The sequence below is a fragment of the Drosophila bipectinata genome, chromosome XR (assembly GCF_030179905.1).
Source record: "Drosophila bipectinata strain 14024-0381.07 chromosome XR, DbipHiC1v2, whole genome shotgun sequence".
Lineage (NCBI taxonomy): Eukaryota > Metazoa > Arthropoda > Insecta > Diptera > Drosophilidae > Drosophila > Drosophila bipectinata.
The window spans coordinates 16,262,823-16,407,001 of record NC_091735.1 but is presented as its reverse complement, the minus strand read 5'-3'; the positions used below and the strand labels follow the sequence as shown (position 1 = coordinate 16,407,001).

Genomic DNA, 144,179 nt, shown 5'->3' with positions numbered 1-144,179 from the left:
CTCAATTTCTCTACAAGCGATGCAAGACCATGTCAGGCCAATTTTCTTGTTGATAAGGTACTTATCCGTCCATTGTGTCCTCCTCCAGCACATTTAATATGTGAGCAGTTATTGCAGAGCCAACAAGACAGGTATGAGTCACCCGTGATGGTTCCACCAAATTCACATTTTTTTGCTGTGCAAGTAAGACTCATTTTTGGCTTCTTTTTGACGGAATGCAGACCACTGTAATAGCGTGTAAAGAATTTAGGCTCTCTGAAGCACTCTGTAGCCGAGAGTGGACGATCAGATCGGATGTAAGAGATGACGTTACAAAAGAGATGTGCAACGAAGGTTCGGCGTCGTGAAGAACAACAAACTCCACAGTAACTATGAATGTAACGGGTTACGTCCGGAGAGTACAGCTCGGAGAGACTTATGTTGGAGAATATAGTTAAAGCGCAACAGAGATAACTTTAACCGATTAAATGTAAAAATTGGAAATAAATAGTTCAATGAACTTAATAAGTCGAATTTATTTTTAGGGATTAATTGTTATATTTCAACTTGTCGCAGAAGGAGAAAGCTTGAGTTCAAGATCGAAAATAATTGCAAACTAGCAAGAGCGATCGAAGAAACACGTCCGGGTACGGCAAGTGAATATACAGAACTACATATAAATCCAGGAATGAGCGTGATCGCCGACTATACCCTATAGCTGCCATATAACGGAAAGATCGGAAATGACTTCCGTGTTTTGAAAGATAGAAAATAAGAACTTTATACAGATCCTTTTTTTGCCAATCTCCCAAATTTCATCAGAAATGGAACCTTTTTCCGACCATTTTCGGTCGGAAATGGAATTTTGTATTTGGTAAAATTACAAACATTAATATTTTTGGAGATAGAAGCTTCGGACTTTTTTTTAAATGTTTTATTATAGTAAATTGATTTTATTATCATATTCTAATAAATATCGGCCAACTATATGGGTTATTTTGGATTTATATCCGATTTTTACTGCAAGGGTACATGCAGTTCCGCCCAAAGTTAGCTTTCCTTTCTTGATTTCCAGTAATATCCTAATTTTGAAAACGCGTCGATTGACGCCTCAGTCATTCCAATCGTTTTGTTTAGAAGTTTTTCAAGAAACCCCATTTTTCTTCTATACGCTTTTCTTCTACTTAAAAAAGAATCCTAATGTGTCCTTCTGTTTGTTTGCACCATATTGTTTCTTTAGTCACTTTAATATAACCAACATTGGTTCTACACTTCTGAAATTCCTGTAGATTTCGAAAAAAAAATAAAAAGAACTTTTTTAATTAAAACATGCATAACTTATTAAAGATATCTTGTTTTATTTCACTAAATTGGATCTAGTGGGGGCCTCCAGACAAGTCTCCTCAACCATCCCAATCTCCGATCTGGAAAATTGGACTGCCAATGATGATGGTCGGATTTGCCTGAATTTTGATTTGTAGGTGTATATTAGCCATTGAAATGGTTTGACATTAAAAAATCCTAAAATGTTCCAAAAATATGAACGCACTGGCGCTACAATGAGAGTGGGCGTGGCAATAATAATAATTAATATTAATAATCAGACGACGTCGAAAACAGAAACCATAGGTGAGTCGGTAGAAAACAAACAATCATTTGCAAAATAAATTATCAAATCTTTCAGCTCTTCCAGATTTTTGTCCACAAAACCGAAAACCAAAGGACGAAGTCGTCCGCGAAATTCAACTTCCGGGCTCAGACCCGTTTAAAGTGGTTTGTGTATCAGGTTCGGCGATTGGATCTGGATGGTTGAATGTTTTTCAAAAACATTATAATTTACAAAAATTGAATCGCACGTATGAGGATTATGAACGTGGATCGGCCATGTCGGAACTGATTTTTTCAATGAGTTCTTTGTTGGACTCAATCGATAGCAAGATCTGACTAGTGGAAAGCCCCATGAAGTGATTTTAACCATCGGTGCGGGGAGAAGGATATGCAACAACTTTGCTGTGAGCGATCAAAGCGAAGGGTACAAGGTGAAAAGTCTTGGAAATTGTAGTGGAGACGACTGGATGAGCCCTAAGCGGGACTCCAAATTTTCCACCTTCGATCGAGATGAAGATGGAGCTTCTGGTCGTAATTTGGCAAAAGGAGGGGGCTTTGGCTTGTGGTTCGATCCTGGCATGAAATGTGTATTCCAATTAGGGTTTTTCTTGCGTTTCATCTCCAACTGAAAATTTCAATTATATTTTTTCATTGCTGGATCTATTAGACTCGAAATGACTCGAAATGTGTTTCATCTACATTGACGACATTATTATCTTCAGTAAAAGCGAAGAAAACCATCTAAATGACATAGAAATTATATTCAAAATTCTTAAGGACATGAGAATTCAGTTAGATAAATGCGATTTTTTTGCGCAAAAAATGCCTCAACAAAACACTAATCGAACTTGACGAAGACGCAAGGAAAGCATTTAGAAAATTGAAACAAACTCTCGCCTTCGAAGAGGTAATGTTATCATATCCAGACTACAATAAAGAATTTCAATTAACCACCGATGCTTCAGACTATGCTATTGGTGCCGTATTGGCCCAAGAAGACAAACCTATAATGTTTATTTCTAGAACTCTAAGTAAAGCAGAAGAAAGCTATGCTCCTAACAAAAAGGAGATGCTAGCTATAATCTGGTCAATTCAGAGTCTTAGAAATTTTCTGTACGGTCCGACTAAAGTGAAAATATTCACAGACCATGAATCTCTCACACACCCAACTAACCTGAAAAGCCGTAACGACCAGATGAAGAGATGGAAAGCTATTCTAGAGGAGTACAACCATGAACTAATCCACAAACCCGGCAAGGCAAACGTTGTTGCCGATGCTCTGAGTAGACCTCCCATTCAAACGCGAAAGGAAGTAAACACATTAACAGGCACTATTCACAGCAGCTCTAGTTCTCCTGAAAGACTAATACAAATGGCAGAAGAACCAGTAAATGTTTTTAAAAATCAGATTCTATTATATTTAGAAAAGACACCCGCCTATAAATTCAAACTTGTTTTTCCCACATACCATAGACACATTATTACAGAACCAACCTTTAATGCAGAAATCCTATTAAAAATTTTAAAGGATAGACTCAACCCGTCTGTCATTAATGGTATTCATACAGACGAAAAAACTTTAGGTCAACTTCAAGAAATCTAACCACTTTTCAAAAATTATAAAACCAGATTCTCAAGCAGACTAGTTAGGGATTTAAAAGACGAAACTGATCAGGAAAATGCAATTATAACAGAGCATAGAAGAGCACATAGAAATAGCAATGAAAACAAACAACAATTACTAAACAAGGTTTACTTTCCTCAGATGAGGGCTAAAATAATAAAAATTCTAAAAGAATGCCAAATTTTTAAAGAACAGAAATACGAAAGACACCCCAACAAACCAGAGTTACAAAAAACACCAATACCACAATACCCAGGTCAAATTATTCACGTCGATTTTTACCTTACTTGCAAACAAGTTGTTTTGACTGCAATAGATAAATTTTCAAAATTTGCACAATCTAGGATAGTCAAATCTCGAGGAACTCAGGACATAAAAAAACCTTTAAAAGAATTATTAATCAATTTTGGTATCCCAGAAATGGTAGTCATAGATAATGAGAAAGCACTTGGTTCGGTTCGGCGGATGCTACAAGATCAATTTAATATTGAAGTTTACAAAGCACCTCCATATAACAGCTCCATTCCCATTAATCGAACGCATTAATTGCCAAAAAGCAGACAAAGTACAGGCATCGTTAAGAGATCTTATAGACAGATCAGTTGTCAAATATAATTATTCAATACACTCAACCACTAACAAAAAACCAGTTGACTTATTTTTTGGTAGAAAAGTAGCACTCAACCCTAGACTACAACAGACAGAGAGACAACCAATCATAGAGAAAATTACGAACACCCAGAAAAAAGACCTAACATACCATAACAAAAAAAGAGATCAAATACAAAAATATTCCCCAGGAGATGAGATATTTGTTCAAAATAATAAAAGATTGGTTTTACTCCCAGAAGAAGACATATCGATTTGTTAGGCAGCGCCTGGAAATGGTTAGCTGGATCCCCCGACAGTAGAGATTTCGAAATAGTTCAAGAAAAGATAAATTCTGCTTTAACCGACAACAACAATCAAGTTATTCTAAACAGACTCATCGTAGAAAAAATAAACAATATCACCCAAGCCAATACAAATTTAATAAATAGCTTAAATTACGGAGGAAACCCTCAAAGAGACACTAGCACAACATTAATGTTGCAAATTACAGGGTGACAATAAATAACCCGGACAAACATTTTTGATCATGACTTTTTAAGGAACTGAGAAAAAATGCAGATACAAAACTATTTCTGGAAACGTTTTTGGAAATTTAGTGCAATGGGCCGCAGGAGGTTCTTCCGATAATCGATCCCATTCTCGGAGCAATGATTGCTTCAGCGCCTCCAAACTTATGTGGCGTTAAGCACATGCCCTGGACTCCAAAATAGACCACACACTATAGTCCATCGGATTAAGATCTGGCGAGTAAGGTCACCATTCATTGCATGTGATAAAGTCCGGGAAATTGGCTTTGCACCAGTCCTGAGTCAATTTGGCTCTATGGGCTGAAGCTGAATCCTGTTGAAACGTCCACTCCGTATCACCGAAGTGCTGCTGGGCCCAAGGAGGCACAACAGTTTCCAAAATGTCCCGGCGGTACACTTCCTGATTGATTTTGACCCCTTGATCGATGAAAACAAGGGGTCCTCCCCAAACCATAAAAGACTGCTCACATTGACGGCGCTCGATTATTGCAGAGGTACCTGTAGCTTCAACCGACCAGCTTCTGTCATTTTGGTGATTGTGCGCCTGTTGGATGGTGAATATCTTCTCGTCCGTGAAGAGAATACGCTCCCATTTTTGACCTGCGGCGCGACGCTTTAGCTGACTGGATCTTTGGAGTCTCACGCGCTTATTGTCATCCGTAAGAAGATGCACTTTTTGGAGCTTGTAGGGCCTGAGATTAAGTTCATTTTTTGCAATCAACCGAACGCTTTTTCACGATCCGCGACGGGGACGGTCATAAAGGTGGCCAAGTTCATTAAATCGCCGGATAGCGTCAGAGACCGTTTGTTTTGGTATGCCCAGCAAACGAACAATGTAGCATTGGCTATTTCCTTGTTGAAACAGTTTTAAAATTTCACAACGATTGTTAGACATCCCGAAAGAAATATCAAATTGATGGGAATCACAAAAATGTGAATATATTGGTTTCAGAAAAGTACAAGCTATCGATAAATGCATTTACTTAAGGGCTGCATCATAATACATTTATAATAGATTGCTTCAAAGTTTGTCCGGGTTATTTATTGTCACCCTGTAAAATGCTTAAAGAAGAAATCGTTAACCTTAACCATGCAACAGAATGGGCGAAAGCAGATAATAGTAACACACTTAGTTATTAGGAGATGAAGAGGTAAATGAAGTTATAAAAACTTTAGATCAAGACCAGTTACCATACACTAATTTTGAAGAAGCCATGAAAATAGCAGAAGTAAGCGTAGCAAGCAATGGGCCAACACTTATTTACATTATTAAAATTCCCATAACCGACACCAACCTTTATGAAGAAATTTTAATCAAACCAATAAAAATTGGTGAATATGTTAACAAAATCCAAAACGAAAATGTAATCAGATGTAAAGGAAAACTTTTTGCAAAAATTTCAAAATGTAATAATTATAATGAACTAACAATTTGTAAACATAGAAATATGATAGACATAAGTAATTCTTCTTGCCTACAAAATTTATTAAAAAGTGCCCCTGCCACCGGCACTCAAATCAACAACCAACAAATTCCAATTATTGATGAACTCGCACCTGGTACAATTCTACTCAACAAATTCTCTGGCAACGTAGAAATAAATGGGACATCCACAAGTCTCAACGGAACCTTCGTTATCAACTTCAGCAATTCTACAAGCAATAACAACTCGCTTCTTGATTAAAAGGGTAAAAGTACTGCACATCAACAAAGTAGCTTCCGATAACGAGATCAATGACGGCAACGAGCGTGGACACTGGATTTAAAAGGTGGAGGAGTTAACACAAAACGAATTCGGAACCGAAGTTGGCCACGCGCATCCGGCATTGCAGCAGCAAGCAAAAGTGCAAGGGCAATTTCCCGGCTTCGGTCAGTAGCTCCCAAAAGGTGCTGACTGCAGTGTCTGATCCACTTCCCGCTGCAGCGAAGACAACGGCAAAGCTCCGACGTAAGCAGAGGCAGCGACAAAGCTATTGGGTATAAATATGCAAATTTTTTTAAACATAATATAGTTCCAATTTCTGTACTAATAAATACGGACCAAGTGTCCAACAAAATTATATTCTTTTAAAAATAATAAGCCCAAGTGTTTAACTTATGTATGCTATTTTTGTTTTATCTCCATACATTTTTAAAATAACATATCAAATAATACAATAGTAGTATTTTCATTTAATGGGAAATCATATATGGTTCCATATTCATAGATGATCCAAAGAAAGGAATAAGAAGAAAATGCTGGATATACTTGTATTTAAATTTTGGTGGTAGAGTCGTGGTTAACGTTTCATAATTTCTATTGAAAAATCGATGTAAGGTACTAATTACAATAAAATGTTTGTGGATCGATCAACCTTGTTTCTACCTTGTTGGGCCTAAGACCTGCTGTTTTTGCAGAGGGTATTATAATTTCAAATCCAAATGGAAACGAGCTTGCAGCGTACTGCCGGCCTTGCAGTTCCTTCTAGGAGAATTGCCACTTTTTGATGTTAAAAGATTGAAACTAAAAAGTGGCGTTTTCAGCGATATTAGTTGTACATATATCTGATGTATTTTTATTTCGAAAGCTTTTACAAAATGGTTTCTGGTAAACTGGTCCTAACGTGACTCAATTTCTTCAAGTATGTGGTTAGCCTTGTCCTTGGACCAGATGGTACTCCTGCCGTTGCGCGAATTTCGCTTCAGCCGCTTCAAAACCCTTTCCTTCTGTTTTTCCACTATCGCAATGGCACTCCTTGAGATTAAGTCCTCCTTTGAACCAAAAAGTCGCTGCATGTCGTCGATATCGAAGACCCTGAAGAGAGCAACCAACTCCAAGGCCACTAGGATAAGGGACGCTGCATTATCCTTAACTCGCTTGAACATCCAGCCTCGTCCCCAGGGCCAATAAAGGCATCCCATTTTAACGAGGTAGTGAACAGTTACGCTGAGGGGAAACCACGCTACGACCAAAAGGACTTGGACCACTATGCAGAGGATCAGGACTTGCGCAATCTTCTCCCAAACATTGTAATCCACATCTTGGCTAAGGATTTTATTCAAAGCCAGCACGGTGAGGAATATGAACACAAGCGACTCCATGGTGCCCTCGATGGGATTGTAGCAGAGATTATTCATATGGCAAAAAATGGAAATCATCATTGCGATGATATAGACTTCATCCATGTTGTCCAACTACAAAGAACTACATGTATTATAATTATTTTTCTTTTTATATTAGGTTACTTACTTCTCGGTAGAACCTTAAATTATGTGTATTAAATATGTTTCAGAGCTAACTGAAATTTATAGCACAACTGAGCAGTAGGAGCTCTTTTTAAAAATTGAGTAGGGTTTGGGGCGAATTGTTTTAAATTGTTTTCATCGCCTACTATTGTTAGGAATTTAAGGTCGATAATGATCAGGGTAATTTTTATAAAAAAAAGTTACATTTTTTAATTAAAACGGTGCTTCAAATCTTTCTATTTTACTTTCTTACTAAATTTGTTAAGCGAGTTAAGGAGCACTTCGGAATTTTAATAATTTGTGATTTAGAGATTATCGCAATCCGGAGGATTTTCACGCGATTTTCGTGAAAATCTGGGAATGGAACCCTTGATCAGACGCCCCTTTACCGAGAACTACAGCGAAAGGAATGGTGGTTGCATTTCCACAAACACCACCACCACCACCACCTCTACCACTTGTAGCATTAATTACTAGTACTAGTGACTCTGGGCCGTAAAAATGTATTCAAATTCAGAAAAAATTTAGAAATACAAAAGCTCCAGAAATATACATTTTAAAATCCTTAGAATTTATGTTGTATACAACTTAAGTAAGTGTCATGCGAGACTGCGCCTTTTTGTGTAGAACTATACATCCCTGGAACTTACGGTTTGAGGCGCTGACATTTTCGATTCAGGATTAACTTCAACTTAACTTCCACACAACCATTAAAATAGCTTCAAAAGTACCAGGTATTATTGCACTTGACCTTGTCTAAAACTATTAATTAGTCTCTTAAAAAAATCTTGAAAAATCATTATCTTCCATAATGAATGGAATCGGAACGCAAATGTAAGATGCGATCACCAATAACGGTAAAAATTTGTATTTACATTATCGCTTATTTTATTGTCCCGTGCGCGACCGAAAAACATTTTTTATCCGTAGATCCAAAGCACTTGCTCGAATTGCATACAATTTTTTTTTGCAAACAGAGTTTGTGTGTGCATTATATATTAAAAACAAGAAAGGAAAGCTAACTTCGGGCGGAGCCGAAGTTTATATACCCTTGCAGCTAAAACCGGATATATATCGCAAACATCGGATATAGTTGGCCGATCCTTATGAAATTTGGTAGGATGGATCAAAATTTAATCTGTACCAAGTTCCAGCTTTCTATCTTCAAAAACACGAAAGTTGGGTCATTTCCGATCGTTCAGTTATATGGCAGCTATAGGATATAGTCGGCCGATCCTTATGAAATTTGGTACGTTGGATCAACTGACCAAAAATAGAATCTGTATTAAATTTCAGCTTTCTATCTTCAAAAAAACGAAAGTTGGGTCATTTCCGATCGTTCAGTTATATGGCAGCTATAAGATATAGTCGGCCGATCCTTATGAAATTTGGCATGTCGTAATGTTTTGCCAAAAATAGCACTCATGTCAAATTTGAACTCTCTAACTCTAAAAACACCAAAGTTATACCATTTCCGATCAATCAGTTATATGGCAGCTATAGGATATAGTCGGCCGATCCCGGTCGTTCCGACTTATATACTGCGTGCAAAGGAAAGAAGGGTGTGTGCAAAGTTTCAAGACGATAGCTTTAAAACTGAGAGACTAGTTCGCGTAGAAACAGACAGACAGACAGACGGACAGACGGACATGCTCATATCAACTCAGGAGGTGATCCTGATCAAGAATATATATACTTTATAGGGTCGGAGATGTCTCCTTCACTGCGTTGCACACTTTTGGACAAAATTATAATACCCTCTGCAAGGGTATAAAAACAAGAAAGCAAAGCTAACTTCGGGCGGAGCCGAAGTTGATATACCCTTGCAGTTAAACCGGATATATATCGCAAACATCGGATATAGTTGGCCGATCCTTATGATTACATCATAATAAAACCAATTAATTACAATAAAAAATCTAAAAAAAAGTCCCAAGCTTCTATCTTCAAAAATATGAAAGTTCATATTTCTACCAAAAACCATTTCCGATCGTACAGTTATATGTCAGCTATAAGATATAGTCAACCGATCGTTATGAAATTTGGTAGATCGGATTACCTGACCAAAAATATAATCTGTACCAAGTTCCAGCTTTCTATCTTTAAAAACACGAAAGTTGGGTCATTTCCGATCGTTCAGTTATATGGCAGCTATAGGATATAGTCAGCCGATCCTTATGAAATTTGGCATGTCGTAATATTTTGCCAAAAATAGCTCTCATGTCAAATTTGAACTCTCTAACTCTAAAAACACCAAAGTTATACCATTTCCGATCAATCAGTTATATGGCAGCTATAGGATATAGTCGGCCGATCCCGGCCGTTCCGACTTATATACTGCGTGCAAAGGAAAGAAGGGTGTGTGCAAAGTTTCAAGACGATAGCTTTAAAACTGAGAGACTAGTTTGCGTAGAAACAGACAGACAGACGGAGAGACAGACGGACAGACAGACGGACAAACGGACATGCTTATATCAACTTAAGAGGTGATCCTGATCAAGAATATATATACTTTATAGGGTCGGAGATGTCTCCTTCCATGAGTTTGACACTTTTGATCAAAATTACAAAACCCTATGCAAGGGTATAATAAAGAAAATAGTGGCGGTAAAAAATGTCCCATTCGCGATGTCCCGGGCGAATTTACTTCAAATTGAATTAAAAAAAAAATAAAAGTCATCTTTGAAAAAAATTGTATCCTTTTTAAAGAGGCATCAATGGACAAAAGTTTAAAATTAGTTGCATTAAAATATTGCCTTTAGATTCGCTGAAATGGGCGTTTGAATTGGTTGACCTCTTAAGCCACTTCCGTTCTGTGTCCCGTGCGAATCACTCGACTTCTGCAATTATCTTCTAAATGGAAAAATATCCAACATCAATCTTTGTCCCAATGAAAAAGCTAATAAAATGCTATGCATTAAACATAAAATTTAAAAAAAAAATTGTATCCTTTTTACCGTTTTCTTACTTTGAGCGCGTACGAATGTCCTGTGCGCGATTTTGGAAATGCCCATATCTTTTTTTATTCTATTGGTTAAACCACCTTCCTGTAAAACATGAATATTTAATTATGTTAATTTATTTTATAAGAGATTTACCTGAATTATAACGTTAACTAAAATGAATCTGTACTAGATCTTTTGTTTGGGCACCGGAAGAATCGTGGCGAGATGTAGTTGTAGTTTAACAACATTTAGCCACCTCAAACATTGATCTTAGCCAAGGAATTTCTTTTTTTGTATCCCCCTCACCATGCTATTTGGGAATCCTTCTCCCAGTCCCTTTTCTACGATTCGATCTACGACGATTCGCGTGACGACCATGTCCCTACTGAAGGTACAAGAACCACTCCCACTTTCCCTGAGCACGGCTGGAGCCTGTTAGTAGATCGATATTCCTTCAGGACATGTGACAAACCGTTACAACCTACTGTGCAATTAGAAAACCTTGTTTTCTTCCTTAACTCTACTTTAGACCAAGGTAATATTCCAGATAATTGGCGTAGAATAAATTAGTGGTTAAGTTAAGTTACAGCTTACAATAAGTTAGTTACAGCAGCAGTTCATGATTTAAACAAAGCGTTTGACGCGGTCAAATTTCCTATCCTAGGTAGAAAATTCGTTAATTTAGGGTTAAAACCTAAAACCTAAAAAACTCCCATGTTAAATTTATTATCAATTTCCTTAATAAAAGAATTTTAAGTTTGGGCAAGGTAGAGGTCGCGTACAGACTTCCAACTTCTTCACTCATACCTCTTTCATACTCCTACACTAAAACCAGCTATAGTAGAATCTATACAAAATATAAAAACATTTTTAATCATATTTCTCCCATCAACCCTTTTTTTTACTTTCCCCCGCAAATTATCCATAGTCACACATTTTTTTTAAAAGTACCTGAGTTAACAAAAAGCAAGCTAATGAAGTCATTAATTTTACATTACTAAACGAAAAATTGAATTCTTTTAATAACATCCACATGGACATTTTTTAAACGGACGGTTCAGTTTCGGAGAATTTTACAGGTTATGTATTTGTTCATTTAAATTCAAATACTGTTGATAGTTTCTGTAGTAACAAAAAGCTGTCGTCTATGACCGCTGAACTTTTAGCCTTGGAAAAAGCACTTGGTTTTGCAATTTCCAACTGCTTTCCGAAGATAGCCATACTGACTTATAGCCTTGGCGCTTTTCAAACTCTACAAAATAACTGATCCAGCAGTTATATTTCCCAGGAAATATTCTCCAAAATAGAAAAGTTTCCTATGCTTTCAAATGTTGTAGTTCACCACATACCCAGCCATGCAAATATTTGGGAAGCGAAATTGCTGATAGAGCAGCAAAGAACGCGACCAACAATATATATGAAAATATATATATTTATATTTATATTATAAATATATATTATATCTTTCCTCCAATTTCTCTTTTTTTTATTAGCCTTTATTGCCTTGGCATCTGCAGGATTCTGATAGTATTTTTGGCATGCCTATGCTTCTGCTTGAATGCTTTCCATGATTATAAATATTATTAAATATTAACTTTTAAATTCTTTTCCTATTTATTTTTTGCAGTTGGAAATAAAGTTTTTAAGCGTCGAAGCATCCTTGGTCTTATTTCCTTCTCGGTCTTATTACTTCTACAGTTTTATTAACAGAATCTTTTAAGCTGATTGGCCATTTGTATGTATTACATTTTTAACTTAAAGCATTATTTTTTTAATTATATATGTTTTGTGCCCTAGCTCTTAATACTGTGCTGCTTCACTTTGTTTTTGTTCCTTGGGCTCTGTTGCTGCTGCTGGTGATTTTATGGTCAGTCCGCTTAGCTTCAAATTTAATGTCTTTCCGTAAGTGAAATTTTTATAGACCTAAGAATCATTAATGTAAAGTCTATTTCACAGATCAACCATGGGATCTTGGTGCTTCTTCCTCCATTGGTTTCATCACTGTTCTTATTTTTTTATAAATACATAAATTGTTCAAGCTTTTTCACTTTTTTGATTAAAAAGTAACATAATATTAAACTAAAATAACCCTAATTTTATTGGTTGGGCCTTTTTTCAGCAAAGAATGCTATTGTGGGAAAAATGGGAATGTCTTCCAAGCAACGTGGAATAATAGTGCCTTAGACATAAAAGAAAATAAAATATTTTTTTTCGTTGAGCAGGGTGATCTTTGCTGTCGATTATGTAAGCTACAATGCCATGAAATATTTTAATCTGTAGAAAATACACCTATATACATTATTTTTTAGAAAAATCCCACTTCCTTAAATAAGCTTTCCAAAATCATTCCAAAGTCATAATTTGAGGCTTGAGTGGCAATGTTAATTAAGTTTTCGCAATTACTATTTAATACATACAGAGGTTGTGAAATGTATTTACACAACGAAAAATGTTTATATACAACTTTTTTTTTTTTATTGATTTTAATTTAATTTTCCAAAAATTTTGACTCATATAGAATTCAAGAAAAAAAGGAAATTTTAAGTGTTAGGGTATATAACAAAAATTAATTTTAGGGTACATAAATAGGGTACTTTTAATGGGCTTTCATTTCATACACATTCTTTATTGTCTAGGGGCTTTGTGGAGGCCAGGAATGTATAGCCTGAATTCTTAGTTGGTGCTCGCCCCATTTGCTAAGGAGCATTGTCCTGCTGTAGGATCCAGTCATCAGTGACCGGTCCGATCCGGTCATCAGTGACCGGAAAGAGACATCTCCGACTCTATAAAGTATATATATTCTTAATCAGGATCACCTTCTGAGTTGATATGTCTCAACGTAGTCTCAGTTTTAAAGCTATGGACTTGAAACTTTGCACCAATCCTTCCTTCCTTTGCACGCAGTATATAAATCCGGAAAAGACCGTGATCGCCGACTATACCCTATAGCTGCCATATAACGGAAAGATCGGAAATGACTTCCGTGTTTTGAAGAACTTTATACAGATCATTTTTTGCCAATCTCCCGAATTTCATCAGAAATGGAACCTTTTTCCGACCATTTTCGGTCGGAAATGGAATTTTGTATTTGGTAAAATTACAAACATTAATATTTTGGAGATAGAAGCTTCGGACTGCAATCCGTTCGCCACCGCTCCAAGTCCGCCTACGCCAGCAAGGGCTCGAACCGCACAGACTGTCAGAAGCACAAATGGCTCAGAGGATCAGTCGGATGTGCAGTGCTGTTTTGCTTCCGGGCCAGGAGCCGTCCTACTGGGCACGGCCCTTATCAACGTGTGCCATTTGGAGTGCAGCTTCCAGGCACGAGCACCGATAGACTCAGGGTCCGAAGCGACTTTCATAACGGAACGACTGTTCAACCTTCCCTTCAAGACGATTCAAGCACAAGTTTCCGACATTAATCAAATTGTGTCTCCATTCGGTCGCCGTCTAGACCCGGGCTACAATTAGAGACGTTACGTTCTTCCGCAGTTGGCAGGAAATCTGCAATCATATCCGATTCCGCAAGATCGTCTCAAGGGGCTGCCCGACATTGGCCTGGCGTACCCCAACTTCTTTGAGAGCTCCCAAGTCGATGTGTTAATAGGAGCTGACATTCTAACATCCATTCTCATCGGTAATTCCAAGGCTAACATCTGCGGGTCGCTTCGTAAAAGATGTATCGAAAAGATGTATCGGCAAATTTGGGTAGACCCCAGGCAAATTCTGCTCCAACGTATTTTGTGTCGCAATCCCGATGGGGACATCCGCGACTACGAATTAAAAACGGTCACCTAAGGTGTAAATTGTGCCCCGTTTCTAGCGATCCGTGTCCTGCAACAGATCGCTGACGACGAAAAGTCGAAGTATCCGCAGGCAAGCCAAATTATCCGGCATTTTATGTACGTTGATGACGTTCTCGCGGGGGCAGACTCCAAAGCCGAAGCCCAAGCTGCGATTCGGGAGGGGGGTCTAGAGTCGGCAGGGTTCCTCACTTGGGAAATGGACGTTGAATAGCAAAGCGATCCTGGCCGAAATTCCAAACGACCACCTCCTTCGTGCTGATTTCCTGGACATCGATGAAGAGAGCACCGCCAAGACACTCGGCGTGCGGTGGAAAGCGACGACTGATGAGTTCTTTTTTGTTCCGCCAGAATTAACTTCAAGCTCGTCTTTCACGAAGCGCCAAATCCTCTCCCAAATTGCCAAATTGTTCGATCCAGCAGGTTGGCTCGCTCCTTTCATTGTTCGGGCGAAAATGTTCATGCAGGACACTTGGCTTCTGGATCTAGGGTGGGACGACGCCCTCCCCCTCTTGACAGAAATCTTTCTGTCAGCGATGGGTTGACTTCCTGAAGAATTACTCGGTGCTCGATCAGATTCGTACTGCGCAGCAATTTACGTCTGTGTCGTGGTTGGGTCTACGGTAATAGTGAACCTGCTGACTGCAAAGACTCGAGTGGCCCCAGCTAAAACGGTGTCGCTCCCTCGGCTATAGCTGTGCGGTGCCTCAAAGTTTCAAGACGATAGCTTTAAAACTGGGAAACTAGTTCGCGTAGTAACAGACGGACAGACGGACATGCTCATATCAACTCGAAGGTGATCCTGAACAAGAATATATATACTTTATAGGGTCGAAGATGTCTCCTTCACTGCGTTGCACACTTTTGGACAAAATTATAATACCCTCTGCAAGGGTATAACAAGGTTCGAGTGTTTCATAACAAGTACCTCTGCTTCGCTTCAGATGCGGAATGGTATATCCGCAACACTTATATACACAAAGAGCTTGGCGTACCTTTTATAGGTGACACTATTAAGAAATCGCAGCTTCTCATGAAAAAACAATAAAGGACGGCTTAGTCGAGTTTCCCGACTATATTGTACCCGGTAGTCATCTCCTACCTTACAATTTAACTAACCTTTAAAGTATAAACCTTAAAGGTATGGATTTTAGAAAATAAAAGTTTGATGCATACTTGGGCAAAAACTACTTCTACTTCAATCTACTTTGTACTACATACTTCTTACGTCTACCGATATTACCGATTTAGCAGGGAAACAGACCAAAAAGTTGGTAACTCCTCTAAAGATGGTCGGATTTGCCTGAATTTTGATTTGTAGGTGTATATTAGCCATTAAAAAAGTTTGGCATTAAAAATTCTAAAATTTTCCAAAAATATGAACGCACTGGCGCTTCTGTTTTTGAGGACGAGAGTGGACGTTGCAATAATAATAATTAACATTAATAATCAGACGACGTCGAAAACAGAAACCATAGGTGAGTCGGTAGAAAACAATTATTTGCAAAATAAATTATCAAATCTTTCAGCTCTTCCAGATTTTTGTCCACAAAACAAAATTATGAACGTGGATTCGGTCATGTTGGAACTGATTTTTTCGATGAGTTCTTTGTTGGACTCAATCGATAGCAAGATCTGACCAGAGGAAAGCCCCATGAAGAGGGCATTCTAAGCATCCGTGCGGGGAGAAATTATACTGGAGACGACTGGATGAGCCTTAAGCGGGACTCCAAATTTTTCACCTTCGATCCAGATGCGGATGGAGCTTCTGGTCGTAATTTGGCGAAGGAAGGGGGCTTTGGCTGGTGGTTCGATCCTGGTTGACTAACTACTGAAAATTTTTTAAAAAATAACAATCATGAAATAATGTTTATACCCTTGCAGAGGGTATTATAATTTTGTCCAAAAGTGTGCAACGCAGTTAAGGAGACATCTCCGACCCTATAAAGTATATATATTCTTGATCAGGATCACCTCCTGAGTTGATATGAGCATGTCCATCTGTCCTTCTGTCCGTCTGTCCATCTGTCTGTCTGTCTGTTTCTACGCGAACTAGTCTCTCAGTTTTAAAGCTATCGACTTGAAACTTTGCACACACCCTTTTTTCCTTTGCACGCAGTATATAAGTCGGAACGACCGGGATCGGTCGACTATATCCTATAGCTGCCATATAACTGATTGATCGGAAATGGTATAACTTTGGTGCTTTTAGAGTTAGAGAGTTCAAATTTGACATGAAAGCTACTTTTGGCAAAATAATACGACGTGCCGAATTTCATAAGGATCGGCCGACTATATCCTATAGCTGCCATATAACTGAACGATCGGAAATGACCCAACTTTCGTGTTTTTGAAGATAGAAAGCTGGAATTTAATACAGATTCTATTTTTGGTCAGTTAATCCAACCTACCAAATTTCATTAGGATCGGCCGACTATATCCCATAGCTGCCATATAACTGAACGATCGGAAATGGTATTTGGTAGAAATTTCAACTTTCATATTTTTGAAGATAGAAGTTTGGGACTTTTTTTAGATTTTGTATTGTAATAAATTGGATTATATATTCCTATTCCAATAAGGATCGGCCAACTATATCCGATGTTTGCGATATATATCCGGTTTTAACTGCAAGGGTATATAAACTTCGGCTCCGCCCGAAGTTAGCTTTCCTTTCTTGTTTTATTTTTGTGTTGGAAATATCCAAAAGTCAAAAAGACTGATTCTAGTTCCTATGAGATTTAAGTTTCTTTGGACAATTAGTGTCATTTTTATTAAGTCATTTCTTTTGAAGATTTGAAGTGGCATTGGTCATGTTTTTTTAACCCTTCATAGCACTGGTCACAGAAAATGCTTATCATTTCGGAATTAGTGCTGGAAATGGCCTAAATCCAATAGACTTGAATCCCATTTTCTTTACAGAATAAGTGTTTTGAGAAATTTATTTTTATTTATATTTAGAAATTTCTAGCTAATACTACTAATAGTTAATATTTTAATTTATGCAACATATGAATAATAGTGTTTCCATTTAAACTTGAGTTTTGAAAGTTGATTAAAATCCATTTGATGTTAGCGGTTTTCGATAACTGGCCTTCCATGCTTGACTCAGCACTTTTTCAAAATCTGTATAAAAGGAGAGCTCCGGACCCAGAACAATCAGTTTCGTTTTTGCTTCCATTGTGACTAGTTCTATTTAAAAAAAATAATAATAATTAAATAAAATATAATAAAATGAAAATAATAGTGAAAAATAAGTTTTAAAATCAAAGAAAAAGTAAAATAAAATAAATAAATTATAAATAAATAAATGCAAATAAAAAAAATTATAAAAAAGTAAAAAAAAAAAAGAAAGGGTAAAAAATAAATTGTAAAATAAAAATTGGTTCCTGATTTTCTGTGTAAGTACTTACCATCTATTTTCCACAAGTCCTTTTTTTAAATGTAAATTTGTTTTTTTACAAGTATATTATATATATTATTAACTATCCTCTGCAGTTTTTTTTATTTCTGTGAATTCTATTAAAAGTCACCTAAATACCTGCATCAGGACGTTGTTGCACGCCTCACACACCTGCCGTATGAGGCTCATATCGCGCACGGCATATTCGTCGGCCTTGGTGGCGAGAACCTTGATCTTGCCCAGCTCGAGTAGCTCGCGCAGCAGCTGGTTGAAGTTCAGCTGGGGGGTCAAACGGTGCTCCATGTCCAGCAGGCTCTCGGCGCAGTCGCGGCACAGCAGGCACTTGCAATTGTGGCACCAAATAGTACACGGCATGCCGTGCCGCCGGCAGCTCTCATCGTTGATGGCCAAGAAGTTATCTATGTCGACCCCTTTAAGCCAGTTGGCCTCCCCAGTTTGCTCCCCTAAAGCACATTTGAGTAAGTAGTAGACCTTCCTTGAAGTATTACATATATAAATATTTATCTTTTCTTAGTTCTGATGGTTCTGATTTATTTTATTCCTTTATTAAAATGCGGACGTTTATTTTTTTACCCTATGTAAGATCCTCTATGACCCTCACGTAAGACTCTTCCTCCAAACATAAGTATTTGAAATTTACCTAAAAATTATATAATATTTATGTATTTGTTTATTAGGGTTTCTGATTTGTGTCAGAGCCTTGGGCTCTATGATTGCTGAGGCTGAAGCTTCTCGGGTCTTCTTTGCTGCTTTGGTTCCATTATTTAAATGCGGAATTTTATTTATTTTTCGTGAACTGAATGACTTTTGTTGCTGCACGTATATGGTTGTGGATTGTCGCAACCTTTCGGGAGCTGATACATCGCCGCCTGCACGACTTTCCTCCCAGCGAATCAGCGTATTGAGGAGCTTCATTAAGACACAAATGTTTCATAATGACAGCAGCAAATTCGCGATGACCGACGGCATCCTTACAAGTTGTCGCAGCGTCCCTTTTATGCCCTGCTTAAGAGTCTTCATATCGTTGTAGAAGACGCGAGAGATGGACACAGTCACGCCAAGAAAGAACTTGTCCTTGTTGCGAAGGCAGAACACACGCATCGCCTTCGCCGGAGGTGAAGAAAACTGTGACTTCAAGGACTGGTAACGGGTATACCTGTCAGCCCCGCCCATGATGGTTCGTATGAAAGTATAAAATTCGAAAAACCGGTTAGTTGATCTAACAAGTTTGAAAAATTGCTTTAAAAGTTTAAAAAATTCCGTAACCCTGATTCTGCTAAGGGACTCGATAAGAATTCATATAGAATGCTCATAGCCTTACCTACTGTGCAATTAGAAAACCTTGTTTCCTTCCTTAACTCTACTTAAGACCAAGGTAATATTTCAGATAATTGGCGTAGAATAAATTAGTGGTTAAGTTAAGTTACAGCTTACAATAAGTTAGTTACAGCAGCAGTTCATGATTTTAACAAAGCGTTTGATGCGATCAAATTTCTTATCCTAGGTAGAAAATTCGTTAATTTAGGGTTAAAACCTAAAACCTAAAAAACTCCCATGTTAAATTTATTATCAATTTCCTTAATAAATGAATTTTAAGTTAGGGCAAGGCAGAGGTCGACAAAGGGGTTAGTCAGGGAAGCTGTATTAGCCCAATTCTATTTAACCTTTACATTCTTGAGCTTCATAATCTAAGCAACAATCATGACAGTACTCTTTTCCTGTACACGGACGATTTCAAAATCAAATCAAACAAATATGTTTCTACAAATGCTTAGTGGTTGTCACTTCGGAGTTCATCCAAGTAAAACCCTTATATTTTATAAAGCTTTTATTAGATCTAGGTATTAGTATACCTGTTCCTCATTCGCTAACTTGTCTAAAGCAGCCCTAAATATTATCGATTCCCACGCAAATGTTCACACGAGAAAAGCATTAGGCCTTATTAAATCAACTCCTGTTAAAATTATTTATCATCTCGCTGCTGATCTCCCACCCATTTACAGAATTGAATTCGCCACAGCTAAAGAGTTAGCCGAATCCTTCGTGTACAGACTTCAAACTTCTTCACTCTTTCATACTCATACTCACTCTTTCATACTCATACACTAAAACCAGCTATAGTATAATCTATACTAAATATAAAAACATTTTTAATCATATTGCTCCCATCAACCCTTTTTTTACTTCCCCCCGCAAATTATCCATAGTCACACATTTTTTTGACAAAAAGCAAGCTAATTATTTTATTTTATTTTTTTTTTAATTATTTATCATTATTTTTACATTACTAAACGAAAAATTGAATTCTTTTAATAACATCCACATAGAAATTTTTTAAACGGACGGTTCAGTTTCGGAGAATTTTACAGGTTATGTATTTGTTTATTCAAATTCAAATACTGTTGATAGTTTCTGTAGTAATAAAAATCTGTCGTCTATGACCGCTGAACTTTTAGCCTTGGAAAAAGCACTTGGTTTTGCAATTTCCAACTGCTTTCCGAAGATAGCCATACTGACGTATAGCCTTGGCGCTTTTCAAACTCTACAAAAAAACTGCTCCAGCAATTATATTGCCCAGGAAATATTCTCCAAAATAGAAAATTGTCCTATGCTTTCAAAGGTTGTAGTTCACCACATACCCAGCCATGAAAATATTTTGGGAAAACGAAATTGCTGATAGAGCACGCTTCTATACATGGCTCCTTCAAATATGTTAGATGGAAATTGAATGATGTGATCAACTATATATTTCATAATATTCAAGATGATTGGGAAAGAGACTATAACGTATTCTCTATAGACCGTAATAAAGGTAATTCAAACTTTAGGCCTTTCATCACAAAGAAACCTTGGTTTTATAAAACGGATATTTTCGCCATTTCCAACAATTTTTAAAAATAATGATTAAAAAAATATTTATCGCTTCTTTGCAAATGAACCAATCGACAACTACAAATCGATACCGTTCTTCTTAAAGCAAGCCATAATTAATGTACACAAATAATTGTCTTTAAAACAAGCCCAATTTTTAGATCGCCTGAAATAATATTTCATACATTGGCTGTGGCCGTAACCCGTTCAAACAGGGAGGCCAAATAATTCTTCCAGGAAGTAACATTATATATAAACAAGAAAGGAAAGCTTACTTCGGGCGGAGCCGAAGTTTATATACCCTTGCAGTTAAAACCGTATATATATCGCAAGCATCGGATATAGTTGGCCGATCCTTATGGGAATATATAATCCAATTTATTACAATACAAAATCTAAAAAAGTCCCAAACTTCTATTTTCAAAAATACGAAAGTTGATATTTCTACCAAATACCATTTCCGATCGTTCAGTTTTATGGCAGCTATAGGATATAGTCGGCCGATCCGGGCCGTTCCGACTTATATACTGCGTGCAAAGAAAAGAAGGGTGTGTGCAAAGTTTCAAGACGAAACTGAAACTGAGTGACTAGTTTGCGTAGAAACAGACAGAAGACGGACAGACGGACATGCTCATATCAACTCAGGAGGTGATCCTGATCAAGAATATGTATACTTTATAGGGTCGGAGATGTCTCCTTCACTACGTTGCACACTTTTGACCAAAATTATAATACCCTCTGCAAGGATATAAAAACATAAATTTGTTACGGTTTTTGAAATCGTATGTTGGAATCAGCGTTGCACCTTCCTCTGTTACCACCTATTCCGGTTCCTCACCTCTGATTATTCCTCTCTATGGATTTCTCTTTATATTCATCTCTAAAATATCCTCTGATATTTTGTCCGAAATAGTTCTTATGCTTCAATGGGTTTTAACATCAAGTTGTTTTTTTAGGTAAGTACCGGACATTCCTTGAAGTATAACATAAAAAAATATTGATCTTTTTTTAGTTCTGATGGTTCTGATTTATTTTTTTTCCTTTATTTAAATGCGGACGTTAATTATTTGGATGCTTTGGATCTATTATTTGAATGTGGAATTTAATTTATTTTATGCTGTGGCCCCTCATACTCCTCCTTTATCGGTAAGTATTTAAAATTAACCCAAAATATAATATTTATGTATTTGTTTATTAGGATTTCCAACTTCTGATTTATTTTATGGCATAGGAACCGAATAAACCTCTGCTCCTGCTTGGTTTCTTTCCGAATATCCTTTTTGGATGTCTTAGAAGTCGGAGCATCCTTTTATCTCATTTTTATTTATCTATTCAACAAGAATTTATATTACTTATTTTAGAACATAGTAAGTATTTCAATCTAACTTGAAGGATTATTATAATATATATTCTCTGACAGCTGTGGAATTCTTCGGATCTCGGGTCTTCTTGTTGCATAATTTAAATGCGAAATTTAAATTTGGGATTCTTTCATTTTTTCCTCCAACTTCTTTGCCGTAAGTACTGGTCATTTGCTTTTGAATGGATTTTTTCCGTAATTATAAATATTAATAACAAATATTATATTCTATTTTTCTATATATTCTGCAGGTTCTTTTTTTTTCTTTGGTTGGTTTGTCAGAATACTTATATTTCTTCAAACAATTATGTGGATGACTTGGCATTTGTGAGTATTTAATTTTTAACAATTTTTTTTTATTATAATTTATATTTCAATTATATATGTATATTTCCTTAGCTCTGAATACCTCTGCTTCATTTTGTTTTGGTGACTTGTGTTCTGTTGCTGCTGATGTTATTGTAAATCTTTTTAGCTTTATTTTAAAATGCTTTCCGTAAGTAAAATATCTGTAAGCTTTAGCATCTGTAATATGGGATATATTTCACAGATAAACCATGGGATCTTGGTGCTCTCCTGTTGTGATCTTTGGTCTTATTTTTTTTGGTGCAGATCAACCATGGGATATAGTTATACATTTTTATATTTGTTTATGAGGCTCTGAATCTTGCGATTTATTTTATTTTAATATTTGGGCTCTGGAACTGCTGATAGTGTTGTTCGCATACCCCTGATGCTGTTTGGATTTTTTCCGTAAGTATGACCAAAATTTAACATTTTATATATACACGTAAAAGAAAAATTTGTTAGATATCGAGCATCCTTGGCTCCGTTCTTTTTCGCTTCCATTATTAAATTTTTTTTTGAGCAATTATATTATTGTATTGCAATTATATTATATTATTGTTATATTGTACATTAATGTCTACAGCCCTCAATGACTCTTATTTTTTTCCGTTTGCGAAAATCAATTTTTCCCTTCATTAAATTTATGTTATAATTTGGGCTACATTTTTCCTCCAATTGTTCCTTTTTTTATTAGTCTTTGTAGCTTCTGTTTAATTTTATTGCCTTGGCCTCTGCCGGATTCTGATATTTCCCATGCCTATACTCCTGCTTAGATGCTTTCCGTAATTATAAATATTATTTAAAATTATCTCTTACATATTTTTCCTATTTATATTTTGCAGTTGGAATGCAAGAATTTAAGCGTCGAAGCATCCTGGGTCTTATTTCCTTCTTTAGTTTTATAAACAGTCTCTTTCAAGCTGTTTGGCCATTTGTATGTATTGCATTTTGAACTTGAAGCATTATTTTTTTAAATTATATTTGTGTCCCACCTTATAATAATTAGCTGCTTCACTTTGTTTTTGTTCCTTGGGCTTTGTTGCTGCTGCTGATGATTTATGGTCAATTTGTCAATATTTTTTTAGCTTCATATTTAATAGCGTGCCGTAAGTGAAATGCTTATAGACTTTAGAATCATTAATGTAAAGTCAATTTCACAGATCATCCATGGTATCGTGGTGCTTCTTCCTCTGGATTCATCATTAAACTTATTGCCCATTTTTTATTAAAATAACTCTAATTTTATTGGTTGGACATTTTTGTATTTCAGCAAAAAATTAAATAACGTGAAACATTTATAATTCCTCAAACATGTATAATCGTTAATATAATCGGCAGTGTAAGCGTTACTGGCAGTAGACAGTAGGCAGAAACCTAAAGATGGAATGGGACAGTCACTTTAATCTTCGGACATTATGTATGCGAGGCAGTCAGGTTCCTATCTTGCATCTAACAATTAGCCTTCCGTAGTTTAGGCGGAAAAACAGATCTTACCTGTTCTTTCTCTAGCGAATATGCAATGTTTTACATATTACGTATACGCCCTGATTTAGCTCTTCGCATGCTATCATTATTGTTAAGAGGCTTAATTGAAAATCTGATCCGATTGGCTTTTGTTGAAACTTTTCATTTAAATTTAGCGCCCTTAATTCAAAAAGGGAGCTGTTTTGTGTGCCATATTCTAGATGGGGTTTGTTTTGCAGATTAAATTATTAAAATATTGATAGACTACTCTCTTATTTTCTGGATATCTTGACTACATTTTGTTATTTAAAAAATGTAGTTCTATCATTTGAAAGTGGCGAAGGGTGGGATATTTGAAACTATTTTTTCGCGCCAAAGACCGGAAGAAAACTTTCAAATAACTTGGCAGCACTGTCTGCCAGAGCTTTCTCTCTGCTTCCTTGGTGCTCTCATGGCGGCATGCGCTCTCTCTGAGTCGCTGCAACCCGCTAGCTTTTTAATCATGTGCCATGCTTTGGTTCTCTTCCTCTTCCTGCTTTTTGGCACCTCTGTCGCCGCAGCCTCCGTTGTTGTTTCTCCTGCTGCTTCTTCTTCTTCATCATCTCGGCACGCATCGCATCGGATTGGCACGCAGTGATGGCAGCTCAGAGGCTTATGTTCCAATCTGGCTGACTTGTACCATTATTAGTTTCTATATTTAAATATAAATGGTTTAAAAATAACTTATCTAGGCATTCTGAAAATATATACAAATTAATTATTCCTTGTAAATAACTTGTTTTCCTCGCACAAGATCTTTCCTATAAGTATGCAATGAATTATTTTGACCTTTTAACTTATTTTTGTGATCCAAAAATATCAAGAGTGAATTATCCTGATTATTAAATTTTACGGTAACTAGGGTTTATAATAGTTAGTTATAAAATTTCAAAAGTTTGTAGCGTTTTGTAGAATTATTGGTACATGAAATCCTTTATTTCGTAAAAAGTTTACATCACAAGCCTAATAATTATTATAATCGGTATAATTATTTATATACATGCATATGTAGTTTATGAGGAAAGTACCGGATATCATACAGTAAGAAAGTCTTACTGATAATTCCTTAGCTTTAGACTGGAACCTAGTGGGGCATCACTGTTGATTCGGGGACTCGCGAAAGGCGCCGACGACAGCGAGGACACGACGCAGCAGAGGCGGCAGCAGCGTCAGCGGTAGGCACCGCAGTGGCAGTGGCAGTCGGAAAATCGCAAGCAGCAGCCACAGTCGCAGCCGCAGTCGCAAGCAGAGCAGCAAGCAGTTGCAAGGGCGCCGCCTCCGTCGAGTTGAGTTCTACTTCGATTTGATTTGCTTTCTCCGCATTTCTCCGCCTTTCTCCGTTTCCGCTTTTTACGCACTAGAAACGTGTCCTGATTTCGCACCACAATAATAAATAATAATAATAATAATATAATAAAAAGAAAAACAGAAGCATCAGCAGCAGCAGCATCAGCAGCTGAAGAAGAAGAATAAGAGCAAGAATTACTAACAGCAGCAGTAGGTGGTACTACAACGGTAAATTGCAGTGTGCGACGCGTGTGCCAAATTCCACTTTCTATATTTGCGAATTACTCTCCTTTTCTCTATTTTGTTGATTTAACATTTAAAATGCCAAAGAGCTGCTGCTGTTGCTTTCTTTTTCATTTTTAATTTGACATTTTTTTGCCAGTGTGTGTGTGAGTGTGAGTGGTGTGGTGTGTCAGTATTTTTTTTGTTGTTTTTTTTTCGGTAAAGTGCGCCAAAAACAAAAAAAAAACGGGAAAGAAGCAAATAACAGACGAAAAAAATTAACAATTGCCTTAATTAACGGTTGTTTTCCCACTTGGGTCGCAACAGGCCCCCATGGTGCTATCTCTCTCTCTGTTTCTCTATGCCTATCTCTATCCCTACCCCCCGCTGCAACTCCCTTTTCAACACCCATCTCTTTCTTCAACTACGTCACACGTATTCGCAAATGGGTGTGTAAGGTTGCCTTAGGCAGTGTTCACTGTTGTTGTTGTTGTTTTTGTTTTTGTTCCTGTTACATGCTTGCATCTGTGTGCGTGCGAGTGTGTGTTTATGTGTGCAATAAAATTTCATAATGGTTGTTGTAGCACCCACCCGCCCCCCTCCCCTCGACCTAACCCACCGCAACATTTTTTTCGAAAACATAAAAAAGTACTTTTAATTAAACAAAAACAACGATGTTTAGCCCAAGACACATGTTAAAAAATATATATTATAATATACATATGTGTGTATAAAAATAGTTTGAAAGCTATTTTTTGGTCGGAAAGCCAGAAGAAGTTGAAAAGCCCCAAGAAAAATGGAGAAACTTCCGCTGATAAAGTGACCCAAATAAGAGAAACCACCAATTTTCAAGAAACTTTATCCAACACAACTAAAAAAATGTTCAAAAGTTCAGTAATTAATTTTAAAAGTATATTCATTAAAAGGCAATATTTATAAATGTATCAAGGCACTTTTAGAATTGAATTTTAAAGGAATCAAAGGACTAAGAAATTGGTTTTAAACTAAATAGCATTATTATTTAATAAAAAATATAAATAAATAAATAAAATGAGTGTTAAAATAAAATGTCAATTTAAAAGGTTTTCCAATAAAGGATATTAAATTTAAAGGTCTTAAAAAAATAAATAATTTAAAACATATTTTGTTCGCCTATTAAATATTAACAATTTATAACCTCTTCGGTAAAAAATAAAAAATACATACAATAGAATGTGTCATTTTGCGACGACCCATTATATATTGTTATTTTTATTTTTCGGAATAGTGGTTAAGTGGCAAAGAGAGTCACCGCCCACTTGGCCTGCACCGCCCCCGCTTCGGGTTCCCCTCCCACTTTTCTTATCGCCAAAGAGTCACGTTTTTGACCCATTTTCGCATTCTGTGTCGGGGGCCTAAAGCCAGTGTTCAAAATGTTTAGATGGCAGGGAAGCTGCTGCTGGATAGCTCCTCCTTCGTATATGTGCCTCTTATGGTGGGTCGTGTTCCTCTTGTTGCCCATTAACCCATGGTAGCCACTTAACCCTCGAGTGGCTCTCGCTGATGTAATGCCATTCGATTTGATTTGCCATGGTTAACCAGATTTGCTTGCCACAGCCATTCGGCATTTTGCGGCTCCTAGATTCTAGTCCTTACACTTAGAGAAAGATTTTCCTTTTCCTTGGTAAGACTAACTAGAGGTATATTTTTGTAAGTTATGCTTGGAAGAAATTAAATATTAAAGTTGTACTCTACATAACAAAATAAGAGAACAAAATATAACAATTACATTATTATTTTCTTTAAATCAATACTTACAAAAATTTTTTTGTGAGTTAAAAGCAATGGTTCAATGGTTAAGATTTTAAAATTACAAAATATTTTCGTATAAACGAAAAACACATTAAACAAATTTATAAATAAAATTAAAATATTCCTTTTAAAACACACTTTAATGTTGAAACAAAGATTCAAATATAGTGAAATTGGTTTAAATAATATATACATACATACATACCGAATAAGTTGGAAACCTAAAATGAAAGTATTATTCATATTTCCCCTCCCCTAACATCTCTGGCAGCTTTTGATTAATTCCACCAGTTCTCTCAGTGCAAATATGTAAATGTCGAATATGTGAGTCTGCAAGTGAGTGAGTGTGTGTGTCTGTGTGACACTGGTTGATTACTTGCCACATGAGCGAAGATAAGTCAGTAAGTTAATGGCCTCAATTTGCGTACGAGTCTAATTTGTTTGTTTTTTGCGGCTTCCATTAGTTAACCCATTGGTGCCCCACTGGGTGACCAGCATGACCGTGTTGCTCGGCAAATCCCTAGTCGCTGGAATGGACAACTGAATTCCCCGGTGTTTTCCCACTCGGACCTAACCTCACTTATCTTTATATAAACTCGTATACCGCACGTGCTTGGGCATGGACTAAAAACAAAAAGGATACTAGGAAACACGCAACAACACTAGGACCTACAAATAAAAAGAACAAAAAAAAAACACACCCAAACGCAAGAACAACGACTTGAATAACGGTGAGTACTTTTTAAAAAATGTTTTTAATAAAAATCAGGGAGTGATTCAGCGGTTATTTATGAAAAATATATATGTACATACTATATGTTTGTATGTATGTATGTATTTTACATTTTCAAATACTTATTTGAAAAATTTTAAAAAGTTACGTTTTTGAATTTTATTTAAAGTAAATATATATTTTTGTGAGATTAAAATTTATGTTAACCTTAAAAATATTTTATGTTTTATTTACAAAAAAAAAAACATGTTTATATGTAAAGCAGTGGTCGGAAAAACCTATCCCGTGGGCATAGGAAATTTCTCCGCCCGAGCTCTGCCACACACACAGTATAAGTGTGTGAAACGTCATGCTTACAGCCTACTTTCTGTAATTCGTTACTAATATAGATGCGTTGAAATCATATCAATGTATTGCGTGCCGACCACTGATGTAAAGTAATTATGTATGAGAGTCACTGGAGATATTTTAAGCTAAAAATAATAGTTTAGCGTCTCCATTTCGCTTGAAATCAAAGAAGAAACATTAATTTTTGACTATGTATATAACTGTAACTATGTACATACATACATATCAATCAATAAAATATCACTTTAGTTATTAAAATTTTTTTTTTAAAGCCAATGAAAATGTTGTTCAAACTCAGAAAGATTTTGAAACTTTTTGTGAAAAAATTAAGGACAGGGCCAATAAACAAACATTCTTATATTTTTAAAAAAGTATACACATTTTAGTGCAATTTGCTGAATAACAATAAACCCTTGTACTCTACGAGTATAGGCATTTTAGTCTCAATTTTACATTTTAGATCTGTTTCCACTCGCTTACACCCGTGTTTAAGTCAGCATTTAATTGATTTAAATTGTATTTCATGCAGGTAGCCCATTGGTTGGGACTTGATCCAAACTGGCCCATCAATTTTGGTTTTCCTACCCGCCACCGGGCGCTGGCGGCGGTTCCTCAAGTAAGTCTTACGGTTTTCCGCATGCTGTGAATATTATTACAAATATTTAACCCGGGAATCGTAATACCCCTTCCAAATATATCGATCCCATTTGTGTTGTTTGTCCCTTCGGTGTCTATATAATCTGATTGATCGAATATAATCGAAACCGATCGAATATAATCATAGTCCATAGGAAGTGCGAGTATTTTTTGTTCTATTCGTATATAAATATATATATATATATTTTCCTGGTATGACTAGGCCATCCTGTGAGTCCTCTCTCTGTATATCTATTTGTAATTTATAATCGTATATATGTATCCTATATATATATGTCTGTATGTGGAACGTTTGTTAACAAGAGATTCCTCTCCTTATATAAAAACCTAGATCTGTAAGCATTTACGTACGTATCTACATATGTCCTTAAAGTATCTTATATTGTGTAACCGATGATTTGCGTTTCCTTTTGTTGTTGATATTACTGAGGTAAATCGTTTTGGTCTCATAGTCCTAGTAAATATATACCATTTAGTAATTTATAATGTAGATCGGACCAAAAACGAAAAATCTAGACCCAGAAGCAAAGAGAGATTAGAGCCTACAAGTTTTTTTTTGGATTTCTAGGAAAAGATATTAGAATCATCAGTATAGCTAGAGATAGGAAACCAAAAACTTTAAATGGCTTTACTATTTTTATAAAATTTCTATAATGAATTAATAGTATTTCAATTTTGTTGGCTAGCCTTTTAAATAAAATATGATCCGCAGATTTTATTTCCATTAAAGTACTAATAATTCTAGATTGGTTTTTTGTCATTCCTTTCTTTGCTCTTCTTTGATTGTATTCTCTTCTATTTTGTACACTGCAACAAAACATCTGTTGTAGCCAGTTTCAAGCGCATAAGGAATAAAGCATAACAAATACAAAAAACAAACAAAAATAATATCTGAAGACATTAATTGAAAACATTTAATAAACATCCTGAGATTGAGATCGTTTCCTCTCTCTCTCTCTGTCTCTCTTTCTCTGTCTATCTCTCTCTATCTTGGTCTCTCGCTGTCTCCTTCGCTGTCTCTATCTCTTTCCCCAAAAAGACACACACAAACACTCCGCACTCACCCAACGGTACTTCCAACGGACTCCAATTCCAATCGTTTCGGTACGTGCCGTGATCGCGTGTTCAAAACTATCGAAATTATTCAAATAAAATCGAATAGAAAAATATTGAAAGTAAATCGACACGAAAACTACAATAACAACAACAACAACAATAACAACATCATTAAAACAGCTACAACAACATCAGAAACACTTGGAGGTAAGGATTATAACTCTTTCTCGCTTTCACTTTTCCACACACACACATTCCACCATCTCTCTTTCTCGCTCACTCTCTCCTCCTTCTCTCTCTCTCTTTGTCTGTCTCTTTCTGGTCTCGTAGTTTTGGGTAAACTATAATATAGACCCCAGCCCGCCCCATACACCAGACCCCCCATGCTTAGTGAAGTTTTTATGAACTCCGTTCGATTAGTTCCGTTCCATTTGTTCCGTTCCAAGTAGTTTGTTTCGTTCCAATGTTCGTTGTTTCGCTCTCAGTTGTTCCCTTAGTTTTATGTTTTCTATTTTTTAGCTTCTGTTTTAACATTTTTATTTGTAGCGCTTTGAGTTTGGCAATGATGATGATGATGATGATATAGCGGTTATAATAGCGATGATGGTGATAATGACGGTGTCCCTGATGTGCACCAAACAGGTGAATGATGTATGAATGGAATGGGGTCAAAGGAAAGCAAAGTGCACTCATCGTGTGCGTAAACTTACCGCCTCCACGGTGTGCCACTGTGTGATATCCTTTGAAATTCTATAGCTAAATGGGGTGAGCGGGTGCGAGGGAAAATGGGAGCAAACATCTGAACCGTAAAGGCTCTTCAATGGAATAATTGTGGCTGGTTCAAAGGTTAAAGCAAAGGAGAATACAATGCAGAAGCATAAAATGCATTTTAAGTTCAACATTTGGGACAGCTCAAGAGTCTCTAGAAATGAAAAAACAAGCAGTACTTATTTTGAAAGTTTGTGAGAAAACGGTTAAGGAGACAACCGTTTGACATGTGTCAAATATGTAGAAGAAGCCAAGGCCAAAGCTCAAAGCTCGTTTACCAAAAATGCACAAGAAATAAAACTTAGCTCTGGAAACATTTGAAAATATAAAATTTTATAAAAAAGCCTTTATTATTATTGCACTAAATACTGTTTAAGCTAAAAATTAATTATTAATTCATTGACTTACGTTTTTACTTTGAGGATATCTTTAAATAGCTTTAATTTTTAAAGCTAAAAATTCATGTGTGGCGGTTTTTCAAAAATGTTTATCATGTTAGTATATCCTCTTAAAAAACGTTGGTCACACTTATGTTTATGTTTTCCCTTCTTTAGAGCTAAATACTAAAAAAGTAGAAAGAGAAACCTGTTTAGAGAAATGTCTTAAAAAAATATAGAAAACCAAGCCTTTTTTAGTGTGGCCGTCTCACAAAAATTTCCCTAGCTAAGGCCACACTAATATATCATTTTGTTGTTGTTTTCCTTGTCTAATTTTTGTCACACTTCTGGTTGCCACAAATAAATGAGCTTTAACACCTGATGGGAAATTCGCGACCTGCGAAATGAGAGCGGAGAAGACGCGACCGACCGACTAATTGGGCCGTGGTCAGTGTTTCGGATATAGTTTTAGTTTTGCTTCTGTTTTCAGTGTCAGTGTTGCTTGGGTCCTCGAGGTTGTTGGGTTGCTTTTCCATTTTTCCATTTTCCAAACAAACAGAAACAACAGAAACCAAACGGAAACGGAAGAAAAGCGGGAAAATGTCACCGCCACGACTAAGTCGCTATTTGATGGCCGTTCGTGGGCGTGAGGGGGAGCGTAAGTAGGCGTTCGGGCGGCTGGGGGCGTGGCCTTGAAAAGAAGTGTCCCTGTATGTGTGTGAGTGCGTGTGTGTGGGAGTGGGTGTGGGTGGTGCTGTAGTTGCATGCTGCCATGCTAGTTTTCTATTTGCCATTTAGCACTTTTCACGTTTTTCACCAGCAGGTGCATGAAATGCCAATTGACGGAGAAAGTTGCAATTGAAAAACCATAGAGAATCGATTAAAACGGCTTACCTTTCTTTGTTTTCTTCCCTTCTCTTTATCTCTCTCTTTCTCTCTCTGTCTGTCTCTCCTCCCTTTTCTCTCTTTCTTTCTCTATCTCTTTCTTGCTCCGGATAAAAACAAAAACAATTGTTTTTTTGTATTTCTTTGAATCTATTCTATATATTCCCCATATTTAGATAGTAAAAACTCTCAAACGGACGAGGAAAAGCAGCGCGATCGACAGCGAAACGAACGTGAGGCGAGAAAGGAAGAGCAGGACGCCATTAACTACAAGGTGAGTGTGTGGGTGTGTGCGTCTATCCCCGTCTCTTTCTCTCTCTCTCTCTGTCACTCTCTCTCTACTGTGTCACTCTGCCAACTAAGTCGCGCTCAATTCGGTATGTGTGTGTGTGTCTGTGTGTCTCTTCCCAAAAATCAAGCGCGTAAAAATTAATAATTAGTAATTAAATTCGTATAAAAAAAAAATTACCAAAAAGCAAATAAATCAAAAAAGCAAAAAAAAGGAATGCAACAGTGATTTTGTAAATGCAACAACAATTACGATGGCAATGCGATAACGTTATAACCAATTAACCTGATTGTAAGAATGCACTTTGCGACAATTGCATGCAAACAGCGCGACAAGGAGCAACGCGAGGCCCGCCTCCTGGACTTTGAGATCCGCCGGCAGCAGAAGCGCGACGAGCAGCAGCAGCAGCGCCAGCAGCAGCAGCAACTCCAGCAGCATCGCGAGCACCAGCACCAGCAGCATCGCGAACAGCAACTGCAACACCAGCAGCAGCAACAGCAATCCAGCGAGAAGAGCCCGCCCACCTCATCCACTTCCCAACAGCAGCAGCATCAGTTGCACCTACAGCAGCAGCGACAGCAGTTGCATCTCCAACAACAGCATCTGCAGCAACAACAGCAGCAGCAACAGTCGACGGGCAGCGGCAGCAGCAACACCCCCGTCACCCCCAAATTGCAGACCCCGCCCCCCGATCGCTCGCTGCCGCCCGCCTTCCGGAGTCGCTCCATCGAGCGGGAGATCCTCTACGAACGGAAACGATTCTCCCAGCCGGACCCCGGCGAGATCAAGGTGTCCCACCACCCCCCACCACCAACCACCTTCACATTGCACCCTCACCCTCACCTGCAACCAGTAACCTGTAACCTGCAACATGCAATCTGCAATCCAAACCCCGCTCCCCTTTCAAAATGAGGTGGAGAAAAATCGTTGACAGTTTCCATTCGATCGAACTTCCACGATTTATTAAACTTAATAGGATAACAAAAGATATTATATTTTTATTAGATTATTATTATTATTATTAGATCTAAATATAATAAAGATTATTATATTTTTTAGTTTATCAAAATAATTATAATTTAATTTTGTTTTAATATATATATATTTAACTTAATTATTCTTAAGAGTTTTGTATTTTATTTAAAATGCATGTTTTAAGAGAATTATTAAAAAATGTTCCCCAATTAATTCTAGTAAATATATTGATATTCTTTTTTTAATATTTATTTTTAATTTTTAAATTCATATGTTTACATATTTTTAATGCATATAAAAACAGGACTTGCGGTTGCACTTTATAAGCTGTGTAAAAATTTAAATTGTTTTCTGTATATATATGAATAATTCATGTATAGTATGTATTGCTTGCTTGATAAAAATTATATATTTATTTATTATTTTTGTACATGAAACTTTACACTTTTTATTTTATTGAAATGCAAATACAAAAATAAATAAACTTTTCGTCCCCCTTTTTGTATTTTCCTTAAAATTTCTGAAACAAACCTTGAAAATAAATGTAAATACCTGTAGATTGCAACTTTTACACATGTTGTTCTTTGTTAATTTATTATATTTTTCTTGTAAATGTGATTATAATTGTGCCATAAAAACCCGAAATTAATTTATGCAAACGATCACTGTGTCATTGATTTTTCTTCAACTCCAATAATAACGGTTTTTTAATAAAATATATTCATTTGATAAATGTCTAAACAGGAACTCGAAAGCACAACATCATCATCCTCCACGCAGCAGACTTTTCCCGGCAGCGCAGCTCCAGCGGGCCGAACAGCGACCGCAACCGCGACAGCAGCAGCGGCTGGAGGAGGAGTGGGCGGAGCCGCAGTAGCGGTAACTGGAGCGGGACAAACGACGACGACGACATTGGCGGGGCCGCCGGCAACGGCCGCAGCTGCCACAGCTGCTATTATCCCGATCTTGCCGCTTGGCGTTGCCACGCTGCGCGATGATTCCACCGAATCCGACCAGTCTGTGGCATGTGCCCACCAGCACCACCAGCTCGATGCCTACCATCGCATCATGTGAGTATTGCTTCATTTTTACTCTAACAACTAGTTTCATTAGTGGGTACGATTAAAATAACGGTATGGGCTTGAAGCTTAGGTTGGACGTCTTTAATCTTTAAAATTTCATAAAATTAAAATGTGAAATAACTAAAAACTTAAACACTTTAATAATATAATAGCAATCATATAACTTTCAGAAGTCTTTCAATCAGAAATTTTTAATGTTCTATATTATTGAAAAACTAAGTATGCATAAAAAAATATTCCGATTAAAATTATAACAACTAAAAAGGAAATGTAGCTATAATACAATATAAACAGCTAACAAGAACTCAGAACAAGGCCAGAAATAAAGCCATAAATTCACTTAAAAGCCATAAAAATAAAAACTCAAAAAACACCAGATTACATTTTTAAATCTGTTTTAAAAACCGATCCTATTTAGTTGAATTAGGGAAAATGACAAAATAAAGATAATTTTGGCTTGTACTTTAAAAATTGTATAGAAAAGATTTTATTTTAAGGCACTAAGTTACATACACAAAATATCTTACATTATTCCTCTGAAATAGAAGCTTCAATTTATAAGACAACTTATTTTTTTGTTTGTCGCTTGTCTTTACTTTATGGAAGCTGAGCTCGTTAGCATTAAATTAAGCAACCTTTGGCCTGAGGTCAGCGGTGACTTTACGAATTTCCCATTTTGTTGGTGCTCTCAATGTTTTGAGTTTCGTTCTCTCTCTCGCACTCTCTTTTATCGCGGAAAGCTTAAAAAATGCATTCAAGGTGTGCCCGCTTTTTTAAAAATACTTTTAAAAGAAAAACTGAAAAAAATAAAGAAATAAACGGAAAAGCTTTCGCCAAGCTAAGAAAAAACTATAAATCTGAGAAGTGCATTCGGGTTTGCCCTGAAATGTATGCTTTAAAAATTCACGTTGAATGTAGAAAGCATGTAGATAACATGCGAAAATCACGTATACGCCATGTGGCACAGATTGCAGTTGCGATTGCATGCTGAAAGATGGCGCCAGATATGCACCGTATGCGAAAGCATTTAAAGAATTTTAAATCTATTAAAAATAGTTTTATAAATACGATTAACAAATAAATATTAAATAAGGAAAGTTAACTTGCACATAAGACCGAATATATGTAAATCGCAAGTATCGGATATGGTTGGCTGATCCGTATGTGAATTGTATTATAAAACCAATTTATTAGGATACAAACTTAAAAAAGAAGCTTCCCAAGCTTCTTTCTATAAAAAACCAAATTTGGTATTTTTACCAAATTCCAATTATGGCAATTATAGGATATAGATGGCCGATCCTTATGAAATTCGGATCGGATCAATTGACTAAAAATAGAATGTGTTGGAAGTTCCAACTTTCTTTCTTTAAAAACACGAAAGTTGGGTGATTTCCGATCGTTCAGATATATGGAAGCTGCCAATCGGACCGGCAGTCTATATCCTATAGCTGTCGTGTAACTGAACGATCGAAAATGGTATTTGGCAAAAACATCAAATCTTCTTTACTTAAATAACTCAGACTCCTAACGGAATGGGACTCTGTGGGCTCTTCGTACTCGGCCTTTAAAAATTGATTCGCCTTCGAATTTAAAAGATTTGCTTGCAGTTCACTCAATCGTAGTAGTACCTATTCCCCAGAAACCCCCCTTTAGATATGCTTTCATATAGTACTTCTAAAGATTCTTTTTGAAACGAATTTTTGACATAGAAGAAACTTTATTGTATAGAACCAATAGAATAGTTTTCTCATCGAATGCAATAATAATGGGATACAACTATGAATGATAAATAATTGAAATATCATGCATATTTGGGACACGCTTGCAGCTTTTAACAGAAACCTTTTGGAAAGCAAAGTTTTGCTCCAACTCCAGACTGACCTGTAGGAGCCAAATCATAGTCATTTTGTCCACCAACCTGCGTATCTTCTTCGACCAATCGAATCAATCATTTTCGTTGGTAGAGCAAGGCCCTCAAACTTAATTGTTAAATTGGCAAATTACAGGCTGTCGCCATGGTCTCAGGCCAAGATGTTTAATTTTTTATGAGGACCAAGTCCCCATTAGAGGGCAGTGCAGTTGCGTTCGCTTCCACCTTGACCAAAGGACTCCATTGTGTTTGATTTGTGCCCAGCCTGCAGTCTGCAGTCCACAGCTCCGGCAATCGGATCGAAGGACAGTCCCCACATATATATAAATACTTATATATTTACACAGAAGCCCGTATCAATTGCCCTGAGTAAGTGACTTATAATTGAGGGTGCCCTGGGGAATTAGTGTCGTCTGAGTGGCACTAAGTGTTCTTTAATATTCCAATAAGTGCGTTTTTTTGCTGTTTGCTACTGCATGCATAAGTGTGTTAATATTGTGTACTTGAATATTACTTGTATGTGCAGTATGTGGTTGTGGTGTTTGCAATGGCCTTTGGCAAATGACATCTTTGCGTTTATCCATTATTCATTATTATTCTGAGAGGGGCAGGGGGTGGTGGCCATCGGCGCCATTTGTGCAACATTTGGACCCGTTCCAGTTCGCTTCCCAGGCCCGATGCATTAGCCTTGCTGGTCCTAGGCGCTGATTGCCGTTTTCCAAATGGGGCCGGACCATTGCCGCAAAAATAAAAGCAAAAACCAAATATCTCTCTCCTAATTTTTCATTTTTTGTCGTCCTCGTAGCTCGAAGGCTAAATCTGAAACTTAAAGTCTGGTTGACTCATTGGCTACGTTATGGCTGGAACAATATAATTTTTGTATTCATTGTTTTATCATTTAGTAAATAGTATAATCATATTTTTAAAAGCTTAGTGATCAAAAAGTGCTATTATTAAAATTTAAATATTTAAACAATATATGACAAAGAACATTTACAAAAAGAGGGAAACAAAATTAATAACAATAAGATGTGCCTATTTTTAAAGAAAAGAATCAATTTTCTATTGACAATCTCTCTTATTAATTGACTCAAGCCCATAAAAAAGTTGTACACAATACGGGACATTAAACACATATATATTAATCCATAAAAACAAGATAAAATTTGTGTCTTAAACGCGACTTAAAGGCCTTCGAGAGATACAAAGTGCTGTCGCGTGAAATTTCCGGTTCCGGCAAGCATTTTATTGCACTCGAAGTGAATTTATATTGCCTACTTAGGGGGGCGGCCATAAAACGCAACTCCTAAAGATATCGGTGTTTCGACCCCGATGCCTTTCCTGTGGCAACTTTAAAGATGCCAAAAAATACTAGCAATGATCAATCTTAGGTAAAATATATATGTATGTGTGTATGCGCCAGTGTGTGTTGGCTGCATACAAATAAGTGTGCCCTGTGTTCGTGTGAGTGAGTGTCTGCATTCATCCTGGGGCACAAAAAAAGTGAAAAAATTAAGGGAATGGGAGTGCCATGTAGGCCCCAGAGTATAAGCCGAAAAGGCAATCTCATAAAAAACACGCACTGCCATCCATCTGTAGTACCACACACACACACATTCATACAAATATAATACATACATTCACGGTTGAATTGTCATTGCACTACACAGGAAACAACTTTTGTATAAAACGGTAGGTTTAAAAAAAATACTTATATGAAAATTTCAAAGAAAATTTAAACTTAAAAAAAAAATATATTTCATTGAAATATTGAATTTTTTAAAACAGCTTTTTCAGTCTAAACCAACATTAATTATTAAAACAAGATTTTCCTATTTTGTTTAATTATAATCACCCTATCGTTAATATTTAAAGTTAAAACCAAATTTATATTTTAATATATGCCTTGTGCTTTTCTCTCAATGTACTCCCTCGCATGAGGAATAAAGAAACATGCCGGGCCAATTTGCAGCCCAAAAAGCAACCGCAAGAGGAGAATTTTAGCGGGAGGTAAAGAGCAGAGCGATAGGGACAAGCGAGTGAGAAAGACACTTGGCGTGGGAAAGATTGAAAGGGAGGGCTTGCGCTGAGTAAGAAAGGGAGGGGGGAAGAGGGTAAAGGTTCGAATAGGCACACGTGCGTTCGGTTCCGTCTCCGCTTTGGAAACTCACCACAAAAACAGAGAGCACCCCGAAGCCAAAAGCTCACACGCTCCAAAATTGCGCGCGCTGCTTTCTCTAAATTTCTCTCTAGTTTCTCTCTCACTCGCAAAAAGTTTTTCTTTGGCTTAAAAATTTATTAGATTCAAATATTGCCCATTTAATTTATTATTTTTCAAATAATAAAAATAAATACGTGAAAAAAAGTTTTAAAGAAATGTAAAATAAAATACAAAATGCTAACTTTTTAGGAAAATTTAAAATGTTACAAGTTGTATGATTTTGAGAAAAATATTGCGTGTCCTTTTTTTGAAAATATATTCTAATCTAATTCCAAAAAATAATACCAATACATAAAAAGCTTCATAAAAAACTTTTTATTTCAATATTTTTATTTTTAACAAATTTAAACAAAAGATAAGTTTGAAATCCCAAAATATATTTATTTATTTAGTCCTAAAGAATAATTAATATGTTTGTTTTTGTCAATTTATTAAAAATTTATTTAAATTTATTTACATTCATACTGTATTGTATGTATTCATACATTGTATGTAGCTTAAACTTAAAGGAACTACCCAATTCGTTAGAGTTTAAAAACTTTGAATTCGTCCCATGTTTTATCTTCGTTTTTGTTGTTTCTCTGCTGATTCCTTCGGCCTGCGAATAACACGTGCATTTTGCCGCAACTGCTCCTTGCCTCTCCGCCCCATTCCATGCTCCAACGCCACCTTATTGGCCGATTACCGTTACGACGGCCGTAGTCCCTAGTTCCAAGTGTCTTTTGTTTTCGCACGACTTTTTGCATGTCTCGTTCTCTTTCCTCTCGTTCGTCTCGTTCGGGCTCTCTTCGGGTTTCGGCTTTTGCCTTTGCTTCTGATTTTTCGGCTACTGTCAGTGATGCCAGTTCTCGATTTTCTATATCTTAAAAAAAATATAACTTTGTTTTTAATTACAAAACAACTTAGATTCCTTTCGAAATGAATATTCAGTTTTTTAAGAATGTAGAAATTTTAATATGTACGTTTTCTTGATAATATTCTTGCAAGTTAGCTTATGCTAAGATTTGATTCCTTATGAACTATATTTTAAATTTAAAGCCAATTTGAAGTAAAAACAGAACAAGTTTTTAACATAACCATAATTTAATTCTATGTTACTATAACTACGTTATTTTTAGACATTTTTTGGTCCAATTTATTTATTTCATTAAAAAAAAAGAAAAAAAAGACCTGAGAAATTAGGTCTTTTTTTTTCTTTCTCTTATAAAAGGTATACAAATAGTCTTTATTCTCTGAAAATGTATAAAATTTTAAACAGAATTAAATCCTCCATTTTGGCCTTTTAGGCTTAGCTTCTTGGCTTGGTCAGCGGCATTTAGCAATTTGGCTTTATGCTTGCAATTTTCGCTTGAGTGTTTCTGTGTCGGTTTCAGTTTCGGTCGTTCGCCGTTTGCGTTTTCCGATTTCGGCAAACGGGGCCGAAAAAAGTCGAGTGAGCCACAAGCCAGAGCCAGGCAGAGGGTGGCGGGGCCAGGGTGGAAAGTGGCAAGAGCTGACAGCGAGAGGCGGCTGGGTTTTTGGCTCTGGGCCTCATTGCGGTGTTACGTGTTTCGCGTGTCAGACGGACGCGTCGCGCGCGTTCTTCGTTGGCGGCGACTATTTGGGCGAGATTATTTAATAACAATTTATAAATAATTGTAAACATAAAAAGTAACCGAAATTCAAAAATAAAAACAAGAAATATAAAAAAAAAATATAAAACAAACAATATCGATGAAACAAAGCCAAAAGCCTTTAATTAAATAAAAAAGAAATCAGTGCGAATTTGACATTTTTGAATTTGATTTTTCGTCCACAAATTTTTTGCTGTTTTTGTTGCTAGTTTTTGTTTGGTGCCAAATAATAAGAAAAAATACTACATCTGCATATGAAATATGTACAATACGTCCATAAATATGTATTTGCATATGTACATAGCATAAAGCACATAGCATATGGCATATGCTTATATACCTAGTCGTGTGTACACAATGCGGCACATATGTAAATACAATATATGCTTATAAATCATGCCTGTCAAACAAGAAGAAGAGGAAGACGTGGCAGCCGAAGGTCGGGGGCTGTTGTAGCGTTACATGTGCTGGCTGTCGTGGGTAAACATTGCCGTTACATACGGCGACGTCAACGGCAACGGTGCGTATGCGTTATGCGTTATGTGTGCAATGGCCAATTTATAACGTATACGTAGTGTAGGCTTCCGGCTAACCAGCAACTTTGTGTGTTGTTTTCTTCTCAACAGTGCAAATTATAATTGTTTTCAATGTTTTTTAGAGAAGAGTGTATTTTTGAGGAACTATTTTATGTGTGGATATATGGGTTTCATTACGTATACGCAGTGTGGTCCTTCTCGTCCTACAACTAGAGTGTTTTCTAATCCAAACAGTATATTTAAGTCAATTAGGGAGATTTCTCTTCAATTTCATGCACCTTTGTTTTGCATTTTTGAGAAAATATTAAAAGTATGAATTCTGAGTTCCATTACGTATACGCAGTGTGGTCCTTCGCGTTCTAGAGTTTTTCCTATTCCAAAGTGCCAACTTGCATTTAGGAAGTTTACCATTTAATACCATACTTATATTGCATTTTTAAGAGAATATTTCTTTTCTGAACTTATTTCATTACTTATACGCTGTCGGGGTTGTAGATTTAAGGAAAGACTGAGTTTCTCTTGCTTAACAGTGTGCATTTTCATTCAAATCTTTCATTTGGAATTAAATATATACATATGTATATAATTTTAAGGGAATGTTTGATTTGTTTTTACTTCGTATACGCAGTGAGGGCTAATTGATAGAAACTAAAATATGTTTCTTGTGTAAAATCTTTTTAAAAAACTTGAATATTAGAAGAAATATTCTTTTAGTCCATAATAAAATATCAAAAAGTTCATGGTATATGAATATTTAAATAAAAATTTTATTTATATTAAGTGACACATAACATATTTAAATAACTTGTTCATTCAGTTTATGTTTTATTCTTTAAAAATGTTGACACATTTATTCAAGTATATAATAAAAGTAATATGGTTTTTAACTTAGAATCCATAATGGGGCCTAGAAAAAGAAGTATTCTGTTATAATTTTAAAATCTTTTTTTGTAATACTATTTTTAATTAAATGCTGGTGTATGTGAAAAAGCACTGCTTATAGGCAAAACTTTAATTTGTATGTCTCAGTCCCTTCTTTTGTGCGACTCTTTTATTTTTGATGCAATTTTTTACATAAAGATGGACAACTATTGCATCCTTACAAAGCCAACTGTGAATTTTAGGCAGATTTGGGTTAGTTCGCCTCTTCATCTCACACACACACTCACACTTACTAATACAGTGGAGGAAAGCGTTATAAACAAAAGGCAAGAGGGAAACATCTGTGCCAAAATCGTGCTCCCATGTGTCTGTTTGGTGGTGTTTGTGTGTTTGCGGCTTGTAGGTGTATGTGTGTCAACGCTCTAATTTCCGCTGCTGTCCTTTTGTCCCGAGGAATTCTTTGGGGAAAATTCAAAAATACACAAAAACAAACATGGTTACAAAACGCATACAGTGAGAGAAATAAAATGGCGTGATTGTGTACGAGAAAATATGGAAATGGGCGAGAGAGCCAACAAAAAATTGGTTCAATAACTCCGCGTGCTGAACTTTAATGTCGTGTGAATTGCATTCGATTCAGTGGCAGAAACCGAAACAGCAACAGGAAAAAATTGTGTTTAGTAAGTAATTATCCAGTCACGCCACAGTGTGATTTCTCAGTCCGTCTGTTGGTGTGTTTTTGTGGCTGTTTGTCGGCTTGAGTGTGGCAGTGTGTGTGTGCTGCGGCTAATATCGATAAACCCGCCTCAGCCACACACCGTCGGGGCTCAAAGTTCACAGGCGGGCTGACCAAATCTGAGAAAAAATAACACCAGCAACAACAATAACGACAATAACAGTCAAACTTCGGTAATTTAAAATATTTCACAATTATTTTATATCAAGGGAGGTATATATTTGAAGAGCCAGAAAGTTTCAGAAGTTGTTGAGTCTTAAATATATAAGGTAGAATAGGTAGACATTTCTAGAGGTAGAACTATAATTATTCTTATAAATGCTCTCATTTAAGAAAAATGTGATTTCTTCCTAGATGATCTATACGGAAGATCTATAAGATTTTCTTTGCCATTTAAGTAAACATTAGTTTGGGTTCAAAACATAATTCTTCTTTTCTAAGAATGGTATTCAAATAAGCCTCTAGAATCAAAATAAAAACTTTCATATTCACTTTATTGATGTTTTACTGCAAATGGGTTTTGCCTGTAATACTGCATATGAATGTGTATGTATGGGTATTCGTATGTGTGCATGTATATCCCGACCGGGCATATCCTTGCCTTGCCCCTGGGCCCGAATATAACCTTGTTGATTCGACTCGACTCGACGTAACTCCGCCCCCCTGGCCCTGATGGGAATATAATGCAACCAAGATTTGAGTGAGGGTGTGCGCGAAGGGGGAGGGTTAGTAAAAGGAAGGAGCAAAAAGGAAATGTAAGGACATGAGGCAGGAAGGCCCCACGAGGGACTTTGACTTTGGATTCGTGTGAGAAATATAATTCCAATATGACATGCCACGTGTCACTCGATCTGGCCGCTGATACGGGATATAGAAAAATGGGCAATTGCATAAGTTTTTGTATAAAGGACTCCTTCTCCCCCTACTATCCTTGCCCTTTGGCCCTGATCCTTGCCACTTTGGGTTCCCTTAAGACTTGTGAAATAAATAAACAAAGTAATGGATATTACTTAAAAGCCTATTAGGAGAATTGAATTCACTTGAAATGAATTATAGTTCTGGCTAATTGCAGTGCATTCTTAAATTGATTTCTTTTAATTAACATAAACGTTTTTTAAGAGTTTTTAATTAGATTGAGATAAGGATTATTTTGTTTCCCAATTTTTTCATTTGGGGTTTTATAAATTCAATTTATTAAGATAATAAATTCAAAAGAATTGTAATTTATAAAGAAGTTACAAAGACTGCAAAATAAGTATTTTTTAACAAGATACTTGGAAAAATGTTGCCTATACATTTCTTTATATTTGGTAAATTATTTTGAATAACAACGTACAACTTATATATTTTTGTTAGAAAAAAAATAAAGAGGGATTTCTTGTTACAAATATAGGTATTATGATATTATGATAAAGGCATTATAGGAAAATGATCTTTTTAGGATACAGTTTTATACATAAACATAGTTATTCTATACCTATTTTTATGGCTCAAAATTAAATCGTATTTTTTTTAGAACTACATTAACTGCACCCTAATATTTAAAACCTTTATATTTATGGCAGTTTGAAGACTTTTTATTTATTATTTTTAAAATATTTTTGTATAATTTGTTGTTGAAATAAAAAATGTATATGTTCTTTAAGATATACCTCGTTGAATGTTGTCTGAAATAAATTTGGTGTATGTGAAAAACTTCTCTTAAAAGATTCGTATTTATAAAATATCCTCACTGTCTCCAGACAATTTTTTTTAATTCGCAAATCATTTAAGTGTGTAGCATATATCCGGCTTCCTGTAGGCTGCTTCCGGATACCGGTTTCTGATTTTGGGGTTTCTGGTTTCCTGTTTTCCTGTGCTCCGCTTCCCTACTTCCGGCGGGCCTTAACTCGTTCGTTAATCGATTATCGAAGGACCTCAACTTCTCACGGCCGAGTGCATTTAGGCCCGAAAATTCTCAGAGCCCGATCCGGAGAGCCAGAATCCGTAAAATCTATATCCGTAAGCGTATCTCTGTATCCTCTGTGCCCGCAACCGTAGCCGTGTAGCTGTAGGCCGGTCAGCGCGTCAGTGGGTCACGGCCCCCCCTAGCCACGCCTCCTCATCCTCCTCCGCCCACTACTTGAGAGAGTAAGAGAGACGGCGAGTGTGGTGTGAGTGGTGTGTGTAGGAAAAATAGAGAGAACGACGGAGAGGAATGCGGCATATCGACCGGTGGTGTCACGCCATGCTGCGGTTGTTCCTAAAAAAAGTAAAAAGAACAATAATATACAATACAACAATAAATACAACCTAAAAAAACAGGAAACAGAAAATACAGTGCTCACAGACACACTGGCACACATTGCACATGTGTGTATAATATATTTATTTTATTATTTGCACTTTTTGGCTACGTGCTGAGCCAAAAAAGCGGCAACCAGCCTATGGCAAGTCCTTTGAGCCAGCCAGGCCGAAAAGGATAACAAAAGAGAGAGGGAAAAAACAGAAAGAGAGGCAGGACGACATAGAGAGGGCCACGGAGAGGGTGAGGGCAAACGAATTGCAGTTGCAGTTGCAACAGTCAAGGTTGCTTTAGATGATGTTGCAGCTAGAAAGTAGCAGGCAAGTGCCTTAAATTGGATTTTTCTTGAAGCCCCCTGCCCCACCTCCCGTCTCCCAGCCTGCCTTTGTGCCACATAATTAGGAAACCAGAGGCTGACACTATAAACCATTTTTCTTTCTTCTTTTTTTTTTTTGTACCATAAGCTTGTAAACAGCTTAGACGCCTTCTGGCCTTTGCCAGCAGCAATATCTGCAAAACAAAAACAACTCAAAAAATCTCGAAAAAAAAATGTAAAAGGGAAATAAGGAAAACACATTTTCCAATTCGTGCATGAGTCAAGGTCGACACAACAAATGCCAGGGAAAGAGCAGGAAAAGATAATCGCCAATGATGCGATTTTAAGTGCAGACAGCAAGTGTCAGCAGCAGTTACAGAAAAAGCAAAATAAACGACCTAAAATAAAAAAAGGGGGAAAAATAACAAAGGGCAGCAGGAAAATTCAACGAAAACAGCAACGAGGAAATTAGCCAAATGGGACAAGTGCATTGCAAGTCATGAATTGATTTGACACACGTGTGGCACAAAATGCTAGGTAAGGTAAGCCTTTCAAGCAAAATCAATGCAAAGGCAATTAGCCTAAATGACATTCAGTTGAAATGATTATTTTAAAGGCCGAACTCGCTTGCGGGTTAATTTTAAGATGAAATAAGATACGAACTTGAGCTCGCTGAAGGACAACGAATATTTCATTAACCTCTCGTTACTGTCTGCTTGTTACTATTCACTAGTTACTCGTCGCTTTTATTCGCTCATTTTATTAATTGATCTTTTAAATTTAAGGTATAGTCTGGAAAATAATAGGGTAAAGGGTTCACAAAATATAATTCGGTTTCGATTATTTTATCGCTATATTTTTTTGATTTTTTAATATTTATTTTATTTAATTATGCTGAAAAAAATCCAAAGGAAAATAAGAATAAGATAGCCTATAAGACATGAGGATAAAGGCTAAATTAATTATATTAAATAGGTAGAATACTTTTGGTCGTTAATGGTGTTTCACCATTAATTTGAACCATTAATTTATGTTTTAGTGAAAATAAAATAATCTATTTTTTATACATAATCAAAATAAATTATAGATTAAGGGGGAAAAACTTCTGTTTGTTTCTTTTTAAAGATTATTAAAGTTTCACCAACAAGAACAATTTCCTTTACCTTTAGTTGCCCAAGAATAATTAATTTGTCCTTCCCATCAATAAATTCGGCTTTTGAAAAGTTGAAAAATTTCAATGGGACCTGAGACGGACTGGCGAACAAAAGCCAAAAGTAGTTCTCCCGCAAAGTAGCTGTCAAATCAAGCACATAATCAATTGCTCGTTGATTAAGGATTTCTGTAACCTCCGATTATCCTTTTGTCAGGCATCGGAGGCGTTCGGGTTGGCTTGTTTTTGTGTGACCTGATAATCTGCCAGGCTTGTCGAACACGCCCACCCACACGTCGCCCACTTGTGGGATAATCGGGCCGACAAGGACGGCAAGGATAATCGAGGATAAGGCTAGTGGCAGGGCTGGCAAGTGAATGCCAGCCCACGACTAAAAGTTTAATTTCTAGATTAGCTGCCGTTCTGAGTCCCTCGAGCTCCCTAACACCTGCTTGTTTATAATTATTTCCCCATGTATCTCGTTAGGTATTCGCATAACGCAGTATATATTTACTTGGAGAAGCATGTGCTGTTCAGTCAACTGTCGTCCTGGCCTAGAAAGGGCCTAGGATCCATTGTTTTTGGGAAAAGTTTGCAACAACCGCCTCTCGAAACTTTTGACCGAGATGCAGTCTTTGAATAAAAATGGTCATTGATCCCAGAAGCCAATGTAGTGCAACATTAAAAAATTACTTATTTTTTTTAAACCATATGTTTGTTGTAACAATTACATACCTCCAAATTTTCTTATTTTCGGAGCTTACTTGTAGCTTTCTAAATACAAACATGATAATCTTATACTAAATTAGAATTTCTCTAAGCTATGAAAGTTCAATTTCTGCTAGTATATGTATATGTACAGAGTACTAAATGAAAGTATTTCAAGCCTTACACCATATGTTAGCTTACATGTATTAACGAAATACAAGTAAAATATATTCGAATCCATTCAGCTTCATTTAAACTCCTTATTCAAGTCTTTCAATAGCTTTAAGCAATAAAATGTTCAGTGGTGAATACAAAATTCTTATGTATTTTTTCTTCAAATTTTTTATAAATCATAATTGATTGAATTACAAACAAAGATAAAATAATTTTCAATTCCCGTAAAAATTAACTATACAAGATGTAATATAAGTTCAATATTCAAAAGTAATTTGTTTTAAATTTAAACTGAAACCTAAGCCTCTTCAAACTTTTGCTGACTAGTGTAATGCACCATCCACCCATCCCCTTTTCCAGAGTTCTAGCTACCTGTAGAGGTGTCAGTTTTATTGTGTAAACCATTGCATAAACGTCAAAAGTTTCTAAAAGGAAAATAGACGACAGAAATGCAGGGAAAGGAAAATTGTATTTCTTGCTTTTCATTTTTTTCTTTTTTTTTTTTAGGAAAATACACCGGTCATGGTGAAAAGCTATCCCTCTCTCACACTTTTTCTCTTTGGGCGCTCTCTCATATTTGGCTCTGAGTCCAATTTTCCATTTTCCCCGATGAAAATGCATCTTCCTGCCATGACTTGATTTCCAAATTGATTCGGCTAATTAAGACCAAAGAGCTGTCTGACCGATTCCGAATCACTGTCAAGGTTAATCTATAATTAACTCTCGATAATGAGAATTCAAAAAAAGAATACCGACAAGACGCCAAAAGATACAGATACAGATGCGACAGATATATAGACACAGATACATCCAATAGATACTTTTGGCCCGTGGCGGATTAAATGAACCGGCAGCAGCGATCTAAATTTAAAAGCCATCAAAAGTTTATTTATGTGTGCCCGGATATTTCGACTTTTATCTGAAGGGGCTGCTTAAAGATCTCTATTCGATATATTGGGATATAGCATCTAAATTAATTTTTGCGACAATATGGAAAATAGAATAAGCAAGCATATTATGCCAAAAACATATTCTCAAGACGTTGACGTTGATCACTCACAAAATGGTTTCTTTCAAATATAAATGGATTAGTCCAAGTTTTTTTTCCAAATATTTAAAATACACAAAACATTTTCAATTTATGCGTGTATTTTTGGCATATAAATTAATTAGTTTTTCAAGCACCATTTTTAACTTTACAAAATATTTTTTCAAAAAAGAAAGACTAAGAACTAAGTGTATGTATTCTGGTACTAAACTACTATATGTATTCTTGTACATATCAAATCCATATCTTGGATCAAATCTTGGATCAAATCCACTAATTATTAATTTTTTTAACATAATTTAGTAAGTAGTTTACACAGAATATATAGATTGAAAGTATTTTGCTTTTGAATTAAAGTTCGAATGAAATGAATATCATTTTTCATTATATTCACTGTTAAGTGTTTGCTGACTGAGTGTTACTGACTATTTTCACATTTTTTTAAGGATTTAGTTAATCATATATACCATAATGATTTAGACATTTTTAAAATTCGGTTTTCAAATATTTGTTTTAAAAACAAGACATGACTATAACTAGATTTGTTTCCATATGAGGGGTTGTTGGACTTTTTCTCTTTGATTAAAGCAATTTTTGCTTAAAAAATCGTATTTTGTTGATATAGAAATACAATACTGTCTACTACACGCTAAGACAGAATTATGTTAATGATTTTATACTAAATACCTTCCTGAATAAATAAATCAAATTCACCAAATAAATACAATAGATAATTTACGACGTTCATAAGATATTCTTTAAATTTTTGTTTTTGGTTAAACATGAAATAATAAAATTTTCGTTTGTAAAGGGTTTCTGAATGTACATATGTACATATATAAAGTTGTGTAAAGTTATCCATTAAAATTCTTTTAACAGGCATACCTTTTATGAAAAACAATGCAAAGATTAGGAAACATTTCATCAAGATAAAAAATTATAATCTACACGTATAAAATTAGATATGATAAGAATCTATAAGGATAGTTTCAAAATGTTGAAAATAGTATTTCAAAGTTATACGAAATATGATTTAAACATTTCTGAGAACAATTTCAAAAATACTTTTAAAAAACCTCACTAAAATACTCTAGGCTTCCGCAATAGAAAAAAATATAATGAAATTTTGGTTAATGAAATGTCTTATATATCGAAGCACTACTGTATCACCTCATATGCGAGAACATGGGTATTCGGATGTAGGACAAGATTAGACCATGTTAACAAGTTGCCAGGCAGTTTCATTTATCATTCGAGTGCACGTGAAGTTTACGGCCGGAATCGGAATGAATACGGACCGGAATGAGATGCGACAAATCTAGGGCTCCTTCCTCTTCTTCAAGTATGGTGAAAAGCTTTCATTCCTTCTCTTTCATACCTCTTGTTGCTCTCTCTTTCGCTCTGGGCTCCTCTGTCCCTTTCCGTTGCTCTAAAAATGTTTTCTTTTCGCTGTTTTTTTTGGGATTCTTTGGGCTGTTTCTGTTTCTTAATTATTGAGGCAAAAGTTTTGGCAAAAAGTTTCGATCAAGTTTTTTATTTTTGTATATTTTTGCCAACAGATCCAAAAAACAGATAAAAAAAACAAGTTCTCTATAGTGACAAAATAAACAAACAGCCGACTGGACTTTGCCTTAAAAGTATGCTATAAATAAATAAAAACAAAAATAAGAAATCCCTTGTGATTTGTAGTCCAGTCTTAGTAGAATAATTGTTAAAAAAAAAACCAAACAAAAAACTTTAATCAACATACAAAATAATAAAAAAGACAAATAAACAAATGCTAGTGAAATATTCAATAAAATAAATACAAACGCTTAAAGTGAAAAAAACTAAAATAAATAGAAAACATTCACACTAAAAGGAAAACATAGCAATTCTAGAATAAATAATGGCGTCCAATAGTGTTTAAAAAAAAAATAAAAAGAAAATAAACAAGAAAGCCGCAGAACCAAAACAATCGCAAATACCCTCAAAACAATAAGGAAGAACACCACCATGTCCATGGCGTTATGCAATTTAAATGGCGACGGCAGCCCGGCGTCGCAGGCGCAGTCGGCAGCACAGCCCGCCACGCAGTCGTCCGCGACAGCGGCTGCCCAGACGCTAGCCCACTCCCACTCTCACACGCTGACGCAGGAGAGCATTCTGGACGCCAGTAGCGCCACAACGCCGCTGCTTTTGGGCCACGAGCAGGGCGGTAGCAGCAGCAGTGCAGCTGGCGTAGCCGAAAGCAGCGGCGGTGGCGGCGACGTCGTTGATGGAACGGTAACTGCCATTGAAATGCCAGCCTTGACTGCTTCTGCCGGCGAGCCATTGCCTCTGCCGATGGCACTGCCGCTGCCACTGCCTTTAACGCAGACGCAGTTGCAGCCGCAGTCGCAGCCAGCGCCACCGCCGCCCCTGCTAATGGCTCTGCCGGCCAACCTCAATTTTGTAACGGGACCGACGACGCAGCCGCTGCAGCAGCAGCAGATTATGATTGCCAACGGCGCAGTCGCAACTTCGACCAATGACAACAATAACAACAACAACAACAATGTGGACAATACTAGTGATGACTCGAACCCGGTCACCATTTACAGGTAAACCAGGTGGAGAAATAAGTTGAACCCTAACTGTTACAGAGCCATACCAGGCGTATGAGTAATCCTTGGGTCTATGAAAATATACCAAAACTTAAAATATTTTTAAATATATACTCCAGACAAAAAAAAAATAAAATCCTTAATATAGCCCAATTTGCAACATAGTCGTATCTGAGGTATGGCTAATGTTTTTATTTTTAAACTCATCCAGATGGTATACTGGTTAATAGTGGTGAATGGTAAATAATGGTTAAAAGGATGCATTTCGGTGAAGAAGACATTTCCGGCCCTTTGTGTACAATACTTTAAAGTAATCTGTTTGACCTCCAGAGTCGATATATGTAGCCCTGTCCGTCGGTTCATTCATCTGTCCCTCCAGATGAGTCGAGTGTATCCTTATAACATGAAAGGAAAGCTAACTTAGGGCGGAGCCGAAGTGATATACCCTTGCGGTTAAGATTTATCGCAAATATCGCATATCGAAGGCCGATCCTTATAAGAATTTTTTTGTAAAACCAATTTCTTAGATTACAAAACTAAAAAAAAGTCCCAAGCTTCTATCTTCAAAAATACTAAAGTAGGTATTTTTACCAAATAAAGAAAAAATTTCCCGATTGTTCAGTTATAAAGCAGCTGTAGGATATAATCCCCTATATGGCCTTTCCGAATTATCATCCGATTCTTGGAGTAGCTTAAACGGTTTCTAGATCGATTCCCCATCATTCTGCATCAAAATCCTGAGGCAAAATATTTTGTACATTTCTTGATTTTGTAGATACTATAGAGTCTATAGGATCCTACCAAAGTTGGTATCTTTATAAAATACCAAATACCATTTCCGAGCTATAGCATATAGTCGACCGATCCTTATTAATTTTGGTATGTCGTATTATTTTGCCAAAAATAGATTCCATAAAAAATCCGAACTCTTTAATTCCAAAAACACCAAAGTTATTGCATTTCCGATAAATCGGTTATATGGCAGATATAGGATATAGTCGGTTGCGTGCAAAAGAAAGAAGGGTTAGCGTAGACAGACAGACGGACATGCTCATAACAACTCAGGAGGTGATCCTGATCAAGAATATATATACTTTATAGGGTCGGAGATGTCTCTTTCACTTGTTGCACACTTTTGACCAAAATTATAATATCTTCTGCAAGGGTATAAAAAATAAGAGGCCAACATTTATATATAATACCTGTTATGCATTGGGCCCAGGATTTTTGCACTTCTGTATAAAAAAAATATCTGATAAATTTTTTAAAATATTAATAATATAAATATTATTATAATATAAGTATGACAAAAAAATATGTTGGGTAATTATATAGTTTTTGGATAGGAACTTAGTTGGGAATTTTTAATATATATGGAATGCTTTAAAGTTTCCTTTTCTGGTGGACTTTTATTTGGAAGCCAGCATAACCATTCTAATATTTTACAAGCATATAAAAGCAATCCCATAAAAAACTGTAAGTACATACATATGAAAGCTGTAGGTAATTTTTATACCCTTGCAGAGGGTATTATAATTTTGTCCAAAAGTGTGCAACGCAGTGAAGGAGACATCTCCGACCCTATAAAGTATATATATTCTTGATCAGGATCACCTCCTGAGTTGATATGAGCATGTCCGTCTGTCCGTCTGTCCGTCTGTCCGTCTGTCCGTCTGTCTGTCTGTTTCTACGCGAACTAGTCTCTCAGTTTTAAAGCTATCGACTTGAAACTTTGCACACACCCTTCTTTCCTTTGCACGCAGTATATAAGTCGGAACGGCCCGGATCGGCCGACTATATCCTATAGCTGCCATATAACTGATTGATCGGAAATGGTATAACTTTGGTGTTTTTAGAGTTAGAGAGTTCAAATTTGACATGAGAGCTATTTTTGGCAAAATAATACGACATGCCAAATTTCATAAGGATCGGCCGACTATATCCTATAGCTGCCATATAACTGAACGATCGGAAATGACCCAACTTTCGTGTTTTTGAAGATAGAAAGCTGGAACTTAGTACAGATTTAATTCTTGGTCAGTTGATCCAACCTACCAAATTTCATTAGGATCGGCCGACTATATCCCATAGCTGCCATATAACTGAACGATCGGAAATGGTATTTGGTAGAAATATCAACTTTCGTATTTTTGAAGATAGAAGTTTGGGACTTTTTTTAGATTTTGTATTGTAATAAATTGGATTATATATTCCTATTCCCATAAGGATCGGCCAACTATATCCGATGTTTGCGATATATATCCGGTTTTAACTGCAAGGGTATATAAACTTCGGCTCCGCCCGAAGTTAGCTTTCCTTTCTTGTTATAAATATTAAATCCTGTCAGTGTGGCGTAAAATAAGTGATTATGACTTAATTATTTTAAACAGTTCATCTAGTCGTATACATGAATTTCTTATTCTAGCTCCCCAAAAAAAAGTGTTTTTTAAAAACCAAACCGTCTTGCTAATAATGACTAATCCCACAAATTAATATTTTATTTTTCAGGTGCCGGGCTCCCATTGCGTCACTCGACTGTATGGAGGAGTTCAGTGGTACGGGCGGTCATCTTGATTTCGGTATCAAATTTCTCACTATCATATAGGCTTATCATTTATGTTGTTTCGATATATTCGATTGCTCGATTGTTTCGATTTGTTCAATTGTTTTTAATCGATTGCTTGTCCTTGCATGCCTAAATACTCAAACACTTGAACGGTTTTTGTGCAACTATGGATAATTGTTGGCTTCTGCTGGTTTTTGGCAAACCACGAAAAAAAGAGCAACGCACGATTAATGGCCCAAAGCATCATATAATTAAAGCTGTAATTTATTTTATTCGTTTTGTACAATCATCGGAGGGGGAAAGGCCCTTAAACAAATAACACTTTCGTCAGTCTTTAGTCCTTGCCGCACAAACTTATTCCTGCCGCACAATCACGCACCCAAAAACAAAATAAATAAAAAACACGCACCGGACGCACGCACTTTAGGTAAAAAAAAAATGGTGACTGGGGGGCATAAAAAACAGGGGAAGGAAACCAACAGAAAAATGTCACTTTTGTTTATTCATGTTCATTGCACGGCGGCTCGTTTTCGTTTTTTTATATATACTCTGCCCCTGAGGCAGCCTCAATTAGCTAATTGGAAGCACGAACTTACATTTTGGTAAAAATCTTCAAAAATTCATTTAAAGGGTCGTCATGACATAAATATTTCAAACTTTAAGGACAGAAAAGTGCTCCAGAGGAAATATAATGAGAAAAGGGGCTTGAGGAACTTCTAACGCAGAATACCAGGACTTTATCCTTTTTTTCGTAAATAATTGACCTTTGCTTCTTTTTAAATGTATAACCTTTGTTTTAAATTAAAAAAATCTTCAGCACATTAAACTCTTTCCATAAATACTAAAAAATGTATTTTAAGAAAAATTTAAGGTTTTAGGACTTTGCTTTATTTTTATTAATTTTGCAACATTTGGTTTCGTTTATTCGCAATTTTTAGCCAGTATTTTGAAATATAAATTCATTAAAGCTAAAGTGCAGCTAAATATGTTTAGTACTTATACATTTGAGTATTTTTGAAAGGTTTCTATTTATTTTTCAATCATATATATAATATTTTTCAATTATTTTTCAATCAACTTTATTTTACAAAAAATGTTTCATGATACTAACTTATACGAAATTATATCAGAATATTTTTGAGGCAACTGTTAAGCTGGATTTTAAAAAATGATTATATAAAAGTGATGGCTTAATAGTCCCTAAAAAGAGTATTGACACTTCGACACATTTCTGGCTGATTTATTTTCAGCTTTTATAGCAGAGTTGCGTTTTGTGTTTGTAGCCCTTAATGCTGCCTTTGTTGTTGTTTTGTTGTGTTGGTTTTTGCACGTTTCTGAGCACTTTTCGTTTCAACAAAAAAAAAATCCACAAGAAACACCCACTAAACGAAAATGTCTTTTTATTTCCGCGCTGGCACTCGACGATGACCGTTTACCTGGGTATTCCGCTCCGTATATCCGCCACCGCTCCCGCAGGTCGCTCGATCAGCCTGGGCTCCAATCCAGCGCTGCCACTCCGGCACGGCTCCACCCCGACCCCGGGCCTTCGGTACAAGAACCTCGGGAAGAGCGGCCTCCGGATCTCGAATGTCGGCCTGGGCACTTGGCCGGTCTTCTCGCCGGGCGTGAGCGACGACCAGGCGGAGGCCATCCTCAAGCTGGCCATCGAGAGCGGCATCAACCTGTTCGACATCTCGGAGGCCCACTCCGAGACCGAGATCGGCAAGATCCTGCAGCGGGCGGGGTGGAAGCGGACCGCCTATGTCATCACCACAAAGGTCTACTGGAGCACCAAGTGAGTACCAATTGATTAAGTTTAAGAAAAGTTTTCAATTTTTTAATTGAAACTAAAAATATTAAAAATGTTCAGATATGTCAAATTACATAGTTCCATGACTTATATAATCAACTTTTTCCCCTGAAAAGGTCGGAGGAGCGAGGTCTGTCGCGAAAACACATCATCGAGTGCGTGCGAGCCAGCCTGCAGAGGTTGCAGTTGCAATACATCGACATCGTGATCATCCACAAGGCGGATCCCATGTGTCCCATGGAGGGTGAGTCCTGCAGGACATTTTAATAGAGTCAGAAGTGAACAAAAAATTCAAAATATCATTTGCAGAGGTGGTGCGAGCCATGAGCTACGTGATACAACAGGGCTGGGCCATGTACTGGGGCACTGCCAGGTGGAGTCAGGTGGAGATCATGGAGGCGTACACCAACTGCCGGCAATTCAATTGCATCACCCCGATCGTGGAACAGTCCGAGTACCATATGTTCTGTCGGGAGAAGTGCGAACTGTATCTGCCGGAGATGTACAACAAAATTGGAGTGGGCCTGATGGCCTGGGGTCCCCTGTCCATGGCCCTAAGCGACACCCAGAACGGGGACAAGCTCTTTCTGCCCAAGGGCTCGTTCAAAACGAAGAGCTTCTCCTGGACGGAGGACGAAATCAATCGAAATGTAAGTGGGGAGTCCTTGAATAAATTTAGTTTTTTATACTTGATGAGGTTCCCCTTTCTCTAGGCTGCCCTCTCTCCCCAGGGAAGTTGGGGCAAGGACAGGATCGAGGAGGGTCGTCGTCACTGCGATCGACTCCGGGACTTGGCCGCTCTGGCCGAGAAGCTGGGCTGCAGTCCCACCCAGCTCTCCATCGCCTGGTCACTCAAGCACGAGCCCGTCCAATGCCTCCTGCTTGGTGCCACCTCGGCGGAGCAACTGCACCAGAGCCTGCAGTCCCTTCAGGTTCGTATTTTTAAGTAATTTATAATTTATAATAATTTATCCATTCAAGACCATATTATTTTACATCCAGTACTCGTAGAGTACAAGGGTTACATAAGGACAAGTGTATGTAGGAATCTTCCCCGAAAAGAAGGAATCATCCCCGACCCCATAATCTTAAGCCGGGTCGATACAGCCATGTCCGTCTGTCTATATGAACGAGGGCATCTCAGAGACTATTAGAGATGGAGCCATTTTCATGAACACTCCTATAATGCCCACGTTGCCAAAGTTCCAACGGCCCTCTTGCCACCAAAAAAGTCATATTTTCCATCAATTTTGGCGAAATCTGACCAAATCTGAGAGGAGACTATAAACTATGGTCTCTATATTTTGAATCCCTACTGGATTATCCTCTTTTTTGGCCTCTTAGCCACCTAATGTTTGATTTTATTATGCGCGGTGTCAACAGGTACTTGGCTTACCTGCGGAAGTAAAAAAACTTCAATAAATTCACGCATATGCCAATCCATCGCCCCCAGAGAGTGTCGTAAATACTTAAAAACCTTTAGCGGCTTGGGTCTTCACGTTAAAAATTATTTATTTTTCACAAGAATTTCACAATATGACAGCCAAGTTCCAGGGCTACATTTAAAGGCAGCCCTTCAAAGAGTGTTACAAATCGAGTGAATCGATAAATGCAATCGAGATTAGTAGGCCCTGATGGAGGTATAAAACACGAAATTTCGTTCATTTCGAATCATTAGTTTACTGCGCTTCAACCAGTTAACTTCTCCCTTATTATTTGTGTTTTATTTTTCATTTTATTTATTATTTTTTTAAACGTTTATAAACATTTAAACACTAAACTGATTTTTAATTTTATTATTTTTTTCAATGGATGCCTATACTTCTGGCCTTTACTTTGCGGTCTTCTTTGTAATTCCTCGACAATGATCGTTGTTGAATTATTATTTTTCCCGCTTTTTTGGTCGAATTTTTATTAAATTTTTCCATTATTTATTGTTTTTCTTTCTCATTTAATTTTTCCTATTATTATTTCTGTTAAATACTATGGACTCCTCTCAACCAGCACCACGTCGTTGTCCGTCCTTCATCCGTTGGACAATGTCACAATGTTTTTTTATTAATTTATTAGTCAATAAATTATATATACATAGGAGTGCTTTAATCGGCTTGATAGTGAACTAATCTCCCTTAGTTCGATTTAAGCTAATTTCATAAAAAACATTCAATTCAATCGATGTCAAGCAAATGCAGGTAACTCATCGTAGATGAGACTTTTAGCTGCTGAACTGCAAAGGTCGCAATTCAAAGAACTTATAAATCAATTTTTTGTATTTGTTTTTTTATAAACGTATATCTTCTGAATTTTTTAATTAATTTTAAATGAACTTTAAAAACTCAATATTCCAGTTTAAAATTTTTATTGCATTTTTTATAAATAAAAAATAAAATTCCAATAGATTTCCCTCCTCTGAGTCCTCGGTTTCTCCCTCAGATATTTCATTATTTATTATTTTTCTTTCTCATTTAATTTTTCTTATTATCATCTTATCAATTTTTATTTAATTTAAGAATTTAAAAACTCAATATTCGAGTTTAAATTTTATATTACATTTTTTTATGAATAAAAAATAAAATTCCAATAGATTTCCCTTTTCTGGTTTCTCCGATTCTTCCTCAGATATTTCATTATTTTTTTCATTGAATTTGGTCGATAAGTTCCTTCTTTCATCCTTTGGACAATGCCACAATGTTTTTGTATTCATTTATTTGTCAACATTTTATTTTTAATTTTTTATTTTTTTTTTATATATATTTTATTTTTTTTACCCTTGCAGAGGGTATTATAATTTTGGTCAAAAGTGTGCAACGCAGTGAAGGAGACATCTCCGACCCTATAAAGTTTATATATTCTTAATCAGGATCACGTCCTGAGTTGATATAAGCATGTCCGTCTGTCTGTTTCTACACAAACTAATCTTACCCTTATAGTAAATTTGAATTTTTTTTTCTTAAACATCGGGTTTCATATTGTTGTTTCTTAGTTATTTTATTTGGAGCATTGGGTGTCATATAATCTTTTCTTCTTTTTAACAAAAAAAAAAGAAACCTAACTTCGGACGGAGCCGCAGTTGATATACAGATATGGTTGCCAGATCCTTATAAGAGTATAATCTATTATAAAGAAACATATTAAAAGACTGTCTTTAATTAATTTTATATAATATTTTGTTTGAACATTTATTAGAAGGATCGGTATTATATAGTCTTTTACTTTTTCTGGATTTTTTTTAATCTATTTTACAAATATTTTGCAGCTCCTTCCACGGCTGTCGTCCAGCGTGATGTTGGAACTGGAGCGGATTCTGGAGAACAAGCCGGTGCGGCCGCCGATGATATCGACGCTGGCGCTGCGGTGACAATCAGCGTGCCCGCAGGGACCGCTCAGCCTGAGCGGCGGCGGACCCTGCGGCGCCGACTCGCCGAAGCACGAGGATGAGGCGTTCATCGAGGAGGTGGACGCGGCCAAGGACGCTGCCAAGCAGGGATTCTGCCTCATCCAGTGACGAAAGGAGTCCTTAGATAACGATAATAAATTTTTGAAAGTGATTAGCAGTAAAACTAGCCTAAGTAGCAATACCATGACGACAACAATAAGCAGGCAGGATCAGCAACTCCAACAGCATCAGCCCCTTCAGGCCATCACCAGTTCCAGTGAAGTTGTGGGCGTCGCAGCAGGAGTGGCCGGTGGTGTCCTGGCCGAGTCCTGGCAGTTCGACAGCCTAAACAACAACAACGGTCAGACCACTCAGGATCAGGACGAGCCACAAAAACGTCGATCTCTGCTCAATTTTAAGTCCCTCGACTTTCATCTCAAATCCCTTTACACAGGACTCCGCGGCAGCAATAATAGTCAGCCCGCGAATAGCTCCGCTCCGGCAGTGGATCAGCCGCAGCGCCGCATGCCCTACTTGCGGGTGGAGAGTGTTGATCCGGAGGCGGAAGTTGCCGCCGAAGGACGCCCCAACGCTGGACACTCGCCCAGCTTCCTATCACCCTACACTGGAGCGGTTGCAGGCGCTGTCAGCCTCCAGTTGCCGTCAGCCGATGCGGCCACCATCCGACGGTCCTCTACCTCGGACATTGTAAACTGCCGACGGGGTGGAGGGGCAGCCGGATCCGGGGCCGGCGGTGGGGGCGGCCCGGACTCGCGGCGGCCAAGCACTTCGGATCTCCTGCGGAGGGCCAGAGAGCGGAAGGGGAGCGAGGCCAGGATGGGCAGAAGTGTGTCGCACAGTGGCTTGACCCGGGGCGGGGCCTTTGGTGGAGGCGGGGGCTTAGGAGGCCGTCGTACCAGCATGGCCTTCTAAAGCAAAAAAAAAAAATCGATAAAAGTTGGAAAAGTAAAAAATACTACATTTTTTCAGGGGGCCTTTAAAAAATAAGGAAGAAGGGGATCCGAAAGTGCTCGAAAAAACAATTCTAAAAACTAAAAAAAAACGTAATGGTGTAGTTAAAAAAAAAACTGTTGATCAAATCTGAATCAGAAAAATCGGCTGACAAAATGGCGCTTATGAATTTTTATCTAGTAAACGTAAAAAAAACGTTAAAACTTAAAACAAAATAGAAAAAGAACAAAAAAAAAAAACAGCAGCTGGTAAGAAATGACTTTTTTTGTGAATCTATCATTATGATTATTATGTATTTATGGTTACTACGATTATGCCTCGAAACTCGAAACTAAAGTTAGTAGATAAATGAATTAATGATAATTAATGAAATTAAAACAAGAGTCAAAGGAAGGAACATAAAACATTTCATCTTCTCAGCTTTCTCTTTCTATATCTCTCTCGAGTCCCAGCAAGTAAAAAAATAAATACAAAATAATAATATTTACCCCCTTGTGCATCACATCGTCCCAACTTTTATGACAATATTAGAACCTAACTATCGTGTACTATCGTTAACTATCGCCTGACAGCTAAAAAGCTCTAAGAAAAATGAAAGAATATCCTGCGTTTTGGCCCAAAAGTTGAAAAAAAAAGATCGATTCATGATCATCTTACTGTGAGAGTTCATATCAAGCTAAAATTAAACAAAAAGGGGAAAAAACTAAATCTAGTTACGTATTTTTTTTTTATTTATCTATTAGTAGACCTAAAGAATGTTAAACAATTATTAACGAAATGTTTTCGAGCGGAGATGGGGACGATTAGCAATAAGCGGTCGATGGTAGCGATTAACGATAACGATAACGCCAAGGGAAATTCATCAGATAAATAAATTTTAGCTAAAAAAAAATTCAACTAAAATGCAAAAAAAAAAAAACCAAATCGTAAACAACAATGAACAATTCAAATCAAATCTTATTATATAGACATTACTAGACATTATATGTAGTTAAAAATAATAAAAATTCAAGCGAAATTTTTTTAAAATCAACAAAAACAAAATGCCTTTCATAGCAACAACAGCAACAACAACAACAACAACAAATTTATATTTTAAATAAATGCAGTATATATTATAGATATACACAACAACAAAAACAACAACAAAAAGAAAGAATCTTATGTGAAGAAATTACGAAAAATGCGAAGAAATAAAGGAAGCCAGCAGCAACAAATTGTTATTAATTAATTGTAGTTGCCGAACAACAAACACATCTCATACCTTTTTTCAAAAAAACTCAAACCTTAAAAACACCAAATATTTGCAACATGTAGGATATATAATATACATATATATTAACAAAAAGTTAAGCCCATGTATTTTACCATCATTATCGAGTACATACATACATATATAAAGTCTTTCTCACATACGGACTGTGATTTCATAAAAAAAGTAAACGTAAACAAATTATATTAATGGACGATTCAATAAATTACGTCTAACCTAATGTATAACTAATTATATAAGTTCCCACACACACACACTGACTCACGTACACACACATATGTACACCTATAACTGTACATATTTATTTGCAAACTAACAAGAAAAGTAACAAAAAGTGAAAACAAATAGCAATTTTCAAGTCGAACGGCATTATATACTCTACTCTACAATTAATTAACCAAATGCGATTGCCTTAATAACAAATAAAATGAAAAACAATATACTTATAATTAATAGCAAAGATGTAGACACCACACAGACATTCTTTGTCTGATCGGATCAGATCGGATCGGGGCCGGTTTCCTCAGATTTTATTTCCAGATTGGAAGGATATTAGAAAAGACAGCCACAATGCCATATACCACATTCCTTGCACTTTTGCTTCAGAGATCGTCCCGCGCCGACAAATAAATATTGAATAAAATATATCAATTGGTTTAGCTCCATCGGATCGATCACTCGCAGCGCATATACACAATATATACTATAGAGTGTACTTATAAAAAAGAGTAATTGCATTTTTTAGTAAGTAGTTAATCCGTCCTCAAAAAACGGCCAATGAGAATTATAAAACGATACTAAAATGAATTGGCGCTACTTATGGGCTTTGTGATTTATGTGACATTTCAAAAATATCTTTAAAATGCAGGATTTGTTTTCCAAAGATTTTAAAATTTTTAAGAAATCTAAAATTTAAATAAGACAAAACCGATTACCTTTTTTTCTATAAACTTTATGAAAACCTCCAGATACTCCTTGAAATTTTTCTCTCATAAAAATAATGTATGTTATTATTTTTAAAATATTTTTGACATTTTTTAAGCGTTGTTGAATAAATTCAACAACTAAAGTTAATGTTTTACTCAATTGATATAAAATTAGTGTCCTTAATTTAAAACTTAGCTTGGGCTTTAAATCTGTTATTTCAAGGTTGTGATATAAATGTTGTAGAGTTTTTGTTGTTTAGAAAAATGCTGAAAAAATCAAAAACATATCTAAGAATAACTAAAGTGTGCAGGTATTAAAGCTTGTCGAAATAATTATTAGCAATAGAGCGAAGGGCCGAGAGGAAGAAATAATTTATAACAAATTTCCCTAAATTTTAGGAGTTCGATAAGTAGCGCCATTCTTGAAATTATGAAATCAATTGTGGCCATGCCTCTCCCGAAAAAATAATGCCACAACGTGTAAACTGGAAAAGCAATAAGGCAAACTAGTGCTGAAAACCAAGTTCAACAAACAAACACAAGTTTATGTACATATTAAAACCACAAAATTAAACACACACCAACACAGTCACTTTTGCACATCAGCTTGAAAAAAAACGATTCATTTTAGTCGGTTGTTAACGCAATTATTATCACGATTATTATGATTACGATTATTATTAACCTGTAGCTAGTAAATCGAATGATAAAATGCAATTTATATAAGCCTAAGCCTGAAATTCAAACACACACACACACTCGCAAATGAATAAAACAATTAATAATAAATTTAAAGAAAAGCAAATAAGAAATCAACTCAAAAGCAAAAATTGTAACAGAAAGTATTAAGTCAGAGCGAGACAGCAATATGCGTGAAGAGGATAGCAAATCAGATAAGTAGCAGAAGAAGTCGAATTATAAACACTAGTCAACCAATTTAACTTAACACCAAACAGCAAAATCAACAAAAGTAAAATATTTATAAAATTTGATAAAAGACACGAAGCAGCGATAGGGAGTGCGATGAAGAGTAGATAAAAAAAAGTAAAACTAAAAATATCTTAAAATTATTTTCTTATCGAAACTGGCAATAATAAATATTAATACTAACTTAAATTGATGAACGGCGAGCAGAAGAGAATATTATAGTCGCATGAGCCAAAAATGTGGTGAGAACTTCATTTTGGAAGCATTTTGGAAAATCAAAGAAACAGAAAAACACACTTGATTTCAAATTGAGTCCCACGCAAAGCGTAAACATCACACATTTACACACAATCGGAAACGGAAATGAAGACAGGAGCAAAAGCGTAACGGAAACGATGCAAATGTAGGAGGAACGAGTGCTTACACACCGATCACAATTTGTTACTGCACCAGTGTACCCACACACATATTGAAAACAAAAAGCAAAACAAGAACAATTATTATGATAATACATACAAATATATTTAACAAAACACACGAGATCAGCTTTACTTTAGATTTTTGCAAAAGATAAATTAATTGCAGGGTTGCTTAGGGTCGCTTGATAATTGATGAAAATCGTAATAAAGTCGAGAAATCGATACAAATCCGATTGAAAACCAATCCAATTCAGACGCTTGCTTATAGCCTCAAAAAATAACAACAAAAATATATACAAAAATCGATAAATTATACCGCAAAACAGCATTCAACTTACGATCATATTATTTCGATAAGTTACTAACACTAATATTAAATAACTCCTGGTTACCATATATAATGCAAGGAATAAAAGAGGCTGGTATATATGTATCTGGCTAATCGAGGCGAACAAAACATATAGACGCGGGAAAATTGGTTACATTTCACTTTTAAAGCCACATTTAATACTAATAATTCGAAGAAATGCTAATTAAAATAAGTTAATAACAATAAACGATCGAACAACAACAAAAACAAGGAGAACAACAACATTGCAACAGCAATAAAACAACACAGCTAAAATACTGAAAAATTATATAAAAATACAAACTCTTATCTTTCAACCAAAAATACACTTGAGACTTTGTTTTTTTCGGGTGGGCTTATCTTTCCAGACACGTAGTTGGATTTGAGAAACCCAAGATATTAAAAGAGTAGTGCCTTCCTATAGAAAGCCATAAAATAAACCTTGTTAGATTGATTTCATGGAAATATTATGGCATTTATAAAATTAAAAGAAAACTCAATGGATCTCGATAGATTTATTCGGTTAATTTTTTTTTGTTTTATTTTATTTGGAATCAAAAAATTTTCATTTAATACGTCTAATTCAAAACAAGTAAAGATGTAAACCGTTAACTTTTGATTGGCGGTAATTTTTCAAATCAAACACATTAAATGGCAACGCCAGAATGGTGCTGCCATCTTGAGAAAATTGTGGGGACTGCCACTCCGTTCTAACCGATTCGCACAATCGCTGCCCGGTTCGCGTCACAGAGGATATGGAAATTAAATGGTTATGATCCAGATAATAGTTTTTTTAGCTAATGGAACCCAATTGGATAAAATTAAAAGTAGTTAAAATTAAACAACTTTAAAGACACAAAACAGTGTTGCTATCTAGTGGAAATTCGGAGTTTATAGTTGAACCGGCCCATTAAAATAACTTGATTTCCTTATTTATTGCAAAATAAGAAAAGCTTTGGTATTTATTAGTTATTTGTTTTATATTTATTATTGAATTTAACGCATTTGCAACTATCGACCAAAAACAGCTAAATAGTGTTGTAAAAAAGCCAAAGAAGACGGCTTATAGGTTTTCGATATTCGGCCATTAAAAAGCTAAATGGTGTGAGAAAATAGCCAAGCCGGCAACACTGTTTTGTTATTAACAATTTGCGCTGGCCTCCTTGGCGTTCCGGGCGTCGTGGATGTGAATCGACTGGAATTGGCTACCAATTTGGATCGCAGGACGCTGAATGCGAAACGGGGGGAACTGCAGGTCAGGAATCGCCGGATCCGGAGCACGGCGGGCGGATGCCAAAAACTTAAAGTGCTTCAGTTGTTGCGAAAAAATTGCGTGTTCCTTGAGCGAAAAAGGACGATCCACTTTGGGGAGCTCTGAGGATATCCCGCAAAGTCATGAAGAAGTCGGGAAAGGGGAAGCGGCCAGCCAAGGCCTCTGCCTCCGGCGGCACTGCGTCCGGGGAGTCGTCACAGGATGCCAATGCGAAGCAGCCGAAGGGCGAAGTGGCTGCGAAGGAATGCGATTGTGAGTACACCTCCAGATACATGTGCTCACCCACACAGGCGCGCCGACACACACACGCACACGGACATGCACGGGCAGGCATGGTTGCGCCAAAATAGTTTCGCGGAAAACGTAGTTCCGGGAAATTTCTTATTTGATTTTTCATGATGATTCCTATTGGGAGTATTTTTTTGTTACTGTTTTCTACCGTTTTCTAACATTTATTGCCTAAATTTACATTTATTTTGGTTGAAACTTTACTTTGAAGCTTAAAAACTAGGTGATTCTATGATTACTTTGATTATTTTATTAATAATTTTTGAAAAGCTAATATGATTGGAAATATTTCAGGTAATGTTAAGAACAATAATGTTATGGAGCTTGCAACCAAGAAGGAGCTCACTACCAAGAAGGGGCCCATAACCCAGAAGGAGCCCAAAACCAAGGATGAGCTCACTACCACGAAGGAACTCACTACCAAGGAAGAGCTTACTACCAAGAAGGAGCCCATAACCAAGGATGAGCTCACTACCACGAAGGAACTCACTACCAAGGAAGAGCTCACAACCACGAAGGATCCCAAATCCAAGGAAGACCCCAAAACCCAGTCCGAACCCGACAAGAATATCGAATCTTCACCATCATCCATGACCGCTATCGAAAAGCTGCGACGCTTTTGCTTCATTGGCTCGACGGATACCCCCGTTTATGCCACGCCCACCTTGGGCGTGGACAGGGGCGTGGAGAGCTCGGTCCCGTTTCTGGTCAAGCTGTGCTCTGAGGTCGGTGAAACCGAACTGGTCGAGTGCTTGTCCAGTTTGCTGGGCAAGGGACCGAATGCCGAGCACTTGCCGCGCTTCGATGAGCCGCTCCTCGTCCTGGCCGTCTTCCTGTCCACCCAAGGCGACGAGGAGAAGCGCAAGTTGGTGCGCAACAAGTTCCCCGATCTGATAGCCGGCGACCGGGAGCTGCTCCTGTTTGTGCAGCTGGTGAAGCGAGTGCAGAAGCGACTCGAACGGAAGACGCCCTTCAGTCGCACGGTGCGCAAGGCCGTTCTCGATTGGTATGGAAAGCAGTCCTTGGACAGGTTGCTCGACCTCTGGTCCATGGGCGACGGCAGCCAGTGGTCGGCCCACAAGGACCTGCTGCACAAGTGTCACTACAGCGCCGTGGAGTTTCCTCCGGACATAACGGCAGCCTTGCGCTTGCTTTCCACCCATCCCAAGGAGCTGTCCACCTGGCCCAGCTACCTGAGTCCGCTGGTCAGTGTTCGCAGCATTATCGACGGCATTCTAAAACTGCGCCTGCTCCAGGATCCGAAGGAAGCCCTGCCCTTGGTCCAGAATCTATGCCTCAGTAGCAACAATGTTCCGGTGTTGCTGTTCCGGGACTCAAAACTGGCCAAGTTCCTGATGCCGCACATGAGCTACGATGATCTGCTAGACCGATGGCAGCGTCTCTCGCGCCACCACCACCAGGTGCGTCCCTTGATGGAGCTGCTCTTGGACGAGAAGAAGCTCAAGGCGGGCAATGTTCACCCTGTGCGGCTGCTGCTCGAGGACATGCACTTCCGGAAGCCCAAGAAAGTGGTGAGTTGACATCATAACATGACATGTCATGTAGACCACTAACTGAATTAACTTCCTTTAAAAAGGGCCTCATCTCGGTCGGGTCCAAGAAGCCTACTTTCCTGTACAGCGCCTACGAGACTTCCTTTGGCCTGAACAAGGCCGTGGGCAGGCGGCTGCACATCACCCTCAATCTGGAGGAGTGCTACATGAGCAGTAAGTGGAATATACCCCTCACCCAAGTGAGAGATACCTACTAACTCCTCTCCTCGTAGAATATCTGACTGGTCGCTGTCGCTCTTTGAAGTACTTGGACGCCGTGGTGGCGCTGGCCTTTGGCTATTTTCACAGTGATCCCAAGGTGACTGTCCAGTTCTGGTCCGACCGGAGCGGCCAACTGAAGACGCTGCCCTGGACGAAGGAGATGACACTGGCGGAGGCCACCGCCTGTTGCGAGGCTCAGAAGGTATTGGGCTTCAACATCTTGGCCAGGGAAGTCGCTTAATAACCGATTTTTACAGGTGTCCAAGATCAAGCAGTCGCTGATGGGTATTTTGGAAAAGGCCCTGGCGGATGAGAAGAATACGTACGACTTGTTTCTGGTTCTGGTGCCGAGCGCTACTCGTGGGAATCCAGAAATGAGCTCCAAGGGCCTGACCGCTCTCTTGGATGAGTATCGCGAGAAGCGCAGTTCTAATGCCAAGTAAGTTCATCAGGTTCGCTTGTTATACCCTTGCAGAGGGTATTATAATTTTGGTCGAAAGTGTGCAACGCAGTGAAGGAGACATCTCCGACCCTATAAAGTATATATATTCTTGATCAGGATCACCTCCTGAGTTGATATGAGCATGTCCGTCTGTCCGTCGGTCCGTCTGTTTCTACGTGAACTAGTCTCTCAGTTTTAAAGCTATCGTCTTGAAACTTTGCACACACCCTTCTTTCCTTTGCACGCAGTATATAAGTAATAATAATTTGTAGTAAGTTTAATAGTTAATTTTATACTTAAGTTCAAAACACAACGATGTCAATTTGATACAAAACGTAGTGTTTAAGAGGAGCCCCAATAATAGGTCGTACTCCAATGAGTTCCGTTTTGAAACTTTTTTTATTTTGTACAATTCTCTTACAAGAAAGATACATAAAAATCTTAAATCTATTTAAAACTACTTATCTACTATCTACTACATATTTGTGTTAGGCTGCAGGAGATCGGTTTTAGACCACTCTGTTCATCTCGTATTTCCATGGGTCCGATCCCTTGAAACTCTATCTTTAAAATTTGTATCTACAATCGTGTTCAATGCTTGAACACGTAGACTGTATATTATAAAAAAAAAAAGACAATTGGGTTTCAATATTATTTTCATGAAATTTATTTGCAATGTAACTATATTTAACTAGATAGCTTTTAAAAATAAAATATATAAGGCTTTCTGATTAAATCTTACTCAAAAGATTTAAATATTAAATGTTTCTTTTAAGTATCGAGGCATTCAATTTAATTATTATTCTTTATAATAGCTTCCAATCCCCTCCCAGACCCAACCAGATGTTTCATTTTAGACTAGTTATTTATTGAAATAAATTATATGGTCGACAGGCTGAATTCAAACATGTTTTAAACCCTTATTAGTTTATTTTTAACGATATTTTTATCGAGAAAAAAAAAGGATGGCTTCCTGAAGCTCCTACTCCCAAAAATAATAATATTTAAGAGCTGAAAAAATTCAAAGTCATTTTAATAAATTTCTTGATTTTTGTTATATAGATTTATTGTGGTGAGCCTGCGTCAGCACCATGCATCCATGGAATACTCCAGTGAGCGGAACGAGAACCTGCTGGAGCTGTGCAGTCTGGACGAGCACACGCCGCAGCTGATCAACGCCTTCGCTCGCAAGAAGTTCTACTAGGATCCCCGGGACTCGGCCAGAAGAGCAACCAAAGAGAGGTGGAGAAGCTCCAAGGGAACCCCCTGGAAATAACAGATAAAAAAACGCACTGCTGCCAGCATTTCCCAGGCAAGCCCCCGACTCCCCGAACCGATACCACTACCGATAATCCTTCCACTTCCAGTTCGTTGAGGGACGATGGCCAGGTTTGTTGCCATCTCTTTCGCTTTCATAGGATCCCCTCTTACTCGCGCCCTCACCACAAACAACGCCACCCCCCCCAAAAAAATAGCTTTCTTGTAAGATAGGTCCTTGGTGTATTATGGAATTAGAAGTAGAAACGAAAGCGCAAAACTTAAGCGACGAGCAGCGTATTTATGTACTAATTAATAATTAATGGATAAACTAAAAAAACTAAAAACAGAGACAGTTTAAGAAACATAAAGTTTACGAAACTTCAGACTCCAGAATTGAAATGAAGGGTTAGTTAGAGATGTTTTTTGTGAAACCAGCTCGTTTTGTGTATCACCTTTGTATTCGAATTTTGTATTTGTACTAGATTTGGTGGATTTATTTTTTGAAATCAAACTGAATCAACACTGAACTGAACTCAATCTAAATTCAATTTGGATTAAAAACAATCTCAAAGCAAAAGCAAAAGCAAACGCAGAAGCCACAAAACAAATAAAAAAATATGATAGAAAAAAGAGTAAAAGATTTAAAGAAAAAGAAAATATATAGAAAACAAAATACAAAAACCGAAAAGAAAACAAAACAAATTGCCTTACAAACAAAAATGTTAGTAAAACTTTCATTTTAGTTGAGACTTTTTCAAAAATCGAATACTGGAACTGAAACACAAATTATGGCATTTAGATAAAGTTAAAGTTAAATGTAAACTAACGTAATCATATTGAATACTGAGCAAATATATATGAAATATATATTATATATTGAATATTTAATCTAAAGTAAATTTATAAAACAAAATAGTCAAAGTCCAAGCAATAATCATCAATCACTAAATGCAAATCAAGTTATAGCCTCAGATCGATCATAGATTTATGTTGTGCTCGTATAGAAGCGATCTAATACAAAAACTTAGCTAAATAGTCAGAACGCGTACAAGGAAAACGAAATTTTAAGAAAATACACTCCCAATGTGCCATACACACACCCATCAACACAACACACAAAACACGAAACAGATACAAAACTTTATATAGATTTTGAAAAAATCCATAAATCCCATACAACAGAGAGAACAATAAACCACGAGGACAAGCGGGGAAACGCAAACAATTTGACTAGACAGGAAATTAGTTAAGTGAAATTATACTCAAATTAAAATTAATTACATTTATTGTATAGAAGGCATAGCAACCGGGGATTTGGAAGATATAAGCAAACATTGAAACTGAAACAAAGAAACCAAAATAGGGAAGGCAGCTTAAACGAAAACTAAACCAAAATTGATCTGAAATCGAAACGAACAAATACAAAAAATAGAAAATATTTCTACGGGCATTTCTAACCGAATGTTTCCACACGCGTCTGTGAAGTAAACCGTTGTGATCGCTTTAAATTTTTGATTTAAATAGGAAAAAAAGAATACAAACTACAAACAATACAAAACAAACAAAAAAAATTATGAAGGGAAATATGAGGAATTTTAGGAGAAATCCAGAACAGAACACGAGCAACAGGAAGCTATAAGTTATTCTATATTGTTTGTGAGATACACTCGAATTATTGAAAAATGAGAATCCAGTAGGAGCGTAACCGAAGAAAGTACCTATACAACAGAAGCTACAACTAAACTAAAACTAGAAAAAACATAGAAAACTGAAACTGAAACTGAATCTGATCAGATCGAAATCCAAACTAAAGGCACACTATAAATCAGAATCAAGCAGAAACTACACAAACACACTGAGAAAAATAGCATTAAAAAACAACCCGCGCTGCCTGGCACTACTAGGGACAATTGGTGAGACATCTGGTGAGAATCATATACACTTTACAGCAGATTGTTACAGCAGAAGCGCATTCGAATCTTGAATTGGTTTTTGAATTTATTGTTACTAATCTTAAGGAGTTAAGTCTAAGCAACCCATTACTTACTATATTTTATTTGAGAAACCATTTTTTTTTTCCCCCGCCAAGGTATTACTACTTTACTACTGTTTATGTTTTAAGTTTCAGAATGTATTTTCAGAATATTGACTTAGATTGTAAGCATTGTAGGGAGGGAGAGCATTCCACGTTGAGGAAGTTACCATTCAGTTTGTTGAGTGTATGCCACATGCACCGAGAGAAACTCAAACCAAACACAATAAAAGAGAGAAGCAAGAATTAATGCCAAGGAAATACACACACATTTCAGTTAGAGAAATTTTAATAAGGAAAATTATTGTTGTTGATCAAATCAATTTAAGGAAACTAAAACTAAAAACTAAAACTCGAAACTAAAACGAAACGAAACGAAACAAATCGAATTGAATTAAATCCGTAGAAGGAAAACAGCAACAAGAAGCAAAACATCATGTGATATCTATTTCAAAAATAAATCAATTGACAAACTAAAGAGAGACCCTAAACCATAACCGATACACAATATAGTAAAATTAGCCTAAAGACCTAAAAAGCCACGAAGCGTTCAGAAATCACCAGAGTTTCCAGGACGAACAGCAGAGTTTATTCTTTATTTTTGTCTATCGTTCGTTCTCCATTCAAAGCATTAATTAATTAAGTCAAATCCGTGAATCACACACAGATCACAAAAAAAACAAAAAAAGAAAAATAATATTAATGTAATTCAAGTCCAATTCAAATCCAAAATATAATGAAACAAACACACACGAAAACATTTAAAAACATGGCTCGACTTTGACCCTTTGATCTCCCCGTCTCTTTCTATCGCTCTATATCTACCGTCTTTCATCTCTTTCACACACCATCACTCTATCTCTTTCCGTCTGTAGTGTTTTAGCCAAAAAATTTTGGACTGTACGCGCGAATTCCCCCATCAAAAGTTAAAACGATGCAAAAAATTGAAAAAAATAACGAAAAGTAAAAAACATGTTCGACTCCTTGCTAAAGTATTCCAGAAGGTTTTTATAAGCATATACATATACGTATACATACTTCTTATACACTAATCTAGGCTAAAGTTGAATAAATTCTGAATGATTCGAAAAAGCACATTTCAACAATTTTTGTTCTTGGGGTGGTCAAGTTTTTGATTTTAGATTCTTCTCTGCAAGCTCTCTGGATGTCTAGTCTTGTCTTCTGCTTGAATTCCTATTCTTTTTTCTTCGTTAGTCCTTTTCTTAAATTTCTTGAAAATATTTTCGATGTAATATGATTGAATCTCCAATGATCTTAGTCTTAGTCTTAAATTCTTGAGATATATTTTATTGTTTAATTTTACATTCTTTAATCTTAAGTCATTGAAGTGCTGATGAAACAATTTATTTTACGGATTTAATTTGAAAAATTCTATCTTTGAGGTTTATTGGTACATACTATGTTTGTTTGTAATTCATTCAAAAATTTGGTAAAGTATTTCCAAAAATATTAGATCTCTGTTATTAGATAATTTATTATGCATCTTTTCCTGGTTTGTTAGATTTCTTCCTTTTGAATTGCTTCAATTGTATATGTTTTGTTAGTTTAAGGTTTTATTTTTTTGTAAACAATCAACTCAAAAGTTCTGCAGGAGTTCGATTTAGAAAGAGGCCATTTAATTTTTTTTTGTACATTGATTTCAGGACATTTTTTCGTTTTTTCATGTTTATCTCGCCAATTGTTCGTAAAATTTAATATCTTTCGTGAAAGTTCTACCTTAAATATTTTATGTTATTCTAGTTAAACAAAAATAGTCCAGGGTAATGTTTTTTATCTTAAATCTTAGCCTTTTTAAGGTCCTTTTTCCAGGTCCTTTGTCAATCCTTCAGGAATACTGCAGGCCTCTTCGGATACTTGAATTTATTTTATTAAATTGTTTCTTATCTGCAGGACCTCTGTAAAGTTTTTTCCTGTTCTTTTCATAAAAAAAGTCCTGTCTTCTGGTGTCTTCTTGTGGTTGCCTGAATCCTGAAGCTACGAGTCCTACTTGTTCTCCGTAATAATTCCCGCAGGACCACAGACATAGAGCTGCTGCGTCTCCCGATCCCTGAGGGGCTTGAAGCCCAACTCGTCGGTGGGCACTCCGTACTGCTTCAGCTTGCACTCGTAGGTCTCCAAGAGATCGTCGTGGGCCTTCCTGGCCTTGGCCACCTCGTAACGCAGATCCAGGATAATCTTATTCTTCTCGTCGATGATACTGCCGACCCGCTCGTCCAGGCTGGTCAGCTTTTCGGCGAAGTTGGGCGCGCAGGTGGCGATGGTTTCGTGCAGGACGATGCTGCGCTTCTCGTCCTCGCGCATCAGGGCGGCGATCTTCCTCTCCAACAGGACGTTCTTCAGACCGGTCTTCTGCTGCAGCTCCACGATGACGTCGTTGAAGCGCTCCTTGAGGCCCTCCCTCTCGGACACCAGGGAATCGTTGCGGAGTATCAGCGTCTCCGCCTCCCAGGTGAGTCCTTTGACCTTTTTCTCCAACCGCGTGTTGCGTCCTTTCAGGCGGTGCAGCTGCTGTTTGTCCCTCTCGTAGAACTCCAGCTTCCGACGATACTCGTTCAACTGGATATTGGCGTGCTCCAGGGGCTCCTTCAGCTTGCGGTTCTCGTACGCCGTGTCCGCTGCAATCCTGTCCGACCGCTCAGCCTGCTTCCTCAGGTGCTCCAGCTGCTCCTTCATGCTTCCGATGAGCGCCAGGTTGTTGAGGGTGATGTCGTTGTAGTAGTTCTTCATGTCGTTGAAGGCCAGATCGTGGTGGTCCTGCAGGTCCTTGATCTGCTGGTTCTTCCGCTCCTCGACCTCGAACATCTGCGTCCCGTAGAAGAGGTCCAGCTTGGCCTTCTGCTCGATCATCTTCTCCTCGTGCAGCATCTCGTTGTCCTTGCGCTCCCGTTCGAAGGTTATCCTTTGCTCCCTGGCAGGATGCAGAAAAAATGGTTATTAATTATTATTTAGAAGTTATTGTATTTTTATTTAAGGGCGGCATACTCAAGGGGTTGACTTTTAGAGCCACCCTTAATGAAAATTTCTCAATAATATTCAATTCTAAAAATTAATTTTTCTGAATTTAATTATATCTAAATTTAGAATTTTTCAAAAAGGCCAAAAAATAAAAAGAATGTAACTGAAATGAAAGCCAAAATAAACTTTGTAACCAAACTTTATGAATTCTAAAAGTAATTGGAAAATTACTTTAAATTTTAGAGAAAAATGTTTTTGTATTTATAACACAGCCACACAAAAAAAAATATTTTTTCGGGTCTGGAGGTCAGACCATGTTTACTATATGAAAACATATAATAAACATGGTCTGACCCACGGACTCGAATATAATTTTGTATGAGGTTTTTTGAGGTTATGTCAGAACCCTGACGTGCTGGGGTTTTTTGGACCTCGGATTCGGATTCAGCGACCCCGAAAACATATAGTAAACATGGTCTGACCTCCGGACCCAAAAAAATATTTTTTTTTGTGTGGCTGTGTAATTGTATGTTATAAAATTTTCTAAACTAAATATTGGTTTACAAGTTAAGCTCACTATTCTAATAAATACTAAATAAAATAAATTCATTCTTTATTTTGCAATTTTTTTTTTTTATAAACACATGTTCTTTAAATTTTTTATAAATAAAATTTTCTTTAGAAATGACTATTTTGAAAAAATTTAAATTCATTCGCGTACATTATTTATTTTAATAATATTAATTATTAATAAATTTAATAATTAAAAATGATTAAAAAATTATTAAAAATTATTAAAAAATTTAATTGGTAATATTAAATTTATCTTAAATTTCAAATTTTGAATCTAAAACTGTCTAGAGTGAACAGTGAACAAAATATATAAAGGATAATCAAACAAAAACTAACTAACTTTTATAACATTTTTGTATTATTTTGAAAGAAAAGAAATATTTGACCTAATATCTTATTTTTGCTTTAAAATATCTTTAAGAATCTACCTTAAATTTTATTTTTGCATAACATGTAACCAAGATTTCCTTAAGCCAATTATACGTAAATAAACTCTTTAAATTTTTTAGGAAAAGTTTTCCCCATTAGAGGATACCCACAGGAGCTTCTCGTTGAAGTGGGCCTCCATTTGGCGCAACTGCATCTCGCTCATCTCCATCCTCTCGCGGAGCATCCTGCGGAGCTGGCGCTTGTCCCGCTGCAGCTCGTTCTCCTGGAGGACATGGTGCTCCTGGGCTAGTTTGAGTTGGGTCATCGCCTCCGCCCGGACCTCGCCCAGTTTGTTGTGATTCTCGAACTGGAGGTGCTTCATTTGCTGCATCACATGCTTGGTGTCGATGTCCGCCAAGTCCTGGGTGGCCTCGATCTCCTTGTCCTTCTGCTGCAGCTCATAGCGGGTCTCATCTGTTAATTTATTATTATACAGGAAACTGGACATGTAAAAGCTGTTGAGAACTCACCTAGCTGCTGGCGTGTTATCTCCCAGAAGGTGCGAATCTTGTCCCGCTCCAACTGGAAGTAGTTGCGCTCCTCCCTCTCCCGATCCATTTCCGCTTTCAGCCGGAGGGCAAAGGCCTCCAGCTGGTCCCGGGTCATTGCCGAAGTGTCCACGCCATCGATGAGCACTGCCAAGTGAGATTAAATATATATAGATGTGTTTGGAAGGACAAAGAAATACATATCTTAAATATATGCCTTATTCAAAGCCTTAAAAATAATTTCTTTTAAATATAAGGTAAGAAACAAAACATCAATTTAAGTTTATATTTAAAATTTATTTTGGTTTTGCCAGTTTCAGATCAGTAGTACCAGTCTAACACGAGCTCTTCACGGGGGGATATTGAATTTAAAAAAGAATTTTCTGGGAATTGGCCAATCTGCGAAGCCTTGGCCAACAATACATTTTCACAGCATTGATCTGAGAAAAAGAACGGAGTATTGGCCAATTTAAGACCAATGAACATGACATTTGTCCAAAAACCTAATTTTTCGAAACATGTAAACTATTCATTATTCAGGCTTTAATATATACCAATATACATATTAAAAAAAAAATTGGCTGAGCAAAAACCCTTTAAAAAAAAGTTTAAATTTCCAAAAATCTAATCAAATTATTTTTAAATTGCTTCTGAAATCAATGCATGTCGTTCTAAGACGATTAAAGCCCTGGTTTATAAATGGGATATCCTTTCGAATTGGATAAAGAAACTACAGAGATACATATTTGCTATACAAAATATAATAAAAAAATCAAAAATATTATTTGATTTTTATAGTAATATTTTATAATTTTAATAAAAATTAAACATATCTTGAGCGGTTTGAAACGGATCCGAAAAAAGAGTACACTCTATAAATCAGGTTATAAATCTTCTTCGATGTCCATACATAAATACCTATAAAGTTCTTAAAACAAAAACCTTATTGCAGAAATTGTATTTATTTACAAAATTCGGGAATTGTTTAGAATCTAACCCTTATTCGTTTCATTCCGATTCCAAAAAAATTTTCATATTTCGGAAAAAAAATTAAAATTTGGACAAAAGGTCAGCTTCCCATGGGAGTTTTGGTGTATTTATTAAAAATTAAAATTTTTTGGGTTGCTTATGAACTTAGCCTGGTTAACTATGATAGGTATTGACTCACGGTATAACTATGATCACGGTATTCCCGTGAACACCGAAATGCCCTAGATATTTTATAAAAAAATCGCCAAAGGTTCAATTCTGGCTAAATGCAATACATTATCTGTTGTATTAACAAAAGTTCAAAACTAGCCCTTGTTATTTTTGTTGTTATTGAAAGCAAACTCTAACAAAGCTTTTGTTTAATGTCTAAGAACTGCAATAGTTATTTTTGTGTCATGTTTTTTTTGTAGCTTATGTCTCAGTACTCTTGGGGCTTTTGAGAGTGAGTGGAAACTTTTGGCCGCATTTTTGGGGTTCCCAGCTTTATGGCAATTTAATGAGAGCGGCACGCCTGGCTACCCCACGGACTCTGCCCTGCCCCTTTCTCCACCCTCCTTTCCCCTTTATCATCCTGTCCTGGCCATGCCACGCCCCCTAGTCCTTGGGCAAATGCCCGCATATGTGGCCCAGCAGCAGACCGTGTTGTAATTGTTTTCTGTAATTGGCATCGTTGGCCGGCTGGTGCCAGGATCCAGGACTCGAACTAGAGACAGGACGACTACTAGGACTCCAGCTCGAACTAGGAGCTACACAGAGCCTCAAGAAATATTGGAAAATAAATTAAATTTGATTTTATCTGAGGAAAACTATATTAAAATATTAAACATTAAGATTTTGGAAATACTACATATGTTACTTAATTACCCAAATGATTAGAAAATAATGTTGATAAAAAATTATAATGAAGAGAAGAGATTGAATATTTTTGTTTAAAAAGTATGTTTCACGAACTAATGGAATGCCTCTTGAAATAAATTTTCATTAAACAAAAAATTAATCTCAAAGAAAAGAACATTTTTTGAATATTATTAGAAGCATAATATAATTTTTGTTAAATAAAAAAGTTTCCTACAAAAAATGTTAAAATTTTATTCGTTTTTAAAAAGCTGGTTAAGAAGTAGTTTTCATTTATTTTCAAAATATTATTAGGCAAGCATAAGTTTCTCAAATTGTCATAAAAAGTAGAGTATAATTTCGTCCTGTGGAGTCATAGAAACAATTATGTGCGTTAGATGTTGCAGGAGCGGAGGATCAAGTGGTGGGTGGGGAAATAAGGGGTGAGGAGTGTGCTCACTCGTGGAAATTAAGTGGACAGTTTGGCCTCCACAGCTTTTTTCTAAAAATTCTTTTTTTTTTGGCTGCCAGTCTGGAGCAGAGGAATTGCATTCGGCATTTTCTTGCCCGCAGTGCTACTCCATTTTCCATTTTCCCCCAGACCTCTAACCCTAAACCCCTCACCCTGCCACTCCCAGGCCCATTCACTGTACCTTGCCACGCCCCTTGCCTCACTTTGCGCCTCTCCTCACGCAGATTATCGTTATTTACTAATTGTTTTGCTTGGCCTTTTTAAATTGCCTTGAATGACCAATGTCCACCATGCTCCCCTTGCACCCATCCCCCCGGCTGCCCAGCAGCACCCTGCCCCTGTGGCACCCTGCTGCCATTAATGTTCCCAAAATGAATTACCGGACAGTTCCCATTCCGTTCACATCCATTCCGGAGAGGCTTTAACTGATGAAGAACTTTAAGGGCAAACATTTGTTTCTCAAATAATACAACCGCATTCCCAAGTGTTTTTTAGGTTTAACTCATTTAAATAACATTTTAAATAATATTGTATTGCTAGTATTGTATGGATTACATTTTAATTAATTGTTGAGTATGACTGTTCAGTAATTCTGCGCAACTCAATAAGAACTTCCTAATATATAATAAATCTAAAAATTCAAAAAACTTTAACACTTAACTTTAACTTCAATGTTTATACCCTTGCAGAGGGTATTATAATTTTGTCGAAAAGTGTGCAACGCAGTGAAGGAGACATCTCCGACCCTATAAAGTATATATATTTTTGATCAGGATCACCTCCTGAGTTGATATGAGCATGTCCGTCTGTCTCTTAGTTTTAAAGCTATCGACTTGAAACTTTGCACACACCCTTTTTTCCTTTGCACGCAGTATATAAGTTGGAACGGCCGGGATCGGCCGACTATATCCTATAGCTGCCATATAACTGATTGATCGGAAATGGTATAACTTTGGTGTTTTTAGAGTTAGAGAGTTCAAATTTGACATGAGAGCTATTTTTGGCAAAACATTACGACATGCCAAATTTCATAAGGATCGGCCGACTATATCATATAGCTGCCATATACATAACTGAACGATCGGAAATGGCTTTTGGTAGAAATACAAACTTTGGTATTTTTGAAGATAGAAGTTTGGGACTTTTTTTTAGATTTTATATTATAATAAATTGGGTTATATTATCATATTCTCATAAGGATCGGCCAACTATATCCGATGTTTGCGATATATATCCGGTTTTAACTGCAAGGGTATATCAACTTCGGCTCCGCCCAAAGTTAGCTTTCCTTTCTTTTTTTTAACTTAAATTTGTAGTTGTTGTCAATATTTGATTTATTATAAATAAAAAAAACCATTTCAGTCATGAGTACTGCCTTCTTTGTTAGTAATAACTTCATATATCCGGTCCTTCATAGAATAATACAGGGAATCTATGTATTTCCGCGAAATCTCGCTCCAAGCACGTTTAAAAGCTGCAGTTAATGTTTCCTTATTATTGTATAGCTTTCCTCCTTCTTATACCTTCCAAACATTTTCAATCGACTCGAAATAAACGACTTTACTACTCGAGCGTTATGAATAAGAGCATTGTCTTGTTGAAAAATCTAATGAATTGGTCCAAAGAGATCATTTAATTTTGGAATACGGACAATGCTCAAAACGAAAAGCTTCTCCTGGACGGAGGACGAAATTAATCGAAATGTAATGGGGAGTCCTTGAATAAATTTAGTTTTATATACTTGATGAGGTTCCCCTTTCTCTAGGCTGCCCTCTCTCCCCAGGGAAGTTGGGCCAAGGACAGGATCGAGGGAGGGTCGTCGTCACTGCGATCGACTCCGGGACTTGGCCGCTCTGGCCGAGAAGCTGGGCTGCAGTCCCACCCAGCTCTCCATCGCCTGGTCACTCAAGCACGAGCCCGTCCAATGCCTCTTGCTTGGCGCCACCTCGGCGGAGCAACTGCACCAGAGCCTGCAGTCCCTTCAGGTTCGTATTTTTAAGTAATTTATAATTTATAATAATTTATCCATTCAAGACCATATTATTTTACATCCAGTACTCGTAGAGTACAAGGGTTACATAAGGACAAGTGTATGTAGGAATCTTCCCCGAAAAGAAGGAATCATCCCCGACCCCATAATCTTAAGCCGGGTCGATACAGCCATGTCCGTCTGTCTATATGAACGAGGGCATCTCAGAGACTATTAGAGATGGAGCTATTTGATTTTTCATGTACACTCCTATAATGCCCTATATTTTCCATCAATTTTGGAGAAATCTGACCATTTGTAGAGAAGATTACAGACTATAGTCTCCATATTTTGCATTCCTGGATTCTCCTCTTTGTTGGCCTTTCGGCCGCCTAATGTTTGATTTTATTATGCGCGGTGTTGACAGGCACTTGGCTTACCTGCGGAAGTAAAAGAACTCCAATTAATTCACGCATATGCCTATCCATCGCCCCAGAGGGTCTCGCTTTAACAATTATTTATTTTTCACAAGAATTTTCACTATGACAGCCAGGTTCCAGGGCTACAAAGAGTGTTACGAATCGAGTGAATCGATAAATGCAATCGGGATTAGTAGGCCCTGATGGAGGTATAAAAGACGAAATTTCGTTCATTTCGAATCATTAGTTTACTGCGCTACAACCAGTTAACTTCTCCCTTATTATTTGTGTTTTATTTTTCATTTTATTTATTATTTTTTTTTAAACGTTTATAAACATTTAAACACTAAACTGATTTTTAATTTTATTATTTTTTTCCAATGGACTTCGGGCCTTTACTTTGCGGTCTTTTTATTAATTCCTCATATATAGAACTAAATACATATGAGTGCTTTAATCGGCTTGATAGTTACCTAATCTCCCTTAGTTCGATTTAAGCTAATTTCATAAAAAACATTCAATTCAATCGATGTCAAGCAAATGCAGGTAACTCATCGTAGATGAGACTTTTAGCTGCTGAACTGCAAAGGTCGCAATTCAAAGAACTTATTAGTCAATTTTTTGTATTTGTTTTTTTTATAAACCTATATCTTCTGAATTTTTTAATTAATTTTAAATGAACTTTAAAAACTCAATACTCCAGTTTAAAATTTTTATTGCATTTTTTATAAATATAAAATAAAATCCAATAGATTTCCCTCCTCTGAGTCCTCGGTTTCTCCCTCACATATTTCATTATTTATTATTTTTCTTTCTCATTTAATTTTTCTTATTATCATCTTATCAATATTTATTTAATTTAAGAATTTAAAAACTCAATATTCCAGTTTAAATTTTATATTACATTTTTTTATGAATAAAAAATAAAATTCCAATAGATTTCCCTTTTCTGGTTTCTCCGATTCTTCCTCAGATATTTAATTATTTATTATTTTTCTTTCTCATTTAATTTTTTTTATTATTTTTTTTTAACAACTTTGGACTCTGTTGAATTTGGTCGATAAGTTCCTTCGTTCATCCTTTGGACAATGCCACAATGTTTTCGTATTAATTTATTTGTCAATTTTTTAATTGTTTTTTGTATGAACATTTATACTTATAAACCTACATCTACTAAATTTTTTTATTTAATTTAAACATTTAAAAACTCAATATTCCAGTTTAAATTTTATATTAAATTTTTTTTCATAAATAAAAAATTAAATTCCAATAGATTTCCCTTTTCAGGTTTCTCCGATTCTTCCTCAGATATTTAATTATTTATTATTTTTCTTTCTCATTTAATTTTTTGTATTATTTCTTTTAACGTCTTTGGACTCTGTAGAATTTTGTCGATAAGATCCTTCTTTCATCTATTGGACAATGCCAAAATGTTTTTGTATTAATTTATTTGTCAATTTTTTATTTTTATAAACCTACAATTTTAAACCTAAATCTGCCGAATTTTTTATTTCATTTTAAATGAACTTTATATTTTATTTTAAAACTCAATATTCCAGTTTAAGTTTAACATTACGTTTTTTTTTAAATAAAAAATAAAATTCCAATAGATTTCCTTCCTCTCAACCAACCTTCCTTCCTCAGATATTTCATTATTTATTATTCTTCTTTCTCATTTAATTTTTTTATTATTATTTCTTTTAACATCTTTGGACTCTGTTGCATTTGGTCTATATGTTCCTTCTTTCATCCTTTGGACAATGCCACAATGTTTTTGTATTAATTTATTAGTAAATCAAACTCTTTTCTTTTTTTTAATTTTTTTAAACCTATATATGCGTTTATAATATCCAAACTATGTAGGCCAATTCCAATTCTTTTCAATTACTTTTATTAAAAACCTTTTATTAATAACTAAATATGTTTATTTTACTTATTCCGCTGATGACGGTCTTATTATACCCTTGCAGAAGGTATTATAATTTTGGCAACGCAGTGAAGGAGACATCTCCGACCCTATAAAGTATATATAGTCTTGATCAGGATCACCTCCTGAGTTGATATGAGCATGTCCGTCTGTCTGTCCGTCTGTCTGTTTCTACGCAAACTAGTCTCTCAGTTTTTAAGCTATCGACTTGAAACTTTGCACAAACCCTTCTTTCCTTTGCACGCAGTATATAAGTCGGAACTGCCGGAATCGGCTGACTATATCCTATAGCTGCCATATAACTGAACGATCGGAAATGGTATCTGGTAGAAGTATCAATTGTGGTATTTTTGAAGATAGAAGCTTGGGACTTTTTTTTAGATATTTTATTGTAATTTATTGATTTTACTATGATATTCTCATAATGATCGGCCCATTACATCCGATTTTTGGTATATATCCGGTTTTAACTGCAAGGGTACATCAACTTTGGCTCCGCCCGAAGTTAGCTTTCCTTTCTTGTTATGTATTGAATTGAAAGTTAAAAATTGTCCTTTCTTCGCCTTTTAGGACAAACAGCTTGTCTTTTAAATTAGGAATGTAATGGAATATAATATTATTTCAAAATTTTAGTAGATGCAAAACTGTTCCAATGGCTAGTCTAAACCTACAAATCAAAGTTCAGCCGAATCGGATAATTTTTAGAGTTACCCCTCAAGACTTTTAAAGACTTTCCAGAGTCAAGACTCTAAAGATTAAGTTTTAAAGATAAGTTAAATTGTGCGTGGAAGAGATTAGTACCGGGTATAATATAGTCGGAAAACTCGACTACAGCCGTTCTTTCCTGTTTAGTTTATATTTGGTTTGTTTATTGAGTTACCAGAATCACAAAACTGGTCGTTGAAAAACAAAGTTAAATCCTTCCAAATATTTACGAATCATTGATGAACATTTCGGGAAATTCATATCCAAAAATAAGAAATCTTATTGTAATAATGACCTATTTTAATATAAACCTCTTATATATCAAAAAATTTCATTAATTTCAAATAGGTCAAAATAGATAAAAGTGTTCATAAATAAAAGATCTATTTAAGATTGAAAATAATCATAAACTGTAGAAACTTTTTAAACCAAAGCATTTTTACTTAAATTTAGAATTAAATCTTACTCTTTAATTTAATATTAGAACATTAATTTTTTCCTTAAGTCTAGTGTACACTATAAATCACTTAATTTCTTAATAAAAAATAAACTTTAAATACAACTCACCTGGCAACTTTTTGCCCTTCTTTCCTTTTTTCCCTTTTGGTGGCTGTAATATAAATTTAAAATAATTAGAATTAATTTTAAGTTGAGCAACGAACTATTACAAAAATGCTTAATTTAAGAAAGAAGTATAAACAATGGGGAGAGGACTTGCAATGAACTTGTCAAATATTTGACCGCAGATGAGCTAGAATTTCTATGGGAGTTTCTGCAGAACAAACGAACTTGGCCCAAAGAATTTCCACATTTGTCTATGCAAATGAAGTTGGAGGTAGAAACGGGGCGGGAGTTTTCCAACCCAGTTTCCCACCTAGTAGTTCTTCCTTGAGGAGAATGCTGAGAGTTTGTTTGCGAGTGGCATTTGTGAAATTGTCGCCTTTGCCAACTATTTTTCGCACTTTAAATCCTTTAACTCGATTCTCTTTCTCTGGAGGTCCTGTCTCCCAGTCGCCTCGTTCTCCGTTTTCCCCCCTTCTCTTTGTCCCGATGTCTCTAGAGAAACGGGCTGCCATCGTCGCTTTAAATAATGTGATGGCGCGGCTTTCAAAACAATTTTGCAACAGCTGTTGGCTGTTGGCTGTTGGCTTATTGCATATTTTATGACTGCAAATTATTCAAAAATTTTCGAAGCCGCCTGCGCCCCGTTCCGGCCACCACGGCCATCCGGGATATACATTACTATATAAATAAATATGTACGGGTACTTTAAAAAAAATAAATAAAATAAAACCAAAAAAAAAAAACTAACAGAAAAAACAGCAAGAATGCAAATAAATAGGAAAGGGGAGACGAAGTCAAATAAATATATGTATGGGGCAGGTCTATACATAAACAAATGATCGAAAATAGACAACAGGCCAGGGCAAGGCGAGAGCTGGCTGAGAAAGAGTGTTAACTGGGCTGAGTCTGAGGGGGTGGGCAAATGGCCATAAATATACAGTGCAGATTCCTTAAGAGCCATGATTTTATTTATCAAGCCTGTAGTTCAGACTAGAAAAATACTTGTTCAATAATTAATTTATTTGAGGTCCAGTTTTAGATAAGAAATGTTTTCAGTGAAAATTAATTTATAAAAACTTGAAATTGTATAGATGTTTTTAACTATAGGTCTTTTGTTTAAATGATAAAAAATAATTATTTTAAGAGGGCATTACAACTACAAATAAGACACTGTAGTTAATGTATTCCAACAAGAATAAAAGAGTATCACCCATATAGATTTGAAAAATATCCATTAACTATCTGTGTGAGAGTGTCTTTAGGACATTTTCACTGTACTTTCTGCACTGGGACTGGCGCCGGGAGGATGGTATGCATTTTGTATTTGCAGCAACAGCCTGGTGTGGCATGAAAAATTGAATGCGCCGCTTGCAGTGCAACCGAAAAATGCAAGAAGACGGTGTGGGAGAGGCCGCGGAAAATGGCGAGAAAATGAGGGGAAAATGGAGGAAGCAGAGGACCAAAGGAAACGGAAATCAGCGAAGAGGAAGAGCGTCCACTGGCCAAGCCGTTTGCTGATAAATAAGGCGAACCTTGCCGCTGATTTCACTAACTTATTACTCACCATTTTGCTGCGACTTGATCTAGATCTTGGCTATGGGGTCCTTGGCTCCTCGGCGGCTTGTCCTCCGCTCGTCACTGCAATGTCCTGCCAACTGAGCCGGTTCCGTTGATGTTCCCAAAACACAAGCAAGCTTATCGATAAAGCAGTTGACAACGCGGTTGCCAGCCAGGACCTCTGTCTGTGTCCGCGAGAGTGTGTTTGTGTGGGTACTGCCAGGCAACAGGAGCAAGGACGCGGGTTAAAGGTTATGCGTTCTGGTTCTCCGCTTCCTCGATTTTCCGGCGGGGAGAAAACGGAAAATTGTGGTGGAAATACAAATATCTCTCAGGGTGTCTGGGGTGATTTTTCAGAATTTTATGAAATAGTTTTTTATGGAAGTATGTGGAAATAAATGATTAATATGTCAAGCAGGTTTAAAATTCGAAATGTTGTTTTTTCTTGACATTTTTGTTGAAGTATCCAAGAAATATAATACAAGCTTCAAGGCTTCGTTATTTTTTAAAGCTCACTTTTGGGACTGAACCTGAAATGTATTCATTCATAAATTGGTTGGATTTTCATTTTGCCCGTTTCAGTTTTTTTTCCTTATCAAACTTTTTCAATTATTAAAACTTTAACTTCTGTTTATTATCTTAGAAACTATATTGTATTAAAACATTTAATTTAAACTTTCAAAAATTGTCATTGCAGCGTATTCTCTAATACGTATTCATGTTGGATTAATTTTTAAATATTTCATCTCCCAATTTAAATGTAAAAGGTTGTTTTTTTGTTCCTTCCTTTGGATCAGTAAACGTATGGAATATTAATCGAGGGAATAACGAATCTATCAAACGAATTCCATCGTCTTCGGCTCACAAACCACCTTGAAGGCCTGGCACTTGGCTATCTTGGATGATTAATGATGGACAATGATCTGGAAAAACTAGAAGGTTCGATGTTATATTTTTATACCCTTGCAGAGGGTATTATAATTTTGTCGAAAAGTGTGCAACACAGTGAAGGAGACATTTCCGACTTTATAAAGTATATATATTCTTGATCAGGATCACCTCTTCAGTTGATATGAGCATGTCCGTCTGTCCGTTTGTCTGTTTCTAAGCAAACTAGTCTCTCAGTTTTAAAGCTATCGTCTTGAAACTTGTTCAAAGTTCTTTCCTTTGCACGCAGTATATAAGTCGGAACGGCCCGGATCGGCCGACTATATCCTATAGCTGCCATGTAACTGATTGATCGGAAATGGTATAACTTCGGTGTTTTTAAAGTTAGAGCGATTTGACACAAAAGCTATTTTTGGCAATACATTACGACATGCCAAATTTCAGAAGGATCAGCCGACTATATCCTATAGATGCCATATAACTGAACGATCGAAAATGACCCAACTTTCGTGTTTTTAAAGATAAAGCTGAAACTTTGTATAGTATTATATTTTTGGTCAGTTGATCCAACCTACCAAATTTCATTAGGATCGGCCGACTCGATCCTATAGCTGCCATATAACTGAACGATCGGAAATGGTATATGGTAGAAATATCAACTTTCGTATTTTTAAAGATAGAAGCTTGGGACTTTTTTTTAGATTTTTTATTGTAATTATTTGGTTTTATTATAATGTAATCATAAGGATCGGCCATAATCATAAGGATATATCCGATGTTTGCGATATGTATCCGGTTTTAACTGCAAGGGTATATCAACTTCGGCTCCGCCCGAAGTTAGCTTTCCTTTCCTGTTCGAATTATAGGTTGTGGCAACTTACGTTTGTTTTGTGTTTTCGACTTGGTCTGATTATTAATATTCGTTTTTTTAAATCTACGATTTGTTCGTTTAGCAGATCGACTTTCCTGTTTTTTTTTTTGTATTTAATTGGGCTTTGAGATTCCAAGTTGTTTCTCGTCCTTGATTAATTGCGATATTTTATTAATTTAGTTAAGTTTTAATCAGGACTTCCGTTTATTTATTCTGCCACTCCAAGTTTTTATTCTGGCACTCAAAATTCTTGCGCATACTTGAAACAATATCCTGCAAATACTTTTTCTGCAACTCCAAGTAATCTTTCTGGTATTTTGATGTCTGGGCCTCTTTATCCTGGCACTTTTTTAAATTCCTAAGCAGGGGCTTCAAAACGGGATAACACCCAGAAGACCATTTGTCTTCCGTTTCTTTGATAGGTAGCAAGACTGAAATATTAATTCTAATTTAGAATTACTTTTTAAAATAAAAACACTAAAACGGTCGGTTTTTTTTGTTCGTATCTCGGAGAGAAAGAAATGAAATAAAACCCGAAAATGAGGACCACCGGAGGGATCATGCTTAAGTTTCGCGTTGAAGGGAAACTTTTGGTGTAAAGAACGCCTAGTCGAACTTCAACTGATTCTTCAAAACTCATGGCTCCGACCTCGAAGCTTATGACATTTTTGAAAATTAATATTACACGAAATTGGTCTGATACAAGGCATTTTTATGTAAGGATTGGAATCAAGGATACAACTTCATTAGTTTTATACATACCATTCATACATTATTTAATCTGAAGAACAACCTTGTTCCTTCCTTCCCATTTTTGTTTAATGCCGAATGCTTACATTTTCCAAAAATGCTTTTCTTGTAGGGGGTATACATTTTTTTTAAAGAAGAAAATGTATTCTTTCTTTCTAGATTTTGTTGCAGAATGTTGTCCCAAAATTATAAAAATTAAATTAAGTTAAAATGCCAAGATCCAAAAGCCATGGCATCTACCGACGTTGTTCCTTATCGCAGTCTGCTGTCTGTTTCCCCAAAAATATAAACACGGACCGCCCCACGCCCTGTTGTGCCACCCCTGTGGCATTTCTCCCAGCAGCCCCACACCCCTTGGCCAGTTGCACTTGGCCAGTTTTGTTTATTTGGCAGCTGCCTTGGCGGACCCTGGAACTTAAATGGCCAAAAACATGGCATCTCTGCTGCTGACTAGCTGACTGACTGAGTGACTGCCAGACTGCTTGACTGTTTGGCTAATTTGATGATTTCGTGAAATACGATTTTATCAGGAAAATGCAGTTTGGTTTTTCCGCTTCCCTGCCTGCCCGATGGGCTTGAAAGACCATCTCAACAGACAGCTTTAAGGAACTTCTCCCGGGGCCACTGTGTCACCTATGAGTTGAATATCTTGAAAGGCTTCCCCCAGAACTTTCTCGCCCTAATTAATGTAAACGGGTGACTGGATGGGAGGAGGACTAGGCTCAGGTCTGGTGGGTTTTCTGTAAACAAAAGGCCAACAGAAGGAAATAAAGGCACTGCTCACTTTCGACGGCTCTACGGTTAAATGCTTTAATTGAAATTAATAACCGCAGCCTGTTTGCCCGTTTACCCGTTTGCCAGTTGAACGGAGAAGCCTCCAGTTCCTGGCCGGGAGGTTGGAACACCATTTTGGGATCCCGCGCAGACACCGCGAATTTTCAATTGTTTTCATTAAAAGTCAATTTCTGATGGCCAAGATGCCAAGCCAGTGGAACAGAGAAAAAAATATATTTACTTTTGGATAAACAAGAAATGAAAATAAATATTTATGAAGCAGCTCCAGATTTAATTAATGTTATTTAAGAATAGTTTACAGAATTTAGGAATAGTTTTAAATAGAAAATACCAAATAGAAAATACCAATAATAGAAAAATACCAATAGTTTCAGAAATTAAGAATAATAAAAGTTTCTTTCATTAGATTCTAAAGGAAATTCTTCTTCAGATGAAATAAAAAAGTGCCTTATAACATAATGAAAACTATAATTGGTTTACAAGTGGTTTATGTGGTTTAAAAAAATTTTTTAAGGAATTTACAATTTTTCAAGTGTTTTTTCTTTTACGAAATTATGAATTCAAAGATATAGGCCCAAATACGAAGAGCACCGGGTTAGCCTTCATTATATGGCCATCAGCCTTCCTATTGAAGTTTTCACATTTGTAAATATTGTTTTAAATATTAAGAAAATCTCTTCTGACATTTTTCAAATTACTTTTTTCAGTGTATTCACTCAACCCTTTTTCTCTGCCCCGCCACTGGCCCTGCATAATTTTTGTTTCATTTTATTCTGGCCAACGGCTGCGGTCGGTCATGGCCCATTGGGTTTCGTAACGGCTGTCAAGGGTCGCGGATGGGGGCCGGTGTGGGGGCAAGTGGAAAAAGTGACGGCAAAGCAGGCACTGATTGAAAGTGAAAGTATTTAAAATATGATTAGAAAATTTGCTCATCAAATGTGAGGTGTACAAGGCTCACTTTAAAGGCAAGGCTGCTAAAAAATAGGGATTTTTAAAGAAATAACGCAAAAGTTTGTCCTTAAGTATATCTCTGCATATTTAAATAAAAATATAGAAGTTTTAGTCTTTGGTTTCTTGCTATTTTTTGTGGTTTATTATATGTAATTGCTATAAATGTCAACTCTGCTGACGCCACTCCGAAAACAAACTCTTTTTCGTGACATATGTATTGTAGTCGGTAGATATATGTATATGCTTTAAATAATATATGTATGTTTGTGTGGAAATCTGTAGAACTTTGCAGGGGGGCGAGGGCCCGGGCGGAGACAGGCCGTACTGATGCAGCTCAGTGCTCATTGCGGTGGCAAAAGTTATTTGCTGTGTTATTTTCACAACAACTTCCTTTCGGCGCAGAAACGGATATCCTGCCTCTGAGCGAGATATCCAGATATTCCAAGGGGGGTCCTAGTTGGGAAATTGCTGTTGGTGCAGCTGCTCGGACGCCTTGTCTTGTCTGTTGTTACCAGCAGTCCACCCGCCCCTTCCACCTCGTACCTCATATGCAGATTTGCTTTTACAACTCTCGATTCAAACTTTGACTTGTGCAGCTGGCCCACCTCCTCACCGCCCCCTTGCCCTTGCCGATTCCTCTCCTCAATCTCAAAACTCACTTCTGGTAATTTAAAGTTTTTGATTAATTTTAATAAATACATATAAATATGCCTTTGTTTGTTTGACAAGTTATTTTAATAAGCTGTAATTGGGCTTCAAGCTTGCCTTGTTTTGGTTTGAAAATTTTTTAAAGTTTTACCAAAAAAAGTAGTAGTTTAATCTAAAAACAAAACTTGTTTGCCCCTAAAAAGAATTTTATTAAAATTTATATTTTTATTCCAACTCTCTCAACAAATGGAATGTGTATTCTATATATTCTACAGTATTATTCTAAGATAATCTAGATACCAAATTATTATATAACACATTAATGCAATTTTTTATTACAAAATAAATCTAACTTTGGAAATTTAAGTTCATAACCTGTTCATAAATCAATAAGTTTAAAGATATATGTACTTATAAAGGCTTAACAGGAGCAATGGTATTTCTAAAAAATTATTGATGAAATACAAATTCATCAGACTGTCTTTTTTTAATTTTCTGCATAATTCATAATAAAAAACTTAAAAAGTTTTCAACCAAAACGTATGAAAACTATCATATTAAACAAACGTATTGGTTGACTTGGTATGACCTCAGATAAGCTTAAAACTTTTTCGTTACAGAGATTTCGAAATTTAAATTCAAAAGCTAAAATAAACTAAATAAACTTAAAATTTAATTAATAGTGACTCCCGCTTAAAATTCGCAACTAAATGCCTCAAACAACCCATCCGTTTTGAAATAAAAACTTTGTCTTTAATTTTAATAAATATATTTTTGTCCTTTATTTGTAGAATTTGTTCGTTTACCATATAGTATATATATATAGATTTATATATATTTTTTTTCGTGTATATATATGTTTGTTTATTATTATATATAAGATATAATTTTATACTTTTTGCGATTTATGCTTTATTTAATAATACTATATATATGCATATATATAGGGCTGTTCTCGTTTAATTATTATTTCTGGGGGAACTGTTGGTTTTCTGGGAGAACTTTGATTAAGCTTCAGTGTTTTTAGTTTTTTTGTTTTTTTTTTAGGGGGAACGAATCGTAATTTCATTCTACATACATATTACATTTTATCGATATAGTATCGGATGTCTTGCTATATACATTTTAGTGTTTAATTAGCTATTCTGTTTTATTTTGCTTTTCATATGAGTTTCTTATATACAATTCTTAACCTTAAGTGAGTGCAAAAAAAATAAGAGAATACTTTAAATATTTTATATAATATTACACACATGATTATATAGAATTTCTTTTGGTTCAACAAAACTATATACAGAATATCCAAAAAAAGAAACACTATTAATTTTATGAGCACTTTTTTAACATTCTAATATGTTTTGTTTTGGGTTTATGTTTTTTTTGCTAAATTGTGTTTTTTATTTCTTATATGTTCAGCATTAGTTTTGCTAATAATGGCACATAATATTATTGTTTATTTTTGTGTTGAGCTGTATTCTCGATTTTCAAGTTTTGATATAAGTACAGTACCATGACTATATATAGTATGTATATAGGTTTATAAAGAGACACTTATATATCCCGACAAGCGCCCACTTAGCATATGAACAACCTCGAATGGATCCAGTTTTTATATGATTTTTTATATAAGCAGGAGTCCACATAACCATGTTATTATTATTACTTTAACTTTAACTGCCTTTGTTTTTACAAATTGCCATTTTACTTTTTACAAAACCCAAATAAATATTCCATATGTTAAATTTATTTTTTATATGATTCTCGTTGGTTGACTGTGTTTCTGGGGGTTGCTTTGATCTTGTGGCTAGATTTGGTTTTATTGTTGTTATTATATAGGGACATACACGTACATGTGTTTGTGGCACACACTCAAAGGACTCTTAATTAAAATGCAACAAATGAACAAAGGGAATCCTGCAGCAGGACAACTGTTGCACAATGGGGCCGAAGGTCCTGCTCGAATAAAATTTCAATTAAATCAATTCAAGCATGTGGCCAGAGGGTCCAGTGTCAAGTGCTCCTTCGAGTGTTGCACACACACACACACACTTGCCACACTTGGCACACTTGCAACTTGCAACGTCCAGCCACCAGCTAGCAGCAACCGGCCACCAGCAGCCAGAAACTTGCAACCTGCAACCTGAAGCAGCTGTAATTGAATTTCGGGCTCTGGAGCTCGAGTGGCTTGTTATCTTGTATTTTCTATTCTGTATTCTGCATCTTGTATTTTGCATTTGTTTAATTTTATTTCTCGCTCGGCCGCTCGTCAGTCATCAACTGATGGAAAGATTACGGCTCCGAGCCAAGTTCTCTTACACAAATCCAGTTATTTGCTCTCCATACACTGACGAATATTCAAAGGGGCTTCTGATAACAGGCGTGTATTCATAACTAAAACAAGCAACAAATAATGAAATCTAAATTTTGATTTAAAACTTTATGAAAAGTAAACAAGCATAACAAGTAAACACTTTAAACAAATATTTTGGTTTTTAGAAATTTTAATGAACAATAACGTTATAAGAAACTGAAGGTCTTAGAAGATGTTTTTTTTTAATACATATTGTTTTTGAGCATGAAAAGTAAACCAAAAGCAAAATATTATGAATAACGTAATAAAATACTATTAAATTGGATATGATGACTCGTTAAGCTTTCTAAGGTTTGGCATCAGTTGGCTTAAAATAACATGTCTATAAATCATTTAATTTTAGACTTGCAAACTACAATTTTTAAACTGAAAATATATCTCAATATAAACTCAAATACGACTTACAAAATACGTCTTGTTTCTTTAATTTAAGGGACAAAATCCCATTTAAAAGCTTAAATAAATAAGAAAATACAACTAATTAAAATAAAATACAACCAAATTGTGGTATAATAATAAATGATTCGAATTATTTCTTTGTAAATGAATAACTATTAAAGTTATTTCTTTGCAGTGGTATTGTATTTGGTTTTTAAGAATTTATACTATTTTTGAACAGTGTTGGAATGATTAAGCCAGCTGTTGCTTAAGAGTCGCTTGTCAGCTATTCAGATTTCACAAAGCGATGCCATTTACGTGGCAAGCCATTGCACACATGGACGCGATTACTCATACACTGGCAGACTCACACATACACACACAGACATGGCAGGACAGGGACACACACACAGACAAGGACGCAAACACACGGATAAATAGCGATCCATATACTGACACTCATTTCATTATTAAATCAAAAAAGTTGAGTAAATTTTAGCCAGCGGCTGACAGGTCTTTCATCTCGCTTGCACCCACAAAACTTTACTCATATTTTCCCCTTCAACTCCCCTTGCCCATCCATCTACCCCTTGTATGTGTGTGTGTGTAACAATTCAACTTGATTGCCATTTGTTTTAGCGAGCTGCTGTCCTGTTTCCTGACCCACCGCCTACCAACGCCCACTTGCGGAAAATGTTTTGCGGCCAACACACGCATACCACGCCCCTCAGGCCGCCCCCTTTTCGCCCCCAGTATAAAGTAAAGCGGTGTATTCAATTAAATTTCCGTCAAACATGAAGGCAAAACTCAGTACCATCCGCCTGGCCCCCTCCACACACCATCCATGCCTCATGCCCCTACTCCATGCCACTCTACACCCCTCACCTTCAAGCATCAGCTCCTGCCTTGAGGTTATAAAATAAACATGTTGCCACACACAAAATTTAAATAGATACAAGTTTGCCCGCCACACTGCCACATAACACAATAAACCGCCGTAAAACAAAAAAGTACGCAGTACGCCACCGAAGATGATGAAGATGGAAAATAGGAATATAAAATTATATATAAACCAAAGAAACCCCCAAAAATATAAAGTAGAACAACTATGGTATGCTGGCCAGGTTGGCGGAAGGCTGGATATTACGGCCAAAAAGGATTCCCAAAGGCAACTTGGAATAAAAGAATAAGGAAGCAACAATAAGGATATATATTATGAAAATAATTATAGATAAAATAATAAAGCATTTTAAAAAAATATTACAAACTTTAAAGGTTAAGATCAGCAAAAGATTTTATTCCATTTCAACTTTTGAAAATGGCTTAACAAAAAGAACCTCTAAATTAACATCATAAGTACCAAGAAGAGCTAATATAAAATTTGTGGAGTTTTTTGAACTTAACGAAAACGAAAGATTTAAAAAAAATGTATTTATTTTGTTTTATTTTAAAAGAAAAGGTGATTCTAAGATCATTTAGATCCATTTAGATCCATTAAAGTTATTAACTAAAATGGAATACATGTTCCCGATAAATTCGAATAAAAAATTAAAACTTTTATAATAAAAAAGTGAGACTTTTAATTCTTAATTAAAATAATTATCCATATTGTCGCGAATAATCAAAGATCCTTCATCCTTCAATTGATTTAAAAGACTTCTCATTCTGCTGTAAGTCGGGATTTCCCTTCCCTAGGACTTAATTTTTCCCACACTCCCACCCTAGAGAGTTCCTGTCTTTTCCCATTTCCATTTTCCTTAACCCCACACTACCTTCCCACTCCTATAACAAAACAAATAAAAAACGGAACAAAAGCAACTTAAGGACAGCAGTCACACAGCCCGAGGAGCAGAAAAGCAAGAAATGATAAAAAGGGAAATGCGAAATTAAAATACAATTTGAGAGCGTCAAATAGAGCAATTAAGCGGAGCCCCCCTTTGGCGCCACCCGTTTACCAGGAGTTCTTCCGCCCATAAAAGTAGGTAACAAAAAAGCGGCGAGGAAAGCACGCACACTCCCACACGCACTCAGTCGCACACATGTGTAAGGGTGTGTAAAACTTGATTACAAGTGTCGCGGAAAGCCCCCAAAAAACAACTGAAGCTGTGGCTCCATAACATAACCATCATAATCAGTAGAAATACACTTAGAAAAATTAAGAAAATTTTACACAAGAAAATAAGAAAAGGCTAGTTAGTCCTTCAATTAAGAGAAGTTAGTCAGAGAAGTTAGTCAGAGAAGTTTAAAACTTAAATAAAAATATATATAAAATATATAATCTTCGCAAAAAGCCTACAAAATATTAGCCTGTTTTGTGGTATATAGATTAAGGACTGTATTAAGAAGGAATTTTTTTTTTAATTGAAGTGACTTTTATTTTGAATACTTCTAGCCCTTTTTGAAGCCCAATTAAGTGGGAGGCCGTAGTGACTTTATAAGTGTTATACGCTAAGTTGCTCAAATGCACAACCAATCGACCACAAACTGGAGTCTTTTTAGCCGTAACAACTCTTTTCTCTCTCTGTATTTGTGGTAAAGTACATGTTTTTGGATGATATTTGTCTGGTGTGTTGCACACATTGGGTGTTTGTAGTTGCATTTGTTGTGCCATTTAATCTTTACAAAAGGACAACAAAGGGTGCGCCATTTGAAAGGCTGCGACAACAATAGGAAGCACAAAGCCAGCAATCACAACAACAAAACAAGCAACATTGCAAGTTAAGAAGCTAGAAGTAACAACAGACTAGGATATTAAATGGAAAGAAGTCTTCCGTCTTAAGAATTTCATAATCTTGAAATAGTTATACAATACGATTGAAATTACATTAATTATGAAAACATTTTTTATATTTAAAAATTAGGATACCATTTTCTATTTTTATTCAATATGGAAATTTATTTTAGTTGCAACAATAGCTGCAAGCAACATCAACACTAACATGAGCAGCAACTCCTCCTGCAACAATAAACAAAAGCAGCAACAACAATAAGTAGCAACAGAAAACAGCACAAAAAGCTGCAACAGCAACACCAACAGGAAAGTGTTGCAGCTTGACTAGTTCTCGGTGTTGTAGGTTGCTGCTTGGCTTCCTTTTGCCACGGCGCCTGTGTAATTTGAAACACTTGTGTCAACGTGGCCAGAACCCCCCTGGCACCTCTTTCTCAGAGCCCCCTTTGCCGCCGCCACTGTGCCTGCTGCTGACATGTTTCTTTGGGTTGCTGCTGTTGCTGTTGCTGCCTTTTGCTGCTGATGTTGCTGCGGTTGTCAGCGTCTTATTATCATCATCAGTGGCAGCTTTTGGCGGTTTTGTATATTTCCCCACCCTCATCCCACTCCACCAACCCCCCCCAAAAAAAGGGGCGTGGCTGGCAAAAAGAAGCAGCAGGGCCAGGCTTTTCTTTTCGCTTTTAGTTGTAAGTTCTGGCGGAGAATTGTTTTTGGTTTTTGGAGACGGGGGTTTCTTACAATGAAATTCACTTTGCCAAAAAGTTTTCATTTCATTAAAAAACCTAACGGTGTAAGTGTGTGTGTTAGTGTGTGTGGGTGCTGCACATGTGTGTGTGTGTATTTGTATGTGTGGTTAACTGACATTCAAGTAATTCATCAAAAGCAAATGCAACCAACAAAACTGACGGCAGATCCAAGAGATCCGAGAGTTTCTGTGTCCACAACTTGTGCCCCACAGCTGCCACACATACACTGCAAAAAAACACACACACGTTTTTGAAGACTCAGCTGCAAAGACAAGACGTTGCCACAAACAAAAAAAAAAAACAAAAATAAAAATAAAGCAAAAGTTTTGGGGCAAGCACCAAAGTAGTTGGGGGGGTTAAGACTTTAGTGCCACAGGGGGTTAAGACGGCGGTACTCGCCTTAAGAGCTCAACAGTGTGTGCAAATAATTTGCATAAACACGCCAAAGAATTTAATTATATTTCGAGAGAAAGCCGGAAAATGAATCACAAAAAATAAATTATCGTTTGAATGGAAACCTTTTGCTCGAAAACCTATTTATCAGGTCTTATATGTATTTCCCACACCTTTGTCAATCAAAAGTTAACAAATGAACAGAACTCATCCCGAGAACTCAAAAAAGTTTCTTTATATTATTTGTTATTTTGCCTCAATTTCTTATTATTTTTTTTTAATATTAATTGACCTTTTTGAAAGTTACTGGGTTGTGTACAAATCGGTTCGGGAAATTGCTTTTCTTTTCCACCTTTTTTTTTGCGGGGGGAAAAGGAAAAAGGGCTGCCAAGCTGCCAAAAATTTAATGAGAAAATCAACCCAAAAAAAGGGTTTTTGGCACTTGCTTTAATTAATCACCAATGAAGTGGAATACTTTGATTTGATAATGAGAGTTAACAAAAAATAAAGAAATGCGACTCCCATATACTTGTATGTTAATGCTTTCGGGTACTTTGAGTAACTGCTTTTTATATTTTAGTTTCAATCTTAATCCTAAACTCTGATTACTTTACTTTGCAACCCCCGTTCAAAAAATTTCCGATAAGTCTAGAAATGCGAGCATTTAATACATTTACTAAATATCGATAACTCCAAACTCCGTCCCTGTTTTTTTTTTTATCGTTTTTTTTTTGTTTGTTTTTTTTTTGTTATGAACAATTTAACATTTGCTACTACAACATGTGTGTGTGTTTCTTGTGTCCATTCCAGCAGTGGCGTATGTTTGCCTCACAAAAAGGGGTTTACATTTAGGCTGGAAATTTTTTATGGTAGGAATGTACTAGCAGGGCTATAAAATTAAGAGATTACGGTTTCATAAATAATGGTGTACAAGATTCTTAAAAAATAAAAAAAAATTAGACATAATTAGGTAACGGTGAGGCTTAAAGTATAGTAAGTATGAGACGTATAATACTATTACTTTTTTAATTTTTTTCGCAAAGATTTCTCGACATTTTAGACACGTAATTTTAACCAAATATTTGAGTTTAAGATCGCCTTAATATTGGATTCTTAAAGTGTTTTGAGTGTTTCTTGAAAACTATGTGTTTCTTTGGAAAATTAATTTTAATGTATCGACGCATTTCTGCGATCTTACACCAAAGAGTTAAAACGTGCTAGAGAATATATTCATTAAACAAGCTAGAATGGTTTACTTATATGTAATAAATAATATATATTTTATGGTACTGTCGTATTTAGCATGAATTTATTAAATATATAAATAAGTAATAAAATAAATATTTGATTTCATTTATGAAATTGTTATTAGACAGATTTGCAATTCCAAGCCTGAACTGCGATGAATATTAAGCCTTTCGAAGACTTTGAAACATTAAAGATAATATTTATTCCCTTGCAGAGGGTATTATAATTTTGGTCAAAAGTGTGCAACGCAGTGAAGGAGACATCTCCGACCCTATAAGGTATTTTTGATCAGGATCACCTCCTGAGTTGATATGAGTTATCACCTCCTGAGCATGTCCGTCTGTCCGTCTGTCTGTCCTTCTGCCTGTCCGACTGTCTGGTTTCTACGCAAACTAGTCTCTCAGTTTTAAACCTATCGACTTGAAACTTTGCACATACCCTTCTTTCGTTTGCACGCAGTATATAAGTCGCAACGTTCGGAATCGGCCGACTATATCCTATAAATTTTACATGAGAGCTACTTTTCGCAAAATAATACGACATACCAAATTTCATAAGGATCGGTCTACCATATCTTATAGCTGCCATATAACTGAGCGGTCGAAAATGACCCAACTTTCGTGTTTTTGAAGATAGAAAGCTGGTACAGATTATATTTTTGGTCAGTTGATCCGACCTACCAAATTTCATAACGATCGGCCGACTATAACTTATAGCTGCCATATAACTGAACGATCGGAAATGGTTTTTGGTAGAAATACCAACTTTGGTATGTTTGAAGATAGAAGTTTGGGACTTTTTTTAGATTTTGTATTGTAATAAATTGGATTATATATTCAAATCCCCATAAGAATCGGCCAACTATATCCGATGTTTGCGATATATATCCGGTTTTAACTGCAAGGGTAAATAAACTTCGGCTCCGCCCGAAATAAGCTTTCCTTTCTTGTTTTTTGTAAACCCTCCTGTCTACGCCACTGCATGTGTAGTGTGTTAATTTTTTTGGGTGAATATGGAGTGTGAGTGTCCTGTTTTTCCTGTTTTTTTTTTTTGTTTTTTTTGTTTTTGTTTTTGGTGAGTCCTTTAGACTGCGTATTATAAGAGGCAGAGCGTGAGCAGAAAGCCGGACACGGCGGACAAACCCATTAAGAGCGGCTGTCGACAGTGCCAACTTTGGTGGTGGCGGGGCGTGGAGAGGGGGAGGCAGGACAGTGGCAGGAGGAGGTGCAGCAGGGGGAGTAGGGTGAGCAGAAGGTAGGCCCCTCGGAGTCGCGAAACGCCGGAGCTCATTTCGTTGTTGTCGATGGCGCCGCGTACTTCCGTATTGCCGATGCCGTAATAGGGCGGCGGCTTACGTGTGATGCCCCCGCCCATTTCACCGGGCCCCCCCGGACCACTGCCTGCCCCGGCCCCTGCTCCGCCATGTTGCTGGTGGTGATGGTGGTGGTGATGCTGCTGCTGATGTTGATGCTGATGCTGATTGCCGCCGTTGCCGCCGCCGCCTGGCTTATGTGTGGGCGGTTTATTGCCGCTGGTATAGTAAACGTGTGGCGATAACGGACCCCCGCCCCCACCGCCACCTAGGCCGCCCAATCCGTCCCCGCCGTCGCCGTCGAAATCCTCAACGGATCCGTACTGCAGCTCCTCGTCGTCCGGCTGGTAGGTGACTTTGACTTGTTGTTTCTGCTTTAAAATGTCATTGGCATCCGCATCCAGGTTGCCGGCTCCGCCGCCGCCACCGCCCCCGCCAGACACTCCTCCGCCCTTGCCGCCCATCGGGTTTTTATTACGATTCGGTCCTGGGATTTCTGAGGGCGAGAAGAAACACCAAAAAATGAATAAAAATAGGACTACAGTAAGTAAATAAAGGGAGAGTGTAATTGAAACAAAGGCGCGAATACGTTCCATATCGTGGAATTCGCACCCAGGGGCTACAGTTGCGGTCCTCTCAATAGGTAGAGGTCTCTATTATTATGCCCAATTTTTATAATAATTAATATTATTTTATTATTTTTATAAACTCACCGTAGAGACGAATACTGCTGTCGACCTCGCCCAAGGAGTTTTTGGCGATACAGCGATAGGATCCGACATCGTCCTTCTGGAACTTCCGCACAATCATTACCATCTGAGTCTCGTACATGGACTGTGACTTTTCCTGGACGTGGTACTTGCTTGAAGTGACTATCATTTCACCTGAAACACAAATTCGAATCGAATACCATCCCATCAAAGCAATCTGTGACTCGAAATGTCAATAAATGTCAAAGCCCCAGAGCCCTAACGAGAAACAAATTCAGTATATTTTCTACCATTGACCAAGCCGTACGAAATTTCAAAAAAAAATTCCAAAATTAAAATCCAAAATAAAAACGAAATTTATACGAGGAAATAGTTTTCGGTAGAAAGGTAGAAAATAGTAAATTATTTTGAAATTTCAAAAGCGATAAAGCTGCAACCTATCCAATGATTTCGGGTGAGTATCCCAGTTTTTTTTTTTGGAAAAAGTTTATTGAAAGACGAAAATAGAAATTGAAAAAAAAACAGTGAAAAGTTTAATTCAAAATTGTCTACATATTTGGAAATTTTTGAAAATTTATTCAGACCAAATAAAATTGTAAAGTGAGTGTGAGAATGTTTTTCTAAATTGAAACATTTTGTTTCTGAAAATAAAATCAAAATTTTCCAATACAAAACTTTCAACCACGTGAATATTTTGGAATAGATGGGGTGATGTAGAAAGGCGGTTGCACCACCTGGAACATTCTACCGGGATCTGGTTGCAGCTACTACCTGGAACGGACGAACGTGCCACAATCTGACAACTGACTAATGACAATGCCAAACGATTCGATTCGAATCGATGTTGGAGTAATGATGCGTTCGCCCCCCAGAGTCCGACATCTGCATAGATGTATAGTCTGTGTATCTATATATCTGGCTATCTACATATCTCACCAACGATAGGCAGGACTCTCTTACACACACAAGCATATACATATGCACATATACTAGTACACTTACCCGTGTCCTTAATCCAGTAGTTAATTGATTTGGGCGAGGCCTCGACGTGACACTCGATTTGAACATCAGTGCCAAGTGGTGCGCCGACTAATTGATTCGGCACTTGGATGACTGGATGAACTGCAACGACAGGGGCCGGGAGAGAGAGAACAGGGGCAGGGGGTTAGTTAGTTCACAGACGATACGCAGGTTAGAGGTTAGAGGTCATGGGTTACAGGTTACAGGCTGCAGTCTAGTGGCTAGTGGCTTGAGAGCGCCTTCGAGAGATGGTTTAATTTAATAAATTGGCTTGACAGATCCAGGAATATAATTCTTGGACTGTATATTTATTTATCTACTAAGAGGAACAAGAAATATTTTAAAATTTTAAATATCTTATTTTGATCGAAAAAGCTAAGTTATCCCAGAACTACATACACCAGGTTTGGCCAGGCTTTAGGTTTGTAAGATTTTTCTCTCAAGACTTTAGTAGATCCCAACATACCAATTATGCAGTGCATTACTGGGTATCGTAGGTAGTAGTTCTTTTGACATTTGATAATTATAATTATTAACTGAAAAATGACTGCCTTAAAAAATTAAAATACAAAAAAAAAATCAAAAGCCACTTGAAAGTTTGCCTTGTCATATAAATTACATTTTTTACAGTGCATTGTAGCCCAAATATGTAATCAAAGTAGACTAGGTAACAGCACTCGTTCTCAATCGTCATATAATTTTAGTTCCTTTCCACATCAACAGCATTTTTGAATTTTTCTCTAAGCAAAAACAAAAAATCATAAAATAAACTTGGAAACTTATAAATATTAAATAAAATAATAGAAACGTTTATATCGATCGAACGGTAAGAGTTACATCCTGAATATTGTCTTTAAGCTATTGTTTGCCAAAACCAACTCTTGTTTCTGAATTTGTTGTGTGCTTTCCAGTAATTTATTTTCATTTCATTGCAGACTTGAGCTTAGATTTGATCATGGCGGACTACTCCAAATATGTGGTCATATTGACAGAGCAACTGGGACTAGCCCAAGGGACCTTTAACGGACTGCGTCCTTCGCAGAAGGCTGTGATGTATGTGGGAGCTGCCACTGTGGCATGTGTGATGCTGGGACTAACTGTCAAGTCGCTGCGCGGACGCAAGCGCAAGGAGCCGATGCAGCGCCGTTCCATCGATCTCCTGGATGAAGCTGATGGTCTGATGACAGGAATCGGCGGTGGTTCCATCGGGGACTCAAAGGATTCAAAGCCGTCTTCAGGCGAATAGATCCAATCACGACATCAATAATCGGTTCACAATCGATCATCGATAGCTTTCAATCGATAATCTACCATCACCAATCGATAATCGACAGCTGTTAATCGATAATCGATCAAAATAACATTAGAAATAACATTAACACACGCACACATGCCGCAGCACAGTACAACACAGCACAACTCACAGAAATTAACATCACTGCACGGCCCTCCCCAAAATAATTTGTATCTCACCTTTTATTTATACTATATACATATATACCCCACATATATATGTATATATATATAGTTATTGTTAAATGAGTTACTCGAGTTGTCAAATATATTTTATAATTTTATGATGGCCGCTCGAGATAGTGGTCTTTCGTGAAATATGTATGTGTTTTTTTCTACTTTTTTGGGGACCTGCTTTATAAAACTATAAAGTTTAAATTAATGTTAGTTAAGTGCCCTAAAATGTGCATAAACTGACGAATTTATACTATTTTTCTAATTAAGTGGAAATACATTAAAATATTCCTTAGCCCTATTAGTCAAGAATACTTGTAGAAAAAAACTGCATTACTTTTAGACAGAAGGAACGGTAGCAGAATACTTAAAACCTCAGCTAGGTTAATATTTCCTATTTCCTACTTATCCCTGAATTTTCACTAATGTTTTTATCAAATTCGAAAATTCTATCAAATAACTGAATATAAAGTCTCTCAATTAATTTGAAACATAACTGGATCGATTGCCAACTCAGAAATGAATTTGATATTGCAATGGTCGTTATGGTAATGGCCGTTTTCATTATTAGCAAATATTTTCCTAATTGAACTTTAATTTGGGGAAAGTATGTGTGTTGAATGTCCTGCTCCTCTCGGAGCTATTAATGCGCCATCTAAAGGCATTCAGAGAGGACTCCGAACGATGGCATCCTTTCGATTCGCAAAGGACAAAAGTTGGTAGCGAGCTTGAGGGCCAATTGAGTGTGGCATAATTTGATGGGCGTTGGTGGGCATGGGAGAGTGCCCAGGACACAGGGCTGCTCCCGCTGGGCAGAAAGGACTCATCAGGATGCAGGATGCATGCGAAGTCTGCACTGCATTGACAACTCTTTGGCCGGTGGCCCCAACTTTCGTATTTATTGTCACTTAGGCCAGGTATAGAATGCAATAGAATGGAACTCCTTTTCGTCCTTTTGCATCGAAATTGGTGGTTTTGTAAAAGCTGCCTGTAGGATCTGCTGCTTGCCCCGCAAGGACCTCCTGCCCCTTCGTCCCTCGTCCCTGTCAGCTTACAGATTGCATATTGTCTTCGCACTTGAGACATTTGCGGCCATGTGCATTGATAGTTGATTGCAGCAGGACGAAAAGGACGAAAAACGACAAAACAGGACCAACAGGAGTATCGGCAGCATCAAGACCTGCAACGGCAACTGTAAAACTTCTTCTGGACCGAGTTCTCCTAGCCAGAGGGATTTTAATTGATTTCCATGGCCCAGTGCGTTCTGTCTTGGCCATCACACATCCTTCATCCTTCCTCGTGTCCTTTTTTCTGGCCATCGAGAGTATCTGGCATCGAAAAGCCGCTTGTGGTCGACTCTCTTAAATTTCATTTATGCATATAAAATAACTTTTCCGGCTTTGTTCTTGTTGGCCTTTCTAGATTCTGATCGTTAAAGCAAATCAAAATATTCGAACTTTTCGCACTCGGCCAACGAGATTGGTTGTGGCTTTTCCAAATTCGATTAAAAATTAAGCCAATATTTGGGTTAACCAGCAAATGCTATAAAGTTCGTTAACATGTGTTTAAAAACGAGTTTTTACTAGTTACGATTAAATATAAAATAAATATATATTCCCATACTATTTTTTGAATAAAACTAAAGGCTTCCTATTTAATTTTTGGCATATCTTTGCCAATGTAAAGCGTTAACGTTTATTAATTTGCAGTTTTTCAATTTAAGAAAGTGATCCAAAATAAATTAAAAGGAAATATATATACAGATGTTATTGGCTTAATTGGGCATTGAAAATATTTTTATCTATGTTGGTGCATATTTTGTATATGTTTAGTATATACATTTTTAGATTTTATAGATTTTTAAATATCTCTTAAATTTGTTTAAATCTAAAGGAAGAATTGGTAATCTGATGAATTTATAGTTTATTAGAATCTTATGAAAAACGAAATAATTAAGAATGGGAAAGATCTTCTTTGAAAAGCTGTATCTATAATATATCATTTGAATTATTATATACCTTTGATAAAAATATTTTAAAGGTAATTTAAAAAAAAATAATTAAATAAAAATACATAAAAAACTTCAAAATTGATTGAAATTGAAAAATTTATTATGAGATATTATAACAATTATCACATCATTTGAAATCTATAACTAATTTATGTTTCCAATTCCAATCAAGAAGACATCAAATATATTCCTTTATAAAATTTTTTTTAATATTGTAAGAATTTTATAAATATCATTTTTAAAGCATTTTCCCCTACTTTTTTCCCAGTGCACTAAAAAGAATTCATGGCCTACTGGGACTGATAACTGGTAACTGGTTTTCCTATGGCAGCTAGGCATACGTGCTGGTCCTGCTTTAATCCATATCCTGGAGCCAAAGGACTGCCAGGAGGAAAGGAGTGCAGGAAGGTCCTGCCGCATTTTGGGGTTACCTTCCTGGTGGATTTCAACATTGGGGCAAGGACTATATTGGGAAAGGGCTATCCTCTCGGCACTTTCGCTTGGCGATTTGCAATTTTGCAATGATTATTCTGAGCATGTTCCTGCCTGCCCGGTGGCCAAACGGTCACCTTTCAACCTATCAACCTTTCAGCCATTCTGGCATTCCGGCATTCTGGCCATCAGGCTGCCACGTTGCCACACGTTGCCTTGCAGCTCGCTCAGTTTTGCGGCAAACAAAGCCACAAATATGCACTAATGACGTCGTCAGCTGCTGCCACTCTGCCCCCCTTTCTCTGCTTTCTCCGCCTTTCACCTGCGCCTCTCTTCCCCTCACTCCTGAAAAATGTTACCTGCAATCTCTGGCAACAGACTCGCATTTTGTCGATTGTTTTTCGAGAGCTTGAGCTCTTCGAAGGCGACAAAAAGTCTGAACACATGCGTGTTGCAAGTTCCAAGTTGCAAGTTGCCAGTTCACTGCGTGCAGTACAGTGCGTTTCGTGAGCACGTCGTCGGAGCTAGCCTCTAATGGCCAAAAGGTATCTTAAAGCTCTTAAATTGAGTTCTCAGTGCTCAAATCAAAACTTGAGTGTTTCATCACACTTTGCGACAATACTGTTCAGTAATGTTCAAGGGCTTATTTAGGGCCTGTCGTCGTACAAAAGGGGGCAAGGTTAATTCTTATCATACCCAAGGTGATTTTTATCTTAACCAGAAATTAAGCTTTAAAAACCATCGATCAGCTAATCAATTAGTTTTTGACTTTTGAAATCACTTCCGTATTCATTCCATCTATAGCTGCAGCTTTATAGATGTGATGATTATTTGTTAGCTTAAAGAGGTAATAGAGTTATAGAGGTTTAATACGGTCGGTTTATATATAATACTTCTTGCTGGTGAATTCATGTGGAAGAGATAGCATTTTTTCTTTAATAGAGAAAAACTTTCCTGGTTCAGAGCTTGTAAGTCATTGAAATTTTATAAAATTACTACCAAATCTAAGTAAATAATAGAAATAAAAGAAACAAAAAATATTGATTAGAATATAAATAAGTGTTGGGACATTTCCATTTATAAAAATTCAATGGCTTCAATTTAAGAACAAAAATTAAATCGATTTACGCTGAGTTTAAATAAAGAAAAAGTCTCGTGAATATTATTACAATTAACTTCATCCGAAAACTATAATAGCTCGTTAAAAACTTCAATTCATATATACATACAGTGGCGAGCAAAATTGAGTGTATGTTCACGACTCAGACTTTCGTCACCCATAAATTCATATTCACACAACCAAATCCAAAAATTTTTTTTGTTTTCTATTAATTATTTAATTCCTAATAAATTCTAAGCAAAAACAATGATGATAAAGATGAAATCGAGGAGAGATAAATTAAAAACGAAAAAAACCCACATAAACTCAATTTTGCACGTTTCATTTAATTTCCAAAATAATATTAATATTTTGTCCAAAGAAATTTATTTGATACGACTTCCTGTACGCGGCCAGGCATGTTATCTACCAAAATTTCTCATATATCTTTAGGAAAGCGTATCCATTCAGCTACAACACGCTCCCAAAGGTTGCCCCTGTTTGATGGACCTGTTTCGTACTGCATGAGCCGTCTTTTTATGATTGACCAAAGATTTTCAATCGGATTGAGGTCGGGACTTTAGTCCGGGGTTTCATTTAATTTCTAAGGTTCCCTTCCAAACCATTCCTTAACAATTTTCGAAGAGTGCTTCGGATCCCTATCTTATTGAAAAACCATTTCTTTTTCGGAATAAGCACATTTTTCAATAAAAAATGTCTGAAATGAGAAGGAATAAGCTCCTAACACTAAAGGATGCTTCTTTGGCTATAATCAAGAATGTTAGCGAATGGAATGCTAGAAAAACGCTGCGACACATCGGATATATTGCAAGTGTGAAACAAAAACAAACCTGTATTATCCGATAAAAATATTACAGCGCGATTGAAATTTGCAAGGGCACACAAAAATTGGACCGTTGACGATTCAACGTGTTATCTGGTCTGACGAGTCTAAATTTTACCCTTTTCAGTCTGACAGAAAGCAATATTGCTGGCGTAGACCCGGAGATCGAATCCAAAGACACCATGTAAAAGAAACTGTAAGACATGGGGGTGGTGGTATTATAGTTTGGGGATGCTTCACATGGTGGCATGTTGGCCCTCTACAATTAATAGAAGGTATTAGAAAGAGGACTACCTAAAAAACTTGCAGACCAATCTTCCCAATTTTATTGAAAAATGTGCTTATTCCGAAAAAGAAATGGTTTTTCAATAAGATAGGGATCCGAAGCACTCTTCGAAAATTGTTAAGGAATGGCTTGGAAGGGAACCTTAGAAATTAAATGAAACCCCGTTACAAAGTCCCGACCTCAATCCGATTGAAAATCTTTGGTCAATCATGAAAAGACGGCTCATGCAGTACGAAACAGGTCCATCAAACAGGGGCAACCTTTGGGAGCGTGTTGTAGCTGAATGGATACGCTTTCCTAAAGATATATGAGAAATTTTGGTAGATAACATGCCTGGCCGCGTACAGGAAGTCGTATCAAATAAATTTCTTTGGACAAAATATTAATATTATTTTGGAAATTAAATGAAACGTGCAAAATTGAGTTTATGTGGGTTTTTTTCGTTTTTAATTTATCTCTCCTCGATTTCATCTTTATCATCATTGTTTTTGCTTAGAATTTATTAGGAATTAAATAATTAATAGAAAACAAAAAAAATTTTTGGATTTGGTTGTGTGAATATGAATTTATGGGTGACGAAAGTCTGAGTCGTGAACATACACTCAATTTTGCTCGCCACTGTAAATACATAGTTTATAAATGCAATAAATAAATACATATTCAAATCCTAGGATTATCTACATGTCTGCGCCCATATTACCGATTCCGTAGAAGTCTGATTCTGATAAGAAGGTCTCATGGCCAAGCTTAATCTTGGTCGAGAATAAATAAAAAAGCATCAGTCGAAATTCGTCTAACAAGTCATTACTATCTCTGTCAGCGCAAAAGTAGAAAATGATCATTCGTTTCTGCAGTCAACTTAATTTCATCCTTTTTGGCATCGAAAGAAGTAATAGTGGCTTAAAGTGAATTTATTTTTGAAAGTAATTATCTATTCCAACCCCACAGTCGTGCTACTTAACAGAAGAAATGCAAGACGAATGCGCTTCTGTCTGCTATCCCATTGTAAAGCCCCTGCTCAGGTACTTTGAGCAATGCCAGGAAAAAGACGCACAGAGATCACAATGCCATAAAGATTACTCGGAATTTGAGAAGAGGTATTCGAAATTGCAGGAAAAAGATACTAAAAATATCACAGATCCAGACAAAATATTCAGAGTTGCAGAAAGAGTATTCGGACATGCAGAAAAAGTGTAAAGAAAAGGATAACCAGGTATTACAGAGCCAGAGAGATTATTCAGATCTTCAAAGAAAATATACAGAAGTACTTGATCGACTTAATCAAAAACAATCAAATGATATCGAAGAGCTGAAAAAGCAATTGTGGGAAGAAGTCGAAAATTTGCGAGAAATGGTAAAAGGTGGGGAAATATCAAAGAACCACGTCAAAGGTAAGTACAGAAAACCCAATAATTCGAAGAACAAAACATCTAATGGCCCAGCATTTCTAGATCAATGTCCACCAATCCAAAGTGCTACCGAGGTCATCCACGAAATCCAACTTCCAGGCTCCCAACCTTTAAATGTGTCTTGTTTTTCAGATAAGAGCGGGGAGTCTGGTTGGATAATAGCTTTAGAATCAACAACATTTAATCGCACGTTTGGCGAATATTCGAAGGGATTTGGAGAAGTCAGTACAAAGGCAAAAGAGGAGTACTGTATCGGATTACATAGATTGCACCTTTTGACCAATGGAAAGCCCCATGAGATGATGTTATTCACGTATTCATTGGAAGTTAAAAATATGTTAAGGTGGGAAAATGTAGTTTTTGGCAATGAGGCGGAAGGTTATATGGTGAAAAAAATCGATGGCTGTACTGGAGACACCTTGACTGTCCATCTACGACAGGGAACCGAATTTTCCGCCTTTGGTCGGGATACGGATGGAAATCCGGATCATAATTGGGCGAAGGAAATTGGCTTTGGCTGGTGGTTCAATAAAAGGTGCGTATTCTATCTTGTTATAAATCTAATCTAAACTAATATACTTTAAATTATATTTATATTTATGATAGATCTGAAATCCCCATTCATAAGTATTATTTAACATTTATAGTGCGAAAGAAAGAACAACCACTCTGAATAGACTTTAAAAAACTGAAATATATAACAAAAATCTTTCGATTTAAATTTGACATTTAAATAAGTTAAGATTTACATAATGTTTGTATTGTTAAGATTTAAAATATATCTTTACTATTTTTATAATTTTAAAAGCTAAAAGCCAAACATTTTTTTAAAAAATATTAACAAAACAACGGAAAACTCGTTTATATAGATTTATGAAATAACTCTTTTGCTTTACAATTCTAGCTTGAATGGAACTCAATTACTTTTTGTAGCTCTAGTTTAACGGTCTACTCTAAACAAGTTTTTGAACCCTAGGTTTAGTATTGGAAGATGTTATAATTTTGTCAAAAAGAGAGCCACCATGCAGTAAAGGAAGCTAAGGTTGACTTTCTTTTCCTAACTATTTTTATTTTTAATTCGTAATTTGTTGTTGATTTTTAAAAGTAATTTTTGCATTTTAAAATAGCTCTTCTGTAAGATTGGCCGAAATTGAGAGAAAAGCTAAAAAAGGAGGTTAAAATTGACAATGGAATTCAGATTAGGATGTCGGCTGTTCCGGCCGGGTCCAATAAAGGGGTAGCATTCGTGTTCTTCAGGTTACAAGCATACTTTATAGTGGCACGCGACCTGTTCCTGTTGCACATCCCAGAGGTGAAACTAATTAGGGGAAGAGCCTAATAAGGCGCCCCACAAACGGATGCGGCAATGCAACGGAAATGGTGCGAAATGTGGCATGTAGCGTTTATGCACGGACAGAAACTGACTGAAAGTTAGGGAGAATTATGAATCACACTTAAAATATGTATATTATGAGAAATATATACAGATACTCAACAAACAAGGAATTTATTTAAAATTACGAATTTAGAGATTTTATTAATTTTTAAAGAATTTCAAGGACACTCCTTTTTATAGTGTAACTTTATCAGGCAGTTGCAGCATCTGTTCGTGCAACTGACTCCGGAAAAGTTTCCCAGCGGAAAGCTGGGGCCGAGGTGCACCCACCGACTCCTTGGCAAACAAATTGCGAGGAAGTGCTGCAAAACGGCAACAGGAAAAGTAAACACGCAGGAAGACCCTGTGTCAGGAGGGGGGCGGTGCGAAATGCGGGGCACGGGGAAGCAGGAAAGGCGCCGAAGGACGCTCCGCCACTCGAGTTGATCAAAAGTTTGGCCAGGTTTCCACCGCGGGAGCGCCACTTCTTGGCAACTACAACTGCTCCCCGAAGATAACTGTTAACCAGTAACTGTTTACTGCTGACAAGCAGGGCAAAAAAAGGATATCGAATATTTTTATACCCTGTATAGGATTAAAAAAAAAAAATTGGTAGCCTGAAATTCTTTATAAGGTATTTAAATTTAAAGTATTTTATAATTTTATATTAAAAAATGTATGACAAATTCAATATTCTTAGAACAACATATTTTTGAAATCCTTTATGTTTTTTTCCTTTGAATAATATTATGAATATACCTTTTAGGAATTTTAGAAATAAGAAATGCAATATCTTGAATAGATATTTGCAATGTACCTCACATAAAATAATCCTATGGGAAGACAATTTTTTAAACTAATTAAATCTTGTAATTAAGTTATAGAAGTTATTTTCTATAGAAAGTATTTATTTTAGTACTGTAGTATTTATTGGTGGCCCTTTCATACTTCTTACTTTGAAGAAAAGCAATTTTTTTTTGAATTTTTGAAAAATGTGCATAAGTATTCCAAGAGAATTAATGCAAGTCTATCCCTTTGAGCTCTTAACTACAAGCCCTGCCTTTATAGTTAAAGTTCCCGGCATGCACCGCGACATATGGCCAATGGAGATGCACTTAAAGACCGCATTAACACAATGTCAAAATGTTAAAAGGCGTGATTTTGGCCCAAACAGTGGGAGTGGCAAGTGGAAAGTGGTAGTGCTGCAGTGGTAAACTGCCAGGGCCAAAAAACAAACAAACGCAGTGAATGAGCTGGCATGCCCCCCTTTTTGGTCCGTACGCCACTGGCCTGATGATTGAGTGAACTGCCACATGGCAGCCGAGCCAAGGGGCAAGTGGCAAGCGGCGGAGTGGTGAGAGGGATGAAGGAAGGGGGATTGTGCAGCACGTGCTGCAGACAGTTTGACAAAAAAGCTGTGGCCCACCAAAGGGCACCTGCCACGCCCCCATCCCTCCCAGAAGAAACAGAAAAAGAAGGAAAATGGAAGGACGAGTAAAGGGATGGAAGGGGATCAGGTAATGCCCGGTATCAGTGACAGGATTTAAACGGATTACAACAAGGACAATCGAGTTAGCACGGCACATAGAGCATAGAACCTCCGGTTTACCTTCTGTCTTCTGCCTTTTGCCTTTTAGCCATCAGCTCTGCTTGGCTCCCCGCTACCCCACCCGCAATCCCCCCCCTTTGCCATCACCTTTGGGCCCTCTTTTCACACGATTTTCCACATTTTTTCTTTTTTTTGTACATTTGCTGCTGCTTCCTTAGCTGCAGGACATTTCCCCACAACAAAATGAACTGTCTCTACACTATGAAATATTTTTTTTAACGAAATTCATTGGTGTATTATATTCTGGTTAGGGCCCTGCATTTGAGTTTAATAAAATATTAAATCAGAGAAGAAAAATATTAAATCAAATATATATCATAGGGTATTAAAAATAAAAGGAACTATTTATTTCCAAAAGTTTTGAAAACCAGTTTGTTTTGTTGTCAAAAGTTTCAAAATATTCTAAACAGATTGTAAGTTTTTAGAATTATTTTATAAAAACATGCATTTCATTTTTGTTGGAAATTTATTTCTTAAATTTTAAGGAACTTTAAAACCCATATATATTCATATATGTATATTTTATATATAAAGTATATGACATCTATCCGATTTTCATGTATAATAGATTCGTAAAGACTGAGACTCAGCTCTCAAACTCTCATACTAAGCATACATTTTTTACAGACCTAAATTAATTCAAAATTTATAATAAAAGAATTTATTTTTAAATAAAATGTAGAAAAGGCCTGAGATATCTTTTAATCTTTGTCTAATGGATGATTTTTGCTTAAACTTTTCTGCACTAAAATTTATATTTTCCTTAATATAATATTTACAATATCAAAGTATGCAATGAATGTGTACCGTCCATATTTCATATAATTATAAAAAAATCCACTATTTCGAGACTAAATATTCATATTATTTGAAATCCTTTACCAATCCTTAGCAAAATAAGCCCCTCTTTTCTCCCAGTGTATAGTCTTTATGTTAGATAAACGTGGCAGCTGCCCTGACTGTTGGCCTGGCCAAAAACCGAGCTGCCTGACTGATGGATTCCCGGGCCAAAAGAAAAGGGTCAGAAAGGAGCTGACCAACCGCAAGCGGCTCTAATTAATGGCGCATCCTGCTGCCTGCAGCCTGCATCCTCAGGATGGCAAGGACAGTGCATATGGGTGCTGCTGATTAAATACTCACAGTGAATGCTGAGGGAGATGCGCTTAGAAACCGAGGGGGGCACTCCATTGGAGGCGATGCATAAATAGGAGCCCATCTCGTTCCTCGAGATCTTTGACAACTTCAGTACCTCGCCGCGAAATGAGGGAGCTAATTAGGTAAAAAATTAAATTTAAAAACAATATTTTAATCGAAAGAATATAGGGAAACCCACCCAAGGTCTTGGTTCCCACGTTGTCCTTGAGGACGATTTCGTTGCCATCTTCACGCCGCCAGGTGACAATCGGTTCCGGATAGCCTCGGGCCCTGTGGGAGAAGAGTTCCATTCAATGTACAGTAGAGACTCCATAGAAAATTATATTTCAAGTAACTTTTTCTAAAATAATTTTAAACTAGAGGTATCAGGTAAAAAAGGACAATACTTTGTACTTTGGTAGGAATTGCAATCTTCAAGTTTATAAAGTTTAATATTGGCTTGGTTTTCTTTTTTTTCCTTTTTTTAAATTTCTTTTTAAATTTTGTTTGTTTGTTATCATTCTTAATTATTTTCAATCTCAGTTGAAAACTTTTTTTTTAAATCTTCTTTTAAAAATTATTGTAAAAGGTCCTTAAAAGCGACAAGAAATATTTGAATTTATAGATTAAATAGTTCACCCAATATTATTGAATTAAATTTTTTCAAGCTCTCATTCCTTTCTACCAGTCACCTTATTTAATTTTAAAGTGTGTTCAAAATTATCCAGAAGGCAAAAAATCATTTAAGGCGTCATAAAACAAGCAGACACGCCTCAATGGTTATGGCAAGTGGAGAGTGGCAAATACTAAAATACTAAATGGTAGTCGGTGCTAGAATGCCGAATGGAAAGTATTCGAGTTCAGTGGCTTATTAAATTTAATATGACGATGCTTCTTCAGTTTCAAAGATTGTAAGGCCGCGGCTCCTACTGCTGCTTTTGTGTTCCTACTGGGGCAAGGAAACTTCTATTCAATCCAGAGGCACAGCACAGCAGAACCGAACAGGGCAGAGTAGAAAAGCACAGCACCAGCAAAGCACGGCGGCAGAAAAGCAAAACGCTTGGAGCCAGCAGGCGCCGTTCGAGTTTTCTCGGCGACTCAAGTGTGTGGAGCAGTGGTTGAAAAAAATATTTCAAAAATATCCTGTGATGGACCTGGGTGTACTTATTATGGGGACTAGAATAATTTTAATACATTTTTCACGTCTTTACAATAATTCATAATAATAAATAATTGGTTAAATTCGCAAATAGAGGGCTATTTTTCTCAAGGATAGAGAAATCAATAAGAAGTTTCAATTTATTTATTATTTAAAAAAGTATTTCCTAAAAAACTTTCACCACGCAGTTTCGTTCGTCACCTATTTGGAATGTCTCTATAAAACTTCAAAAATTACAAAATTATATCAAAAAGCGAAATTATTTCAATAAAAGCAAATTAAATTAATATTTTGAAGTATTTTAAAACAACGCTTGATTTTGAAATAAAAGTTGCTTCAATTATAAAGAGGAAATAGGAAGGTTAACCAAACTAAGCAGAAAAATAATAATTAGTAATTAATTAATTATAATAAAAACAGAAAAATAAATAAATAATAATTTTTAGTCTTTTGAAATTTGTCTAACTTGAAAAATAGCATCACCAAGCAACAGTTGGCTGTTCTGAGCTTGAAACATATACGACCCTTGATCCTGGAATACCTAGGGTATCCCGAGAGAAATGCGTGTTAAGACAGAAGTTGTTCAACAGCGAACCAGACACGGGTGTGGTAAATTTTTATGATGCCGCAAACAGATGCAAAATGGCTAAAAAGAAAATCAAGCAAACATACAGACATCCACCCACACACACAGACAGATACTTACAACCACATGGAGAGCACAATGGCGGACTGGCTAACAGTTTTGAGTTTTCAGTTAGCAGTCACTGCCAGTTGCTTAGCCATATTTAGTCGGGCCAAGATGGAATATGTGGTAGTGGCTGGTGGCTGGTAGTTGGCCTGCACTCTCCGGCTAAACTAAGTGCAATTTACATGGCCAGAAGACAGACAGACAACGCGAACTTGGCTCAAACAAAGCGACAGATACGCCAGCTGATGGGGAAGACGTTTTGACCTTCTTTGGGGCTTTAAACTTGTTTTTACTTTTAATTTCCTTACAGAAGTTGGTACTTTGTTCTGGGAAAATATTTAAAAATTCTTTTGAATAAGAAAAACATATATGTATCTCAAAGTAAGTTAAATATTTAATTGAACGAGAAAAAAATAAATTTGAAAATAATGTAAAGAAAAAAATATTCTGCGGACGTTAAAAATTATAATTTAAATGGGGCTTTTAATATATGTGGGAGTCTTTCCTGACTGTAAAAAAAAAATTCCCAAAACTTTTCAGAATAGCTTTTAAATTAATAAAAACTATTAAATATTGAAACGGACTGAAAAGGACGGTTTTCATAAGCATAATTCAACTAAAGTTATGCATGTATGTAGAAATACATATTTGTTGTATATTTTATTTTGTATAAGTATGGATATTTGTGCAAAAATCTAAGAAAGACTATTTAAATTTATTTATTATTTAAATATCTATTTATTTATAAACATTTAAATAAGAACCTTAATTAAAACGAAAAATAAACAGAGTCAGACCTAAGGATACATTTCGATTTCTAGACTTGTGGACTTGGCCTGTAAATTTATCACACGATTTTCAAGTTACCTTAATAAACAAGTCTCTCAATTTTAATAGTTTTATATATTTTTCATTTTATATATTTTTTATATTTTATTTATTTATGTAAATATCAGGTATGTCCAAATGTATTTGCTTCAAAAACTGAATAAAAACCTGCAATCTGAGCTTAACATTTTATTATCAAAGTCAATGCTTCTGTTACGTAATCAAAATACATATAATGATCCTAAATGCGTAGAGCCTTTTTTGTAGTGGACTGTATGTTTTATTGTTCTTGCTTGTTTCGCTGTCTTATTGGTACTTGAAGAAAATTGGCAATGTTGCCATAAGTGCTGCTTATTTCTAGTGTGTACACATTGTTTTTATCTTAAGTCAAAAATATAAAGATGGCAAAAGATGGAAATTGGCTGGTGACAGATAGTTGCTATCTGTATCCGACGTGTAGCATAAGGGTCGTGAGTTGACCACCGCACTGATCTGCGCCAGCAAGGTGCGCATTTGCTCATGTGTAAGTGTGCTGCTGCCAATGACTCGTCAAAGATGCAGTTTAACACATCGAACTGCTGATTCCCACTTTCCTCCCCAATGTGGAGCACGAGGTGGGATGAAGGTCCATTGGATACCTTCGTCTGCTAGTAAGTTCGCTACGTGATCCTTGTGTTGTGTTGAGTTTAGTAGCTGCTGCATTTCATCCAGGGATCGCCTGGCTCCGATGAAATTTGTTCCGTTGTCGCTGTACATGCGTGTACATTTGCCTCGTATTGAGAAAAATCGTCTCAATGCCGCCAGAAATGTTTCCGTGGATAAGTCGGTGGCGAGTTCTAGATGGGTCGCCGATGTAACCATACATACAAATAGGCATATGTATCCCTTGCTGATGCGCGGCTTGCGCACCTTAGTGTCCTTCAGAAGAATTGGTCCTGCATAGTCGCATCCAGTGTTTACGAATGGCAGTGCTTGCGTTATACGTACGCTGGGTAGATCTGTCATACGTTGATGCATTGTATGTTGTCTCTGTCGAAAGCACGTCAAACAGTTGTGTGTGATTTTGCGTATCAGGTTCCGTGCGCCGAAAATCCAATATCGTTGCCGGACAATGACGAAGAGAGATGAGACTCCAGGATGCAGGTTGTCTCGGTGCTCATGTTCTATTATTAGGAGGGTGATCCGATGAGCCTTTGGAAGCAAAATGGGATGTTTTGCCTCTGCTGACAACTGTGAGTGTTGGATTCGCCCTCCCACTCTGAGCAGATTGTCCTTGTCGATGAACGGTGAGAAATTTACCAATTTTGATTGGTTTCCTAGAGGCTTGTTAGCGAGTAGTAGCTGGAAGTCCTGTTGAAAACCAGCTTGAGCGTGTTGCTGCCATCGAATTCTGGCCGAGTTGATCTCGTCAAAGGTGAGAGCAATTGATGTTCGTTTTGAAGACGGGTGTTTCGTGCGATGAATGAATCGCAAAACATAACCGAGCGTGTGTATAAGCTTCAGCCAAGATGAGTTGCGATTTAGAAGCTTATCCAAAGGATTGTCCGTTGTGACAATTACCTGCGCAGCAAGGCAGTTATCTTTGATCTCACTTTGTATGCGTTTGTCTGAAAGTGAAGAACAGTTGTGTGAATTGTTCAACTTTACCAAAAATTGATCCTGGTCCTTCAGCCATGACGGACCCTTCCACCACAATTGGAAGTCAATGAGCTCGGATACTCCCAAGCCTCGGGATGCACAACCCGCTGGGTTCGATTTTGCCGCCATGCATGCTTAGGTATGGTTTCCAAGATCTCGGCGGTGCGGTTCCCAACAAACGTCTTTAGTTGGGCTGGTGAGTACACTAGCCATGATAGGACTATTGTGGAGTCGCTCCACCCATAGATAGTCAAATCCTTGTGTTTTAATCCAGCCTTGATGGATTGCAAAAGTTGGCTTAGAAGAAGTGCACCGCACAGTTCCAGGCGTGGCAGAGATTGTTGTTTTAAAGGTGCCACCTTTGGTGCTTGTCTTTGCTGCAAGTATGGCTACCGAAATGGTTCCAACGGTTCCATTCGGCTGTACACTACGGCTGAGTATGCTTTCGTGGATGCGTCTGAAAATCCGTGCAATTCGATCTTGTCGGTGTCGCTCTCGACCAAGCGTGGTATCTGGAGTTGTGGTAGGTTTTCTAAATCTGCTCGCCATTTGAGCCACTTGTCGATTAGCTTTTTCGGAAGTTCTTCGTCCCAATTCAAATTCAACAGCCACAGTTTTTGAAACAGTATTTTGAATTGAACTACGGTTGGTGCTAATAGACCGAGAGGGTCGAATATGCGTGACACATCCGACAACACTTGCCTCTTGGTGCAGCATGGACTCTTTGCTAGATTCACATTGTACGACAATGTGTCCTTCTTAGGGTGCCACTGCAGCCCTAGAACCTTTACTGATGAGTGTGAGGAATCCGTGTTATCCTCCGATACAATGTATTTGGTATTCAATACCCATTTCCCGAGCTCTAGCTTAGCACAGGACATCATTTGGACGAGTTCGTCCCGGTTGCGTTGCAGCTCATCCTCACTATTGGATCCAGTGAGAACGTCATCCACATAGAAGTCTTCCATCAAGATTTTTGCCGCAGTTGGAAACTCCTTCTGGTGGTCAGCAGCCAGTTGTTCCAGTACTCGAACTGCTAGGAATGGTGCGCATGATGTTCCATACGTCACCGTACAAAGTTGGAAGTGCTTGATGGGATCTGACGGATCCTCTCGCCATACGATTCTCTGAAAGTTTCTATGTTTTTCGCTCACCCAGATTTGACGGAACATTTTGACTATGTCCGCTGAAAATCCGTATTTGTGCATACGGAACCGCAGGCACACAGCAAACAGGTCTCGCTGAATACTGGGTCCGATCGAGAGTGTGTCGTTTAACGCCTTGCCTTTGGCGTCCCGGTATGAGCCGTCGAAGACTACTCTGAGTTTCCGACCCAATACAGGATGATGAGTTAGATAGAAACTCCTTTCGTTGGGAATTTCGCTCGGTGAGATTTCTCGCATGTGTCCTAGACTTTGATATTCCCTCATGAAGTTTACGTAATCCTTACGTAGCTGATGATTTTGTGATAAACGGCGTTCAACCGATTTGAACCGCTGTAAGGCTCCTTCAAGGGTATCTGCAAATTCAGGATCTGATGATGTAAAAGGAAGCTCCACGATGTATATGCCATTATCGTCTCGAGTGTGGGTGTTGAGAAAGTGCTCCTCGACCTCTTTGTCCTCAGGTTGAACTTCTGCCTTGCGATGAATGCTTTCCAGCTCCCAGAATCGTCTGAGAGTGGCGTCAATGTCGACTGTTGTTGTGAGGGCCATAGTGTTGCTCGCCCGTGGTGCAAACAATGATGTAATCACCCATCCAAAGATTGATGAAATAGCGATTAGCTTGCCTTTGTTGTCAAATATCTTTCTCCCAGTAATAGCACTCCAAGCATGCTCGCTGCCCAAAAGAATATCGACTGGGCCACTTGTACTGAATTGTAAATCTGCTAGTTGTAGATCGTTGAAGACTTGTAGTGCAGACGCGTCGATGCTCTGCCTTTCCAATGATGAGGTGATCTTTCCAAGCACGTGAGCCTGGACTACCAGTTGATCCTCTGATATACGGGATTGGATGCGTAGGGTGCTGCATCCCCTTGTTGTGTCTGCTTTAATCGATGAAATTCCAGTGACCAATATGCGGGATGGCGTACGAGCCAAACCAAGGGCGTGTATACAGCGTTCAGATACATATGACAGTTCTGAGCCTGTGTCCAAAAGGAGTCGGCATGCTACCAAATCCCCGTTTGCGTTTTGAACGTTGACCATAGCCGTGGGCAGGGTGCTTCTGTTCCATCCAGTTGATTGAGTTGAACTTGCAGTACCTTGTGCACATACAATTGCTGCGGAGCCTTCTGTTTGTGCTATGTGACTACTAGTCACCGGTGAGTTGTGTGTGTTGGGATCATCCTGATCCTCACTAGTTTGAGCGATTGTGCCAATTGCGTGTTGCGTACCTTGCAGATGCAATAGAGTGTGGTGCTGAGCTTTACATTGTCTGCAGTTGAACGTTGATTTGCATCTTCTGACCCCATGACCTGGCTTCAGGCAATTGTAGCATAGCGATTTCTCCTTGGCAAACGAGATTCTCTGTCCTTCAGACATACCCAAAAAGTGTGGACATCCATACAGACGATGTTCTGTGGAATAGCATTTGCTGCACTTGTTTCCATCAAGCGCAACCAACGAATGTGTGACCTTCCTTGTTTTGTCACCAATAGAAGCTGTCGTTTTCCCTCCAGTTGTTTCGCGTTTGCTTAGCTCTAACTCCTCGCAACGCGCATCCAAGAATTTGAAGAATTCCTCTAGTGTGGGTGAGTCTGACTCCACACTGCGCTCGATCCACCTACGTCGAGTATCTGCGTCCAGTTTTTCCAACGCCAGGTAGATGATCCAACAGTCTCGTCCTGTTTCCTCAATGGCATCCAAACCACGCACGATTTCGTTTGCGCCGTCTGACACCTTCCGCAAGGTTGCTGCATCAGACTTTGTTGTTGTTGGCAGCTTCATAAACTGCTCCATAAATGAATTCACGATGTGCCGTGGACGATTATATCTTTCGTTCAGTCGCTCCCACGCTGTGTTGTAAGCTGCATCCGTAATATTTAGATGTCGCACCAAGTTAGCAGCTTCGTCGATTAGAAGGGATTTCAGATGATGAAATTTGTGCGCATTTGTCAAATTCGCCTTGTTGTGAATTGTGCGTAAATGTCCTTGAAAGCTGGCCACTCAGAATAGTTGCCAGAAAACCGTTTAATTTGAATTTTCGGCAATTCGCTTTGTGCTGATGCCTCTACGAATTGTGCGGTACCTGGATTCGCCGCACTGACGTCACCTCTTGTAGGTCTTGGCAATTGTGCAGTGGCTCGATCTACCGCCAACTGCTCGAACAATTGTTGTTGTTGTTGTAGCAAACTAATTATTGCGTCGTTGTTGATTTGCAGCCCGTTGCTGCCGTTCTCGCTACTCACAGTGGATGGGCTAGGTCTTGTACCTGCCATCGCCGAAAGTAATGAATGCGCCCGTAGATACTTTCCCTCGTAGAAAGCGTTGTCTGGCTCCGGATCCACATAGCCGTCTACCTCGTCTAGAACAGCTATTTCGTCACCAAATCGAATGAACTCCTTCCATGTTGTGTTGAGATGCTCCAGCCGCGAAGACACCTCCGCCGGTGTGGCGTCTGATTGGTGCGCGTCCTCAGCCCAAGCCAAGCTCCGTGTGATATTGGCCTTGAGTCTGGCGCGTCCCTTCACCAATGCTTTTAATTGCTCCATTGAAGAACAATTACCGTGAGAACCAATGCATAGAAAACAACAAAAACATCCGGCTCGAAGGACCAAACAATGATCCTAAATGCGTAGAGCCTTTTTTGTAGTGGACTGTATGTTTCATTGTTCTTGCTTGTTTCGCTGTCTTATTGGTACTTGAAGAAAATTGGCAATGTTGCCATAGGTGCTGCTTATTTCTAGTGTGTACACATTGTTTTTATCTTAAGTCAAAAATATAAAGATGGCAAAACTTAATTACTAAGCGATAGTTTTCAAACATATACATTGAAATAAAAGTTCTTTAGATAAGGGTCTATGCATATATTTGAATATGTATAGATCAGTTATGTAAGTATATACATACATACGCTAAAATATTAACAAGGCAGCTCAGACTTGGTGCTAATCTATGGTTTTCTGACCTTTAACGTCACATCGGTAAAGATTCTATATTAGGATTTTGTTTTACATTTATAATTCTGTTTTTTCAGGCAGTCATAAGATACAGTAAGTTGAAAGAACTGCGCTAAATACTACGAGCTAAGAGGGAATGCAAGTCAAAGCCATATAAGGGGCAATAATGAATTTAAATTTTATGTACTTCACCCATGGATTTCAAATAGAATATTAATTTAATAAAAGTCAATAAAATTAGCTCGAAAACACTTTATGCTCGAAATGAGTATATATTGAATTAATGAATAAATACAATATAAAGGTTGGTATATGTATACATGTAACAACCTTGGGGATATTCTATATGTGACAGCATTCGCATTAAGTCTGATTTTGATAAGAAACTCTCACGCTAAAGCTCAAACGAAAGTTCGACTACGATTTAAAAAGCCGAAGCCATGCATCAAAGCATCAGTTAAAATTCTTCCAGCGAGTCTTCAACACTATTTTTGCGTCTGATAGGCGCAAAAAAATTATCCTTCCGGTAGTCTTTATTTTTGCAATTTATTTGATTGCCTTTTTGGAATCAGACGAATTAACATAATAGCGATTTGAAGCGTATTTATTTCTGAAAGTAATTATTTATTTCACTCCCACAGTCGTCTATCAGAAGAAATGAAATAGTGAAGCCCATAGTGAAATTCAAATAAAACTTCACAGTTCCAGAAAGATAACGAGAACTTGCAGAAAAGGTATTCGGGCTTGCAAAATAAATATGAGAAAATGCAATCAAAGAATCTAGAAGATGCCAGTTTCAAAGCTCAAGGAGATGAAAAAATGTGCAAATCGCTCTATAAAAATATAAAATTATTAAACCAGATGTTAATTTTGCAAAGTGGATGAAAAAATTGTAGAAACTGGACTACAAATTGAAGGAATGTTAACAAACTGACTTACTTTCACAATCATTTTAAGTTGGGAATAAGTCTAAAGGTAAGTTTGCCAAAAGCAACAATTTGGAAGGATACAACATCTGATTTCCTAGATTTTTCAGATCGCTGTTCACCTATAGGAAAGTCTTCCTAAGGATCTCGGTGAGTATTCCCATTTCGTTTTATCTTCAACAGAAAAAATTTGATATAATAATGTTCGTTATTAGAATTTGTTATAGACTTTTGTTATAGAATTTGTACGAGTCTGATGGCATTACAATGGTTATCGGAGGAAAACGATGAACATTTGAATGGACTGTGGAACACGAAACTATAAAACTATAATAGAATATATAAATTATAGATATGCATTAAAATGTATTGATATATTTTTAATAATTTTACTTTTAATAGCTCGATTTTCACACTTTGTTGATCTATTTGAGCTTTTAGATTGTCATCTACCAAATTCTTTGATTGCAATTTCTCATATTTTTTTTGCAAGTCTGAATATCTTTTCTGCAAGTCCTCGGAAGCATTTTCAAATTGTGATGTTTTTTTTAGAATTTTAAATACATTTTTCATTTAAAAATTTTATTTTTGTTTAAATTTTATTTTTCTTTACTAAAAAATTTTTCAGAAAGATGGAAATTTTCAGAGTTTTCAGGATTCGATTTCCGGGAGTATTACATACAAAAACACAAAAGTTACGGAACATCCGACATTTCAGTATCAATAACCAAAATAAAGTATGATGTTTGATTTCTCATTTTTTATGAAAAGACTCAATTTTGTGAAAAGAAAGGTCAAACATTAAAAAAAATCCTAATCCGTGTGGGCATTTATAACGTATTGTTGTATAATTATTCTATAAATAGGCTTGTTATAGCCTTTATTTTTTGTATATATAGTTTGTTTATTTTTCTCTTTAATTTGTTCAAGTTTATTAGCCTTTAATGTGCGTTGAGCCAAAAGCTGAACTCATTTCAAGGGTTTTGCACAAAGTGGCATTAAAAATGACCAGACGGGGAAAAAGAACGAAATTTTCAGACAACTCCCTAATAGCTTTCCACACACACACACTAGTTACTCATTCGCAGATGGAAAACAAGGAAAAGCCAGGAAAAACGCGCTTATCGCCATCGTTTCATCATTTTGCGGTTAAATCGTAAAAAAAAAAATAACACAGAAAACGGGAGCAACACTTCGTGGTTGCGGTCAAGTTCATAAATCAGGAAACCCAAACCCCCTCAGAGTACACCAACCTCACCACTATTCTTCTGGCCATTTCGGCATTTAGGAGCTAACCAACACAAATTAGAGACTCTTGCTAAGCCGCCTGGTAATACCCTTGAAAGGATTCTTGAGGACTCTGATCTGAGATCCAATGACTGAAAATCCTCAACTACCCACGCGGATAGGGAAGACCAAGGGTAGCCGTGGGGTTTTGGTGCTAAATCAAGAGAAATGAAGTGTCACTTAATTTGTTGACATTATTACAGCAGAGAGAGACAGAAAGAGGAAGGAGAAAGAAAAGACATATGGGCTAGAGAGAGAGAGGGCCAGTTGAAAGTGGCTCTTTCCTAATGTGATTTGCTTTAGTTTAAATTATAGCTTGTAAGTTTACTTTCCATGTCTGCAAAATTGCAAGAAAATTCGCTTGGATGTTTGCCAACTTAACGTTAAATTTAGGTTGTTTTTCTAAAATAAAAATCCTATATATGTATATAAAATTATCGTGACACAGTTTTTGTTACCATACTCCTCCGAAACGGCTATACCGATTCTCATTAAATTTTGTGAGCGTATTAAGTAGGTCTAAGAGTCCGCCAACATCTATTTTTCACCCTCTTAAATCCTGTTCGACATACCAAAAATCGCATATAAAGTGAGTTACTACCTCATCACACTGACAAACTCACGCTACCATAGCACTTCAACTCAATTTAAACTGGGAAAAAATCCTTTATTATCAAGAAAATATATTAATTTTATGAGTGTTTTGTACAGTGAGCCATGCCAAGACAACGCAAAGGGGGTGATTTGAGCCGTGATACAATTAGATCTCGAAACATGCGCAATAGAAGATCCGAAAGAACCGAAGAACAAATCCAGCAACAAAATACTGATGTATGTACGTGTTAGAATAGCGCAATTGCATCAAGATGAGCCAGATGATACACCAGCTGAGATTAGAACAACGACAATCACGCCGTTTCACAGTCAATAGACGCAGAACAAATGACCAACAAGACAACAGGTACATCGAGAATTTATATCTGATTCATTCCTGCGTCTAGCATTCCAGTATGAGCCTGATATTAAGTATTATGCTCACTCAAAGGTGGTAATTGGTGCTATGGACAAGGAATGTCCGCACGGCTTACTTATCGGCACGGATCCAGATTCTAACGTGATCCTGAAGTCAATTCGAACATTCAATTCATGCTTTCAAATGACATCGTTCGGAGCAACAGAAATAGTTCGAAATACTAATGCAAATGATCAACATTACAATTCTACATTCAAAATCAAAGGCCAAGTTTATCATAAAATGGGCTCACTGCTGCCGGAAGCGCACTTGCCAATCGCGTGAATGCACGTTGTGATTATAATAACCTCGATTTATTTTATGACAGACGTATCGTCAGCGAGCTAGATGGTCTATTGAACGAGCACAATGAATTGTTGAATAAATTCAAATCACATATGCACCAATTACAAAGCGATAATCACGCTATCGTCACAAAAAATATTTTTCCCGCTATAGCACTAAGAAATTGACTTGCTGAAATTATAAAGTCATTTGGTGGCAAAACAACGTTTGCCGGGTCAGCTAGTTAAATATAATTTTTTGTTCTCATTCGGCATTATTTTTAACGACTTAATGCCACTTGGGCGGTACCTACTCACCGACATGTCAATCGCACCGAACTTCCCTCCGGCACAATCACATCAGATGAGGTGTCCTCGCTGATGAAATCCGGCGGTATTACCACGTCCAGGAAGCCTATCTGCAGGATCAAAGGAAAGTGTAGATGAATAAATGAAAAAATCGGTAATAATATAGGAAAAGTAAAACATAAAGTAAATTTGGAAGAAAGTCATATTATAAGACATGTATTCAAAAATTCTAAATAATTTGGTTTATGGCAGCTATAGGATAAGGTAGACCTACTTTCATCATTGCGACTTATACACTACCTTTAATTACAGTGAGTGCATGACCTAAATCTATACTCGATGACTTTATAATGATACAAGTAATTAGCTGAGAAGAAAATAAACGGCGCTTTGGATAACAAGATCGGATGTGTTTCCTCCATAGCTTTAACTAATCAAACCAAATTATAATGCCCACTTTTAGGACACGAGGACCGAAACATAAGAAACCAAAACATTAGCACGTCGACGCGTCGGAAGATTTTATATTCCACTTCCGTAGATTATCGCCAATTGCCGGCCGGGGGGTCGCAGAAACCCATAGGATAGTGTGTGTTTCGGAAAAATCTGCTGATTATGCAAGTGGCTCGTAAAGCAGAAGTAACGGCAAAGTGTTTTATACGACAACTGGCCAGGAGAGGAACGAGGAAAGCAAAGTGATGTGGAATAAAGTGAGAATAAACTAAGGTTGCCAAGGCGAATGGAATGGCGTTAAATAGTTTAAGACAGTGCCGTGTAAGTAAGGAGGGGGGTGGAGGGGGGTAGTGCACTTTGACCCCACTGCTGTTTCTTCTTGTTCTCCTGCGTTCCCTGTTTGCTTCCCGTTCGCTTCTCTCTTGTTATGAAAAGCGTAAAAGTGCAAATAAAAATTAAGGAAGCATGAAATACATTTTATTGGCACCATAAACTTCACTTCGCTGGACACACGAGAGTACGTGTGAGCGGACACACACACATGCCCAGGCAGGGGTAACTCTGGTACAGGCGAGGTCAAGCAAATAAAACAACAATTTATTTTTAATTTTTAGTGGGATGTTGATACATATATACATATAAATGTAGATCGTGGAACAAAATCGTAACTAACATAGATCAATTTAAGATAAAATAAAAGTAAAATCTTCAAAGAAATGGATAGGACCTTTCGTGATCCATTTTTGATTAATGAATTCTAAAAATATATATATAATATATTTTTGGCATTTAACTAATATGAGTAATAAAATATAATAATAATCACAGAAGTCTTAAAAACGCCACAGTCCACAAAATTAAAAACTTCAAAAATGTACTTCAAACATAATCTGATTATTTATTTGTATAAAATCCTATATCCTTAACCCCTAGTGTTGTTCGGCGTACATCCATGCTGCCATACTGCCAATACCCTCATATATTCCACGACATGTGAGCGTGTGTGTTCGCATAGTTTTCGCTTTCGATTTGCAGCGCTTTCTCCGGCTTCCTCCCTCTTCTCACCACCCCTTTTTGGCCAAAAGATGGGAAAAGAAATAAGGCAAAAACAAAAATAACAGCCAAAGTACAACAGCTCAATGCATTCGCATTTTACTTTCACATTTAATGCCGCATGAAAGGGGAATCCAAACGATGCCAACCAAACAAAAGAAAATCATTCTGACAACAACGTCGGACGTTCTAGTTGCAAGCTTTCGCCCAAAATATAAAATCAAAAGGCATCTTTGCGGCCAGCATGGCGTATACGTAATATGTATTCCAAATAACACGTAAAGTGAAATAACTCACCTGGCTCTTCATGGGATCCGTGTTCAACTGGCACATGTAGCCGCCACGATCCTCCTCGGAGACGGCCTTGATGTGCAGGTTCCAGGTGTTCTGGTCCAAGTGGCTCACTGTGACGCGCGGGTTGTGGGTGATCACGTTCTCGTGTATCGCTTGAATGGCCTTCGTGTCGGCCTTGAGCCAGCCCACCTATGGACAGAGGATATAAATTTTTAATTGAAATTATTTTAGTGCGAGTTTTGAGTATTTAATAAAGGGATTATAATTGTATAAGACTTTAAATTGTTAATAAAGTAAAATATTTAGTTTAAGCTTGAAAGATGTCCTTTTCTCTTGGAGGAGGCAATCCAAGCTAATCAAAGCTAAGTCTAATATTTTGAAGCTTAAATATCAAAATTTTATAAACCAACTCCTTAACACAATTAAAACAAAACAACTAATCCCATTAGGGGACAAACAGACACGCCGACACGGTTCCTTGGAGGATCTGAACCTTTAAACTGCTTTGCTTTAATCTTCTTAGTTTTGATTTCGGCAAAACCTGCTTAAATGTTAGCCTCTTAAGAATTAAAAGAGTTAAACAAATAAAAGCAATAAACAATAGCAGGTACAGTGAAGCATCAACTTACCCGATAGCCGCCCAAGTGGCGGACGTGACACGTGAAGGTGGCATCGCGTCCAACGGCGACGGACACATTGGAAATGCTTTCCACAAATTCCGGTTGAAAGGCGCCAATTGCTGCAAGGAGAGAGGTGGTGGGTGAGTGAGTGCGAGGGGCAGAGATTAGAGTGCAGCGGCGAGTGTGTGGCAGTGTGGCAGTTAATGATATCGCACAGGTTCACTGGCAGCTGCCCCCTCCCGCTCTGGCGAAAAAAAATATTTCCTGCGTGCCTCGGCTGCCAAAAAGTCCGTGATTTATCGCTTTTAAATGTGCCCCCCTTACCTACTGCGGCACTGATTTTCGCCACTGTCCTTGCCAACAACTTAACTGTGCCAGACAGGGACAGGGGCGAGGGGGTCGTGCGCGAAGGGGGCACAGACTATCAACAGACAACCGACGCCGGCAGCAGACAATTTAAAGAGCTGCGGCGGCTAATTGAAGATCGACATCCGGCCACCACGGCGGCTACGTAATTTCTCTTTATCCCCCTTTTCCCATTGCCCTGCCGTTGCTCTCCTCCTCAGCTCCTTTGTTGATGCCAATCCAATGCAGTCCAGAAGGGTAAACGGGCACAACGGGCAGCGGCATACGCAAATATAAATAATTTATTGAATCATTGAAAATCAAACATTTCACTTGCAAGTGCTGCAAAAAAGTTTTTCAGGCCGGGAGGCACAAAACCAACAAAAAAAAAAATCAAAAAGCCTTTCCAAAGCACCTTAAATAGTCGAATAAAAAGTACTTAAGCTTTTGGAATTTTATTAAAAGTCTTTAATAAATTAATTTTCGTTTAGTATTTTGTTAGAAAATAGTAGAAAATTTACTTCTTTTGGTATTTTATAATTATAAAAGTCAAGTACCCTAAAATAAAGTTCAATACCTAAAAATTAATGAATGAATCAATTAAACCTACTTTTTAAAATTGTTAATAATAATAATTTTTATGTCAATTGAACATTTTTTAAATTGAATAATTTAAAAAAAGCATTCAAAATATAAATAATCAATCAAGTTGTCATGTTAATAGCACGACTCCGTATCCCCAAAGCTCTGTTTGTCGAGAGGTATGAAAAAAATAATGGAACCGAACCTAGGCAGAGTCCTGCAGAGAGGGAGTCGAGGGGGAAAGGATGGCAGCAGACGGCAGGAGCAGCCACGCACGACTGGTGTCCTGGCCGCAGAGCAGACTCTCCTTTTTCCAACGTCTACATCATCGTAATGCATGCAAAAAACTTTTGGCAAACTTGAAATTTAAATATTTATAGACAGTACACTATATATAGAGTATCGTTGCCAGGACACTCGGGGGTGTATATTGTGTGTCTAGGAGTATATATATATATATATATATGCGTATATAGATGGATGTATATTTTAGGAGTTGTGCTGAAGAATGTGCTGAATCGACTCAATTGGCCAAAGGCATGATTTATCGCACTTTCAACTCCGACTGTGCGACTGCCAAATGCAAAGTGAAGTAAGGACCGGGAGTGGGAATGGGACTTTCGTTCCAAATCCTGCATGATAATCTGGATAATCTACTTGCTGGCCACAAGCTAAAAATATTTAAACAAACTTTATCTGTGTCGAGAGGGAAACACATACATCTCCGTATATATTCCCATCGGTTGGCCTTTTAAATGATGAATTAATTGGTGGAATTCCTTGCTCGGACACTGTTTGCCATTTAATTGAAGACAAAATTGATTGAAATCATTATTGATTTATTGGCTGCTTGCTGTGTGGTCTAAAATATTCAATGAAATACAATGTTTGTATGAACATTTACATTACATGATTTTATTTTTATTCTAATCAATTATTGTCTGGTTATTCGTTTCATTATTTTTCTAATAATTTTAAATAATAGTTGTGTTAATATTTTACAAAAATATGGTATGTTTAGTCTATTAAATTCTGCAATCATGTAATATTTTCGTCACCAATAAGATTAAATTAGTTTTGAGTTTTAAGTTCATTTGTCAGGAGTGTTTTTATACCCTTGCAGAGGGTATTATAATTTTGTCCAAAAGTGTGCAACGCAGTGACGGAGCCATCTCCGACCCTATAAAGTATATATATTCTTGATCAGGATCACCTCCTGAGTTGATATGAGCATGTCCGTCTGTCCGTCTGTCCGTCTGACCGTCTGTCCGTCTGTCCGTCTGTCTGTTTCTACGCAAACTAGTCTCTCAGTTTTAAAGCTATCGACTTGAAACTTTGCACACACCCGTCTTTCCTTTGCACGCAGTATATAAGTCGGAACGGCCGGGATCGGCCGACTATATCCTATAGCTGCCATATAACTGATTGATCGGAAATGGTATAACTTTGGTGTTTTTAGAGTTAGAGATTTCAAATTTGACATGAGAGCTATTTTTGGCAACACATTACGACATGCCAAATTTCATAAGGATCGGCCGACTATATCTTATAGCTGCCATATAACATATAACTGAACGATCAGAAATGACCCAACTTTCGTGTTTTTGAAGATAGAAAGCTGGAACTTGGTACAGATTATATTTTTGGCCAGTTAATCCGACCTACGAAATTTCATTAGGATCGGCCGACTATATGCTATAGCTGCCATGTAACTGAACGATCGGAAATGGTATTTGGTAGAAATATCAACTTTCGTATTTTTGAAGATAGAAGCTTGGAACTTTTTTTTAGATTTTTTATTGTAATTAATTGGTTTTATTATGATGTAATCATAAGGATCGGCCAACTCTATCCGATGTTTGCGATATATATCCGGTTTTAACTGCAAGGGTATATCAACTTCGGCTCCGCCCGAAGTTAGCTTTGCTTTCTTGTTGTATTAAAGATTGTGTTGGCCTTGGTTTGGTTTTTTTGAATAAACATTAATTTTAAATTAATTTTAGCTTTTTGTCACATTGACTTTTACTTAAAAAAATAAATAAAAACATTAACCAATGATCATTAACGATCATTATGGAGTGCGGTTCGTCACCTACATGAATTGCTTCCCACAATATTCTAAAAATCAGCTTAGTGGCTTTCAGGTTTCTTTAAGTATTTCTGAGCCTCAAATTTTTGTAGGTTTTGGCTTGATTTAATTGTGGATTCTCGCTTCCAAAAATATTTTTAAAATAACCTTGAAAGAAAGTTTTAATAGAAAATAGAAAGTAGATTCAGATTTAAAGATAAGCAAGGCAAAAGCAAAGCAGCGGAGATATCCGGCAACGGACCAAGTGAAAATTCTGAGCGAAAAGCCAAAGTGTTGTGGGTGCCTAGTACTACTGTAGTACAGTCCGCACCCACCACACGCACACAGAGACACTATAAAGTGCACACACACTCCATGCAACATCCGGCTGCAAATGTAGTTGCTGCTTCGGTGACTGCGGCTTGTTTGTCAATCTGTTGGAGAGGCCAAGATGTTTTCCAGCATTGTGCCAATCCCAATGAACTTGTCGTCCAATGAACACTCCAGTTCCCTCCAGGCCCCTCCTCTTTTTGGCCACCTTAGCCCCCAAAGCCCCAGTACTTTGTTTGCGAACTTTGGCCCCCGACTTTTGGTGTCGTGGGTCAATTCTCCTTGTTTCTGGATGTGTTTTGGCTTTCTTCGAGGCATTTCTGCAGGCATTGGGCCAAAGCCACAGCCACTGCCAAAGCCAAAGTCAATTAACCCCTCAACAGATCTAAATCCCATCCCACTGCCACTCCCCCAACCATCTCATTTCAATTTTCATTTCTTTTGCACGCATTTTCCCTTCGGGCTTCTCGTCAATCTTGGTTTTGTATTTGTGTTTTTTCGACTCACATCCTGGGGCTTCTTTTTTTTGCCAAAAGTCCGGGAAAAAGTTTAAATCACACACATCGACAAGGCGAGGATTTTCCAAAGCAAATTTATGGCTAAGGACATTGGCGAAAGCTAAGACGGGGTATGAATTTTGGCAACAGGAGCGGCGGGTGGGTGCTTTATTTTATGGGTGGCAAGGTAGAAACACACACAGGACACGGAGATACGGACACGGGATTCGGTATTAGGGATACTGGATCCTGCGATGCGATGCGATACAAAGATGCCAATCTGCATGGGAATGGCACTTGAGACCTCTATGCACTGGAAAAAAAACTAATAATAAAAACTAAATTTTTAATTCCTGTTCAATATTTTTAATCAAGAAATCTAACATTACAATTTAAAATAAATTGTAGCCCACATTTTTGGGCAAGAATAAATATAACATAGAATATATAGAATATATATACACATAATTAATATAATATAAATACAAATAAATAGATTATAATGTTAAACAGATAATAGGTTTAAAAAAGAGTTTAGAAAAAATTCGAAGAAAAAATCTTAATCTCTCTTATATAACTAAGATTCGTAATCTTAATTAAATACTTAACGTTAGTGTTTTTACTCCCCGTTTCGGCACTGTGTAGTGTGACACCTTCTTCTGAGCCGTTTTTTATGGCCTCGCACTTGGACAGGCCCACAAATCCAGTGGCAAAGCACCAATGATAGGTGATAATGGCAAATTTCGGGGTCCTGAGACACCGAAACTTAAATGACAAAATGGCAAAAGTGGAAACGGAAACGGAAACCGAAGTGTGTCTTAAAGTCGAGTTTTTTGGACAAAACAAATGAGAGCATCGAGCCAAAAAAGGCGAAAATGCCTGCAAATGACTGTCGGCTGGCATTGAAATTAGCATTTTTACAAATCGCCATGGGACCACGTTGAACTACTGCCAATAGAATACCATGTCCCCCAACTTTTCCGCCTTTTCTTTGGTTTTTTTTGTCCGCCTTCCAGAAATTCAATTTAAATTTCTCGGCCTTTCCTTTTTGGCCAAAACAAATGTCACGCAATTAATTGTGTCTTGATTTTTGTTTCACACTTTTTTTGTGAATTTTTCTTATTGTTTTTGTTTTGAAAAGGGTTCTTCTTTAATTGACAAACTTTAAGTGACAAAATTAGCCAAGGGCTAGGACTGGACTAGAGGTCAGGTGAAGCGAATTCGTATTTTGGTTTTAATGTTAGAAGCAAGATGGAGAAGTTGGAAGACTTTAAAATTAATAAATTTAATTTAAAATTTTTTTGTTAAATTTTTTGTAAAAAAGTAAAAATTTAAGTGTTCTATAGTTATACTTCTATAGTTATATAACAAAGAATCGAGAGATGTGTATTGAAAACGGCTTTTAAATTGTTATGATTAAAAACCAAATATGAAAAAGAATCTTGGACATAAATGCATTTAATCTAAATTAAAAAGTTTTGTAAAATACGAGCATAGCCAAAGAATTGTTTCATTTTTCGAATTCTTTTATAAAAACATTTTAAAACCGAACCTTTTATAAAAATTAAAAAAAAAATGAAACTACTATAAAAAAATTAAACAAGAAAGGAAAGCTAACTTTGGGCGGAACCGAAGTTGATATACCCTTGCAGTTGAAAACGGATATGTATCGCAAACATCGGATATAGTTGGCCGATATCATAATATCATAATATAACCAGTTTATTACAATTCAAAATCTAAGAAAAAGTCCTAAGCTTTTATCTCGGGATTATGGCAGCTATAAGGTGTAGTCGGCCGATCCAAATTTGGTGTGTCGTATTATTTTGCCAAAAATAACATTCGTACGAAATCTGAACTCTAACTCTAAAAACACCAAAGTTATAGCATTTCCGATCAATCAGTTATATGGCGGCTATAGGATAGAGTCGGCCGATCCCGTTCCGACTTATATAAGGAAAGGAAAGCTTTAAACCTGAGAGACTAGTTTGTGTAGAAACAGACAGACGGACATGCTTATATCAACTCAGGAGGTGATCCTGATCAAGAATATATATACTTTATAGGGTCGGAGGTGTTTCCTTCACTGCGTTGCACACTTTTGACCAAAATAATAATATCCTCTGCAAGGGTATAAAAATGTTGCTCATGTTTGGTATATAATATTATTATTATTTTCTAAATAAATAAAATATCACATATTCAAAAACGAAGTGTCGTAAGATAAAATGATAAAAGATAAAAGTGTCGTTTTGAAAAATACATTCCTTTTTACCAATCCATCGAACAGGTAGCTATAATTCAAATCTTAACATCATTTATTTTAAATATAACAAAAATTGGACCTAAATTACCTTTAAATTGTAACCTTAAGCTTTAATTTAAAAATGTGAAGTATTATTGTAGATTAAACCGGAAAACCCTTCTCTTTTTAAATATTCTCCTTTTTTTGTTTGTTGTGAGTGCCATTTAAAGTTCCCGTTAATCCTTAATCCCCTTTGGTATCTGAGTTTTCGGGTGCATTTTCCGATTTTATTCCTTGGGCGTCACATATAATTAATTACGAATTACGCGTGCATTTTTTTTGTTAGCCCAAGAGTAACTTTTGCTTTCCAGCGAAAAGTTGGGGGATTTTCCAAGCTAACTCCGTCTGCGGTTTTCTTTTTTTTTTCTCTCCTGACCGCAGGCGTTAAAAGCCAAAGAACCGCCGGCGATGACGACGATGACAAAAAAATGGGATGTTTCCATAAAGGTAGTTAAAAATTGAAATAAAAATAAATTTCCAGCATATACGTACAAAGTGTGCATAAAAATGTTGTTGCTATCAATTAAGTCGCGGGACAAGCTAGGACACAAAAAAAAACAACAAAATTGCCATTAAAGTAGGGAGTAAGGCCACGCCCACTCAACGCCTATATTGTGGTTTTAGGTTACATTTCGTGCGTGTGTTTGTATTTGCACTTGTACTGGTGCAGTCCTTTTTTGCTTGGCAATTAATTTGCATATCATTGATATGCACACACAGTAACATTCTAGCTTTATATTTGCTTAGGATTATTATCGGTTATTAATGTTGCTGTAATTGAAAATTATTTTCACTTTTATGTTTATCACTATCAGCTGCCATTACAAATGTTTTCCCCGCTTTTCCGATTCCGATTCCAACTCCGAGTCCGAGTCCAGTTTCCCCCCCGAGGGCCCTGGATGCATTATTATCATCGCTTGGGAATTATTGTTTGCCGTGATTTAAGTGCTTTAAATATGCACATCTGCATGTATTTAATATTTATGCCATCGGGGGTTGACCATGGTAGGAGGACACGTTCATGCATAATTATCAACTTTATGGGAATAGTTTTCGGCGCCACAGTCCAAGTTCCAGGGGTTTAACACCAAAAATTGTAAATGCCAAATATGCCAAAAATGCCAAACGGGTACAATGTTTTTCTTTTCATTTATGTTTTCCGTGGGCGGTAAAAAGTTAATTGATATTTCCGCACAGTTTCAATTAATTTGAATGATATTTAAGAATGAATTACATAAATAACCACATTTTACGCTATTTTTATAAAACCTCATGAATTTATTTTTGTATTCCCATCTACAAGAAATTGCTTAAATTTACGATATACGATTTAACAACGAAATATCGTTCTCGTTAAAATATAACAGCTTTTTCCGTTTAAAATAATACAAATTATTTAGAATACTTAAAGTTGTAATACACTCTCAGCGTTTTGTTGTTTAAAAATAAATCAAGTTCCATTATTAGGTATTTCAAAGAAACATTTTTGTATTAACCCTTAGTGTTTATAAAAATGTAATCTATATTATGAAACTAGATATGTCTAGACTCTAACTCTCGAAAATATCAATTCCAATAATCATCCATTTTAGTTGTTGGTTCTTTTTTGAATATTTAGTTTTATATTTAACAGATGACTTGTTAAGTTGCTATTTTTTTTATTTTCATATTCCTCGGCCTATCACCGCTTTGATTTGGAAATTAGTTGCATTTAGTGTCCATTAAATGGAATAGTCTCGTGGTCGCCCCATCACTCCGACCGGGGACGGGAAAGCCGAAGCCCCAGGCAAATCAAAATTAATGATTCGATTTAACCGCAGCTTTCGCCATCGGCTGGGGAATAAAAACAAAAGGCCAACTGTTTTTAGAACGAATCGCAAACAATGAAGCAAATGGGAATGCCCTCGATGTAAATATTTAATGTGTAATGCGAGGAAGGAAAGTATTTGGTGATTGTCGCGCCGACGTGAACAATTTGGCACTTCATTTTTTACAATTATCAGACACTGGGCAGACAATCAAACCGACAATCGCTGCCGGCCAGGAAAAGGTGGAAAAACCCAACGGAAAATGGCAAAATTGCCCCAAACGTGGGGAAGGTGAAAACATAATTTTACGCAATTAAAATGAGGCGAATTATATGTTTGCACGATTGACTGAATCGAGACAGTGCGTTGCAACAGAATGTAATCATTGTTTTTTTCACAGGTATTTTATTTGCAGTTTATAATAAAAATGTAGGCGTTTATAATATTTTACTTATTTTCGATAACGTCTTGATTTATCATCAGTTTGCTTCAGCTTATTTTCAAATTCTTAGAGCAACAAATTTGTGTTATTTTGATATAAAAAGCTGTCATTAATTAAAGGTAAATAATAAACATTTTTGAATCTATATTTATATAAATTTCATAAAATTTCAAAGATTTATCTAAATGTTTTTATTTTAGTTTAAAATTTAAATGTATGATCAAAGCTTTTTCTTTACTGAAAGTTTTTGCATAATTTCGCAACTATGTATTTTAAAAACACTCATAAAATTAATCTTTTAAGTATATTATAATATATTCTTGCAAGGAAACTTAAACATTTTACGTCCGTTTTCTTTATTAAAAATTATTTAACATTTTAATAATTGAAATTCGATAAACCACATTTTACTAACAACAAAACTCTTAAAGTTCATGAATAATAATGAATGCATATGAAGAAGGTTTGATGGTAAGTTATTGGATAACATTTTTTTATTTTCAATTGAAACCCAACAGTTATTAAATGGATGTTATTAAAAATAATGTTAAATGCACCAACATTTTGTGTCAAATATAAATATTAAACCAAAAAGGGTTTGGAAAAAACACTGAAATATTGCCACAAACTGTATCTCCTGACTTTAAACAGATTTTCGTATCAAAAGAACCCGCCCTGGTGAATGCGAGTGTGCGAGTAAGTGAATATGTGAATAAATGAATATGTGAGTGGGGATGAGTGAGTGGATGAGTGAGTCGGTAAGTGAGTCAATTAAATCGCCATTGAATGGCCAGTGTTCAGTGTTCAGTTTTCAGTTTTCCGATTGCCTGTTGTCTTTTGCTTTGCTTGTATGGGCTTTTATTTATTTATTTGTTTGCATGTTATTTATACGTTTTAATGCCAAATGGCAATTGCAATTGGCAGTGCCACTGGATGTGGCAGAGGCACTCGCTGTGGCAGTGGCAGTGGCAACAATGCAATGCCACGGCCAGTGTGCAAAAATGTGCGAAATGGTAGCCATGACAGTGCATTAAGCAGTCTCCAGCAGCTAACGGGACATCAGAGGCCGTTATTAATCGCCTACCGTACCCCCACTATCGACCACCAATTGCCGACCACCCATTGCCGCTTTTCACTTTTCCGGACTTAATAAACTCCCATTACGCCGTTACAATTTCCAAGTCGGTTTGCCGTTCAATTGCCCGCCGGAATGTTTCCGGCCCTGCAGGACGAAGCTTTACAACACTGGTTACCGGACCGGAGATAAGTCACCGTTATCTCCATTAATCCCTCTTCAAAAGGATTCGATCAGAAGTCGGGAAGTCCTACGCGCTACTTTTCATTTTTACAAACGGCGAAGACTGATCTTTAGTATTCAATTCAATTAACTTGTTTAATTTCATATATTAATAAAATATCATAACATTCATAAATTAACTTTTCTTGATCAAGATTTTGGCAATAGTTATGAAAAATAAATTGAGGAAACGAATAATCCATTATTCTAACATGAAAATCCTATAGTGAAACTTTCAAAAAAATTTCCGTGTAACACAAAATAAGTTACATATATGCATATGTATATTTTTCTATAGCTTTAATAGGAATATGACTTGATTTTTTAATATAAACGAAATCTTGTGAATTAAGCGATCAACAAAACAAAGTTTTCACAGTGCCATTACCCATTCAGAAACAATCCTTTGCGAAAATTCAAATTTTTCTTAAGATTTCTTAAGTATTTTTCATAAGTACATTGTCTAATTTCAAGACACTTTTTTTTAACTTTATCTCTAACAGGAACGAATAATTACATAAGTATAGAATTATCAATGACCAGAGTTTATATTACATTGATTTTATTTTTCTGGAAAGCCTTTTGAAAACCATATTCTTTTAAGTTTAAAACCATTTTTGAAAATATTCAACATATGTACATACATGTGTGGCTTTCCATTGCAACTTAGAAAATAAAAACCACTTTTAAGCTACTCTATTTTTTAAGTTTCTTAAAAACCATAAATTAAGAAACATATTAATTATAATTTTCTGGAAAAAAAACTTTTACTTTTCAATAATTTTCACTATTAAAGCAAAGTAGGCTTTTTTCAAATTTTGAGCTGATATCTCGTTTTTGATTTTCATAAAATCCATCCAAAAGGCTAAGGCTTTAAAAGAGAATAGTTTTCACTTTAAGTTTGATTTTTAATATTAGAAATAAAAGGGCCATTTTATTTTATTTTATCCTTTTTTTAGCACAGTATTTAACAATTCATTCTTTTTCAAATGAACAACGTTTTAGGATTATCTTGGAAAATGACAGTTTTGAAATAAAAAACTTTTTGAACACAAAGCTTTTAGCTTAACATTTTAATTTCCCTAAAACTCCCAAGTAAACTAACAGGCTTTAGTGTTTTTTGGTTGAGGTAATAGACTGTTTGATCGTTTACCTTCAAGGAGGGAAACCGTTATGAGCAGGTGGATCAGCATCTTGCCATTCCGATCGATCTGGCAGCTGTGGAAGATTTGTGAAAACCGTTTCGCTGTGAATCGCATTTGGATAACTCAAAAATTCCGCACCGACATTTGCGATCAGATCACGCGAACAAAACGATTTCACTTCACTTGCTTTAAAAAAATTTGAAAAAAAAATGGTTTATTCTTGAGGGTTTGGTCACAAAAATTTTTGTGTGTTAATACGCGTAATTTTAAATATTAATTTTGTTTTTTTATTTTTAAGCGACGGCACGTAGGCAGCGCAGTTACAGCGACGCTGGCAGAGCTCGCGGACGCATTCGAATTGGGATTTACCGTTATTCAACCAGCCGACACCGCCGCAGTTGATCAACTGAAAATGAAACCGTTGGAGCAGCGACCGCAGCCTCCGAAGAAAGACGCACGAGGTCCGAGGAAAGCCGAAGCGGAAAGCCAAAGGAAAAACGATAACCGGATGAAGGACGAGCCGGTGGCGACGCTTACCGAATGAGCTTCGTACCCGCCGGCCGTTGGATGCCGTCGAAACGAGGCGAAAAGCCGAACGGCTTGGTAACGAATGCTCGTTGCCAATTGTCGAAGTGGATGTTCGAATCGAACGCCATCCACCATGTGCCGAATGCCATCCACATGCTGGCCACGTGGTGGAACGCATCGTTCGGTGGTACTGGCGGGGCGCTCTCCTTCCGGCGCAGGCGTACTGTCCGTCGGAGGAGGAGTGTCGTCGGCACACGTCTGACAAATGGTACGACAATTGCTACAAGCTGTGGTGGCGACTCTACGGGCCTCGAGTCCTCGAGCCTCCAGTGGAGTGGCGTGGAGGTGGTTACCTTAACATACGTACTCCGCACCGTGTTGGCGGTTAAGGCAGGCTCGCTGGTTCCTTTCTTGCCCAGGCCGTAGGTTCAGGTTCATCACAAGCTCCAGTGTCTAAGGTCGGTGGGTTACTCAATTTGTGGGCTCTCTGGAAGGACACCACAGGGTAAACTTCTCATGGTAAGCTTAATATTTTTGTAGGGAAAAGGTACAATGGATCCATATTGGAAAACTTCTATTAAACAATTTACGAAGTGTAAACATTTTTCAGTAGCTTATTGCCTAATGTTCCATTTTATCATTTTAATTTTTTATTCTCGAGTCTCGAAAAGGGGTCTTAATAAGTCCCAAGAAGCTAGCTCGCCGATTTTTAAAGGATTAAGGTCAAAGGTTAATAGATTTTAAAGTCTTCACGAATTACAAAAAAAAGTATAGGAATAAGTGAGCTTCTTCTGGAAAAACTTCCAAGTTTCAACACTTTGTAGTTTTTTGGTGGCATTTCAATGCAAATACCGATAAAAAAAAACCATAATTTATTTTAAAAACCCAAAGTATATATTGTCAAATCTAAGACTACAGTTTCCAGAGGCCTTTTTTCGTTCCATTTTACAGACAAATAATATTTATATGGAGTAGGGTGGTACTTCTAATCAGGATACTCATGCTAGAAATGCCTTATGCAAAAATTTAATGTTTATCAAAGGCTTATACAAAATGTCATAAACTTCTCAATCCGAGACACATAACTTTGTTTAATTCTACATTTTTAGTCTTATAGTTAATAATGAAAACGAAATAAAAACGAGATAGTACAAACTATTATACAAAGCATTGAAAATTGTACAGACTTTTCATCGTAATGTCACTAAGAAAACACAACATTCTTTTGCAAATTATATTAATTTCCAGGAAAAATATATTAACAAACCAATTATTTTGTATATATATTTTTCAGATGTTATATTATTAATTAGTATTTATAATTATTCACTCAGCTTACTGAGAACTTATTAATACTGGAAATATTAAGATTTCTGAGATTTCTTATGATTTGTAAACATTAAAGTACATATACATATGTATAATATATGTATATGTTTATATCTAGATATACTTTCATAGATAAAATGCGATTTGTCACGGAAGAATAAAATATGTTTTGAACTTACGATATGTATGTACAGGTATATGTAGTTGAATATAGAAAAAATATAAGTTTCCTTAACTTAAAAAAATGTCCTCAAACAAATCTATTCATGCTTTTAAGCATCTAAACATTTTCTATTTGCCACAACTTATTTGTTCTATTTTTTACCAACTTTTTATTTATTTTATTGAAAGCCCTTTTCATTTTCATATGCCAATGGACCTCGGTGGGTTTACAACCCGATTCCGAACGGAACATGCCACCCACTTCCACCCGAGGCCCAGAAACCATATCCCATTTGGCATTTCCATCATAAGGAGAAACTTTTGGAGCGAAAAAAAGTTTTGAATTGCATTCTGAATCCTGAATTGTGAATTCTGAGTTCTGTCAGATAAGCAGGCGAAATGGCGAAATCCCAATTGACATAATTTTCAATATTTCAATGTCGATGTGGAAAATGCACTGTGAATTTAATTGAACTTTAAGTGTCAGTTTTTGAGGGGGAATCCGGCGCCTCCCAAGGACCCCATAGACTTGAGGGATCCGTGGATGCCTCGCTGCTGTGACAGGAGCAAAAGTCAGGCTGTCAAACCTGCCACAAAGTGGCTTAATTATCCAATAGACGTTAGACATTAGACCTTAGATGTTAGATTTTTGGCTGGGACCTCGTCGTATTTAACTTGTCAGCGGATGCCAGTCATATTAAATGGCTCCTGTTCCCCCAGCTCCTTGCTCCTTGCTCCAGGGAGGTCCCTTTCGTTCAAGTTTTGCGGCGTCTTCAACTTTTCCGCTAAATAACTCAATTACTTGCTCCGAAACGCCAGGCCTGGCATAATTATGCAATTATGCAATTTTTACCACACCACACAGATCCTTCTTTTTTTGCCCAAAATGAATTGCAGCTGCTATCCAGAAATGTGCAGAAATTCGTAGAAACTCGCAGAAATTCTCGCAGCAACAAATCAAAGTGCGATTCTTTGAATGCGACGACGAAAACTTTTTGGCAATTATCCGCAGAGTAAGAAATAAAGAAAAATTCAAAGTTAAGAAGGGAAATTTTATTAATCATTCGAAAGTTAGTTAGCAGCTGAAAGATATTATTGTATAGATGCCCAAATAAATCCCTCAATGAATAGACTATTTTTCTATTCAATTTCCCTTGAAAATTTCGCCAAATCACCTTTAATTATATTTTGGGGATTATTAACGCCTCTGAATAGATGGGCACACTCGCTCACACATATGTCCTGACTAGCGCATATGGTTAACTAATCCGACGTTCATCCTTAGCCCCTTCCCATCTACACTCCCCCTCTTACTTGCCTCTTGAATTTTCCTCGGAAAACTTCTGGGACAACGAAGAAACCAAAACCAAAACTTTTGTTTCCAAAACTCGTGTTCCAAGCCCCCCTCGAAAAACAAAAGGCAAATTTCAAAAGGGGAGCCCCCCCTGGTTTTGAATTTGAAAAAGTCCTTGCTCTACTCCTGTCCTTGTCTGGCTGACACCTGCTGGAGCTGTAATAAGTATCCCGATTCAACAAAAACAAGTTCTAACACCCTGGATTTTGCACCTGGATTTTCTTGTTCTATTTAATAAAGGTATTTTCGTTTTTTGGTTGATTATCAATAAAATATTTTTTTTTAATAAGGAAAATTTAAATATATTAGAAATAACTTCCAAAAATTGCAATTAAAAATTTAGATTATGATTTATAGATTTAAATTATAGGATACATATTTTTAATCTAATCTTATAATTGTCGTTTAAGTAACTCTTATAAAAACTATATACATTAAAACTATTAAAAACTAAGCTACTAAAATGGGGTATCCCCTAGTCCAAAAAAATGGAAATAAACGGGGCTTGTTCTATCGCTTTGAGGTGTTAAAGTGGGCGAATTTTGGAGGCCAAGCTGGCAAAGACTTGTAGAGAGGGGAGTGGATGTTAAGGGGGCGTGGCAGGAAGCAGCTGCATGTGTCGCGTACGTGTGCGACAAAAACAACAATGGCGAACAAGTGACAACTGTATGAGCCCGTGTGTGTTTGTGTGGGGGCTTGTGCGGGTGTGTTTGTGCATTTCTGTGTAAATCGCACATTTCAATTTGCATGTGTTAGCGACAAACTTTTGATAAGTGTTACTCACATTACACGCCGAAAAAGAAGGAAAGGGGAAGGGCCAAAGAAAGTGGGCGGGAGGGAGGTAGAGACAAGGACACGGATCCTGAGACACACGCACAAGACATTGAAACTTATTGTCAAACACGAACAGGAACCATCACTTCCCCTCAACGGCACTCCGCTCCTCCCAGAAACACATATGCAAATTTGGGTGCACACACCCAGTCACTCACCCACCCACTTACACTAAATATTTTTCAGACTCTACGTGCTCACTCGGCCAATTTGGAACACCTCGCAACCGAAATCGATGGCTAATAAAATGGCACACGGCGCTTTTATTATTGAAAACAATACTCTCAAGTGTCTGTGAAATAGATTTTACAAAAGCCAGTAAATAAGTAAGTCAGTTATAAAGTTTTGACTAGTTATAGTTGGGATGATTTATGTTTTTAAAGTAAATTAATATCCTAAAATAGTGCTAAGGTAATTTATTTTATAGTATTTAGTATTTATAGTTCAATCATATTCTACAAAATATTTGGATAATTTTGATATGCATTGGGGCTTATAAATAAGTGCAAACAATTTCAAGTGTCAAAAGTAAAATAAGTAAAATTATTAGCATTAAATATAAATATTATTTCAACCTAAAAAAAAAAATTAAAATTTTAAAATAAATGTAAAGTTATTTGATAAAATTGTAACCCTTTATTAAACATAACGCTTTGATTCCTTTTGTAAAACAGGGCGTATGAATATTTTTCAAATCCAAACATTACTGTACTAGCAGAAAAAAACCATATGTTTTTCCCACAGAATTATATTTCCACCTTAAATTAACACCCCAGGTATAGGCTTTCTCTAAAATTTTAATTTTTGGAATTCCATGGCTTGTAAACTACTTCAAATATGTACATTAAGTATACGCCGTGTTTCCTTTAAAGAATCCATATATGTATAATCCATTGTAACTTTATTACTTATATAGCTCTACTTTTTTAAAATTGTTTTATTCTTTAGAAAGCTATTGGTTATAGGGAATAAGGAAGGATTTTTTTTTACTTCATTTTTTATTTCATTTCTTTATGAAAATCAATATGCTTTCGGTCAAAAAGGTTACTCGAAAAAGTCAACTTTAAAGGTCACCTACTTACTTTTTCCCTGCTCTCTTTTGTATTCTTTCCAAAACCCTAAAAAAGGATTGTACTTTCGCGCTCTTCCGCTTTTCGTTGGGCGTTGATGAGTCCTATAACTCCGAGTTATCTGACACCCATATTCCCAGCTTCCCATTTTCCCACGTTAACTGTCGCCTTTAGCGCCGCCTGTTGACTAACAGCTGAAAAGTAGCAGATACCAAAGGATACAGTTCCCTTCCCCCATGGCATCCCCTGTGTGCGAGTGTCCTTACAGAATTATGAACATATCCTGTGAATTGAGGAACGTCATCAGGGCAGACAAAAGGCAAAACAAATTGAGAGCAACGCTCCCGTCTTTCTTACTTAATATGTGGGAGACATATTTTTCTTCTTTTAAAAAAAAATATTTCGGAAAATAGAAGTTATCTTCTAACAGAACAAGATAAAGTAAATAGAGAATCCAGAAATTTTAAAAATTATATAAAAATGATTCAAATTTTTCTTATTTCGATATTTTTTAATGTTTTGCATTTGGTTTTAAAGATACAAACGAAAAATTAAAAAAAAATGTTTTGTTTTGATTATAATAAATTACAAAAAATATTTTTCCCCAAATATTTAAAATTCAAAATTTTTTTTTTTATAACTGGCAACACTAAGATTATTTTTTTAGCATTAAAATCTGTTGCACCCACAGCCCTACACCCTACTTTTCCAATACGAAGATCTGTCGGTAGAAGCCGTGTATATGTGTATATATAACTATATACAGTGGTGGCCACAAGTTTAGCACACTATGCCTCACCAAACTTTAATTGTGTTTTATTTTGCTCCCCAAATGTTTTGCTCCCCTTTTCTTAGTTTGAGTTTTTGGTTATCATGTGAAGACTAAGTACAGTTATTTTCACGAAATTTGCTTCTTGCGTTTTTCTATAATTACCGTTTTCTTGCGAAGCCCGCCAAATTCGGCTGGTCACAAGTTTAGCACACCAAAACAGATCGCTATTGATATTCGTTCTCCGTAGAAAGTTTAACAATTTTGGATCAAAAGTAGAAAAAGCAGTATTAAACTATAAAAAAAAAAACTAAAAAGCTACAATTTACAATGGCGAAGGGGTCCTGGTGCACTGAAGCCAAGCGCGAGCTTATTCATTTAATGAAGTCATCTGGAAAGACGATTTCTGAAATTTCCAAAGATTTGAACTGCTCCCGGAAAATGATATACAATGCTCTTAAGCATTACAAAAACAACAACACGTTTAAGGACGTAAAAAACAAGCCAAAACCACGAAAAACTACCGCCAAAGAGGATAGTCTTATCGGCCGAACGTCTATTGCTGATCCTTTTAAGACCTCCAGCATCATCCAAAGGGAAGTGTCTTCAAAATACGGAATTAACGTGTCCTCCAGAACTATTAGAAGACGATTGAATGAAAAAAATTTACGTGGGTGCATAGCACAACATAAGCCACACGTGTCAAAAAAAAATTTGAAGGCCAGATTAGCGTTTGCCAAGGAGCACCTCAAGAAACCGCTAATTTTTTGGAAAAATGTATTGTGGAGTGACGAATCGAAGTTTTCCCGGCTGGGATCCGATGGTAAGCAGTATGTTTGGCGACCCCCCAACTTGCAACACAACCCACGATATACTGTGAAGACCATCAAGCATGGCGGTGGAAATGTCATGGTATGGGCAGGCTTTTCTTGGCACGGCGTGGGTCCTATCCACAAAATTGACACTAGGATGGACCAGCATATCTATAAGGACATAATGACAAACATTATGATACCCTTTGCTGAAGAAAATTTACCGTTAAAATGGCGATTTATGCATGACAACGATCCTAAGCACACTTCACGTTTAGTGAAATGTTGCCTTCAGGATAACAAAATAGAGGTCCTAAAATGGCCAGCTCAATCCCC

The 144,179-nt window shown here is 36.8% G+C and overlaps 7 protein-coding genes and 3 long non-coding RNA genes across 16 annotated transcripts; 6 read left to right on the top strand and 4 right to left on the bottom strand.

Moving 5' to 3' along the window:
- Positions 1–6,879: 6,879 nt before the first annotated feature.
- Positions 6,880–7,727, bottom strand: LOC108127976 (uncharacterized). 2 transcript variants are annotated; one of them, XM_017245325.3, is made up of 2 exons: positions 7,581–7,727; positions 6,880–7,525 (listed from the first exon to the last, which is right to left on the bottom strand). In XM_017245325.3, the coding sequence occupies exon 2, from the start codon at positions 7,514–7,516 to the stop codon at positions 6,950–6,952; it is 567 nt and encodes a 188-aa protein (XP_017100814.2). In that variant the 5' UTR covers positions 7,517–7,525; positions 7,581–7,727; the 3' UTR covers positions 6,880–6,949. The 2 variants fall into 2 exon arrangements, with proteins under 2 accessions (XP_017100814.2, XP_070132534.1); XM_070276433.1 differs by having other exon boundaries at positions 6,880–7,535; positions 7,581–7,726.
- Positions 7,728–25,025: 17,298 nt separating this feature from the next.
- Positions 25,026–30,120, top strand: LOC108124834 (uncharacterized). Its single transcript, XR_001773251.3, has 4 exons — positions 25,026–25,115; positions 27,595–27,861; positions 28,741–28,827; positions 29,699–30,120. It is a non-coding gene; the product is annotated as an uncharacterized lncRNA (long non-coding RNA).
- A 1,446-nt stretch (positions 30,121–31,566) lies between these two features.
- On the top strand, positions 31,567–36,352 carry LOC108124806 (probable basic-leucine zipper transcription factor Q). The gene is made up of 5 exons (XM_017240658.3): positions 31,567–31,727; positions 32,131–32,228; positions 32,571–33,032; positions 33,963–34,288; positions 36,310–36,352. Exons 1-5 carry the CDS (start codon positions 31,670–31,672, stop codon positions 36,350–36,352), a joined length of 987 nt encoding a protein of 328 aa, XP_017096147.2. The 5' UTR covers positions 31,567–31,669.
- Positions 36,353–39,931: 3,579 nt separating this feature from the next.
- Positions 39,932–60,367, top strand: LOC108124826 (potassium voltage-gated channel subfamily A regulatory beta subunit hyperkinetic). Its single transcript, XM_017240682.3, is given in 8 exon segments — positions 39,932–40,044; positions 49,401–50,423; positions 52,935–52,981; positions 54,469–54,787; positions 54,919–55,046; positions 55,112–55,452; positions 55,516–55,734; positions 58,059–60,367. Coding segments are annotated over 7 exon segments (2,694 nt in total). The 5' UTR covers positions 39,932–40,044; positions 49,401–49,836; the 3' UTR covers positions 59,112–60,367.
- Positions 60,368–63,998: 3,631 nt separating this feature from the next.
- Positions 63,999–64,893, bottom strand: LOC138927750 (uncharacterized). The gene is made up of 2 exons (XR_011444219.1): positions 64,630–64,893; positions 63,999–64,551 (listed from the first exon to the last, which is right to left on the bottom strand). It is a non-coding gene; the product is annotated as an uncharacterized lncRNA (long non-coding RNA).
- On the top strand, positions 64,440–68,328 carry LOC108124849 (RNA-binding protein RO60). Its single transcript, XM_017240725.3, has 6 exons — positions 64,440–64,569; positions 64,900–66,137; positions 66,203–66,332; positions 66,392–66,582; positions 66,638–66,819; positions 67,885–68,328. Exons 1-6 carry the CDS (start codon positions 64,440–64,442, stop codon positions 68,024–68,026), a joined length of 2,013 nt encoding a protein of 670 aa, XP_017096214.2. The 3' UTR covers positions 68,027–68,328.
- Positions 68,329–71,098: 2,770 nt separating this feature from the next.
- Gas8 (Growth arrest specific protein 8) lies at positions 71,099–84,467 on the bottom strand. 4 transcript variants are annotated; one of them, XM_017240704.3, is made up of 5 exons: positions 84,025–84,467; positions 82,464–82,506; positions 74,563–74,727; positions 74,203–74,506; positions 71,099–73,043 (listed from the first exon to the last, which is right to left on the bottom strand). In XM_017240704.3, the coding sequence occupies exons 1-5, from the start codon at positions 84,025–84,027 to the stop codon at positions 72,119–72,121; spliced, it is 1,440 nt and encodes a 479-aa protein (XP_017096193.3). In that variant the 5' UTR covers positions 84,028–84,467; the 3' UTR covers positions 71,099–72,118. The 4 variants fall into 4 exon arrangements, with proteins under 4 accessions (XP_017096193.3, XP_017096202.1, XP_070139054.1 ...); XM_017240713.3 differs by lacking the exons at positions 82,464–82,506; positions 84,025–84,467 and adding an exon at positions 79,286–79,420; XM_070282953.1 differs by lacking the exons at positions 74,203–74,506; positions 74,563–74,727; positions 82,464–82,506; positions 84,025–84,467 and adding an exon at positions 74,092–74,110.
- A 13,327-nt stretch (positions 84,468–97,794) lies between these two features.
- Positions 97,795–137,423, bottom strand: DIP-alpha (Dpr-interacting protein alpha). The gene is made up of 9 exons (XM_043213135.2): positions 136,994–137,423; positions 126,176–126,285; positions 125,550–125,735; positions 123,756–123,856; positions 111,692–111,783; positions 111,499–111,627; positions 99,809–99,928; positions 98,810–98,980; positions 97,795–98,592 (listed from the first exon to the last, which is right to left on the bottom strand). Exons 1-9 carry the CDS (start codon positions 137,097–137,099, stop codon positions 97,880–97,882), a joined length of 1,728 nt encoding a protein of 575 aa, XP_043069070.2. The 5' UTR covers positions 137,100–137,423; the 3' UTR covers positions 97,795–97,879.
- Positions 99,080–101,437, top strand: LOC108130661 (uncharacterized). Of its 2 annotated transcripts, none has more exons than XM_017249239.2 (2): positions 99,080–99,260; positions 100,762–101,437. In XM_017249239.2, exons 1-2 carry the CDS (start codon positions 99,251–99,253, stop codon positions 101,070–101,072), a joined length of 321 nt encoding a protein of 106 aa, XP_017104728.1. In that variant the 5' UTR covers positions 99,080–99,250; the 3' UTR covers positions 101,073–101,437. The 2 variants fall into 2 exon arrangements, with proteins under 2 accessions (XP_017104728.1, XP_017104736.1); XM_017249247.3 differs by lacking the exon at positions 99,080–99,260 and adding an exon at positions 100,498–100,652.
- On the top strand, positions 120,384–121,519 carry LOC108130674 (uncharacterized). Of its 2 annotated transcripts, none has more exons than XR_001773613.3 (4): positions 120,384–120,454; positions 120,570–120,903; positions 120,965–121,004; positions 121,070–121,519. It is a non-coding gene; the product is annotated as an uncharacterized lncRNA (long non-coding RNA). The 2 variants fall into 2 exon arrangements; XR_011441822.1 differs by having other exon boundaries at positions 120,956–121,004.
- Positions 137,424–144,179: the final 6,756 nt, after the last annotated feature.

What these genes read in the sequence shown, in the direction of transcription:
- LOC108127976 (XM_017245325.3), bottom strand. Translation starts at nt 7,516, where the DNA reads ATGGATGAAGTCTATATCATCGCAATGATGATTTCCATTTTTTGCCAT.
- Gas8 (XM_017240704.3), bottom strand. An exon ending in GAAGGGCAAAAAGTTGCCAG is followed by an intron (nt 74,728 to 82,463) that starts GTGAGTTGTATT and finishes CTCACTTGGCAG; the next exon opens with TGCTCATCGATGGCGTGGAC. An exon ending in GATAACACGCCAGCAGCTAG is followed by an intron (nt 74,507 to 74,562) that starts GTGAGTTCTCAA and finishes ATAAATTAACAG; the next exon opens with ATGAGACCCGCTATGAGCTG.
- DIP-alpha (XM_043213135.2), bottom strand. Translation starts at nt 137,099, where the DNA reads ATGCGATTCACAGCGAAACGGTTTTCACAAATCTTCCACAGCTGCCAG. An exon ending in CATCTCCCTCAGCATTCACT is followed by an intron (nt 99,929 to 111,498) that starts GTGAGTATTTAA and finishes CTGTCGTTGCAG; the next exon opens with TTCATCCAGTCATCCAAGTG. An exon ending in CAGCAGTATTCGTCTCTACG is followed by an intron (nt 98,593 to 98,809) that starts GTGAGTTTATAA and finishes TCTCGCCCTCAG; the next exon opens with AAATCCCAGGACCGAATCGT.
- LOC108124806 (XM_017240658.3), top strand. Translation starts at nt 31,670, where the DNA reads ATGTCACCGCCACGACTAAGTCGCTATTTGATGGCCGTTCGTGGGCGT. An exon ending in AGGACGCCATTAACTACAAG is followed by an intron (nt 32,229 to 32,570) that starts GTGAGTGTGTGG and finishes GCATGCAAACAG; the next exon opens with CGCGACAAGGAGCAACGCGA. An exon ending in GATGCCTACCATCGCATCAT is followed by an intron (nt 34,289 to 36,309) that starts GTGAGTATTGCT and finishes GGCAAATTACAG; the next exon opens with GCTGTCGCCATGGTCTCAGG.
- LOC108124849 (XM_017240725.3), top strand. Translation starts at nt 64,440, where the DNA reads ATGAAGAAGTCGGGAAAGGGGAAGCGGCCAGCCAAGGCCTCTGCCTCC. An exon ending in TCCGGAAGCCCAAGAAAGTG is followed by an intron (nt 66,138 to 66,202) that starts GTGAGTTGACAT and finishes TCCTTTAAAAAG; the next exon opens with GGCCTCATCTCGGTCGGGTC. An exon ending in AAGCGCAGTTCTAATGCCAA is followed by an intron (nt 66,820 to 67,884) that starts GTAAGTTCATCA and finishes TTTGTTATATAG; the next exon opens with ATTTATTGTGGTGAGCCTGC.